At 48.9% G+C, this 144,179-nt stretch overlaps 1 protein-coding gene across 1 annotated transcript; it reads right to left on the bottom strand.

The window, feature by feature from the left end:
- Positions 1-10,856: 10,856 nt before the first annotated feature.
- Positions 10,857-90,360, bottom strand: Epas1 (endothelial PAS domain protein 1). The gene is made up of 16 exons (XM_032908729.1): positions 90,326-90,360; positions 48,624-48,814; positions 38,030-38,181; positions 37,524-37,608; positions 33,966-34,084; positions 33,646-33,851; positions 25,411-25,517; positions 20,270-20,417; positions 19,468-19,682; positions 18,549-18,739; positions 17,771-17,881; positions 16,173-16,678; positions 15,256-15,382; positions 14,973-15,087; positions 14,600-14,773; positions 10,857-13,137 (listed from the first exon to the last, which is right to left on the bottom strand). The coding sequence occupies exons 1-16, from the start codon at positions 90,343-90,345 to the stop codon at positions 12,986-12,988; spliced, it is 2,619 nt and encodes an 872-aa protein (XP_032764620.1). The 5' UTR covers positions 90,346-90,360; the 3' UTR covers positions 10,857-12,985.
- Between the last annotated feature and the right edge of the window lie 53,819 nt (positions 90,361-144,179).

The raw sequence follows: 144,179 nt of genomic DNA on the forward strand, positions 1-144,179 counted from the left end.
TGGCCTTGGAAACCACAGATTTACTTGTTCTGAACATGTGGCGTGAGTGCAGTGTGCTGCCGTCTTCCCAGCGTCTTCCACACAACAACTTCTGAGACTCTTCATTTCTTCACTGCTTTTCTGTGGTTGATAATATTCCCTAGTATGGATACACCACATGCGACCTATTTATCCCCCAGCCGGCGGCTACCTGGGCCATTTCCCCTTTGGAGACTTACGAATCAAACACTTGAACACAAAGTTGCTCCGTACAAATGTGTTTTCATTCTCTGGTGAAGCTTGGAGTGGAGCTGCAGGATTGCTTGGTAGCTCTGTTTAGCCAAGTTTCTAGAAAGTTCTAGATGCATGGACGATGCATAGCCCACCAACATCGCAGTCTGCTTAGGATTCACACACGCTAGCGGTCTGTGAGGCGGGACCTCACTGTGTTTGCTTTGCATTTCCTGGTAACAGTAATGCAGAGTGACTGAGCTGACTGGTCCTTTGTCTATCTTCCTTAGAGAAATGTCTGTTCGAGTCTTTTGACAGTGTTTGAACTGGATCATTTTCTTTCTAGTTGATGGTCTGTAGGGGTCCTTCATATATTCTGGATAAGGTCGTAACTGGACCCTGGCTTTGAGAATAGTCCCTCCACAGGCATAGGCGTCTTCACTTTCTTGGTCCCCCGTCTTTCCTACACGCTCTACCAGCCATGGAGTGGCATGCGATAAAATTTCCTACTAAGATCCTAGGTTTTCTAATTTTCTTCATAGGTTTATCAGGCATTTATAAATATTACTAAGAGAAAGCACATGGAGCACACGCGAGGCCTTGAGTTTGATCTCACACCACTGCAAACAGAATCAACAGGCAGGCACAGCCTGGCCGGCCACACCTTACTGTTGAGGACCCTTTCGTTGCTGTAAACTGTTGCTCTTGCTCCTGGCTTTTGCTTTCTTATTGACAGCCTTGCTGTTAGGCACTAGGGTGGGCTCCAGTGAGGCACTGGGGTGGGTTCCAGTCCTGTGGGCTCCAGTGTTAGGCGCTGGTGTGGGCTCCAGTGTCAGGTGCTGGAGTGGACTCCAGTCTTAGGCGCTGGTGTGGGTTCCAGGGTCAGGTGCTGGGGTGGGTTCCAGTGTCAGGTGCTGGGGTGGGCTCCAGTCTTAGGCACTGGTGTGGGTTCCAGTGTGCACTGGTGTGGGTTCCAGTGTCAGGTGCTGGGGTGGGCTCCAGTCTTAGGCACTGGTGTGGGTTCCAGTGTCAGGCACTGGTGTGGGTTCCAGTGTCAGGTGCTGGGGTGGGCTCCAGTCTTAGGCACTGGTGTGGGTTCCAGGGTCAGGTGCTAGGGTGGGTTCCAGTGTCAGGTGCTGGGGTGGGTTCCAGTGTCAGGCACTGGTGTGGGTTCCAGTGTTAGGCACTGGCGTGGGTTCCAGGGTCAGGTGCTGGGGTGGGTTCCAGTGTCAGGCACTGGTGTGGGTTCCAGTGTTAGGCACTGGGGTGGGTTCCAGGGTCAGGTGCTGGGGTGGGTTCCAGTGTCAGGCACTGGTGTGGGTTCCAGTGTTAGGCACTGGGGTGGGTTCCAGGGTCAGGTGCTGGGGTGGGTTCCAGTGTCAGGCACTGGTGTGGGTTCCAGTGTTAGGCACTGGGGTGGGTTCCAGGGTCAGGTGCTGGGGTGGGTTCCAGGGTCAGGTGCTGGGGTGGGTTCCAGTGTCAGGTGCTGGTGTGGGTTCCAGGGTCAGGCACTGGTGTGGGTTCCAGTCTTAGGCACTGGTGTGGGTTCCAGGGTCAGGTGCTGGGGTGGGCTCCAGAACATTCTTCAGTTGGCCTCTGTACTGTATCTTTTTTGCCCTTTTCTCTCGTCTGCACCTTTACTTATTAAGCCTCTGATGTGATCTCTTTTTATTAATTTGCTGTGATGTTTGCCACTTACTACAAACAGCCTCTTGGATTTCATACAACTACCAATAGGTTTAACCGACTCCTTGCTGCCTGGCTTCTGTTTGCTCCGCGGCTCTCAGGTAAGGTTTCTTTCTGTTCTTCTAAAAAAACAAAACAAAACAAAACAAAACCTCATGCTTTTAAAAATTATAATTCAAATTTCCCTATTTGTCTTGTCATATATTACTCTAAAAATTCTTCCACGATCGCCCAAGTGTTTGCAACACACACCCATCCTTATTAAGGCCTCATACGATTAGCAGTTTTACTGCCATCTACATAATTCAGAGATTTATCCTGCTAAACCCCATTTCCACATCACGCTGTGCTGCTCTTCAGTAGATATCAATCCTGCATTTACTCTGCACGGTTGTTGCTTTTTAGATTTCTACGTTTAATTCTAATGTGTGTATTGTACGCACATGTGTGTCTGTGCACCCCCATATAACTAGTGCCTGCAGAAGTCAAAAGGTATCAGATCCCCAGGACCTGGAGCTACAGATGGTTATAGGCTGCCCTGTGGGCGCCGGGTCCTGAACCTGGTTCTCTGTGAGAGCAGATGGTGCTGTTAACCGTGGAGCCGCCTCTCCCTGCAGTTCACCGTCTCTGTGCTCACTGATGTCCCCTTCCTCTGGATTGATATCCTGTTGTAGTTGTCAATGGCTAACACTCACTTGAAGTGGCTGGTTTGCATGCCTTTTGCACAGCAGGCCTTCTTACAGTCTCTGTTTGAATATTTTTGTATATATGCTTTCCAGGGATTGATTTTGAATAAACTTTACTTTGGGGGTAGTTCTTTACAAAGATAAAGATGAGCTGTCAGATTCATTCCCAACTGTTCCCCTTAGCATATTTTATTACCAGGAGACACTTTTAAAAAAAAACCAACAAACCAATTATTTGGAACAAAATGGCACACCATTTGGTGAAAAAGCCCTTACTTTGTTCAGATTGCCTTTTTTTTTTTTTTTTTAATTCCAAGTATCTTTGTTTCTGGTCATTGCATCCTAAGGGGTGACACTATATTTGATTGTCCTCTGGCTGCCCTTAATAGAGACCATTTTCAATGTATCTGTCTGGGGAGAGGCTGACACTCTGAAGAACAGGGGTGAGCCAAGTCTGAAGAATTTCCCTCCTTTGGAATTCGTTTGAGATCCCTTCCGTAATTTGACCCAGTAGAGACCTTTGACAGAGAAGCCATTGAGGCATATTTCCATTTTTCTTTTTTTGATCAAAGACAAAATGCTATTGTCTGACTTCTCAAGATCCAGAACCACCCCTGAGTATAGAAATGACTACACTCTGAGGGCAATGATAAGGGAGAGATGTGACCAATCAGATTTCTCCTAAGGACTTGTCACCTGTCTGTCTTCAGGAGGCACCTGGCTGTGCCAAGTGGGGCTGTGCTAAAAGGACTTTCTCTGCACGTTATCGCTTGATGTAAGAGAAGTACTGCATCATTTGCTTGTCCCAGGGAACTAGGATGCTGCCCCAGAGGAGGTACCCACTAGGCGTGAGGCGGATCTCCTCAGGGCTCTCTCAGGGTCATTCCGACTTGCGTGACCTGTTGCCTTGGTTACTGACTTCTGTGGGATTCTACAGTACCTCCAAGAACCACACAGTCCAAATCAATAGTAACAAAGGAAACAGGTTAAAAATTCTCCAGTGAACACAATTTTCACAGTTCCTTTTGCTCCCACTTCAGGGGCATGACCACCCCCTTCTCTTCATTCTCGGTCTCCAGGTTCCGCCGTCTCCGAGGACCAGCATGGCCTGCACAAGGAGCCTCACCTGGATTTGAAAGGGCCACATCCCTCATGTTCTTCCACCTCTCCTATGCTTTCTCTGTCAGACTGAGAAAACACAAACAGCAAGCTGAGGGGTAAGGGGAGTCTGTGTAGGCCTTACAGACAGAGCCCTGCCCCTCCTCAGGCCTGCGTCCATCCTGGGTGCACCAGGAAGAACCCCATTTACTGTGTCTTTCCAAGTATCTGAAGGTGGGCGTTTGAGGTTCCTTGAATCTTAATTTCTCTGGAAACACTTCCTCACGTACTTTAATTAATTTTGGCGACATAGTTGAAAGTCCCTTTGCCATTTTGGTCATCTGTTTTTGAATTGATGTTTGTTGTTCTATATCTCTGTTAAAGTATGGTGGGACATAATATGTAGGGGTGGCTACCTAACTATCCATAATACTGTAGGGTTACCAATTCCTTTTCACTCAGCCTATTTTGTATTAGTGGAGTGCAGGGCATGCGATTATTATCTTACTAAATAATGAGCTCCACTCTCTTGCCAGTGTTGTACTTTCCCCCTCTGTGGATAGAAAGTGCCCATAACTGGCCGCAATTCCTGGGCTCAGCCCAGAGTGGCTTCCTTCAGCATGGCTGACCCTCAGACGGAAGTTACTCTGGCTGGTGCAGTCAGTACTCTGGGATTTAAGCAGCAGGAATGGACACAGATTTTTTTACATTCCCAAACCCACTCCTGCCAGCCTAACCCAACCTGAGACATCTTCACCACCCCGAGTTGAATGTTGGAGCCATGCCTTGTCCCTTCATGTGGCTCCCTAACTATAGTCAGTGTTCACGCTCAGCTTCCCTCGCCTTACCCAGGCTAATGAGGGTTGGGAAGCGTCCTTTGTTTGGGACCAACTGGGTCTCCCAGCTGCAACTGTCTCCTTTTTCTCTTTGTCCAAGCACTGGGCCCCCTCGTAGGGGCTAAAGCCAGATCGGACAGAGAGGGAAGAGGCTGCCCTGGAAACTCTTATACTTGCTTCTAGAAAGCAAAGTTGAACACACACACTGTGGGATGGGTCCTACATGCTAGAACATGAGGGAGGCCTGGGAGCTCTCATGGATACTTGGGAATTGTCCGACGCTCTCTACCACGCTCCAGGAGAGGTCTGCCCCAGACTTAAGCCTCTGAGAGACTACCAAAAACAATTCATGATGTTCCTCAAGTCTCTCTACCTCGGAAGTCAGGATAGATCAAGTCTGCCAGGCCACCAGTCAGCACTCAGCCCTTGTACCTACCCATGGCTTGCGCATCTGTCCCCTCCCAGTCTCTCCACTCTCCAGGTCTTTGCACAGCATCCTCAGGGGCTCTCCCCTGCTCAGCATCTCAGGTTTCCCCCACTCATCCTCATCCCTGTCCCCGCTGATGGCCAGAGCTGCCAGCCCTGGCCTCTCTCCAGTCACGATCTCTTCCTTCCCTGGCTCTGCTCTCTCTGACCTCTGCTGTCCCCTGCATCAGAGCAAGCCACCATCAGGCCTTCTCCATCCACTTCAACCACTTCTGAAACTTCAGATCTTGCTCTATTTTAAAGTTCACAGATTGTAAAGATTCTCCCTCCTATTGTGCTGTTGTGTATGCTGTTTACTTTGTTTGCCTTTTCAGAGCGTGGCAAACACAGGAGGAGGGAGGCTGCACTGTTCTGAGCATCTTCTCTCTCCGAGCCTAACATCTCTGGGATCCCCATTCTGTTGCTTGGGACCAGCGTGCTCCTCTTGGCCCTCAGTGTGCCCATCCATGGGGCAGCTGTGCCAGAGCCACCGTGCTCTGTGCTCCTGTGAAGGCCAGGATGTTTTCATTCTTAGTTACTACGAAAAGTGGTGCTTAGACCTCTGTGTGCAGAGTTTATCTGAATACAGTGTCCACACTTCTTTAGGATTTTCTTTTTTCTTTCTTTATTAACTTGATTTTTCTTATTTACATTTCGATTGTAATTCCCTTTCCCGGTTTCGGGGCCAACATCCCCCAATCCCCCTCCCCTTCGATAGGGGTGTTCCCCTCCCCATCCTCCCCCCATTACCACCCTCCCCCTAATCAATTCACTGGGGGTTCAGTCTTGGCAGGACCAAGGGCTTCCCCTTCCACTGGTGTTCTTACTAGGCTATTCATTGCTACCTATGAGGTTGGAGTCCAGGGTCAGTCCATGTATAGTCTTTGGGTAGTGACTTAGTTCCTGGAAGCTCTGGTTGGTTGGCATTGTTGTTCATATGGGGTCTCGAGCCCCTTCAAGCTCTTCCAGTCCTTTCTCTGATTCCTTCAACGGGGGTCCCGTTCTCAGTTTAGTGGTTTGCTGCTGGCACTTGCCTGTGTATTTGCTGTATTCTGGCTGCACACTTCTTTAGAATACCTAGACACGGTACCCCTAGCCCTGGGTTAACCTGTTAAGTCTCCTTTCCTCTGACAGTGGCTCTCTCTCTGCTTGGTTCCCTCTCTCTAACCATTAGGTGACCCAAGAATCACACAATTTCCTAACCCTGCCTTTGTTCTCATTGACTGTCACCTCTTAATGATTTCTCTTTGCTCATCACGCAACTTAGATTCCACAGTCCATTTTAACCAAGTTTCTCTGTGTAGCCCTGGGTGTCCTGGAACTCAATCCATAGGCCAGGCTGACTTCAAACTCAGAGAGACCCACCTGCCTCTGCCTCCCAAGTGCTGTGTGCCACCCACCGCGCCCAGCATAATGGACATTCCTATTGGAACATTCACTTTAAAGATTATGTATTTACTTCGTGTGTGTTGGGAAGGCAGGGCGTGCGTGCTGTGGTGCACTTGTGGGGGTCAGAGGCAACTTGCAGGACCCACCCTTCTCCCTTTACTACAGGGATCTCTGGAACAGGACTCAGGCTGTCAGGCTTGGCAAAATGTTTCTCCACTCACTGAGGCCTCCCACAGGCCCTGTTTGCAGCATTCTTAAGTCCCTCTCATGCAACCTCCCACCGAGCCCTCATCCTGGTGGACTCAAGTTCGTCTGGTCTGCTTTCATTAAAACAGGAAGATGTAGTTGGAGGGAAACAGTGACTGTGATAACGGTCCGTATGTGGCCATAACTCTCCATCACTCCTGACACTCACTGGTCCTTGACCCATGCTTTCAGAGCGACTGTCTCACTGTGTCTCCTCAAACTTCCCACAGCCCCACTCCCAGCCCAGGGGTCGCTCCCTAGGGATGGAATTGGTCCCACTGGAGCCAGCTCGTCACCTTCCCACCTCTGATTCTCCCTGACTATGTCCCCTTTCCATCCTCTGCTGTCCTTCTGTCCAGCATCCACCCTGCCTTTCCTTCATCTTTGCTTTTGCGAATATTTCTATTTCTTCTCTTTTATGCCTTTGTCATATGCTCCCTCCATCACCACCACGTACGTAAACATTTCCTAACATGTTATACCCTGAGACACCAGCGCGTTTACAGTAGCGAGAGCTGACAAACACAACCTCGGATGAGGGATCCAGGTTGTCGCCAGTTATACGTTGTGGTGGTCACGTGTACTCTTGATATAGGGTGATAAGAATGGTGTCTGGCCTTTGAAGTCTCCCTGCCCACACCCATTGCCTCTGTCGAGCCAGAAGACCCAAGCGAGAGATCTGATTTAAAGGATGTTCTGAGAGCATGTAGCCCAAAACTCAAGGTAAGAAAGATGAAACAAATGGCGTGCACTTGGGAGTCAGGGGCAGGAGAATCTCTGTGAGTTCAAGGACAGCCTGGTCTACAGAGTGAGTTCTAGGACAGCCAGAGCTACACAGAGAAACCCTGTCTCAAAAAAACAAAACCAACCAACCAAAAAAACCTCAAAAAACAAAAAACCCACCCCACCCATCAAACACAGACAGACACACACACACACACACACACACACACACACCACCACACACACTCACATGCACACTCTCACTCACACACACACACTACACACACGCACACACACGCACGTACACGCACACACTACACACACGCACACACTACACACACCCCCACACCACACACGCACACACACACCACACACATTCACACACACACACACTCCACTCCACACACACACACACACACACACACACACACACTCACACACACACACACACACACACACACACACACACACACACACACACACACACACTCACACCACTGTTTAAGAGAGGCTTACGGATCACTCTTGCTCAATGGAATGTGCTTTGGATAGATTGGATAGACTTTTTTTTTCTTTTTCTTTCTTTTTTTTTCCGGAGCTGGGGACCGAACCCAGGGCCTTGCGCTTCCTAGGCAAGCGCTCTACCACTGAGCTAAATCCCCAACCCCTGACTTTTTTTTTTAAAGGACAAAAAATAGGTTAAAAACTATACAAAATTTACAGCCAATATTTTAAAATTTGCATTTACTTATGTTATGTAAATGCATAAGTTTGCATTTACTTATGTGTATGATGTTCTGCCTGCATGCATGTGTATGCACCACATGTGTGCCTGGTCCCCATGGAGGCCAGAAGAGGGCATCAGATCATCCGTGACTGGAGTTAAGATTTATGAGCCCGTGTGGATGCTGGGAATTGAGCTTAAATCCTCTGGAAGAGTGGCCAGTGCGTGTAACTACTTAGTCATCTCACGCCTACTCCTACAGTACAGGCTTCAAAGAATGTACACCCTCATTAATCCTGACACACACACCACAGAAATGTTAACCAAGCACAAGAAATTCTAACTCGGCCTCTCTATAGTGGAACCTGAGTTTTTCTTGTCCTTCACTTTTTATGAATCTACCCAAAGTACATCATTCCATTGAGTAAGACTGTGTTCTTAAGCCTCTCTTAAACTTGACTGTGGTAGGGAGTGGGGTGAGATGTAAGGGTTGGTTGAGAATTAGAAAGTACCCTTTGTAAAAGAACAGGATGAGGCTGGAGACCTCTCAGGCCATACTGGGGGACAGTCATGGGTCACCTTTCCGCAGTTTATCTCATGCTAAGTGACTACATAATTTAAACACATTTCTTTAGGAAATGTGTGGGAGGTCCTGTCTACTGGCCAAGAAATTGGTCCCTGCTGCTATGAGGCTAGCCTGGGCTCTGCTCCCAGCCATGCCTCCATCTCTGTATGACGATAAGCAGGTCAGTTATAGGCTTTGTCTCCCTGGGATCCAGTCTCCTTTGCTATAGTATCTAGAAGTTGAAAACTTAGAATGGGGTAGGGTTCAACACTCTCAGCATCCAGGGTTGACTTGCTGATCTGGGGATACTCCTGCTTCAGGAGGAAAAGAACAGGTTAATCTGACCACTCTTCTAGAGAATAGTCATACACTCTTCTTCCCGGAAGCACAGGACAGGCAGGCAAAGAGGAAAAGGGAGGAGATGGTCGAAGCTTAGATGTCACAGAGGAAATGGGTACACTTTCTATCTTGAGCTAAACCACAGTTCAGCATTTGACCAATCTGTGCTGCTTTGAAGGCATGGGGTTGGCCCAGCTCCACTGGGAGGGGTGGGGTGAGGAGACCCTGGAGTTTTAACCTTGGGGATCTAAGTCGTCCTCCCAGAAAGAGTCTGATCTGGAGGCTACCATGTAGGTGGAAGCTGAGATAGTACACCCCACTGAGAGGACACACCTACAGTCAGGAGGAGGCTCAACTGCCATCACTTTCATGTAGGGACCTGATCCTGCTGCCGTGTGCCCACATGCAGCAACATTCCTGCTCCTAAACCACAATATAAAACCAGAAAGGCTGAGCCAGTCTTTCCTGAGCACCTTGATAACAATACATGAAGCGGCAGTGGCTGACGTGGGCTCGCCGTGTCTTAGGCTTACACACACCGAAGAAGACCAAATTCCTACCAACCCACCAGGAACAATGACAGCACATCCTCCCCTTCACTTGCTTGCTGAATTTGGAAGTTGGAGGGTTGAATACTGTCCCCACTCCACCAGGGCCTGGAGGGTCAACCACAGCTTCAGGTGTGGTGAAGGCCAACGAACAGCATTATGGGCCCCTCTGAAGTCACCGGGAACCAGGAGAGCGCTCCTCCAGGCCTGAGTCCTGAATTTGCTCTGGAGACCAAGTCAGAAGGGAAAGACTAGAAGCAAGAGACCCAGAATGACTAGAGTTAAACTAAGACTGACCGGGGAGTGTCTTTCTACAAATCTCCTTTTAGATTTGCTGTTTTGTGTGGTACGTGTGTTTTGCTCGTGTGTGTGAATGTGTACAATGTGCATACCTGGTGCTCATGGAGGCATCAGAGTCACTGCGACTGGAATTAGAGAGTTGCGAGCCATCATGTGGGTGTTGGAAATGTAACCCAGGTCTTCTACAAGGGCAAGAACTCTTAGTCACTGAGCAAGCTCGGCAGCTCAGACGGGAATTTTCTATTTGAAAATGTAAATGGGCCCTAGCACAGGCTGTATCGCATAGCCAGCTTTGGGGCATGAGAAGGACAGGACTAGGCTTGGGCTGTGTGACATCTGGAAGTCACTGTGGGTCCTGGTCTCACCTATGAATCCGTATGCACGGCATTGCTTAGGTTGATGGAGCTAACGAGGTAATTGTGAATCCAAGACATCAGGCACACAAGGGGACATTGGGACGGTTGATCATACACAGGGCTGAATGGAGATGTGCTGCCCTCCTCCTGCCCCTGCTTACCAGAAGAGTGGCTTTCACTGAAGCCACATGTGGAATAGGCACCCACTGGGTCCATGCCTAGAGCTGAGCTTCCGCTGTGTTCTGTCTCTGGCTGAAGACTTTCTTTTCTATCTACTACCTAGGAAGACCTTGACTCCACACTGATGCCCTGCCTGACTTTGGCCCAGGATGCTCTTCTCCTTGGAACCTCTGCTGGGCACACATGGAACCTTAGTGCCTCGTGTGGGTCTCTGAAGGGAGAGACCATGGCTTCTTCCCTTCTCTCCCAGCATGCAGAGAAAGGGCCTTAGCTAGACAAAGAGTAGCTACAGAAATATATAAGATAGCATATGATATGACTTCTGTGCCTAGGCAACTGTCAGGCACAAATGTCTTCCTTCCTTCCTTCACCAGACTTTCTGTGGGGTGGTCTCAATCCGGTGCAACTCAGTTCCCAAGTTCACTTCTGTGCGCTATTGAATAAGCTTATTTTCCCTTGTCACAGCCCATGATAAATTCACAGGAAACAGGAGGCGCAAGCGGTATAGGATCAGAATACTTTAATAAGATATCAGTGTCAAAATACATTTCCTTATAAAGTTAAGCCCGTACAGTTATAATGTCGTCAGTAGGAATTGGACAATGCAGCAACGGTCATGAAGTTGTTACATGGACAGGAAAGATTACTATGAAACTCGGAATAGTTCTCAGAGTGTTTTAGTAAGACCGCAAAGGGAAACAAATGCCTTTAATGCTGAGGCAACAACACAGGAAATCAAATACCAGCGTTTGCACGTCAGTAACCCTTCAAGTTCCATCACCGTGTGCGTCAGGCCACACTGTGCACTGATGTGCGACGTGGACAACACCATGCCTAGGTAATTTCAGGTAGATTGACTTTCAAAGTTAATTTTTGGTTTGAGCAGTAAGTCCCTTAGGCTCACTGCACTCTTGCCTGACAGGCTTCGTGTGTACTGAAAAGTTTTATTGTACCCTAGTCAACAACAGCTTATGTTGATTGGTATCACAAACCCAAAAGGTGCTTCCCCTCCCCCTCAGTGAGTTACAAAGTGCTCTTGGAACACCATTTTCAGTGCTTTCTACCTGTTCATGTCACTTCACGTGACTGACCTCAGCTAGAGGCTGTCCCTGGAGGGCTGCCCGCCGCTCGCCAGCAGGGGGCGCTGCACCGTGGCTGTGCAGGGTCATTTGCCCTGCGAACTCTGATTTGTGGCAGGGCGTAGGGCTGGTCAGACCTGCTACCCTCCACCTGGCATCCTCTCCCAGTTTAGCTCCAAGGACCGGGGTCACTGCACTTGTGATTCCTCCTTGCCTTGTGAATTCCCGATAGAACCATTTCATGGTAGCCGAGGAAACACCCAAATGTGCCTTGTGAGAGAGACTGGCAGTCACACAGCTCAGTGCACTTGAAGGGCTAGCAACACCGCCTGAGAAAAAGCGAAAGCGCTTCCTTCCCGCCCAGGACGCGCCGACGCGCCGACGTCAGAGCCCTCACGCAGCAACAGCACGCACATACGTAAGACACAGAGAACACGAGGAGAGAGGATAGCTTGCAATGTTCCTTCCCCCTTAATGACTTCACTCCTGGGACTGTTTGTCACACCGATGGCATATCACAAAAGCAAAAGGTCAGAGAGAGAGAGAGAGAGAGACAGAGAGAGAGAGAGAGAGAGAGAGAGAGAGAGAGAGAGAGAGAGAGAGAGAGAGAGAGAGAGAGAGAGAGAGAGAGAGAGAGAGAGAGAGATCCGTGACGGTTAGTACAGGCCCGTGGGAGTACTACACAGGATACAGTGTCCAGAACACTGAGAATAAAGTTAACAGCCGTAAAAGATCTTAAAGAAGTGATTTTTGTGAGTAGGATTCCATTTCTAAGCTTTTAGATATTATAAAGTACCCATATATGATAAACACTAAACCCAGATATAAATTTTCCTTTTTCTTTAAAAAACAAAGCAAAACAAAACTCAGTGTTGCTTTTGAGTAAAAACACAAATCCACTGGACCCCGGGGTGAGATGGGGGACAAACGGCTTAGGAACGCCACCGTGTAAGTGTCACCAAGTGGCTTCACAGGTAGCCCTAGAGCTGACCCTTCACATCGCTTTTTTGCCCCTTACATAAGTTGTATGAAAACTGGAGCAAAGGTTGGCCTTAAAAACATTAAATTTTACAATATGTGTGGGGCGGAGGGGGGTAGGAAGAGGGAGAACCCACGGCGGAGCTTAGAAAGCAAAATCCTTTCTCTTTGGCAACAAGGACAAGAACACTTTAGTTGAACGAAGCCAAAGCCTCCCTAAGGAGAGACGACAGCCACCATGCGTGTTAGAATGGATACTGAATGTGAAAGAGAAACCTTTGGGGAATATAAATTAGAAGTAATTCGAGGGAGGGAGGGAGAGATCTTATAAAATTTCAGCACGCTTTCATCAACAGTAAAACATAGCAGGTAAAACAGCCATGTGTTTTTAAAACATGGAGAGTAAAGTGAGCATGTCAGATAAAGGCCACGGCTTGGTGACCTGGCCAGTAGGCCAGGCGAGTACATCTCGTAAGAAGTGTGCTGGTGTTAGAGATACCTAATTGCAACACAGACGGAAGTGAAGCTGGCAGGACGAGATGGCTGGGCAGGGACATGCCCGGCCAGGGGCCCTGGCTCAGGTGGCCTGGTCCAGAGCTCTGAGAAGGTCTCTCCCCTGCAGGAGTGTAGAGCTTCCAGGCACCGGGACGTTCACCTCACAGTCATATCTGGTCAGTTCCGGCAGCAGGTAAGGCTCGAACGATGGCCCCAGCAGTCGACTTGCCACTCCTGAAAGGAGGAGAGAGGAGGGTGTTGTAAGGGACCAGCACGGTACCTACTCCACTGTGGATGACCAGGGAGGAGGGCGTTCACGCAAACAACTGTGTCTCCAGCTTCTGGCCACTTCAGGTGCAGCGGCCCCCTCACCCTGGGCTCCACTCCCTGTGGAGAGGACGGAGTCAGAAGAGAACGTATCACAGTGGTTCTGAGATCCAAGGATGACTGGATCAACAGCAGGGTTCTCTCGGTTTAGAGACAGAGCTCGGTCCTAGTGGCCTCTCCCTTCTGGAGTCCACCCTTCCCCCTGCTGCCTGCACTCCTACAAACATACGACTCGCCCCTTGTTAAGTTCACCCCTGCTTTCAAACTACGGGCAGAAATGATCTAAGTTGAAATTAGTTTTGTTTCGGTTTCAACAGCTGCGGAAGCCTGCTTTCTTTTTCATTTGCTGACTACGGCTGACCAGATGTGTACACCGGGGAGAGTGATGTGTGGTTCTCTCTTTAAACTTTAAAATTTCTCTTTAAGTCTTCTGACTCGACAGCCCACCTGCTGGTAAACAGCAGGACTGGAATATCAAGCCGGGGTGGGGGCGTGGGGGATGGGGGTGGGGCTTTGCGGTTCCACGGACAGAATTCCAAGAACACCACTATAAATTTCCCCCAACTCTACTACTGTAGACAAAGCTCTGGGATTTTCTTCCTCAAACCATAAATTGTCTATGCGGAGCAGAGGCACCTGTGGGAACACGTGTGTGTGCTTCAGTGGCAACAGCTGAGCCCTCCGTGTCACCAGGGTCCCCTCCCATCAGTGAGTCCCCTGTGCTAGCTCTCAGAGGAAGCTGGTGTGTGTGTACACTTCAGGCAACGAGCAGCTGAGGAAAAGGCATGGCCTCTTAGTCTTGTGGTATCGAGAGCCTAGACCTGACCTGACAGACCACTGGAAGATTCCTTCTCGAGCCTTCCAGCACACCTTCCCAGAGCAGCAAGTTTGTCTTGATCTGAAGTCCCTCACAGCCCTTTGCCACACTAGCCATTTCCTTCTCCCCAAGCCTCCCCAGCCTGAGGTGGTGTTGGGGCTGTAGACATGCCCCAGGGGACTGCTTGGCCAGGAGTAACTGTACTCTGCCCTGTACTCTCTCTCTCCCTCTCCCTCCTGCCTCCCCCCCTCTCTCACGTCAGGTTCTCAGTGAGGGGCCTGTACCCTTCCAGGGATTCTTTGACCAAGTCATTGTCAGATGTGTCTTGGGCCTGGTACCACGCAGGCTCTGCGATAAAGAAGAGACTTGGTCCTGGCTGAAGCACCCTCATTCACTGGATGAAGAGCCCTAGGAACTGTAACCAGTTGCCTCAGACCTGAGCGGAGGCTCTGAAGGCCGGCAGTCCTCCGTCCAAGTGCTGAGCTGCCTCCCAGTTCCCTGGTCAGTCAGCGCATCAGACCCTGGATATGGTGTGAGCTCCAAAGCACTCACCTGACCCCTTTTGAGCTCCCGGGGGACTGTAGTCCTGGAACGGGGAGGCATAGCACTGTGGTGGGAACCCACTCTTGGCGTTCTCTCCTGGGCTCCTGGTAGATGGTGGCTGGGAAGGTGGCAGGTGTCTCAGTGGCTGGCCCAGGCCTCTCATGGATTTTTGGGTGAATTCATCTGGAGGATCCAAGCCAGAGAGTGAATCTGGGGCTGTTGTTAGGACAGACAGTAGCTCTCAGCCTGCTTTCTTTTTCATGCAAAGGTCTCAGAACCTGGAGCCTGCTTATGGCCTGGATATAATCCATTCTGACAAGGCTCAGGGAAGGGGCCCTGAGTCCTCGACCCTCCATCAGACCCTTGGGCCAGGCCTGCTTACCAGGAGCCATGCTTGCACTGACAGTCTTGTCAGGCATCAAAGGACAGGTCCCGCCCATGAGGCTCTTCATTCGTTTCCACATCAAGTGTGAACTGCTGGTACCTGGAGGGTCCCCCTGCAGATGTGACGTGAGGTTGGGGAAAGTGAGCCCCGCGTGTGGAGTGGGGTACCTCGCAGACCCGGCGGGCACGGCAGTGCTCACCACCAGAGCGGTCTGCATCTCTGCCCCAGCCTCATCTGCCCGCAGGCTGTGACGCCCGGGTGTTCCTTCACCATGGCTTACCCCACTCGTGTCTTGGAAGGCTGGCTCCTCGTAGTCCAGCTGGCGCTTCAGCTTCAGCTTGTTGGACAGGGCTATCATGGCCGGGCTCATCATGTACGGGCCTCGAGCCCCAAAGTCCTTTGCAGACCTGCCAAGGCCAAGAGAGGAGAGCGGGTGTGAGGAGTCTAGAGCCTCCCGCTGCCTGCTGTCTTCCCCAGGATCCAATACTTCTGACTACGACAAGTCGACAAGTCATGGGCCCAGAGGGCAGAGTGCCAAAGGGTTGAGCAGCCGCAGTCCGGCTTTTCCTTCTGTAAGATGCTCAAGAGTTCAGTTGCCTGTACCTTTCTCCACACTCCTGGACACCCTGGTCCTGCCCAGCTAGATGACAGCAGTCTCTACAAGGATCTATGCCTCCCATGCAGAGGCCCCTCTGGGGTGCTCTACAAAGGGTACGTGCTATAGACAATACACACCAGCTCCTGGGATTGTCCCTTACTGGGAAGACAGGAGACGCAGGTGCCTGTGCGCATCCCCAGAGGCTCTGGGCAGGAGCCTGGCCAGGTAGAAAGCACAGGACTATGGGTAGAAGACGATAATACCTATCTGTGCCCAAAGATGAGCCCCAGGTAAGAAAGCCCCGCTCTCTTCTGTTGGCGTTGGCAAGTCTGCAAAGGACTTTGGGGCTCGAGGCCCGTACATGATCCAAAGGTAGACAGCCATCAGGTTGGGGGCACTAAGACAGCCCTTTCTCCTTTCTTCTGGGCTCTGGTTCTTACATATCAGAGGAAGGCTAGGACAAGTGCCGGCTGCCTACACAATGAGGGGATATGGTCGGGCAGGAAGCCTATGTGGGACCCTGAAGCTTCAACTAACGAGTGTGTGCATGTACCCTCCCTGCCCCGTATGTCCCCGCCAGCCAGACATCTGTCACTGACCTCATCTTGAACATGGAGACATGAGGCGGGGTGCTGGGAGGCTCCAACTGCGAGGTCCCCAGTGGCAGAGGCCCCAGGGGTTCAGCGCTCTGATTGCCCACAGACCACTTCGTAGGGCCAAAATGTAATGGTGGATCTGGGGGCCACTGAGTGTTAGATCTGCCCCCCATAGAGGAGAGAGGGGTGCTGGCCTGGCCACAGCATGGGGGCAGGGACCCTTTGCTCCCAGCATCAAAGAAGATGGAAGACGTGGGCCAGTGCTCGGCCTCCGTCTTCCGGCTTTCCAACTGCTGCGGGTACTTGTCAAGGAAGAAGGGGCCGTGGCTGGCCCCCGGGGTGAGCGGCTGAAAGATGCTTGACATAGTACTGAAACAGTGCTGGGGGTTGGGCTGGGGGCTCTCCGGCATGAGTGGCTCCTCCGGGCAGATGGGACTGAGCTGGAAGTCCTCGCCATCCATAGGGATGTAGGGTGCCAGGGTCTCCAAGTCCAGTTCATTGAAGTCCGTCTGAGGAAACAGAGCAAAAGCGGATAGTGGCTGGCCCAGCCACGTCCGCCCAAGCCTTTTCAAACTGTCAGTCCCCCATCTAAACACCTCTGCTGGAGATGCTCAGATTTGCCATGGAGGACACGAGAATTTCTGTTGGGATATAACCTTCTCCTTGTGTTTCTCCCTTCATCCTGTACAGTGCCTTCTCTTTCCCTCAGCCAGGCAGGCTCCCTGCCTCTGTCGCACGGGCTCCCCTTCATCCTACTCTTGCCACACTTGAGCTCCTGGGACGGGGAGCAGCTAATCTTCATCTCCCTCACAGGCCCTGTGAAGGGACTGCCATTCTCACCAGCAGATACTCAGAGACCCCCATGGTTACAACAGGACGCTCCTAAGCGAAGACACACACTGCAGCTGCGGTCAGCAAACGACCCCTCGCTGTGGATAGACCTTTGTACCCAAGACTGGTACCAAAGCCAGTCTGCCTGCTTGCCCTAAGAAGTGTCACAGGCACTGTCACAGGAAAACAGACATGCACAGAAACAGTGAGAGGCTTTGCAGGATAGGATAAGGCAACGCACTTAGAAACAATGTGGAAGCTAGGGTGGAGAACTCAGTCTGAGACTAACAGAGGTCTGAGGATTGCCCCTGGAGGTCTGAGGATTGCCCCTGGAGGTCTGAGGATTGCCCCTGGAGGTCTGAGGATTGCCCCTGGAGGTCTGAGGATTGCCCCTGGAGGTCTGAGGATTGCCCCTGGAGGTCTGAGGATTGCCCCTGGAGGTCTGAGGATTGCCCCTGGAGGTCTGAGGATTGCCCCTGGAGAGCTGCTCGTCCACCCACTTCTACCGCTTACACTGCGGGCAAGAACACGACTGAAACGTTTGGAGTAGCCTCCTCCTAAGTTTACTGTGGCTGAGGTTTGGCAGGAGTGTGACGACAGTTGACCAAGTAAGGAGGAGATGTGGTTGACAGTTCAACAGAAGCACAGGGCTGAACAGTGAAACGGTAGGAGGACGGGGTGCTCACAAGCCGCCTGCCCCCCCCCCAAGCTTTGCACAGCACCCAGGGGTCTCTGCAGAGGAACCCTCATCGCCCTCCCGCAGGGCCCACCTGGGTACTGCACTGGTCCTTCGCCTCGGTGTCCATGGCGAAGAGCTTCTCGATTACTTCGATCTTCAAGTGATTCTCCAGAGATGAGTAGTAATCCTCAGGGCTGCTGGGCTGGAAACCAGGAGGGAGCGGAAGTCCAGTGAGAACAGACAAGCACGTTTCTCTACTCACTCTGCCTCATCCCAACCAGCCTCTATGAAGGGGACGACTGTTTATGAGCTATGTGAAGTAGGCCCATCCACCAACCTCTCTGAACCTTAGTCTCTCCCTATGAGATGCTTGGATCACTTCCTGGAACAGTGGTTCTTAACTCCCCTGACGCTGCATCCGCTGCGGCCCCTCAGTTCCTCGTGTTGTGGTGACCCCAACCATAAAAGTATTTTCCTCACTACTCATAACTGTAAGTTTGCTGTTATGGATTATAATGTAAATATCTGTGTTTTCTGATGATCTAGGCAGCCCTCCAATGGCTTGCCCAGTTCTCCCCATCAAAGGGGTTGTGTAACACAGGTTGAGAACCGCTGTCCTAGGTGTCTTGAGGCCAACAGGGCTCTGTGGCCGAAGCTTCTGTCTGCAGGGATCAGCCTAGGTTCTTGCTCTGATCGTGTGTCACGGCATGGATGGGGTGGAGGGCAGACGCTAAGAGTGTCTAGTGTCTGTCAGGAGTGTAACAACCAGAGGGAGACAGTGCTTCTCAGGGTGTCTGTCTAGTCATCTGACAGCGGAGCATGAGGGGCCCACCCGCCCTTCGTGTTCTCCTGGGGGGCGGGGGGCTCACCGTGGAGCAGCTGCTGCTGCTTGTGGCGCTGGGTGTGGCATTCCCTGGGGAGCCTGCCTGGGGCACGGTGAAGGCCGGCAGGCTCCTGGACTCACTCTGGGCACTGTGGCTCCTCAGCTCCGTGGCCCACGGCTGGCCTGGGGGAAGGACGGCCTTGCCATAGGCCGAGGACTCATCAAAGTTCTGGCTTCCTGCAGAGCATTCCAGAACAGAGAGAAGGAAGTTACCAGGGGAGAATGGGGCCGTTTGCCTTAGTATCACCACAGAGTCGGGGGTTACAAGGTTATCTCATGCAAGAGGGCTCAGTGCCCTTTATGATTCTCTGAGGTGTCAGTTTTCCTGTGGCCTCTCAAATGCACATGTCAAAGCTGGGGTCACACGTGGGCAAAGGGGAGCAGTCACAGTTGGGCTGGAGAGAGTGCACAAGGGAAGAGGCCTTTCCCTGTCTAGTTCAAGCGGTTGGAGCAGAGCTCAGAACTCTGCCTGAACCACAAGGACTTCTCTTCCAGGAAGAGGGGCAGACATTCTAATGCCTCTGAGGGCTTCATCCTGGCCCTCAGTCTTCTCTCCCCTGCTGTTTCTGGCATTATTCCGACATTATTCACCTAAGTTAGAGGGTGCTCTTTGAGATACCTGACTTGACTCAGACTCTCACAGCCAGAGAGAATGGACTCCTCAAGGGGGAACCCTGTCCTTGTGTACCTCTTTACCCTTCATGAGGACTTAGAACTCAGTGGCCACGACCTTGTGCTTCTTTCCTGCCTAGCAGAGCCTGGCCATGAAAAGTGTTCAGCCCATGGGTAAAGCCCGAATGCATCTGTGGTTTAGGGAAGCCATGGCCAGGGAGGCTTGTCATAACAAGAACTGTCCCCCAGTCTAAGAGGGTTCCAGGATTCAACCAGGGCTAGGAAGTACCCACCGAAGTCCAGAGAAATAATAGCATCTCCTGGGGTGGGGGCCAGCTGGGCCAGCTCCTCTGGTTCCTCCTTCAGTTTGGTGAACAGGTAGTTGCTCTTCTCGGATACGGCCACATCATCACTGCTGTCAAAGATGCTGTTCATGGCCATCAGGTGCGGCTTGAACAAGGATTCAGTCTGGTCCATGGAGAACACCACGTCGTTCTTCTCTATCTCACTGATGGGAGGAGAGAGCTGTTCAGGGCATCTGCGTCTTTTAACAAGAGTCTTGGCTCACCCCCAGATGTGTCAGAAGCCTGACAGTTAAGCCTCTCCGAGAAGAGACAGGCAGAGACACTGCTGGTGTTTTGGACAGACCCTCACACTCAAATTCTGTGAGCCAGAGAAGCAGGGAAATTGCGAGGAACCTCGGTCTGGGCTGTTTGCTGCCTGTGGTCGAGTTGTAGGTACACAAGAGTCCTGGGTTCCTATGTCAGTTTCTTTCATAGAATCAATGGCAGCCTCTCACAGTCTTTCCAGTGGTGGGGGAAGGGGAGCTTAAGATCCACCTCTCCCCCCAAAAGCTCACTCAGGAGAGCCTTGTCTCCCATTCACACGACATCGAGTATTACTGTATGGAATCTTCTCCCACTTGGCACAAGTCAGAGACATGATACCATAGCTGACAAACGGAAAGGAAGGTCTAGAACGCTGTCCCTAAGATCTCCATGGAAAGCCTCCCAGTTAGAAGGGTTCGCACCACGGGCAGCATGTGGAGGTCCTGCCCAGGGTCCTGAGAGGCGGGCTGCACCCTCCCAGACTCACCTCAGGACATAGTTGACACACATGATACACTGGGGCTGCAGGTTGCGGGGGTTGTAGACGACGGTCCCCTGGGTCTCCAACCACACATATCCTCCATGTTTGGCCAGCATCCGGTACTGGCCAGACACCACTTGCCCCTTGGTGCACACTAGGAAAGAAAGGAGCCAGAGGTAAGAGAGGTGGGGGGGGCCGAGCACAGCACCCACAGATCCCATAGGAAGCGTCCCCTGTCGGATGCACAGAGCTGCCAGAGAGGCAGGAAGAGAGAACCAGGGTGGGAGCATGGGGGAGGGGGAGATCATTTCACCCAACTCTTCATTTCAAAAACAGGAATAGGAGATGAGGTTTGAGGAAAAGCAGATACTGCCTGCCCCGTGCAGGAGTGACCCCCAGTCAGTTCAGTTGAAAGCAACCAGGGTGCAGCACCCTACTGCGTTCACCACCTGCAGGTGGTAGACAGCATCTGGAAGGTGGACCACAGGGCCGTTGGACATAACAGAGCTAGACGAGTGCTCTCCCAGGGAGCTCCAGCACCAGCCCTTATGTTCTTATTTTGATGCAAGGTCTCAGTCGTCAGGCTGTCCTCGAACTCACTCTGAAGCCTAGGCAGGCCTTAAGCAATTCTGCCTTAGCCTCCTGAATAACAGGGACTCAACTCAAGAGTTGTGCCACAAGAACCCAGCTGAGGTTTTTTTTTAAACCTTGTGTCCCTTGAACTTTCAGTGTCATCTGTTAGGTCTGCTACCATAGGGGCCAGAGACGGTACGAGAGAACTACCGAACTATTCAGCTGGGGTAAGGAAAGGCCTTGTACTGTTAACTCGGGGCCAGTAGCCTCCTCCGCCTCCTTCTCAGCCACTGGAGGGTCTTTAAACTTGCCGACTGCCCAGCGAGACTGCCAGCTTGGAGTTTCTTTGCTCTTCTGGGTTGTTCTAAGTAGTCCACTCGCAGTCTAAAAACACCAAGGGGGGGCGGCGTCCACACACTAGTTTGTCCTCTTCTCCATTTCCGAACGCATTTTTCATTTTTGTTAAAAGAGCTCTTAAGAATCAGCTCTGCTGACTTTAGAAATGTCTGCTAGCTTCTTAAACTGTCCACTGACTTTCAACCCTTGGGGATTCATTGTTCAGAGCTGCAGCCCAGAAATGCCCAGGTCACAGAGAACCAGGGAGAGGGATTGTGGGAGGAGCAAGAAGTCTTGCTGGCTTGGGGACTTGGGGAAGGAACAATCCTGGTGTGGTTTCCTCTTCTGCAAAACACAGTATTGAGAATAATGGTAAGGTCCATCACTGTCATCGCTAACCGTCCAGGATGCCACCGCTGTTTGCCTGTCTTATCCGCTACACAAACACTGTTTAGAAACCTCCTCTTCCACAAGCTATCGACGCCCAGTGCTTAGATGCTGTGCCAGTTACGTTACTAGGAATTGTTTAGGGCAGTGTCTCCCGGGGTTCTATGATGAATAGCTCCTGGTAGACAGTCTCCTTAGGTCTTCTAGTTGGCTTGTGGGCCACCTCCCTATTCATCAGTCCTGCAGAGTAGAGGGACAGCCTTGTTCAAAGTCATGCCGATCAATCCTTCTGCCTTGACACATCTTACCTGCTCGAAAATCTCAACAGGCAGCAGCAAGGGCGGGATGGAGAATTACCTGTGTGCAGTGCCTTGCTTGACAAGCAAGGTGTGGATTATCACTAGTACGTGAAACTCCTGTTTCTCCCCTGAGGTGACTGCAGCCCTCAAGGTGTCCTTTGGCTGAATATACTGCCTTCTTGCATGGTCTCAGACTTGAGGGTCTGGATTAGATTCTCATTTGCGTGTTTATTTGCCTCTCCAAAACAAGCTTTATTGGATTTTAATTTACCTTCCATGGAAAGGTGAGCATTTTATGTATACAACGCGATGAGCTTTGACAAATGTAAACGCCTGAGTAGCCATCACCACAGCGAAGGCACCGAACACTTCATTGACCCAGCCCCAAGGCACATGTTAAACTCCTCCGAGTTCTGACTTCTGATTCCAGATGATTACTGGTCTTTCCCCATCACTATCTCCTGTCCTTTCTAGACTTCTGGGAGATTATTCGTGTGTCTGGCTTTATTACACTTGATCAGCGTGTTCCTGAGGTTGTGGGTGTTTCTGTGATTCGTTAGAGAGAAGTATCCCCTTCGATGGCTACACCACGGCTGGTTTACTCTTTCACCGGGATGTCTGAGCGCTCAGTTGTTGTGAATAAAACTGCAAGAGGCGTCTGTGTCCGAACCTTTGTGTGAACATGGTTTTCTTTTTCATGGGGGTGCAACGAGATGTGAAACTTCTAGATGATACACTGAAGACTGTTTTTATTATCAAACTTAGCCAAGTTATTTTCCCAATTATGCTACCTTCTTCTAATCTTCTAAATGGACTCCTGTGCAGGAAGGAGGAGAGACAGGGCCTTAACTCAGGAAACTCAGGAAGGCTGGGGTTGCTTCACATTGCACAGGATGGTGACAGGGTTTAGATAATCAGTGTCTTCATTCCAGGGGCAATGGGTCCTCCCTCTCCGACTACATCATGTTGAGCCATGAGAAGAAAACCCAGCTAAGGCCACTTTGTTAACCATCACGGACTCCTTGGCCAGAGAAGGAACCTTGGTCTTCTATGCTGTCCCTTTCTGGGTGACATGGAGGCCACCTGGCTGCAGTGGAACAATTCTTGCATGACTTCTATCCTGGGATTAACTCATTTAGACAGTTCTTAGTGCAAACCACATTCGATGTTCTTACTCTTTCTCATGAAGAGGTTTACTGAGCAGAGGTTTTTAACTGCATTTCTCATAATTGCAAGTGAGGGCCTGATCTATCAGTAACCTCTAACTCACACCAGTGTTCCATTCAGCTCATTAATGCCAGCCTTGGTGAGGGGCCTGCCACTTGGTAGAGAGATAGGCCTTTTATGGCCTTTAATCTTGTTTCCCTAAGAGCACAACAAAGAGGAACCTGCCCAGCCCCTCCCCTTTGAGAGTAACAGTGTATAAATTATTAGTCCATTTGGAAATGATGACTTTCAATTATCTAAATCTGGTTGAGGACTGAGCTTCTCCAGGCATTTTGATGGGAAACACGCACAGACTGCGACACCCATGGGTGAACTGGAAACCCCCCCACCTTGGCAGGGGAGCTATAATGTACTTGCAGGGGGAGGTTGGGTGGGAAGACTGCTGTCACAGCTGATGACGGCCTTGTTTGCAGCCCATGTAGACTTGGAGTCGCTCGTGTAGGCCTCTTGGTTAAATATAGGCCTCTGTACACTTTCTATTTGGACTGTGAATTATCCTTAAGTGTGCTGGGGGATTATTACACACTTACACACACACACACACACACACACACACACACACACACACACACACACACACACACACGGATTAAGTAAAAACAATATCCAACCAAAAATATGAGGGAGCTGTAACCAGGGAGGAGAGGTCCTTTCCACGTGCCCAGTGAGCTCTCTAACAGCGCTTCTTCAGTTCAGCCCTCCTCAGGGGACAAAGAACAATACTGTCCTCCAAGAATTCCCAGGTACCTAAAAAGTACCTGCCCCACTGTGTTCACAGACCCCATAGGCTTAGAAGGCCAAAAAGAGAAGCCAGACCCAGAGGCACTAGCTGGTGAACTAGGCCAAAGCTGAGCAGAAGACGGCTGTGTGTCTCTACCGACTGGACTTGGGAGTGGGGAAGCCCTGGGCAGCACAAAAGCATTGAGTCCTCAAGCGGAGGCCGACGCCACACTCTGCAGTCTTCGGCTGGGCCACAGTCACTGCATCTGGGAGTGTTCTGGTCTCCCTCTGACACTCCCGGGCCCGAGTGGGCTGGGATCTAGGATGTCGTATTTGGGTATTTTTGTGTTCGTGCCAGAGATCATAGTGGGAGATGTGTCTGAGATGCTATAATGAGCCTCCCTCCCCCATGTATTATTAGATCAGATGAAACCCAAGGTCCCAGGGAGGAAACAGAAGGGTGAATTTAAAAGAGAATCTCTCTCTCTCCCTCCCCCTCTCTCTGAAAAAACCATGCTGTACACAGCTTCTGGAACTGCTGCTCAGTTAGTGAGCTGAGTGCAAACTGTCCCAACTGTAGACAGAGTCAGAACTCGGAAGAGAAAGCTGCACTTCCGTTTCCTGGGTTGCCAGCATGGCTGCTAGGCAGCTTCTCCATGTTTATCATTTGAATCCTCCTGCCCTATCCTATCCTTCAGCAGCCCTGACTGCTCCGGTATTACGCTTGGACCATCTCCTTTCCAAATCCAGTTCTGTCTGAGATTATCATTCCTGCTGTTTGTACTGTAGCCCCAATGCTATGAGCAAGGCTCCCTATTCTTCCAAAACGAAGACTCTTTAGGGTAGAGATCAAGTCTACCATCCCTAGTCCCCAGAGGGCCAAGTCCAGGTTCTTACATGTTGAGGGGTTTTGTGTATTCAAAGAAATTACCCTGGAGCACCTACAAATGGGAAGGCTAAATTGGAAACTTGGCCAAAGGAAAGCTACAGAACCACTCGGTCCAATATGGTGGCTACGTGCCAGGACAAGCTACTTAAATGATTTAAATCTTAAAGACATTTCTCAGGGCACCAGGCACATTACAAGTGCTACCTGGGTCACGTGGCCGATGAAGACAAAGACTGTTTCCATGATGGAGGCTCTACTGGACAGCTCTGTTCCAGGACCCCTTGTCTGTGCAGGCTTTCCCACAGGCTTACACTGTGCTGTACAGGCAGCCTCCTCTCAACACCTAGTCCTCTGGTTAGCCCCATCCTCCTCTACCACTGAAACTGATCCAGTACAAGCCAACCCTCGTCTGTACCTCCCAGACCCCTCTTCTATGCTGAGGTGCTTGCTGCTCTAGTGCAGACCCAAGCTCGTTACACCCTGACTTATAGATGCTCGCCAAGGCTGCCCTGGAGGGTTGCATAGAATGTTAACCGCCTACAAGGACAAGAGGTTTTTTCTTAATCTGCATTAAAGCATTATAGGCTGGTGGCTCTTGACCATCTTGACGTTACCTTATCTGCCACCCAAGATGGTAGGGAAGTAACCAAGGCCATGTCTTGTTAATCATATCCCCAAGGGCAGACTGAAAGGACACGGGGTATCTAGGAACTCACAGTTCTGGTGACTTTTTGTCATGTTCTCCGAGTCCAGGGCGTGGTAGAATTCATAGGCAGAGCGGCCAAGTAGCTCCTCGGGGTGGTAACCAACCAGTTCCAAGATTCTGAATAAAAAGGAAGCCGCGGTGAGGAGGAGGAAAGACCAAGCGGCCATGGCATAGCATGCATCGGAGGCTTCAGAAGCTAAGCCAAACGTAGCATGTGTATGCCCTGGTCGCACCATTTCTTTATTCAAGCAAAACCCATCAGATCCGCTGCAACTGTGGATCTGCCCCACCCCACCCCACTCTCCTGCTCTTCCTGAAGTTTCCACCGCAGAGAACTCTACTGCACGTGTGGCCTACTGTCTAAGAGGGCCTGGGGTCAGGAGGGGTCGCACAGCTCCATCTCCCAGTTCATCTGCATGAGCAGAGACCCAGGAGGGGGCAGAGCTGGTTTGATGTCCACGCGAGTGCCCAGCTCAGAACAGGAAGAAGGGTTGAGGCCTCGGGCTGGTGACAGTTCAAGCTCATCCTAGCTGAAGCTGAAGAACGTTTGGATGGACATCTGTGGCCCACATGGGGAGACAAGGAAGAGCCAAGGAGGGAGCTTTGGCTACAGTGTAAGCCCTGTGCCCCAAGCTGCCCGTCTAGGACCCCACGTGGTGTCTCCAATAGCTTGTCTCCTCTCACCTCCAGGAGGGAGAAGGACAGAGGCTGCTAAGGAAAAGAAACATAAAATCAGTCCTCGCAGATAAACAAGCAGCAAGGCCAGAAAATGGCGTGACTGCACCGAGCGTAGGTCGAGTCTGGGTGGGCGCTGGACAAGGAAAAGCCAATACGGAGAGCCATGAAGGAGCACGGAAGCCTTCTGTGTGGAGAGACTGACGTGAACAAAGGCCTGTCCTAGATTCATTGCACGAGCTACCTTCTGTGTCTCGGGTCATTCCTGTGTCCCGAGTCCCCCATGAGACGCCTCACCCTTCTCTCATGGGTGCCACGGGTCATTCCAGTGTGTGTCCCGAGTCCCCATCTGAGATGCCTCACCCTTCTCTCATGGGTGCACTGACCATCGAACTCTCAGCTCATCACAAGTCAGAGCTGAGGGGAGGAGCTCAGCGTGATCATCCTATTGGCAGCACACTGCCTCAGAGCGCAGCTGTGTTCTGTGTCCACTGGACAAAGGCAAGGAAAATCACAAGCCGGGGCTGCTCAACTGGCTGTTTCTGTGTTCATGCCATCCAATGGTGACACGCGTGTGGCTATCAGACCCAGTCCTTCTCAAGGACCGTCTTAGGTCTGCTACTCTCTGGGCTGGTGCAAACTGCCCAGGTTCTAGATCTCCCCAGAACCCAGCCTTTGTTTCTAAGCCACTTGGTTTCCAGCTGACATGCAGGGTGGCACGTTCCCTCCGTCCTGGCCTCTTCTTCACCAACCATCTGCAATCAGTTACCTGAGGTCACCCGAGGCCTCTCTTTACGCACAGAGCCCCTTGCCGAGGCCTAAAGGCCGTGTGCCGTGGCCCTAGGAAGGATGCATTTGTCTCTTACGTCCTGGGCCTTCTCCTCTTACCTCCCCACAACGAGGGGAGTAGTCACCAAACTCTCTGTACCTAAGGTACAAGGAGGCCTGACAATCCAGCACCACTAAGGAATCCAGTCACTACCCATCTATCTATTTTCCTTAAGCACGATTAGTTTGGTGCATACATGTTTACACGTATGTACACGTAGGAGCACCTCTAGCAGCCCATCATAATCTTCAATCTGTCCTTCCGTTTTGTATGGTACCTGCTATTGTGTGAGCAGAGAAGAGGCAAGTTTTCTGACTAGTGATGCTGGAGGTCCAGGTCATTGTCAAGCAAAGATTAGGTCCACTGACCAAGAGGCTTAAGTGCAGCTGATTCAGCCCTGCGGAAGTTTCCCTCCTGAGAGGCTGGCAGGGCGCTTGTGCCAGCCTGCATCCTCATCACAAGAGGACTCGTCCCCACTTGGACTCCAGGCTCACCAGCCACGGGCCTGCCGTGGGCAGCCAGGCCCCCGGAGCTGGTAACCAAAGGAACTTCCGCTGATTTGAAGCTGGAGGAGAATGGGGGACAGAGCAATGTCTGTACCTGGCCGGAAGGCATTCCTGATAAGCCAAATGCATTTCAGACCTTGCCTGGGAATCAGAACCAGAGGACAGCAGGGCCACTTAGAGACTTTGCCTGGGAATCAGAACCAGAGGACAGCAGGGCCACTTAGAGACTTTGCCTGGGAATCAGAACCAGAGGACAGCAGGGCCACTTAGAGACTTGCCTGGGAATCAGAACCAGGGGACAGCGGGGCCACTTACAGACTTGCCCATTTGCTGGTCAGACCCGGCAGATGCACAATCTTCTACAAACTCTTACCGCTGAGCCCACTGGCCTTCTGGGAAAGACATGAACCTTCGTGAAGAAATCCTATTGCCTTTCACGATTAGGATCTTTCCAGCAAAAGGCTTCGAGTAAACATTATCATCAACCTCATAATAAGATGTGTTTATCTACTTACTGCCTCATCCTTTCAAAGGCACACAATGGGCATGTTCTCGAAGACAAAGAAACCTAGATTTCAGATTCGCCCATTATCTTCCCACTGCAGCTTTCATTTATCTTGTCAGCCAAAATAAATATTTAACGTTTCCCTCTTCGTTCCTTTAAACAGACTACTGTAAAAACTGGGAAATGCACACGGCCCAAACACAATCGCAGAACACGCGGGTTCTCAGACTGCACAAAGCCAGGAAGCCCCAACTTAAAGCTAACGGCCATTTGCCCCCAACCGCAGGCACACCGACGCCACAGGGAGGTTAAGGAACGGAACTTGTTTATAGAGTTGCTGTTATGGACCCCGGGGCCTGCCCTGCTCATTTCCCCGCTGCGCCGGAATGCCTGAGATAAGAATACCATGTGCGCTCTCCGTCAGAGGAGAGGGACCGCTTCACTCTTACTAATTAGGGATCCTTGACTCCCTGGAAGAAGAATCACTCTGGGTCACCCGTAAACTTAGAAGTCAACTCAGGACTGCCCGAGAGAAGGGGAAACATAAAAAGATTTGTCAGATTTCAAAGCTGAGGACTGAGTGTATTTAATAACAGGCAGACCATGAGGAAGAAAGGAAACGGACAATGCCCAGAGAAGGATTCCTCTGTTCTGAGGTCAGACCAGACTCTGTCTTTGGCCTTCGGAGGGAGACACGCCGGGAGCGTGTGAGGACTTATCCACTGCCCACCAGTGCTCTTATTTTAAAGCATGACTGGGAGAACACTTAGTGGGTTAAGTGCTCGCTGTGCAAGCGTGAAGATCTGAGTTCGGATCCCCAGGCTCTGTGTAAAAACCTGCCGCATGGCAGATGTCAGTAAGCCCGGCGCTGGACAACACAAGGGAGAGAGTGACAGAGGGAGATGCCCAGTGTTGACGTCTGACCTTCAGAAGCGTGAAGGCAGACACATGTATACATGAGCACACACAAACTGAGGTGTGGTATGTCACACACACGTGTACTGTGTCATGTAGAATGGACTACCAGATGAGATAACTGAGTAGTCACGACTCAGACTTCAAGACCTAATTCTTTTAATGTATTTTATCTGGACCGTATTTGTTTTGAGCAACAGCCCTTAAGTCTTGCACACCCCTCAGTGCTGCCCTGTTGTATGAAGTCTATTCGACCAGCTCTGTGGTTAATGATCCTGTTATGAGATCTGTCTCCTCTGTGAGAGGTGTCGTCTGCAGGGTGAAGTCACACACCGACAGGCAGACTGCTCTCCATTCTGGACCAGCCCTACCCTGCGTGCCACCAGCCAGCTTTCCATTGACCAAACCCAAATGTGAGGAGTGACTCGTGCATGGCTTGACCCGGGACAGCTAGTAAACCCTGAGATAAACCCTGGAGAATGTGCAGAGCATTTCCAACAGGCTAGATGATTCGGGATGTATTTTTACACATTCAAACATAGCTGGGGCTGATTCCACAACACTGTCAGCTGAGCTGATACAAGGACACAGAACACACTAGAGTCTATCTTCAGGATCTAAAGGAGAATTAGATAACCCCTGACGGAGATGTTGGAGAAAGGCCCGCAAAAGCACTTAGTCAATTATACATAAAACCAAAATACATGCACTGTCCTTCCAAAAAAAAAAAAAAAAGATTACCCTGAAATTAAGATGATAGCACCCATTTGACAAAGCAGCCAAGCTTATTAATCATCTCCAGTGTACAACAGAGAACATACTATTTTACAATGGATTTGCTTAAGGCCACTCTGTTTTAGTCTAGGACTCGACACACCTCATAGCTACCATCTTCAACACACCAGCCTCACACTTTCTGGTTCTTTATAATTTCCTCTTTAAAACTGCATTTATGTGTGTGTGTGTGTGTGTGTGTGTGTGTGTGTGTGTGTGTGCGTGTGCGCGCGCGCGCTGGGGCTCAAACTCAGGCTCTCTGGCTTGGCAGCAGGTGCCTCCATTTGCCGCGCCAGCCCAGGTCTTTACAGACACTCTTTTCGTGACCCTCAAGTCTTCTCTCACTTCAGCCGCCTACTGCTCTAAGTTCTTTGAATGAGTCCGCCATAAATCTCTTCCCCCAAAGATTCAAGTATGTGCATGCGCTAACATGTGTGTATGCATGCATGCATATATGCACACGTGCACGTGTGCGTGTGCAGATGCCCTCAGAGGCCAGACGTTCAATCCCCTGGTAAGCAGAGCTACAGGTAGCTGTGATTATGTGTATGGGGCGGGGTCTCTCAAGAGCAGTATCCACTCTCAACCGCTGAGGCGTTTCTGCAGTCCCGCAAGTCTTCCTCACCAACCTAACTCCTGGCTGTGCTCTCTAGTGTCTTGATGAAACGGGGTGCTCTCAAATTCTTTGCCTGTGAAGGCTAAGTGGTTTTATTCATTAGCTTTAAGTGATTACTATAATTTTCATACAACTTTCAAAGTTACAGAAGACTCAGGAAATCACACTGAGATTACACGTGATTCTTCTACGAAAACCTCATCTTGATGAGTTGGCTCTCTTCACAGTTACTCTTCTCGGCCACTAGATGGCATCTCACATGAATGTGAAGACCCGCCCCTTCTTAAGGATTTGAGAATGGCTTGGGTCTTTCTCCTGAGTGAATGGCACGTTCTGTTCTGTACTAAAAATTCCTCGTGGTTTCATTAAGCTGCTCGTATCTCCAGCTCGAAACCCTTAGCCACCAGGACTTGGTCTTTCCTCTTTGACATAACAGTTTCCAGGCATGGCAGATGTTCCCCAAGTAACAGCTCATGGATTAGTTCCTTAGAATGTCAGGGAACAGACAGACTGTAACTTCTAGGTTTGAGTGCACAGCAGAGAAGGACATTAGCTGTACTGATAATAAGGAGAGCCTTAGCACTCGGGATGCTGGCAGAGGAAGACTGATGCAAACCACAGGCCAGCCTTGGGAGGACGGGGCTGGAGGAAGACAAGATTTTTCTTTTACCAGGCTAAGCAACTTCACTCCTGTTAACAGAGCCACAGCAGTCCACCCAGAAGAGGTGTCACCCCTCATCTGGAAATCTGATACCCAATATGTGCTTATGGATTTTGAATTTCTAGCTTCACTTAGGAGAGTTTATGCAAAATTAGCCCAAACTCGCAAATGAGAAACACATTTAGTTCCAAGCTTCTCGGATAAGCAAGACTGGCTAAGCCACGACTGTACCCTGTACATAAGAGAGAGTGACGGAAGACATTGGAGGATTTAAAGTATTCACTGTCCCAACTAATAATCAATAATCGAGCCACCCCCCAGGGGACATAAGGGCGGCTATTTGAAATTTATTGATTGAGTTCAACAAGTGATCAGAGACCTCCCTTCTGCTTTGTCTCTCTCTCTCCTCTGCTCCGTCTATGGTGCCGGCCTCTGTGCATAAAAGGGAAAGTGTTACACCGTTCACATTTGACTGTGGATTCACCTTCCTTCAGATTCCTTCCTCCTTCAACAGGGGAAAACAACCCCCCTTGTGTCAGATGTCCTCCTATGTCAGACATCACCAGGCCAAATGTCACTGTGTAAAATGGGGGATCCCTGCTCTGCACTGGCTATCACATATAAGTGCTGGGTTTAAAGCATCTCTCTCAGAACGTCCTATCAGTGTGTGCATGTACACACACACACACACACACACACACACACACACACACCCCGCTCCACATCCCAACACATGAAAACAGAACAAGCCCCTCCCCCAACGCAAAGCAATGTTGAAATAACACCGAGGGATTAAACACTTTAAATAGTCCCTTCATCAACTGCCCTCTCTGTACCCTGGTTAACTAATCTGCTAATCGGTTAAACACTCCTCGTGGTACTCTGTATTTGCATCCCTTGTCAGTCATCTCCCTAGCAGAACGGAATTCATGTTGGGCCATGCAATCAGCTTCCTTGAAAGGCAAGATTGTGCTGGAAATACAGCGCGTTCTAAGACATCATAAGCGGCATCTCCCTGTACACAGTGAGTCACAAAGCCCTGAATCACAGGATCCTTCTAGTGAGGATCTACTTTAGCTGCCATTCTGAGGCAGACTAAGGAAGCCGCGTGGTCCTCCCCCTCCTCTCTGTGTGTGTGCATGGCAACACATCTTCATCCCTTTGGGTGCCCATTTCTTGTGACTTTTCCCCTTTGCCTTTAACCCAAGGGTAGCGCTTTTACCTGAAACCCACTCAAACCACAGCAATGAATGAACAAATTATCAACAAGTTAACCTGTCTGGGGGACGGTTCCCTCACCAGCCAGTTCCTTCTAAAATCTCTTTTCTGCTACCTAGAAATCGCAGGTGGTTGGAGCACGGCAGCGCTTCCCCTGCTTATGATGCTGAGATCTACTCAGAAAAACTCCCTCCTCACCCACGGCCCTGGCCACGCCTGGGTGACCCGAGAAGCGTCCAAGTACCATTTCACTTCAAAGCTGGTGCCATGGATTCGGCATTGGGACTTTCAAACTGCAGAGGGCACACATCTCAGAGCTGTCCTGCTCGGAATGTTTGTGTAGACACAGGATTGGATGTGTCGAACAGGGATCCAGCGATCACTACCAGAAGAGCAGCGCTAACACTAGAATGACCATTAGTGCAGACTAATGAAGTTTAGGCTTCTCTCCCTATAAGCTTGGAGAACTTTTCCTAGTTCCATAAACACTCACTACCTCCCAGCGCCTCGAGACTTAACTCTATTGTGGTCAGAACTAGGAGACAGGAAAATGCCAAGGATCTTTTATGGAACTTCTGAAATGGGGCCTTGAGTGACAGCCAACACACCAGATCCATCTAGACTTGGGAGTGGAGGGTCTAAGCCTAACCTAGAAACCAGAAATGTCTCCCTGTAAGAAACAAATTCCCCTAGACGTCTAGCTGGGAAAGAGAAGAGCTGGGCCTTGTAGGGGGCTGGTCAGGAGCCTCTGTCTTGGGGTTTGGGGGCCTCCTGCTATGGGGAAGACCAGGCTGTCTCCAGCTCATGTGGGCCACTGACTTTCAGAGGCAAGCTTATTGTCCTAAGCTCAGGAGGGAGCTCTTTGCTTTGGGGAGGCCAGGGATGGAAGTGAGCTGAGACCCCAAGCCTCTACACGCTATGGCATTGTGCTTTTCCAAGAGTGTTCCCAACTGTGACCTCCTCTCAGAATGACCCTGTGAAACGCACCGAAAACAAATCATTCATTTCGGAGTGTCAAGTGGTACAAAGCTGATGTGAGACGCTGCACAGTTGAGCTTCTGCTGGGCAAAGTAGCCATGGTGGTGCCATTGACTCAGGCTAGGTACACAACTCCAGTGCAGCCCTCACCCGGCTCTCCCCCTGGTGCAAGTCACTGCAGATCACAACCTGTTCTCACTGTCCTCCCCCACATCTGGATCCCAGCAGCAGGAAAAGAAGTGGGTAGGAACTGTGGTGTAGGGTGTTCACACACCCTGCATGTAATGACATGGCACACCTTCCTCGTGCACCCTCTGGAGTCTCCCCTGTGATGAAGGTGAGAGCAATGGCTGAGTCCAAGTCCATTCCCTTCATTGCTTCTGTGTCCCCACCCCCAAATGTCCAGTTGCTCGGGAATTGCGGGTTAAGAGTCCAGCCTAGCTCACGTCACTTTAACATCTTCACGTGGAAGGAGGCTACCTTCTACAACACCACACTATGTCCTCATCCCATCCCTGCACTGCAGGAAAGGCCCACCCACCGGGACCACAGCTTCCCGACACCCCACCTGTCATCACAGTAGGTGAACTTCATGTCCATGCTGTGGCGGCTTAGGAAAGTCTTGCTGTCCAAGGGGATGTCCATGTGGGATGGGTGCTGGATTGGCTCACACATGATGATGAGGCAGGACAGCAGGGGCTCCTTGTAGCCGCAGAGGCTACTGTGAGGGGGGCAGTTGTTGTAGACTCTCACTTGCCCGGTGCAGTGCAAGACCTGGAGACAAATGACAGAAGTAAGACAAGGCCGGGACTGCTGCGCACAGGGACAGGGCACCCCTTGTCCCAGCTCACACTTGAGACTACAACCCACGACTAAGAACTAGCCTACCTTCCAGGTGGCCGACTTGAGGTTGACAGTCCGGCCTCTGTTGGTGACAGTGCACTTCATCCTCATGAAGAAGTCACGCTCGGTAGACATATCTTTGTTCTTCTTCCCAAAACCAGAGCCTGAGTGGGGAAGGGTGTGGGAGACAGTTGAATGAATCTAAATTACAATGTTTCTGGGCAACTTGTATTTGTGTTTCCTGGTGGTTTGCAGTTGAGTGCTTGTAGCCTGTCATGGCCAGAGCCCTTCATGGCCTAAATACTAATAGTATCCCTCAGCTACTGCTCCTTGAGTCCTGGCTCAACTGTGGTCAGAACTAGGGAACAGAAATATGTCAAGGGAGGTTTTCACAAAGCTTCTAGTCACGGCCAGTTCTACCCAGTGATGGCCAGTTCCACCCAGGGGCTATCAGCTAACACCAGGTCCACAGAGACTCACAGTGGAGGGGCTCCTGGGGACAGAGCTGCTCTCCTTCAAGAACCAGATGTCCGTCTTGGAGAAGGAGGGCAGGGCCTGAGAAAGGCTGAGGAGAAGCTCCTATGTGACTGTATCACTAGGAGTATGAAGACCTGGAAGGCAGAAGCTGCCCCATTGCTTGCTACCCACTGTGCTTATCTGTCACCTGAGAGAGGCTACAGCCACAGTTTTAGATGTCTCTTTCCAGCTAGGCCTGGGCTGTCTAGAGGGAAGCTTGAGAGTTACCGTGGGTGCTCCAAGGACATAAGTCTGTCCAATTAGAATTATCCTCGGACACTCCTCTCTGCTCTTTCTAGACTGTCTCTCAGGAATGTGAGTAACCTATATTCTATCTGCATCCTGGAGTGACTATGTTCTGGATAGGGTACCATTCATCAGTTTTCTCTCAAAGGTGACCCGTGTCAAGGAGGGGAAGGGAGGGGAACAAACAGGAACAGACACACTCCTTGTTTTTTTACTGGAACTGGGTGGACAAGTCTATCTTAAAGATGTTCTTGACAAAGATCAATTAGGTCGCCTTTCACTCAGGATTAAGTAAATCACCGAGACAAAGACCTTGCAGCTTCTTTCCTCCAGCTCAGGTCTCCAAAGCCTGCCCAGCTTTCCTGCTTCTTGTTACGCAGAATAGCAAATACAGGCCAACTGTGTCTAAATTGTGGCTACACCGCCATCTTCATTCATGGCCTCCAAAGGTCCAGCATTGCAGAGCAATCTAGAACCTTCCAACAAGGAGTCACACTGCTCTTTCTAAGAGAAGCTGCCGACCTCTGCAACCACACCTCTAAGGAAGCCTGACTTGATTGACACAGTCTAAAAGAGCTGTGCATCAGAAGAACTGGTATCCTTGAACTGAATGTAAACATCTTTTGCAGAACCCATTAAGGGACAGCTTGAATGTTGTTCTGATAAACTGTCTTTCCCATAATTACGCTTCTTAGAATTTTAGTTATTAGGTGGGGTTTGTATATGATGGCTGTAACTGTCTTGAGAGAGACCCCAGGAGTCAGGAATGAGGGAGCTCAGGATTGATTTGTGACTAATAGTCTGAGTTGTTATTATAGGCTCCTAGCTTGCTAATCTCTGGAGTCTTGCCATTCTGACGTCTGACAGCATCACCTCAGCTTAAACATCTTCAACAGCCCTTGACTGTTTGCAGGACGAAGTTTGAGGCTCTCCACCTCACCATCAAAGCATTCCACAGCCTGCCTCTTGACCTATTCTTCCTCCAGGAATCCGTACTGACCCCTTTCTTTTAGGCCATGAGTCTATGCAGCCTGAAACCTTTAGTGAGGACTTGCTGATTGGCTGATGAGTTTACTTGATCTCAAATCCCCATTCATGAATCTCAAGACCCGAGTTTTCCTCAGATTAGTGGAGGGCACTCAGCTGTGAGTCAGAGAACCTAAAAGCAAGCAGATCCTACGCTGGCCTCATCTTTTGCCGTCATGATTTGAAGAGAAAGACTTTGAGCAGCGTAGGCTCACAGACTCGAGATTTTGGTCAGGAGTTGAGTCGAGACCAAGAACCCAGGGACCAGTGTTCTCTAGAGGAGAAGCAACGAGAGACAAGTGCTTCCAAAAGACAAGCATGGGGTACATGTATGCAGTCAACAGCCCCCTCACCGTCAAGAGCCATTCTATGTAGCCTAGGGTTTCTCAGCAGCACAGGCAAGACAAATAAACTCATGGTGGTCCCCAGTCTACGAACTCTGGGAGCCAGTTGGCCAAGGCCTTTGGCTAGGAAGCAGCAATCCAGAGAGGTCGGGCAGCATCAGAAGGGGAGGTGGTTATGGTTTTACAAAGCTCTGTAAGTTGAGCGTGGATTACAATGCTCTGTACCAACAGGAGAGTGAGCCAATAAAGCCTCAGCTTTGCAGCATGCATGGCAATGAGAACGCCTGGCAGGCGTGGTATCGCTGCCTTCGTTATTCAGGTTGGATGAGCCACACCCCGTGGTAGTGACAGGCGAGAGATGTAAAAGATGTTTTGATGTGGGCAGCCTGTCCAAACCAGTGATAGATTCTCAAGTTCAGAGAGGATCTCGGCACTCACTGGGAGCCGCTGCTGCCTACACCTATGCTCCTTCTGTTTGGTTTTGAAAGATTTACTGAGTGTTTTACCTGTGTGGTGATGGGCACATCTGTGCAGATGGCGGCAGAGGTCAGAGGAGCACCCTGGGTCTCCTGAAGCTGGAGTTACAGGCAATGTGACCTGGGTAAACCTAAGTCCTCAGAAGAATGCCTGTGCTCTTAACCCCTGAGCCAGCTCTCAGCCCCGAAGGCTCAGTTCTTCTGAACATCTCCCCATTCCTGTAATAGCTACTCTTCAGTGGTGATCCTAAGGGCCATGCCTCTTGACACAGAACTGACACGCAGGGCAGGCCTGAGTCTTGCACTCGCCAGCAGAATAGGGTTAGAAGTGGTGACTTCAGGACTCAGGCCTGTCAGTTTCTATGGCTGCACTATACAGGGAAAAGGAAGCTACATGGCCCTGAGCTGTCGCGTAAGATGGCTACTCTAGAGTCTCCGTATGATGAGGACGACTAGGAGGCTCCATAGATTGAGAGCTGTGCTCACTGTCCCAGCTGCAAGCCAGGTAAGCCATTTTAATCACTTCAACCTAGTTTAGCCCCTGATGACTGCAATCCAGATGATGTCACATAGAGCTAGAGACCTGCCCACGGTCCACAGGAGCGTGGAGGATTGCTTCACCCTGTGTGTTGGGTAGTTTAGTACACAACAAACCAAACGGCACCTGAACCAGCTCCCATCAATAATCTGGTGGGGACAAAGCTATTGCTTTGGGTGTTGTCACTTAGCAGAGATGATTGATCTCAGATGATGAAACATCTTAGAGATGGAACCCTGACCTGTGTAACATCAGGCATCCTGGATGGTCCTCAGGAGCTATTCTGTGTGTTGGGTCTCATCTCATTGGCTGCACACTCACCCAAGAGCTACTCCAAATGGAACCCATAGATGTCAGTTTTTTTCCCCAGCACCATACCATAATCCATTCAGGCTATTTGTGTGGGCTTTGGGGGAAGGGGTCATGAGAAGAATGCAAGCGTAGAAGAAGGCTTTACCAGTTTTGAGTGTCAGGTTCTCACGGATCTCCTCGTGGTCGCAAGGATGAGTGAAGTCAAAGATGCTGTGTCCTGTTAGTTCTACCTGTTTCAAAAGCAAGGCCAGATACTGTTACTCTTAGCCATGAAGTCAGACTACAAGAGGAAGCTAGGGTCACATCTGCGTTCAGAGACAGGCAGGGGAACGAATAGGGTGGTCATCAGTAGTCTCCGGCCAGTATTGGGTCCATGGACTTAGTAACACAGCAGTATTGGTGGTGACAGGGACTTGATTCAAATGGTCGCCAAGTTCTAGCTAGAACAGACCTGGCGGGGCAGCCACAAGCAACGTCAAGCACCATGACATTGGTAGCATGTTTCTCGGGCTATGTGGCCTAAGGACTGTCATTATCCTATGGGAATGTGTAAGGAAAAGCCAAGAGAGACTGTGACTAGGACCTCCTGTTAGTTTCTATCCCCCAAATGTAGACTTTTTTTTTCCTATTGGAAGAGGCAGAGGGTGTCACCTGGGTAAGTCCCATGAACTTGCTGATGTTTTCTGACAGAAAGATCATGTCACCGTCTTGGGTCACCACGGCAATGAAGCCCTCCAAGGCTTTCAGGTACAAGTTATCCATCTGCTGGTCAGCCTCGGCTTCAGATTCATTTTCAGAGCACACTGGAAAGAGAGGGGACAGACAATGTGCCGGAGTGTTAAAACAGACATGGCTGAGGGGACAGGCATGGCTCTCGAGCACGGGGTGGACAGTTCTGGGAAAAGCTTACTGAAACCATCTAAGCATCTGCCACATGCCTGACGAGTGGACACCAGATGGACACCCAGGCCACAGTGACAATGACTTTGCGATAGTGTGGTTTCTGTGGTAGCAGAATTTGCAGTACCAAGGAAGGGTGGTAGTGGTGTCAACAGATATAGCACTAGACATCACAGCATCGGCAACAGATAGCTTAGCTGCTAGCGTAAGCGGAACAATAACCACAGACGGACACTGCATCGAACACTCTGCAGAGGCCTTACAATGGGTCACGAGGCACCTACCATCTGTAGTCTCATTTTATAGAGGAAGACTTCTGAGTTTAGCCACTTTGCCAAAGGCTGTGATGTCTAGAAAGTTAGCAAGCCTCAGGAGCCAAATGCAGCAGCCATGTTCAACCACCTCATAAGTGTCTGAGTCAAATGTTGTATCTATTTGTACAGCTGCCTCCCGCTTGGTTATGACTTTGGGTGACAACTGTTTGAACACTGGCTTCCTCGTTGGCACACCAGGATAAAGATGTCTATCTTCCTGAACTTCGAAGATCAGGAATGCAAACTGCTCAAAATGGCACCAACGACTGCAAGCTCCATTCTGTCTGCTCCCTCCAGGATAGCGCTACCACCTCAAGTTGTTGAGCGCCAAGGTGGAGAGTTCCTGGCACACAACCTCGCACAGCTAAACAGGCACCCCTGCGCGTCACGATGGGAAACGTGCAGAGAGCAGAAGCTCCGGGGGTCAGAGGAGAGATGGCTCCTTCAAAGAAGCAGGGTTCACACCAGTGTGGGAAGAGAGGTTTGTCAGGCAGCTGCGCCACCATTGCAGAACACAAAGACAAGGCTTCCTCCCAGGACAGAACAGAGCCCATCTGGCTGCAGAAAATCAATGTCCCAATATCAGAGTCTGGGCAATAAGGAAGCCCCGTGCTCCTTCTCTTCCAGGCAAGGGGCAGAGAGGTGGCTTCTCAAAGCACTACTTTGAGAACACTAGTCTGGGGATAGCACGCAGAATACTCTAAAGAGAGTGAACCTTAGAGGCACAAAACCGTGAGGGAGCAAGAAGCAGACTAAAGGGGCAGATACTAGAGGGTAACATAGGGGGGAATCTATCCCAAACCACGCACTGTATATCCTGTACTATCAAGGACACCTCTGTAATTTAGGCTCAGCTCTTGGTTGTTACCCTCAGAACACAGGCTCTACCCTCTTCTAGTTCATTTTTAATGTCAAAATGTGTGTGCTTTAAAAAAATCTGCATTTAACAAGGTGTGTTAGAGCAGGTCTTTATTTCCAGCTATCAGTACACAGAAGCAGGTGGATCTCTGTGAATCCGAGGCCATCCTGGTCTACATAAGTGAGTTCAAGTCTAGCCAGGCTACATCATATGATCTTGTCTCAAAAACAGAAACAGCAGCACCACCGTCTGTGTTCATCTAGCGTAAGTAACAGTCCAAGATGCTTGGCTTGATGTACAGAACAAGGGGTTTAGGGAGTAGGTTGCCACCCAAGAGAGTTAATATTCACTGATGTAAAAAGAGCCTTTCAAATGGAGACTCTTCTGGAGAATATAAGATACAATCAGATAGACATCACTTATGTGTAGTCAAGATCAAAGGCCCTTGAAGAATCAAGGACCAGGTTTATTTAATCCTCCTGCTTTACTGCCTGTGAACCCATAAATGTAAGAAGCACGGACTCACATGTAGATGTTCCTACAAAAGTCTTTTAGTAGGACTGCTGGGGACCAGCTACTTTTCAGGGCACAGAACCAGAGAACATGTCTGAACCCCTGAGCTTGCCATTTCTGCAGAGGAACAGAGTGGGACTGCTCTCCTGGTAATGTTCCTTTAGTTCTCCAAAGGGACGGGTCACAGTGGGGACAATGCCTTCTTTCCATACCTAGATCCAGCAGCTAAAGCGTTTTCCACCTGTGCACACCCTATGCTCTCCTAGGGTCTCTGATGCTCTTGGGAAGCTGGACTGAGTCTGGACTGAGGAGCATGGGCACACTACAAAGGAGCAAGTGAAGCAGCTGCTAATGTGGGCACTCCCAGGGAGCACCCACATTACACCGGGCACAAGCAGAGAAGGCAGGCTGAGAGGTGCGCCAGGACCTCCTGGAGGGCCCTGGAGTTCTGTGTAAATTAACAACCTTGGATAGTGCTCCTTCTGTCTCTATTTTTGTGGAATAGTTTGAACAGTATTGGTATTAGGTCTTCTTTGAAGGTCTGATAGAATTCTGCACTAAACCCATCTGGTCCTGGGCTTTTGTTCATTGGGAGATTTTTAATGACTGCTTCTATTTCTTTAGGGTTTATGGGACTGTTGAGATGATTTATCTCATCCTGATTTAACTTTAGTACCTGGTATCTGTCTATAAAATTGTCCATTTCCTCCAGATTTTCCAGTTTTTTTGAGTATAGGCTTTTGTAGTAGGATCTGATGGTTTTTTTTAATTTCCTCGGATTCTGTTATGTCTCCCTTTTGATTTCTGATTTTGTTAATTTGGATACACTCTGTGTGACCTCTGGTTAGTCTGGCTAAGGGTTTATCTATCTTGTTGATTTTCTCAAAGAACCAGCTCCTGGTTTTGTTGATTCTTTGTATAGTTCTTTTTGTTTCTACTTGGTTGATTTCAGCCCTGAGTTTGATTATTTCCTGCCTTCTACACCTCTTGGGTGTATTTGCTTCTTTTTGTTCTAAAGTTTTCAGGTGTGCTGTCAAGCTAACAGCAACCAACAGATTGGGGAAAGATCTTTACCAATCCTACATCTGTAGAGGGCTAATATCTAATATATACAAAGAACTCAAGAAGTTAGATTCCAGAGAACCAAATAATACTATTAAAATGGGGTACAGAGCTAAACAAAGAATTCTCAACTGAGGAATATTGTATGGCTGAGAAGCACCTAAAGAAATGTTCATCATCTTTAGTCATCAGGGAAATGCAAATCAAAACAACCTTGAAATTCCACCTCATACCAGTCAGAATGGCTAAGATCAAAACCTCAGATGACAGCAGATGCTGGCAAGGATGTAGAGAAAGAGGAACACTCCTCCATTGTTGGTGGAATTGCAAACTGGTACAACCACTCTGGAAATCAGTCTGGAGGTTCCTCAGAAAACTGGACATAATACTACCTGAGGACCCAGCTATACCACTCCTGGGCATATGCTCCAAAGATGCTCCAACCTATAACAAAGACACATGCTCCACTATGTTCATAGCAGCCTTATTTATAATAGCCAGAAGCTGGAAAGAACCCAGATGTCCCTCAACAGAGGAATGGATACAGAAAATATGGTACATTTACACAATGAAGTACTACTCAGCTATTAAAAACAATGACTTCATGGCATTCACAGGCAAATGGATGGAACTAGAAAATATCATCCTGAGTGAGATAACCCAATCACAAAAGAACACACATGGTATGTACTCACTGATAAGTGGATATTAGCCCAAAAGTTTGGAATACCCAAGATACAATCCACAGACCACATGAAGCTCAAGAAGAAGGAAGACCAAAGTATGGATGCATCAGTTCTTCTTAGAAGGGGACCAAAATACTCACGGGAGGAAATACAAGAACAACGAGTAGAGCAGAGATTGAAGGAAAGGCCATCCAGAGACTGCCTCACCTGGGGATCCATCGCACAAGCAGTCACCAAGCCCAGTCACTATTGCTGATACCAAGAAGGGCTAGCTGACAGGAGCCTGATATGGGTGTCTCCTGAGAGGCTCTGTAAGAGCCTTACTAATACAGATGAGGATGTCTGCAGCTAACCATTGGACTGAACAAGGGGACCCCAATGGAGGAGTTAGAGAAAGGATTGAAGGAGCTGAAAAGGTTTGCAACCCCATAGGAAGAACAATATCAACCAACCAGACCACCTAGAGCTCCCAGGGACTAAACTACCAACCAAAGAGTGCACATGGTGGGGACCCATGGCTTCAGCCACATATGTAGCAGAGGATGGCATTGTCTGACATCAATAGGATGAGAAGCCCTTGGTCCTATGAAGACTCATTTCCTCAGTGTAGGGGAATGCCAGGGTGCTGAAGTGGGAGTTGGTATGTGGTATGTGGAAGGGGGTGTATCCTCATAGAAGCAGGGGGAGGGGGATGGGAGAGGGAGAACGGGAAAGGGGATAACATTTGAAATGTAAATACATAAACTATCCAATTAAAAAAAAAACTTGGAACCCCCTGCAGAAAAATTAAGCTGAGCCCGGAGCCCAAGACTGAGGTCTTGGAGGAGAACCAGGAGACTGCACCCCACCCAGGGTAGTGCTGGAAGGTCCCCCTCCCACCCCTCATGTTTCCTTCCTAATTCAGAGGAGCTGGGAAAGAGCCTTTTCTTCCTTTAAAAAAATCAAAAACAAAACCATGTTCAGAGAGGGTCAAAGCTGTCGCTCCAGGGAGCACATGATGAAGATTATCTCCCATGTGGGGAAAACCAGCCAGGCTGGGCAAGGCTGCCTGACCTAGGAAATGGGCAAGGAGGTGGCCACTTTCTCCCGACAAACACAGGCCAGCCCTGAGGCCTACTGAGAATTTATTTTCTCTTCAGTTTCTTTGATCTCAGTGGCAACACTGACTTCAAAATCTGGAGTAACCCCAAGACAACCTATTTGGGTTAACTAGACCCAGAAAAAATAGCTCTGCTTAAAGTTTCCTGTTTTTAACAGGCCTAGCACAGCCAAGTCAGCTTTCCGAAGTGTCCAGTCTGCTTACTTCCAGGAGGTGGCGAAATTGGCTACAGTGGTGGGTTGACTGCCCTTTGGAGAGGAAGGAGAAGGGTGCTCTGGGGCCACAGCCACAGAACATCTTGAGACTGAAGTCACAATGGCTACAGGATCAAGGACGTCAGCAGCCCTCCTCCTTCCCTGGGACCCTGGAGAAGCCGGGCTTGGGCATGGCCTCTTCCGTCAGTGGAACTGTTTGCTTTTGTAGCACCTGCTTGTTCTCCTGGGAGTCTCTGAAGGAACTTGGCCAGGTCACTCCCAGCCCGGAAGAGAGAGGCAGACATCCCCCTGCTGCACCCAGAACCTGAACCTTGTGTCACATCTCTGCTGAGAACTGCTCTGCCTGGTGGCTGTGCACAGTAAACACTGGGCTTGGGGAAAGCTTGCTCACTGCAGTTCCTAAGCTTTTCCTCCATGTCTTCCCTGGGCTGGAGAAAGGGATCATTGGCTCACCAGTGGCACTCATTACAAGTTCAGTCCTATCCTGTGGAGAACTGGGGCTACTGCAAGGAGGGATACAATCCCAGCCTTCAGGAACCAACCAACTGCCAGGGAAGGCATCTGTTCAAGAGTCTAAGCCCCTCCTGGGAAGGCTAATAAACAACAGAGAGTAAACCGTTGGTACAAAATAAAATCGGTGCTTGCTAAGACGGCTGGGCCGTCTAATTATCAGGTTCTACATCCTGGCCATTTGCTTCCCAGGACCTGTCAGGATTCGAATCTCAAAGAACTGTGGTAGAGACAAACCGTCTTCACTGAGAAGGAGCACAAGATTCTTTAATGCTAAAAATAGCCCCAGTAAACAGGCTTTGATGGTTCCCACAGCCAGGATATGTGCAGCTGAGAAGGTTGTGGAGCACCTTTTCCGGAGCACCGTTCATTTCCTTTAGGCAGCACCGCCCAAGTTGAGCGGCACACCAGAACGCTGGAGCCACTTGCCTTGGGCGAACTAACAGGTGGCAGAGCAGGCGCCTGACTGGGTCTTTGAGGCCAGGCTGTGCTAGCAGCAAGGCTGCTACATTCTTACTTACATTCTTACATTACCATCAGCATGAGTCTTCTTCCTCTTTGGGAAACACTAAAACTGCTACATTGTTCCTAACAAGCTCCCATACAGGATTTCTACTTCAGGGGTGCTTGGTACTTAGTTATCTCTGCAGGGTTTTCTGGTTCAAAGGGTTTGCCTTGGCAGTTGCCTCCCCTCCCAGCACCACAGTCCCCATGCCTTCCAGGCACACTGTCAGCAAATGTAGCCCCACACAGAGCGGCAAGGAAAGAGCATGGGCCACTTACTGTATCTTCCACTGTACCCACCGTGGGCAGGCTTGGGCTATCTCACACCTTCAGCAGAATGACAGATCCCACCTGACCTTGCTGCTCTCCTGGTGTGCCCCACAAGTCCGGCACTGGAATTTTTTATTTTGTTCCATACCAGCTCACCTCACCCTTACTCGCTGCACTGGCATTCATAAAATGCTATGCGGAGTTAGTCAGCTGCTGGCTACTGACTGGCCAGACTCTGCTTTAAGGGAACGCTACAAGCAATGCTAGACTTTCTTGAAGGGGCTGCTGGTTTCTCTCAGCCAGTAACATCCTGGCATGAATCATCCTACTGGCCTTCTTCCAAACAGGACAGAAAATGCCTTGATTTTGAGTATAGGTGGGGCCGGGGAGTGGGACAGCAAAACAATTGGGATGAGAACCAGGGGAAACAGGTCTTACCACCATGAGGCATAAGAGGGCACAGAAATCGCATGTGCTGCCGTAACTCTCTCCCCTTTGTCCCACTTTTCCTGATAGATAGGTCATGATGAAAACTTTAAAATCATGTCCTGGCTTTTAACGTCCCGGGGATCAGAGAATCATATCCTGAGCAGACTATGCGTCTTCACTAGTCAAATGCCGGGAATCAAATAAATTCAAATTAAAATAATAAAAAATAAGCCTGACATTTATATCTAGAAACCTGGCTATGTGCTGATCTCCAACTCTAAAGTAACGAGAATTTGTTGTTTTTTTGTTTGTTTGTTTGTTTTGTTTTGTTTTTAACCAGGTATGAGTCTGAGGAAGCCTCCAGTTAGAATTGGGGTGAATGCACATTCTGCACATTTACTGTGATCTAAAGCTCTCCCTCAGTCCCAGAGCACAGGGCTCATCTTGAAAGAGGATTTAAGACAATCAAGTAATATTTCCACTCATGTTCCCGCCACAGTGTGTTCTGTCCTCTCGGGCCAGTGTGGACGCAAGTATCATAACGCTATTGTTTCGGTTTGTTTCCTGTGATATGGATCTCAGCTGTGGCCCCGACCCAGCCTGGAGTTCTCAGTGCGGAGGCTTCCTCCCCAACATTCCCACACACAACAGCCTACTGTGAAAATCAAAGGAAGTGTGTTGCTAAGTAAGGAAGAACCACTCCTGATGCTAAGCCTGGCATTTTTTAGGCGTTTGAACTCTGAGGTATACAACGTCGACTTGCCTGAGTGACTGTAGCTTTGAGTTGGCAAAGTATTTGTCGAAACACTGGAGCTGCTAAAAGGTAGGTCCTAGGACATTAGGGTTCGCTCTGGCTTTTCTCTTACATCGCTTCGTTGTATTAGAATTACTTCTAGGCTAAACCTTGCACAGCACCCAGACTTTCATATCATCTAACAATGTTGCATGGGGTCTGAGGCACAATGAGAGAAAGTCGTGTACAATGTTTCTGAGAGATGGCGGCCATGCCAATAAGCCAAGTGCAGGAGGACATCTGCTCAAAGTCCTCTAAACTTTTCGTCATGTAAAAAAAAAAAACAAAACAGGGTTGGGGATTTAGCTCAGTGGTAGAGCGCTTGCCTAGCAAGCGCAAGGCCCTGGGTCGGGTCCCCAGCTCCGAAAAAAAAAAAAAAAAAAAAAAAAAAAGGAAAGGAAAAAACAAAACAAAACAAAACAAGACAAACAAGACATAAAGACATATGATTCAGGGTTGAGAAGATGGCTTAGCAGGTAAAGGATACTGTCCAGGCCTAACAACATGAGTTGGCTCCCCATCCATGGTGGGGAGGGAGAACCGACTCCCAAAAGTTATCCTTTGCCCCCCACCAAACACATACAAGCAATAGGTAAACATTTAAAACAATTATTTAAAATGAGAAGAAAAAGAGGACCCCGACGGTGGCTAAGTGTTTGAGAACACTTGTTGCCCAAGCATAAAGATGAGTGTTTGAGTCCTCAGTGTTGTCTGGGTTGGCCCTGTATGCCTGTAACCCCAGTGTTGACCGGCGCAGGCAGGTAGATCCTCTGAGTTTGCTGGCCAGCCCACCTAGCTAAAATGGTGGGCTTTGGGTTGAGTGAGGTCCTATCTAAAAGAAGTAATCAAGCAAGACCCCAACGCCCTTCCCTAACCTCTCAAGAGCACTCGAGCACGCACAAAAACAAGGGGGAGGATAGCTTTATATTCCGTTTCTGAAAATGGTTTCTACAACTGGTCCAGAGGGCGCCTGGTAGGAGCCTGGAGAAATGGAAGAAAAGGAGAGCTAAGCCACATGTCCCTTCATGGCTGTACTCTCGAGCTCCTCTTCAAGGACACCAGGATCAGACGACCAAAACTTTTTATCATTCTCTAACTTTTCCTTCTTCAGGACTGAGAGCCCCAGAGCTGACTGCCAAGGGCTCTGGTCTGTCTGTGCTCAGGCTGTCTAGAGAGTAGGCAGTCCTTGTTCTCGAGACTCGGAGCTCCTGAGCGGGACCTGTGATGCCTGGCCCTGTATCTGTGGCTTTATTTCGTACGTGGAGTGTGGGAGGATGGCGCCAGGACACGCGAGGGCAGATAACTCAGAAGATCCAGCCGTAGCCAGGCCCTCTGCAAGTCAACCTCGACCCATCGAGGAAGACACACAGGCTTCTGTGTGGGCGAGCACAGACAATGTGTTCCTGCCACGACAGCAAGACACAGACGCAGCTCTCAGAACCTCCTGTCCACCCACTGCTCCTGGCTAGTTCTGGTCAGGCTCCAGCCGCTCCGCTTGGACATTGGCTCCCTGCCCCTTCTCGACATTTTTTTTTTTTTTTTTTGCCTGACAGGCTTTGGGGAATCCTGCAAACCGCCGGCCTGTCACCCCCATTTCTCCAAGAGAACAAACCTCTGTAAAAGGAAGGCATGCAAGGGCCCTGGGGCAGGCAGACTCCGCCGGAGCCTTTTTATTCCGCAGTCCAGGTTTTATGAGGCCTTAGCCTGAGCTTCCCTCAACCATCTTCGCCCGTGTCTGAGTAATCACCGTTGCCCGTTGTGTGTGCAGCAGCTCTGCCCTTGCTTTCTCCACTTTCTGCTCTTTTCAGTGACAGCACTGTCACCTCAGCCTTGCAGCACAGGCCTCCAGCCTGGGGCCCGGGGGTGCGGGTGGGGGCGGGGTGGGCAGTCATTTTCTCCTCAGAAGGTCTTTCCCATATATCCTTCCTGTGCAGAGGGCCCAGAATAGCACAGGCCAGTCTGGCTTCCCCGTGTCTCTCGCTGGGTCCCCTCTGTGCAGGGGGCTCTTTCCCAGAATAGCCATGTTGTTACAGGATGGCAGAAGGAGTGTCTCCAGAGTGCCACACTCACTTAGGAAAACCGAAAAAGAACCACAGAATCTCTTCGCACCCCTTGACTGCCTGCCTCCCTTGCCCACGCCCTCAGACACTGCCAGGTTGTAACGCCAGTCTGGCTGCTGTAGGCTGCCCAGTTTCCTTACAGAACTTGATAAATCTGACGAGGCTGCACATAGGATCTGAAATTGGAAATCCCAGGCCGCCTCTTCCTGGTGAGGCCTAACAGGAAATGATGTTTGAAGAATGTAACTCCGAGAAAGGGAAGAAAACATTTTTTATGGACAGTTGGTAAGGAGATGTGAGGGAAAGAAGAATGCATCGGCTGGCAGAGGATGAGCGGTGCCTGAGGCTGCCGTCTCTCACGGGGCCATCCCATCACGGGGCCATCCACCCAGCAGGAATCAGTGCAGCTGAGCCACTGTCTCCACTCATTCCTATAGCGCCCCGAGACACACCCCTCTGTGCTAATTCCAGTTTATAGGCAAGGAAACCAAGGTTCTGAGAGACCGCATGGGACAACACCATTTCTGAGGTCCTAGAGATGTGGCTGGAAGGTTTCCATGGATAAAAGGCTTCCTACAGTGTGGAGCAGGGCTCTCAGCCACAGGCAGCAGAGCTGGGCTTCCAGCAGAAGCAGCTATGGGCTCTCCAGCCCCTTTCTGCCTTGCTTCTGGGAGCATCTTAATTCTCTCTTGGGCCTGTCCTTGACCTCTTCCCTGGGTGTATTCAGGAGAAGACCATCGCCAGAGAGGAGATGCTGAAAGGAAGGAACAGGGCCGGCAAGATGGCCCAGCAGCTGGAGGCATTCGCTGCTATGCCTGACAGCCGAGTTCAAGCCCCAGATCCCAGATGACGGGAGTAGAATAGACTCCCAAAGGTGTCCTCCGACCCTCATGCATACACTCACACGCACATAAGTAAATGTAACACTAAAGGCCACGTGTCAACCTTTTTGTGGGTGGACATTTGCAGATGTGTCTGGGAGTGAGGCCCAGGAAGATGCCAGCTTGGGGCAGGACCTGCGAAGCCTTTACCTGAAGACAGGAGCTTATGTGTTCGCAGGAAGCTGATGGCCAGGCGCATGATGGAGGCTTTGTCCAGGTGGGAGCTCACACTGTGGGGCAGCGGCAACTCATGGGCCAGTTCATAGAAGACCTCCGTCTCCTTGCTACGCCGGCACCGTGCGGCATCTCGGGATTTCTCCTTCCTCAGCTCTGAGCTGCTCCTAAGGGAAGACACAAGGGGTTAGTCCTGGAGGTCACCGTCATCCCATCACGCTCGAGGACCCTGCTCATCCTCCTATTCCCTGCAAAGTCAATTCTCCCACCGAACTCGTCCGGCTCAGCCCGGTGGAGTTACGAGTGAACCAACCGCCTTTTGGCGCTGGCTGTGCTTCTGTGTGTTGGTATCTTCTCAAACAGCTTTCTTCTACATTCCTGCAGGGGCCAGAACTGGGCTTTGGTGGGCGGGGTGAGCAAAGACTCATGAACCAAGTTTGAGGACAGAGGTCAAAGGGCACCAGTGGAAAGAGAAGGGTGAAGACGCTACAGTCTGTGGCACAGGCAGTGTTGTCAAAGATGCGCTTGGTAAAACTGAAGACCAGCCCTGGACTTAACCCTGCTTCAGGTCTGAGGGAGGTGTCAGGTTAGAGGCTTGGAAACACCAGGAAAGCCCGAGAGAGCATGGGGCGGACATGCCTCAGTTTACAATCTGGAAGCATATACCTCCGAGGGTAACTAGCACTGGGTACCGCGCTGTCGGGCTGAGGTAACCAGACCAACCATTCGTTGTTGCAGGATGGGAGAGAGGGCAAACTCACACCCAAACCTGCTCCTTTCCAGAGATCCTAAAGAAAGCTGATTTTCTTACAAAGTCCATATCAAGAACTAACATGGGCAAGTTTAAAAGTCAGGAGATCTGCCTGCTAACTGTGATGAAGGCACTCATGCTTCTCCTCATCGGTACTCAGTTTACAGCTACTGTGAGGACTTAGTGTGACCATTTTCTGTGAAACCTTTAGCACTGGGCACATTCTACTATAAGCAAACACTGCCTTAACAATAACAATCTGCCCGTGAAAAGACAACCTCAACAGCACGGGGCAACCATGTCCTCAAAAAACCGTATGTGTCACACACAACACTTCCTGTATGCTACGCAGGCAAACAGCTAGAAATACAGTGAATAGTACACGTTGTTACAATGCCCACAGTGTCACAGTTACAGCGTTTGATATAGTTCAGCTACTATTTTAGACAGTCCAGTGTTAGCATCTTTAAACTTCACAACTCGCCGTGAGAATAGATATGGACAGACGAGAAACGAGGCCCACGGAGGCTGAATAATTCACCTGTGGCTGCCAGCTGCTGAGTGGCAGCGAGGTGAACTCTGCCCCGGGCAGGGCAACCCTAGAATCTAGGCACTTAGCCATCAGTGACTGTTAAAGAGTTGCAGAGTAATGGGGTTAGAGAGCTCGCCCTCCCCTGTCTACCAAGTGATTATCTATGTTTCCTCGTGTTTCTATAAATAACATATATTGTTTGTTTAATAAAGAAATTAATTCGGCATTTGCTTCTCCAGGGTGCTCTGTGGCGCTCAAGGCCTTCGTCCAATCAGCTCCAGGCCTTCGTCCAATCAGCTCCAGGCCTTCATCCAATCAGCTCCAGGCTGGCTCAAGCTACCACCTCACCCTCTGCCAAATACAGGGGTTGCTTTCCTTTCTATCTGGCTTTGAGCCTCTCCTTATCTGGACAGAGCATCACTACTGGGGGATTCCTGGAATGCTGTAACGCCTCTCATCTTCCCTCACCCCAGCCCCGTGTAGATTTGAGGCAGAGGCTCCATTTTGATGTTACGGCACACTTGGTTTGCAGGTCATCCAGCCCCCCAGACGGACTACCCACTGGTACCAGACAGCAGGAAGAGTCATACAATACTTGTGGGAATCCTGGAAGAGGGAATCTTCTTGTCCCCTCTCCCTTTTGTTTTCCTTGTCTCTCCCTGCCTCCCGGTTCCTGGCCCTCAGCTCTCAGGAATCCCATCCCTCTCTCCCCACCCATCTCACACCCCAGAACCTGCCCTTTCAGGGGGAATCTGCATTTTTTACCCAACTTCAAGGGCAGGTGTTGGTCCCCAGATTTTGCATCTCAATCCTGAGCTCCTTAGGGTGGGATTCCTTAAGGGCTCACAGGAGGAATGGCTGCACTGGAACCTATAGCTCTGGGTCATGAGATCCAGGTAGGAGATCCTGGATTCCACTCCTCGGCACCAGCCCTCACACTTCCTGACAGCAGCAGGGTCAGCACATGACCCTGTCACTGGAAACACGCAGAGCGGCCATGCCTCCGTGACGCAGTCATCACAGGCCACATATCAGCAACAACACCCAGGAGAAGCCGAGCCCCGGCTGGGCTGTGGGGAGCAGGCTAACTGGAGTCTGGGTTCTGTTTGGCTTTAGAGGTCTGGGTTTCACCAGGATCCTCCAGCCACACAAACACTCACTAGTACAGAATGTGTTCAGCCACTGGGCGTATCACTGTCCATATCACCCCATTATTCCTTCTTACCGACACAGTTTGGTAGACATTGTGCAATTACAGATAGGAAAACTGAGGCTTAGAACGTACCATGCCATTCTCCCTAGGTCTTACAGCCAGGAGCTACATAGCCCCTTAGAGGGTTTCTATTCAGAGAACAGACAACTGCCTAATTTTATCCTTGCAACCATTGTCCCCATTTCAGAGACTGGGAAACTGAGACCCAATTAGGTTAAGTTCTGTGCAATTAACTAGTGTCAGAGCTGGGGATAAAACGTTTACCCTTCCCCACTCCCCACCCCCAGGCAGTATCCTTATGTTTACCTGTAAGAGGCAGTACCCACCCTTAGTAAAAAAAAAGAAGCAGCTTCAACATTTTAACATTTAGAAGTAAGGCTGAGGGCCCCAGGCAGGTCAGTGGTTTGAAAAGTTGTACACTCCCTTTCAGCTACCTCTTTTTCCAGTTCCACTCTAGAACTAGCTTGATTTTAATTAGATTTCTTAGTTAATCTTGACATAGTCCAGAGATGTCTAATGTCGACTCTTGGAAAAATAGATAAAAATCTGTAACGCTGAAATCATTTAATTAGCAACCCCGAAGACCAAGAATAATTAACATGAGCGTCCAGATAACAGAAACCCAAGCCTGCACGGGGCCACCCTGCTATCTGCCCATCTCACTCTTCCCTGGGCTCTGGTGTCTGCTCCTGTGAAGTAGGAAGGCTCCACGTCTTGCCAGGATAAAATGAGACGAGTGCAGAACCCCTAGAAGGTTCTCTGGCAATCAAAACGATCTCGGCAGATTGAAGATCCGCTGTCTGGCTACCCTGGCCATTGCTGGCCTGAGTGTCAGCTGCATCTGGACTCTGACCAACAGCACCTGTCCTCCACCTCTAAGCAGGCTGTCTGAGGGGACCAGGCTGTGACACACAAGCTGATCTTGACTGGCTCTGCATACTGTAATTGGGCATCTTGGGTCCTACAATGAGCACATCTTGCTTATCCTTATTGAATTTTTCCTAAGATTTACATATTAAAATCCATTGGCTTCTCTTAAAAAGATATCAGACCCTAAATATTTAATTAGGAGAGACTTGGTAGTTAGTTCCTCACTCCACATTGCTTTTCTCTCCTAAGTTTCTCTTTCCATCTTCGGTCTCTCTCCTGTTCCCACGTGGTGGCCTGTATCATATGTGGTGTTCGAAACACACCACCTAAATGCAGTTCTGGCTTGCTTTCCTTACACACGCCACGGTTGGCCTGCTGGGCCCCGTGCTGGCCCCTGTGGTCACTGGACAATGAATGAGGCCCACAAGACCCCTTCTCCAGAAGTAAGCAGTCAGTTAGGGGGACGCCTACACCTGCTGTCACTATCCAGAGGAATAGAGACAAACCTGCTAATAGGAAAGGCAGCGATCCGGAGGCTAATCGCAAATGATAACAGTGTTGCCCTTATATGGCTTAGGGGTTTGGAAGACATTTTCTAAAAGGAACATAAGCTGTCTCAATTGAGTTTCACAATAACCCTTTAAAACAGGAGCTACATAGACTAAATCACTTGTCTCAATCCTAGCTCCTCTAGGTCCCAACACCCCCAGTTTTCCCCCTGGCATCAAGGAAACTATTGAACTGTTCTGACATGGCCAGTGTTACTACTTCCTACAAACCAGATCTTCATCTACACTATGGAAGGGGAGGAGGGTTGAGACTTAGAAAGACACAGGGCAAAGAAATCCTTGGAGCTCAGACAGCTCTGTCTTTGGATCAGCACCCAATAACCTTAGGGACGTTCTGGGACCCAAGGAGTAAGAGCAGCACTGGAGTTCAGAATGGAAGGAGGAAGAAAGTAGGGCGCACGCACCCCGACGCTAGAGAGCTGATTTACAGTGAGGTACACGATGGATAAGTCCAGCATCAAGCAGCCTTACACTCTCCCTACCACACTGCACGGTCCTCCCTACCACACTGCAGCTAGGGGTTGGGATGTGGAGAATGGGAGCAGCTTCTGATTGGCTGGAGCTTTTCTACCCTTTCCACATTCATTTACGGTAACTCTCCCTGAAGGGAAGGAAACAAACAGGATTCTGAAAGGTTTAATCCCGGGTAAAGGAAGCAAGCTCGTCTAAGCAGTACGCTTAAGGCAAAGCAAAGCTGACTGTCCAGGAGCATCGATCCGAGGGCCACAGCTCCTCTACCAGCTACAGCTGGCTTAGAACCCCTCACAAAGTCCTCAGCTGCTCCAGCTTAAGGGGTGGTGTTGGCGTGGACTTTAAATCACTCATTACTTACAATGTGTCCTAGAATGTGAGCACTAGAAGTAGTTATTGTGCTGTATCACTTAGGGGCTGATAATAAGAAAAAAAGACTGTATGTATTCAGCACATACATAATTTCTTTCCAAATATCTTAGATCTAATTTAACTGAATCAAAGGATACAGAACCCTAGAATATGACGTAATGAGCTTAGACACGGCAACTCATCCAGGCAAAATGAGCTTTGGCCAGAGCACATGATGCTGTACGTGTGACAGTGGGTCCCTGATGCACTCATTCGCAGTGACCTCCCCTTGCCCCAGATCCTTGCCCTGATCTCCAAGTGTCCAAGCCTGAAGGAGAGCCTAGCTGTCTGCAATAGACTCAACTTTTACTGTGACTGCAGTCATCAGGTATCTAAGTCATATGTCTGCTACCATAGAAGGTAAGGTTAAGTGGCTGACAGGTCAAGTGAGGCTCACTAAACCAGCTTGGGTCAATCCTTTGGCTGGTGACAGCATTCTAAATGTATGCTAAATCACAGGGCGCTGGGAAGGCAAGGAATATGGGTCAAAGGAAAGTGGGAAGGAGGTGGGCTCTTCAGTGAGCTGCCGGACAACGTCTGGCAAGAGAAATACCAGGTTTGGGTTGGAGAGATGGGTCAGTGGTTAAGAGCACTGACTGTTCTTCCAGAGGACCTGGGTTCAGTTCCCAGCACCCATGTGGTAGCTCACAACCGCCTGAAACTCCAGTCCTAGAGGATCTGATATCTTCCTCTGTGGGTGATGTGTGGACAAAGTACACGGTCAGAGAGGCGAGCAAACATCCAACACGAAATAAATCCAGCATTAAAAGTATAAATATTTTAAAAAGAAAAAGAAAAGTACTCAGGGACCCTGAGAAAATCAAGAACCGCTGGACCTCAAGCTTAGCAGTTGATTGCTTCACAGACGAAATCAGAGCAGAGCCCAAGCCTGGTTCATGATCTTGGCTGTTCACCGGAAGAGCCTTAAACATGGCTCCTGGGATCCTGGGTTGGATTGACTTAGACTTGATGTATGAGGACACCATGACTCCTGCCCCCCGAAGTTCTCCTGTACCCAGGGCTAAAAGCCACTGTGACACAGCTGTCTTCTTTGTCCTTTCTGAGACAGAGTTTCTCTGTCTAACAGTCCTGGCCATCCTGGAACTTGCTTTGTAGACCAGGCTAGCCTCAAACTCAGAGCTCTGTCTGACTTTGCCTCCGTGCTGGAATTAAAAACTAAAGGTCTGTGTGCCACCACACCTGGACAGAGCCGTCATATTTTAAAGGACCCTTTGGTTGTTTTGTGTGCATATGTATGTAATCTGGAATTGGGAATGTGTTGGAAATACAATTACCCCTTTTCTCCAACATTCGGGAGGAAAAGGAAACTGGCTTTCTGGAGCTCTGGAGCACAGAGCACTTCCTCTGTAACCCCTCAATGATTCCACTGGCCCAGGCTTACATTGGGATTATTGTTAATGATGTCATTTTAGCAAGACAGCCATTTTTCAATGTTAGCTTGTGCTCTTACTGATACAGGCATCAGGGCCTGCTATTACACATCACGAAAAGCAGGAAGCCCACGTATACTTCTCAGACCTGACCATGGCTCCCCTCTCCCTTACATGGTGTTATGGTCACCCTGTCGAGCAATTTGAAGTCCCTATCCTAGGCTTAACAGATGCTATTAGGGCTGGTGGGGCCATCACTCTACCAGATGATATAGCTATGGGGAGGGATCAAGATAACAGCACAGGGATTTGCACCAAGTAGCACAAAAAGGTGATCACCATTACAAGAGTCACTTCAGGAGAAGGCTAGGGCTTATTCTGCTGAGCTGGCCACAGCTCTGATATTCTGGAAGGTGATTTAGGAATTAATGTTGGAACCACAAAAGAATATCAGTTACAACATCTACTAGCGTCCACATCATTCCAACCCCCTGACTCTGTATGTTCCCTAACTTATCCACCCTTTTAGTCACCAGACCAGGCTGTGGACAGCTCAGAGTTCTTGGAAAGAATAAAATGTGCTCTCAACTGATAAGTCTTTTTGCCACATCTCAAGAGAACAAGACAGCTCACAAGAATTTCTCAGAGGGTAATTCTAAAGGCCAGGGAAAGCTTGGTCTACAAAGACAATGTTCCGATGATCTGTTTTCTGGGAGCATTCTGATATCTGTCCAAAGGTGAAAGTGGTCAGTCTGGGGGCATCTATACTAAAGGGAAGGAAAAGTTATTGGTTGAAATGGAAGATACTGAGTTAAGAACGCAGGAAGAACTGAGACCTGGACGAGAGGGAGAGAAAGCAGTGTACTTAGACAAACAGATGCTTTGTGAAGGGGGTAGTCTCTGCTCTGGAAGGGAAGACCAACAACAGAGTAGCACAGGGGGAGGAGTGGCTGAAGTGAGCTCGAGGATCTCACACCCCCATTTCAAGGAAAAGTCCTGATAATGGTCTTTCAGCCCAGCCTCCCCTCGCGGGGAGGTTAGCTCCCAGCTGCCTGACCCTCTCTGAGGGTCAGTGTCCCCAGAGCAGCAGGCCTGGACTACATTCAGAGCTGACAGTAATGTCTGGGGGGCTCACCCCACTTGCCCCTTTAATGGTCAATTCTGCACGGGGCCGACTGGAGATGCTTATCGGGAGGCCTCCCTGCCCCAGGCAGCCTTGCAGAAGAGAGTGACAGATTCAATTACTGAGCAGTCCATCTGGGGACCCAGACACCCAGATCCTTCTATCACCTTAGGATGCATGGAGTCCCCAGCCCTGCGGGAAAGCTGGGTATGCACAGACTTAGCTGTGACAAACTGTCCTTGGGCTACCCTCATTCTAGCAAAGGTTCTGGTCTGAACTTTATGTCTCCAAGTTAATGTTGAAATCTTGCCTCCAAAGAGAGGGTGGAGCCCTCTGGGTAAGATGAGGCCCCCCAGAAAACTGGCCCAGTTGGCTCCCTGGCACCTTCCATTAGCCCCACTGGGTGAAGAAAAAGGTGGATCCTCAGCAAATATCCAGGCTCAAACCTTGATCTTTGAGCACACAGGGCAATCAATCTCTGCTGTTTGAAAGTTCCCCTGCGTTTTGTCTCTGCTGTTGGAATGGCCCATGGCAATAGGTAAACACTCACGTACTGGCGAATAGTACTACTTTACATGTGATAAGGCACTTTATACGTAAGTAAATCTCACATCACAGGCAAGCAGGAACAGCTGCCGGTATTCCCATTTTAGAGACGAGGAAAACTGAGGCTTAGCAAACAGAACTAGGAGGAAGTGGATGGAACTCCTTGGATGTATTTTCAAGGACTCAGCATACTGTGCGTGCGAACAGAGACCCAATGCGTTTGATGATCTCCAGGCTAGGGTCCCCAATGCTTAATGCCACGATGTGTGCCTTTGCACTGTGTGCTGATTTGTAATTTATTTCTTATAATAAAAGTGACATGTAGCCAACTCCTTGACATCTCTACGTCCATAGCCACCTCACAGACGAATAACAGACGTGGCAATATCTGTAGTCTCACCCCTGAGGCAGGGGAGTCGGCAGAAGGATGGGAAACCAACCAGGCTCGCCCTGAGCCTAGGCTGCACCGCTTCCCTCCCTAGGCATCCGTTCTCTCAGCTTCCTCTTTTCCTTACATCTACGTTGAAGCACCCGAAGAGGCTGCCTTTGGCTCTCAGCCAGTGCTGGGATGAAGACCATCTTGCAGGTCAGCGATTCCTCTTCCCTCGCTGTAAGCTAGCGCTCCCGTAAAGAAGATCCAACAAGTGGTCGAGGGCATCGGTCTGTCTAAGGGTTGTGCTTCGCTGGCCGCTGCTGTGCGGGCTAAGGGGTTAATCAGCACCACTGAGTTGCCTGAGCTGCTGCTATTGCAACTAGCAAATCACCACAGGCAGTGCACTTCACTTCACAAGGATCACTCATCCCCACTGCCTCTGACTTAATCCTCACCTCTCATGGAGGGAGTATGGCGTCAGGTCACATGGCCTGAGGAAGCAGCCCCCAGAGTTGGAGGTTGGCGTGCTCAGCGCTCACATCCATGTCAATGGAGTCCACATACCACACTGGTTTGTAACTGGGCAACCTTCCCCAAACGCCAATAAACAGGCCCTTCTTGCAGCTCAGAAGGCTGCTCTGACCTGGGCACGGAGGGTACAGCCCTTTCAGAATACTGAACTTGAAGCCATTGGAAACACTCTCTTGAGCTAGGAAGTGGCAAGAGAGGGGACAACGGGATAACCTTTTACTCTAGGCCACTGCTTCAGGGGGCAAACTTGCACCAATGGAAGGGGAAGTTGTCCTTGGTTTGGATATCTACATTGAAAGGCAATAAGTTTAAAGGGGAAAAAAGAAAGGAGGAAGGAAGGAAGGAAGGAAGGAAGGAAGGAAGGAAGGAAGGAAGGAAGGAAGGACAGAAAGAAGCAAAGGGGTTGAGCAGAGACAGAGTGACGTAGGAACCTGTGCTTGCTGTGGTTGGTGGGTGTGATGGATGTCAGTAGTGAGCACTTCTTTCTCCCTGGACTGGGCGTTGCCAGATGGGCTTTGGGGCTTTTCCTTAGGGTCCTGTGTCCTCTCAGTCACCTCTTCTGGATCCCACAAGCGCTCAACAACACAATCTGTGGTTTGGCTCAAACCACAACACATGTGCAGCCTCTTCCTACAGCGTTTCTCTCAGCGAAGAGAGCTGACAAAATTGCACAGCCGATCCCTGCGTGAAACGGATGCCCTACGTAAAGCAAGACTCTGAGGTGCGGAGAGCGGGTAGCCAGCTCCATGTAGCCCCTGAAGATTCACTCTCGACACTCACGCTCCCCACAACCTTCCAGAATGTTCTTTCTTCACCATCTTAGCCTGTCCCTGTTCTGCTTGTCCTCTGTTCAGCTCCAGAGGGGTCTGTTTCCTCTGGGAAGGCCCCGCCTGTCCTGACCTCTCCATGTTGCTCCAGAGATTCCTCACTGCACAGTCAGCCCCATGCTGTTCTCCCTTTCATTTCACCCCGTGTGGACATGTTCTTCTGGGAAGGCCTCCACCCTCGGTTCTCACTCAGAGTCCTCTAAAGCACTCGCAGTACCAAAGGAAGACAAAAACCACCTCGGTGACGTCTACTGTGTGAATTCCTCAAAGTTGCTCACTGTTTGAAATCCTTCCTAAGAATGCTAATCCAGCACGTGATTAGAGCAAGAAGTTCCCACCCGGAACAGTTATGAGTACAGAGGCACTGAAAGGTAAAACAGTGTGTGCGTGTGTGTGCGTGTGCGTGTGCGTGCGTGTGCGTGCGTGCGTGTGCGTGTGCGTGCGTGTGCGTGCGTGTGCGTGCGTGTGTGTGTGTGTGCGTGCGTGTGCGTGTGCGTGTGTGTGCGTGTGCGTGTGTGTGCGTGTGTGTGTGTGTGCATGTGTATGCGTGTGTGTGTGTGTGTGCGCGCGCGCGTGCGCACATGCGTGTGCGTGTGGGCATGTGATCCATCTCTCTGAATAGGACACTGGGATGTGAACTAGCCTGTGATGTCACCAGGGAACTTGATCCAGTGTACATTTAAGTTCAGGACATCTGGGCAGTTCTGGCCCCATCCTAGTTGATGCTGACGCTGCTGGTCTGCGACTTCACACACTTTCAAAAGAAAGAATCCCAGGACCCTTAAGATCTTGAAGCTAAGAACAGTGGAGTTCTGTTCACTACCCCACGCCGTGTCTGGCCAAGGATCCCTACTGCATCATGGATCAGACCGTTTCCTCTGCCTGGAAGAGTCGCATTCATTTGTACATTTCTTTAGGAAACTTCTCTAAGCTTGTTGGATGTCACCGCCTTCTGACTCTTGCTTCCTCCGGTCCAGCCTTGGTCCTAGCTCCCTGTAGCGCTTCTGCCCACATTACCAATGCCATTATCAGAGGCTGCCCCATCTTACCAGCTTTTCTAAGCGATGTTTCTGCTACTTTAAGCACGGTGGCAGCAGAGATGTGGCACATGGCACATTCTACTTTTGCATGTTTTTCGCAGGACCTCAGTTCTGGACAAACTATGAAAATATCTGCAAATTGATGTCGGGCAATTCGAATGCGCCCTTTACTGTCTTCCTTCCCACCTTCCCAGGAAAGAGAAAGTGACCCCAGCTGTGCTGGCTCCAGCCTCAAGCCCCTCCCCCCAGCCACCCTCCCTCCCTCCTCCCGGGGCACAGCTGCTGGGCCAGAGTGGGTTTTCTGTTGCTCTCTGTAGCTCCTCTTCCTTGCAGGGAAGAGTTAAAGCATTGGGCAGGCTGCTTCCTACTTGGAAATCTCCATTTCCTCCTGCAGCCTGAACAAGAGAACTCTATGGACAGAGGCTGAGCTGGCCAACTGCGCAGGGAGTGAACTCGGTCTGAATGAGGCTGTTCTGAGCCCGCCAAGTCAAGTCATTAAGATGCCAGCCCCGAGGTGCAGCCCTCGGCATCACCTCTGGAGAGCGTACCCTCAACTCCAGGCCCAGCAGAGGATGAATGGCTAGCACAGAGCCAGTGAAAGCAAGCAAGCTCTTCCTTGGGCAGGCACGGAGAGCCTCATTCCTTTTAGGGTGGATGTAGGATGCTGCAGTGGGGCAAAAGGAGCAGGCTTCCCCGCCCCTCTCCTGCCCGTCTTCACCACTGAACTAAAATTAACCCTCTGATTTTATGTGGAATTGCCAAAAACTGCGTGCTCTCCAAAAGGCACCCAGAGGGGTGGAGGAGGCAATAATAACATTAGAGAAAATATGCACAGTGCCAAGAATAATCACTGTCATGAGAAAACAGAGTTGGTCTGCCTTGCGGCCAGCACTGGGTATATGCAGGAAGAAGGGGGCAGAACGGCCCTACGAGGGTTACACATTAGGAAGTAGAAAATGGAGAGGACTGAGACTGAGAGAGGAGAACAGTGTGGGGAGCAGTCCTGAGTGGATGGATGGCCGGTGAGTGAGGGCAACGTCTCAGAAACAAATCATGACTGTAAGGGTCGATCCTCTCTCTGCTTCGGAGAAACACGAAGTGTTTGGTCTTTTCATCGGGACAGGCACGTGATCACAAGCTAAGGGCCAGCTCGTTCTGATCCAACGTACCTGTGTGCGTTTGGAAACACGTACAGACGAGGGGCGGGGGGGGGGAGGGGGACCCTGGAGGCTCTCTATTCTGCTGCACTCAAGGGAGTGGGGAGGCAGCTCAGCTGGTACAGAGCTCATCCAGAGGTGGATGCCCAGCACCCCCGGGGAAGGTCTGTAATCCTGACACTCAGCAGGATGGTCAGGACTCCAAGGCCATCCTTAATTATACGTAAGCCAAGGCTAACCCTGTTTTAAGAAGAGAAAACTGGGAAAGAAAAGGAAAGACCCGATGGAGAATCTTGCCAGTTCTTGGTCAAGAGCTCTGATGTGTGGCCTGTTTACACGGTCACATGTCTGGCTTTCTGGGTCTGATTCATGGCCACAGTGCAGGCTCCTGTTTTCTCCCAAATTTGTCCCTTCTTGGTCCTGTGAGAATTGAGTATCTGTGCATATTTAGTGAGCTTTCCTCCATTCCTTTGCAAAGAAGTCATCCAAAGCCAGGGGAAATGCCAAAGGCTTCCCCTCGAATGGTAACCCTGAGCAACCTGGGAAGGCAGACTGTCTTCCCCAAAGAGACTCATTCCACAGGCGTGGTTCCCGCCTCACATGCTTAAGGTGCTTGCAGAGAAGCTCCCCAGTCAACACCAGAGTGTGAGAGGAAAAAGTCAGGAAGGGAAGAACAGGGGCCAGTAGTCAGGGAACAGCAGAGCGAAAGGGCCAGGGCCAGGCAGAGTTGGGTGATGGGTGAGGACTAAGCACCCTGATCCTCAAGCACTCGGAGGCTGGGAATAGCAGCACAGCAGCCAGACTGATCCTGCTTATTCTGTTGTACCTGCTTTGGCCACACCGGACAGTACCTTTGAGAAGCTCTCTTTTGACACGAAAGGCAAGAGAAATGAATGTCTTTGTTAAAAGCTTCAAATACGGCAGTAATGGCTGGGCCGCCATGGGCTGGATTCCGGCTGGGTCCACAGAGACCTTGGTAAGGCATTCCGGCTGAAGAGCACGTCACACATGACACCCATGGGGGTGAAGAATACCTTACCCGGGCTATACCGCCTTCTTAGACTGCATGGGTGTTTTATTTATTCAAGATGTTTGCCCCTGTCTTCCAGCTGTGTGTCCCTTTGCCCCTCGCACCTGTATATCATGGATCAAGAACAAATGGATTGCCCCCTATTGCCTCAGAGAAGAGCTCAGGAGCCTAGTGCCCTTTCTCCCAAGCCACTTCACAAGTACTGTTTCCCTCACTGCGACAGGAAGTGGCTCAGGACTGCTCTCAGGGGAACACAGGCAGTATGCCCTTTAAGATCTTCTAGCCCCAGCCTTGTTCCCTAGACTTGGATCCCCTCATCTGAGATCCAGTGCCTGTTCAGTCATACTATAGTACCTCCCCACAAATGCCACATCCACCGGCCACCCAGCAAGGTCCCCAGTTGTTTTGCTTGAGCTGACCTTCTGCCCTTCTAAGCTTCAGGGTCCAGCATAGTCTGCCACCCTGCAGAGGGTCTCTTGGCCACTCCCCCAGTCTACATGGACGCTTCTTCCCCTGCCTGGCCTGAGCACTGGGACCTGATGATGCTACTTAGCTGTGAGGTACTGGCCTCTTAGTTACTCCCAGTTATTCTTGGGGGTCTTGGGAACAGGTCCAGATAGGAGCCACTCTCTCCCCATCCCCTTTCTAAGAACCTGGGGAAGTTCCTGTCTGGATTCCAACTCTTTGACATAACAGAACCATCTACCATTCAACGCAGCCCCACAGCCCTTCTGTCAGAGGTAGCTGCCCTCTTCAGACATTTTGGTAGGGAGGATGCTAGGGCTTGGCCAGGGTTCCCACCTCTTTTGGTGAGGTAACATGGAGGTGAGAAACTAGGACAAGCAACACACCCCACAAGGACACCCTTACCCCTTAAGGAAAAAACAACAAAACAAACACGTGTACCAGTACATGACAAGCTTAAAGTCGGTAAGTAGATTTATGGGATGGCCAACACTTAACACAAACTCTCTCCATCATCTAGATTCTCCTTTAAAAATCCACACTCCACCCCCAACCTTCAATTCTTACCAGACCCAGACACACGTGCCACGCCAGGGGTCGGTAGAGCAGCTGTTTCTCTTATCGCTCTACCTGCTAAGGCAAACCTCTGCTCCTGGGCTTGTCAACGGTTTCTGCAAATCACGTTTATTAGGGATAATGTCGTTTTACATCATTACCCAGCCCAGCAGTTGAAAAGAAAACAAGTTGTTTTTTTTTTTTTTCTGTGCAACACTCTTTGCATCTATTAATGGTGACAGGTGACAGGGCACTGGCTTCTCATGAGATCCTGGTGAAAAGGCTCAATGCTCCATCTGTCCCCTGGTCAAGGCCGGAGCACTCAGACCCTCTTTCCAGAGCTACTGGAGCAGGGGCAGATTTCTAGGCCTCTAAGAGCTCTGCCTGGACTACCAGCAGGAGGTGGCAGCAACATGGCAGCTGTCCCCTTCACACTCCGCTCTGTCTCGGGCACGACTGTGCAACCTTCAGGCAGGATCTCCAATGAGGAGAGCCAGAGAAAGGCTACCAAGGCCTGTTAAGACCCTGCAGCCTTCCGAGGCAGTGCTGTGTTCCACCAGCATGGGGAGACCTTAGTGGAGGGGGCTGTGTGACCCTAGAGGCTTGCCTGAGTTGTCACTTAGCTAAGTCTCGGACACTTCCTGCCCTGCCCTCCCGATGGGTGGGAATCGAAGACACATCTCTCTGGAACCACCGGGACAGTCTGCAGCTACCCTGCCCTCTTTAATTATTTTTAAAATGCCAGATGTAGCTTCGAGTTCATTGAAATAGCTTCTAATGGCCACCATTATTCTGACAAACACACTGTCCTCTCACCCATGGTGGCCTGCCGAATCTCACAGCGCTGACTATGCTACCTAGAAAGAAACGTTCTGAAGCAACTAGAGTTATTATAAAGCCATGAGGATTTTGATCCCTGGGACCCACAGGATGGATGGAAGGAGAAAACTGGCTCCCTTAGGTTGTCCTGACTTCCAGGCATGCACTGTGGTGTACTCTCTCTCCATCTCTCTGAATGGAGTAAAACATTATCAACAGAGAAGCAACCCCTTACTTTGCTAAAATAAAAGCCAGTGTTCATGTGCATTCCTGTGACTTTGTAAGCTGCACAGCTCTTTAGAATTAAATCCCACCAGGTATTTGTGAGCGGTAAGCGTTCACTTACTGAATGTCTACAAATGCCTACTCTACTTACTAGGTGGGAATTTTGCCTCTAGGAGGGAGCCAGGCAAGCGGACAGCTGGGCGGCCCATGGAGCCCTTGAGAGGAGGACACAAGCTCCGAACTGTGTCTGATGCCTACCAAGCACTCAGATGTTGGAGCTGCTGCTGCTACCATTGCAGAGGTCAGCAGTGACGGGGGCAAAGGGGGCACAAAACTCAGAGTGGAAAGGGAGGAGGTTGTTGGAAGGTTGTCTTCAAACGGTAAACAGGAGGAGGCAGCCAGGACACAGGGCAGTGTCAGGCCTGCGGAGGCTCGGGCTGTAGGTGTGGGCTCCTACATAAGTCCACACCTTATGAATCAGCCGACCTTCAGGGTGACGGTTGGGATCGAACCTGAGGTGTCCCAAGGTGCCCTCAGCCGGGGGGGGGGGCAGAGACATGGGCAGCCCTATTGTGGGACTTCTTCTGTTTTTGCGTTCCTATTGCTTCAACAATGAGATGATTGTGTGACCATTACAAGAGGAGATTATCTCATGGGCACTGAGCCCACGTTAGTGCAAAGACCTAGTCTTGCCAGAGCGGAGATTCCTGAGGTCACAGCTAAACAGCCAATTCTAGAGAACCCTCCAGCAAACCGTAAAGCCACCGGAGAAACTGTCCTTTGCAGGATGACTCGATTACAGGCCAGAGTGTACAGAACGGTGGTGGGCAGGGCACGCTGGGCCCGCATGGAGATCATCTACCCAGCAAAGCAATCTGTGCAGGCCTTACTCAGGGGGCAAGGACTAAAGGAAGGGAAGTTTAAGAAAACAGTCCATGCTGTGATGTAACTCCAGCTCAGCCAAGGTCCTCTGTGTTTCTAGATCTCTGGTCCCTTGGAGGAGGAGCCCGCGGGTGATGCTCAGGCCCTCCAGCACGGTAGGAATGAGACACAGAGATTATTTGACTTAGGCATGAGGAAAAGCAGTAAAATGAAAACACGGAGGAAAGAGTTTAAAGAAAAGGAAAGGGGCGATGACTGCTCAGGGCATAAAAGTTTGGAGACCTTAATCGGGATCTGCTGAAGCTGATGTTACACAGTCTTAGTCGGCTTCAGGGATAACTTGTGCCGATGGCTGGAAATAAACTTCGTATCTGGAAGGAGGCTGGGGAAATTCGGGTGTGTGGAGTCCACACGATCAGGCAGAGGTGGCCCGGACTGAGAACCTTTCTTTCAGAAAATGATTTCTGTTATTTGAAGAGCCAATGTCTCGGTGAAAATAAGCTTGTCTTAGTGGGACAGTTCCTCGGTGTTATCCCTCCTCAGCTGTCGGCCTCCTAGAAACATCCTCTTGTTCCTTCCTAGGTCTCCCTGCCTCAGACTCCCCACAGGGACCATCAAAAAGGGTTCTGAGTCCTTGGAAAGGAAGAACATTCTAGAAACAGGGCCTCTTACCCTATGTTGCCTAGCACCCAGATAATAATCCCTAAACTAGGGTCAGTAACCAATCCTAGGTCTCTGCTTTCGGACATGGCCCACTTATCCAGGACAGAGTTCTGGAACGGTCCTTATTAAGGAAAAGAAATGTAATATCCCAGCTTAAAAACCCAGGAAGCTCTAACACTCTATCAAGTTCCTACGACTTTTTCTTTCCCCCATAATCCTTGGCCGAGTTCAAAGGTGAGCACTTTCCCAGAGGCTCATTAGAACTAACGTTCATTTCATATATTTTGGAATTGCTTATTTGGAAGAAAATAACTTTTTTTATGAACGAAAAGGGGAGGGGACAGGAATGAGACAAGGGTTTGGGAAAGAAGTGACTCCTGGAAGGCAGACAGACATCTGTCCCCAGCAAAGGGCTTCAGCATCAAATCACGGTCCCGCTCTGAACCCCGTGACTCCATCTGTCCTGCCCACTGCTGTGGTGCCTGAGTGAAGGGGTGTTCTCATGGCAAGAGCGACATGTCCTCACCTTCACGGAAGGTGAGGTGGGCTTCGTCTCACCGGGATTTCTGTGGTCTGTAACGGAAGAGTCCCAGCGACAAGCTGCAACCTGCTGATCTGAAGCGAGCCAGGCCATCGCTGACTGCTCGAGAGGAGCGGGAGTTATCAGTGTCTGGGCGAGGCCAGAGAGTTCACCTCATCTGTCACTTACATCTCGTTTCCTGTCTGAGAGTAAAGTGCCACATCCAAACGCATTGACTACCTTGCGATGTTTGGCTGGTGGTGGTGGTGATGGTGTGTGTGTGTGTGTGTGTGTGTGTGTGTGTGTGTGTGTGTGTGTGTGTGTGTGTGTTTTGGGAGAGGTGGCATGGAAACTGGTAGGTAGCTGAGGCCTCACCCATCTTATCTCCCACTATGGCCTCTTCTTACTCTTTAAGACCTGTGTAGACTTCTTGCTCACTCCTCCCAGCTCTACACTGGGATTACTTGAACTCCCCACCATCTATTCCCCGACTTTGGCCAGTAGGAGTATTCCCTTATTGCCTGCATCAGCCAATTTGCGAGAGCCCTGAGGAACTACGGTTCGGTTATTATAAAACAAATTTGAAGGGGTTGCTAAGTTTCCTCCAAATGTCGCTGTAGACACTTCCAGGGAAGAAATGTCTATACTCCCCTCCCTCAACATAGTAAAAGTTTAGGCACTGGGAGAATTCATAGAAAAATCTGGCTCAGGAAGCGTAAGGCCGTTCAAAGTTCTCCTCCAAGCCATGGGTATTGACCGGTACTGCCTGTGCGTTGCCCTCTAGAGGCAGGGCTGAGAACACTGCCTCCTGTTGAAGCTGAGCAACGCAGAGCCCAGGTTTTCCCAGCCCTTGGAAAGTGAATTCTCCTGCGTGCCGATAGAATGAGCACCCAAGAATATATGGGAAACCAGTTTGGACCACATCATACTTTCAGCCTATACTCTTCTTACAAAATCTGTCAAAGTCCCAAGTAGGAGGCTGTTTTCTTTGCTTCAGGATCAATGCCAATGCCCCTGGGGTGTGACAAGGCACATAGTTGCTGTCAAGGCTCCTTACTCTGGACCACAATGGAATTATTTCTTATTCCAATGTTCTTCAGATCCATGACTCGGTATTTGGGTTTTTATTTATTTACTTCTGTCTTCTGTGCATAGATCTTTGGCCTGAACATAACTGCATGCATCGCATGCATGCCTGGTGCTCATGGAGGCCAAAAAAGGGCACCGGGTTCCTTGGAATTGGAGTTCCAGACAGCTGGGGCCAACATGTGGGTGCTGGGAATTGAACTCCTCCTCTGAAAGAGCAGCCAAGTTCTTCTGACAGCTGAATCATGTATTCAGCCAAAATGCCAAGTTTTCAATTTCTAATGTTCTGTAATTCTCAAGTGTTCTCCTGTGTATTGGTGTCTTTTCCTCACTAAGACAAGATCTTAAGGATGGAGACCCCTGTTCACACATGCCCAGTACAGTACTGGAGCATACAGCAGACTCTTAATAGTTATTCAACCATGGAATTGTATCATTTAGAATAGACTACACCTTAGCATTTATCCGCTCTAGACTCTACTGTACAGATGAAGAAACTGAGACCAGAAGAGTAGTTAAGTCAAAACCAAGGTTAGTTCAGCCCTTCCTCTAGTGCCTTGCAACTAGGACCAACCTTCATGCTGACTAAGTCCTACACTCTGATTCAACACTACAATGGCTTTCGTCTTGTACTTTAAACACACAGATACAGAGGGTTTAAAGTACTTTATCAAGATACCTCAGCTAAGAGGTAGATCTAAGACTCGAACTTGCAAGGCTACCACTCTGCCCTGTGACTCCTCTGCAGAAGCTCTGAAGCCACTTCTCCCTGTTCTGTGTTCTGCCCTCGACGGTCTCCCACCTCGTCTTGCCTCTACCCACCCTCCACTTCTCCACAGAGGCCACAGAAAGGAAAGGGATGTCTTCTTTATTCTTCTGATGTCTCCAGTTCAATGCTCTTCCTATCATGGATGCTTAGCAAATAAAAGGCCATTGACAGCTGAGAAGGTGATCAACTCAAGGTCCTCAGAAATGCTGTACAGATAGATCTCCTGAGAGTTGTTTTTCCCCCCACGGGGGAGATAGGAATCTGTTAGGAGTGAAACTGCCTTTGCCAAGACCTCTCCACCCTGGCCAAACGTTGCCCAATTCTTGCACAACCATGAAGTCACATGGGTGCTCATCCCCAAGGCAGGTGATGCGGCCACTCCTTCCTGAACCCATTCATCACTCTGCAGACTCATCTCAGCCCTCACACTCAAGGAAGCCAGGGCACACTGGATAATACACACCTGGACTGGAAATCGGACGGGAAGAAGGCATTACGCTTACTTCTCCAGCTGATCCCCGTAGTAAGACCTTGATTCCCTAGTGGTGATAACAAAGATTCCAGAGGGTCCCAAATCCACCACGGGCAGGAGACAGCTCTCTCTGGGGGAGCCAATGCCTGGAGGATCCTTTCCTTCTCATCTTGATCATCCCTCGGTTCTCAGACATCCCAAATAGCACCCATCTTAACGCAAGTTGCCCCCAGCAAAGAATAATCAGTTTCTCTTCAGGGAGATTATCTTTTTAGTATTTAAGAAGACATGCAGGGTATAGCTTTCGGGAACCTTACACACCGGTGGGGTTCTGTCTCTACCTTTTGGGTCTTTGTTTTGAAAACAAAAAGATCTAACGTGAATCCTGAAAATTCATGGCAAAAGAGTTTCAACTTTTATTCCACGGAACTGTTCATGCATGTGACAGCCATGGGTGGACATAACACACACTTAAGTGAGATCGCATAGCCCAGTGGATGGGGTTTGGTACACCTTGGAAATATAGAGGAGCTGGCTTGTGGAGCTCACCCTCCGGTCGGCCTAGCACATCAGTGCCCAGACCACAGTTTTGCTGCTGTCCAACGGAAAGGGTGACCAGATCAGATGGCTCGCTGCTACTGATCTGACTGGCTGAGCTCTGCTGAACCAAGAGGAAGACAGCACAAGTGAATCATGCCCTCCTCACTTATGTACAGGATATTCTTAAGCAGAGGCTAGGAGGGCTTTTACCATCAAGGAAGCACACCCTCAGTGCCTCTCCCACTCCCTTGGCCCCAAGCAAACACCCACATCAGCAGAATTTTATGCTTTCTGTTCCTCCTCCCATCTCCAGTGAATAGCAAAATAGCTTTCCTTCCTCAGGTAATGACCTAAAAACTTCCAAAGGATATTAGTATTCTGATGTAACTCACGAATGGTTTCTACAGCCTTTGTCTCTAAGATTCTGACCTAAGCATCTAGAAGCATTGCTCAGCAGAGAACACCAAGTCCATGGGGTCTTAGGACACCTTCTGTGGCAGGCTTTTAATTTAAGTAAGAAGGAGGCTCTTATAGAGACCTGACTATAGAAAATCTTCCTGCTCCATCAGGAAAGTTCAGCCCACTCCAAACCATACCATTTCCTTCTTTTCTTTTTTTTTTTTTTCGGAGCTGGGGACCGAACCCAGGGCCTTGCTAGGCAAGCGCTCTTCCGCTGAGCTAAATCCCCAACCCCCATTTCCTTCTTTTCAAAGAGCTCCTGAACGTATATACCTAGTAAGGATGCTCTCTGCTTAATCCAGCACTATATATAGCAAAGGCCTGTAGCCAAGCTACAAGAGGCAGAGTAAGACCAGGGAAAGTCGTGAGCCTGGCTGCAGCCCAACCCATTTGCAGCAAAAAGCAGAATTATTAACCAGCTTTGGCTTCTGTATTCTTGACATTTAACAAAACAGCTCTGAATCACGGACTCTGCCCCTCTTGTGAAGTCTATTACAAGCTGCAGGCAGGTTCCCATTTATGTCGCAGTTCTTAGTATGTGACTTTAAAAGCTGTTGTCGTGGGTGGGTGGGTCAGTGAAAGATCCGCAGCATTAAAACAATCTTACCTATAAAATCAAATGTGATGTGGAAAACCCATGGCACCTGGGCGTTACCCCGGGGTACTCATTTTCCATTCCAATTCCAGTTTTCTCTGCCACAGGGTAGGGCACCTGTGCTCCTGGCTGTGTCTGTTTTGTCTGCGGCAGTCTATCTGCAGTCACCTCTCCTCCTCAACCGACATGACAGCTTTCTCTTTTTATAAATTAAATTTGCATTTACAGATGACATTCAATATAGTGAAGACTTACATATAATATTTACTATACACATCCCTTACTAAGTGATGCAGAAACACACACACAGTCACACACGCCAACTCCTCCACCACCTCCTCCACCTCCACCTCCTCCTCCATCATCACCACCTCCACCACCATCATCACCACCTCCACCTCCATCTCCTCCACCTCCCCTCCTCCTCCTCCTCCTTCACCACCACCACCACCCTCCACCTCCACCACCACCACCACCACCACCACCACCACCACCACCATCACCACCACCCACCTTCACCACCTCCAACAACAACAGCAACAACAACTCATGACCTCCACCTCCACCTCCTCCTCCACCACCACCACCACCACCACCACCACCACCATCACCACCTTCACCACCTCCAACAACAGCAACAACAACTCATGACCTCCACCTCCACCTCCTCCACCACCACCACCACCACCACCACCACCTCCACCACCACCACCACCATCACCACCACCACCACCACCACCACCACCTCCACCACCACCACCACCACCTCCACCACCACCACCACCACCACCACCATGGTTTATCTTGCTCGCCCCTGCTCCTTTCACTCTGATGTCACGCCGAGGACCGAGCTGAGGGTCTTGTGTGTGCTAAGCGAACACTCCACCATTGAGCTACACCTCCCAACCCTGCCCTTGCTCTCAAGCTGCTTGTAAACAGTTGCCGAGACGAGAGATCACCCTGTATACACAGCAGTCACAGACTAAATATTTGTTATTGGTGGCAATGAGGAACAGACATCGTGTGGGTTATTTCTAAAGCCAGAAGAGTTGCAGCTCTTGGTGAGGACACTCCTCATGCACACGAAGCCCGGCTGTGGCTTCCGCTCCTCCTTGTGGAAGACCTGTGGCCAGCATCCTAGAGACAGAACAGGCGCACTAAGCACTACAGCTTATGAATTTTCAAAGCTTTCTTTTAAGGCTTACTTTCATTACGTCTGTGAATGTTTTTAGGGACAAAGGGAAGGTGCCGTTAAGAGCGAACGTGCTGTGAGAATCCCAGTCGTTACCTCTGCTTCCGCCTTGACCACCCCTGCCGCTCTCGGGCTGAGTGCTTCCGTGTATTTGGACACAGCTGCCTTTGGTGCCTACTGTGCCGACTTTCCTTAGCGAGCATTTATTGAGCACCATTTTAATATCTGCCACCATATGTGGTGCCAAGTAACGGAGTATTTGGAATAAGTCAAGGAGAAAAAAATATGACGATATAAGAACCAAGCCAACCAAACAAACCTCTTTAGCAATGTTATCTGGTTTTAAACGTTTTAAGTACCCAAGATGAACAAAGATTCCATCTGTGATCTATTTAGGCCTAGAACAACTGGGGATGCCACATCCCTTACAAATCCAAGCTACAAACCACTTCTCTCCGAGGCAGCCTAGCCTAATGCCTGGTCAACGCCTTGTTTTGTTTTAGCTGCATTGGGGGGTTCCCTGTAGGTTGCACAGGGGTAATAAACTCTGATGCGTAGGGAGGGCTGTGGGCCACAGGCTTCCTGGGCCATCTTTAGACTGACTATGATAGGTTACTATCGCCACCCTTGGAGTGGCAGAAAGGAATGCTCTGCTCTTCTGCCATTTCTGATGAGATAGAAACAGCAGGTGCTTTGGGGTCCCTACCCATTTGAAGTTCAAACTGTCACCCACAGTGATTAAGGTGAAAGTCATTTGGCCTCCTTATGTCTCCTTCCCCATTTTTCTCAGCATTAGTGTAAAGCATCAGGTTCTCAATGTGTGCACTGAGGACCAGCAATGTCACCTGGGAGCTTGCCAGAAAGGTAAGAAAACAAAAACAAACAAACAAACAAACAAAACCCTGGCTCCAGCAACAGCGAACTCTGAAGAGATCCAGCACCAGAGTTGTTTTGGGGCATGTGCACATGGGCTCTGATCGTTCTCTGTAACTCTTCCCTGTGTTCTCTGAGACAGTATCTCTCACTAAATCTGATGCTAGCCTTTTTGGCTAGGCCAATTGTCAGTGGACTCCAGGAATCTGCCTGTCTGCCTTCCAGCACTGGACTCATAGGGACACATGGCCATGTTTTCGCTCAGTGTTCCTAACAACCAAGCCACGTCCCCAGCCTGCACTCTTGAGTTTAGATCACCCCTGTATGGCCTGAATGTGTTCCACTGCGCAAATCATTTTAAGGATATATGACATTACAAGGGGCACTTCTGTATAAGGACAGAGCTGTTTCCATCTACTATGAGGGGCTAGAAGTTGTTTCAAGTTCGTAGCAGGTGCACTGTAAGTTCTAAACGTAGGCTGCTAACTCGACACCCTCGGGTGGGGAAGAGGAGAGATTTATACATTGTTTCAATAGGAAAACTAGATAGCATGGTGGTTCGAGGCCCTAAGCAGGTGCTCAGCATGATGTTGGGGTGAAGGAGAGGAAAGAGACTGGGCCCAGGCTCCTACAGCAGATGACAACAGTGCTTGTTCCCTGGGCAGAGGGAGCCTAGCACCTACCTGCCATGCTAAACCAGAAAGGCCTCTCTAAAGCCGGCCGACAGCGTGCTTGCTTCAGATAAAACTCATTCTGAGAGGTTTTAAGCCTCCAAGGCCTTCCACTTAAGACTGCTTCATCTGCTCCACAGTTGTGAAGAAGCTAGAAGCCTTGAGCTCTGTTCAGAATGCAAACCAGTGCAGTTGCTATGGAGGGCAATGCCGAAGCGCCTCAGAGATCAGAGAGGCAGCTATTATGTGACCCAGTGTTTCACGGGAAGTTAATACACCCTAAAGAGCTAAAACGGGCACTCAGGAAGATGCTTGTAAACCCACTCCTCACTCTTCCTAATGCTGTGACCCTTTAACACAGGTCCTCATGTTGTGGTGACCCCCCCCCAGCCATAAAATTATTTTCACTGCTTCTTCCTAACTGCGATTTTGCAGCTGTTATGAATTTTAACATGAACAGCCATGTTTTCCGATGGTCTCAGGTGACCGATGTGAAACCTGAAAGGGGTCTCGACTACGGGTTGAGAACTGCTACCACAGAGGACTGTCCACAACTGCCAAAGGGGGTAACAACCAAAACGTCCGTTGATGTGGCGCTTACATTTGATATGGAATCCGATTTTAAAGGGCGTGAAGCTTTGACCAGTACTAGAATATGGGTGAGATGGGAACATGCTAGGTTATAGAAACTAGTCACAAAAGGATATTCTCTACTTTCATTCGTACGAGGTGCCTTTCCATTGTCATCTGTGGTTACCAAGGGCAGGCATGGGCAGGACTTCTGTTTAAGGAACGCAGAGTTTCAATTTGGGATGAGGAGAGGCTCCTTGAGGTGGACAGTGGTGATGGCAACATAGCGTGGTATGATTATGTATTCTCACACAATTAAAGATGGCTGAAACCAGGAGAGGGTGCAGCTAATTGACGGAGTGTTGTCTCACATGCAGAAGCTCTGCATTAATCCTCAGTCCCACATTAGCTAGGCACGGTGACTCATACCCATGACCCCAACACCCTGGAGTTGGCAGCAGAAGGATCAGAAGTTCAAGGTCATCTTCAGCCATATATAGGGCATTTGAGGCCAGCCTGGGCTACTCAAGACCCTATGTCAACAAACAAACCAGAAACAAAGATAAACAAACAGCCTCTCTCAGAACCCAAATAACCAAAACACAAACAACCAAACAGGGCTAAATACGCCAGACCTGTCAGTCACCATATCCCCTGCCTCACTGCCACTAAGGAAAAAGAAAACACAATGAAAACTTCTTACCGTGGCCCTAAGCTAACCTCCTGTACAAAGTAAATGTGTTGAGTAAGGAAGTCTCTTCATGCCTGAAGCTGGAAATCAGGGCCAATGCCCACGCTCAAGGCAGGTCCCTACTGTACTTTGGTTTGCCACACTTCAAGCACATCTCCCGTGAAAAGAGACGCTGAGCTGAAAATGGAGACTTGGCTGGGACGCTCCGGCTTCACCCGGTGGCTTCAGAATCTCCATCCTCCCTTCCCTTAATGAGGGTTTGCTTCAATCTTTCCATTAGCCCACAAACTACTATTAAAAAAGCCATTTATCAAATTAACACGGAGTGCTGCTAACGTCGTCTGCAGGCTCCGTGCACTTGGCCACGTAGGAGTTACCATGCCAACAGCTGCCGCACGTTCATTGTACAGACCTATCAATTTTAACAAAGTCCTGTTTCATAATTCTGACTGCCAATTCAGGCTTCTCGTCCCTTCCTGCTTCCCAATCGCACATGTGTGGCCAGAAAGCCAGCGAAATCAGGTACTGACGTAACAAAGAAGAGAGCAATCTCAAAAGCCCCTTGCCGAAGTAGTATGTTTCGAATACTTTGAAAAGCGGACGAAGGTCATGAATTCCTCTCTTTAACTCTTAGTCCCATCATTCCTTGGGAATACAGCATCAAGGAATTTGATGTAATAACAGTCTGGCCAGTAAATCTAGACTAGGGAGTGCAGGCTGAATAAACTGAAGGAGAGACTGTAATTATGCAAATTATTCCAATAGATCATTTGCAGGCAGCTATCAACAAAATAAGGCAAATCCTCGAAGTCTAGGGGTGCCAAGCCAAATCCTGTAGCAAGCTTTTGTTTTAAAAGATTCTTGACCTTTAAAAATAAAGGTATTCAAGCTGAGAGGTATTCTCTTTAAGCCAGAGAGTTTAGGAAACAACTTTACTAAAAAGTAAATCTTACAAGGACTTCCCAGTGGGGAGTAGTAAGTTCAGTCTCAAACAGAAGCTTTGGGATAGAGAGATATCTGTGTTAGAGACCTAAGTATATTATGTTAGACATTTATTTAACCAAGTTTCATTTGCGCGCGCGCACACACACACACACACACACACACACACACACACACACACACACACACACAGACACCAGGCAGAGGATGTTAGAGCAGTTTCGTAGCCTTCTGTGAAGCCCTGGGGTTAATGTAGTTTAAAGAAAAATCAAAGAAAGCAGGCAAAAGCTGTGGACACTCAGATCCAACACAAGAGCGCACACCGTGTGTCGTCTACTGCAGACTCAGGACTCGGCCTGCAAACTCTCATGACCACCCTTTAAAAAGTGCGCTTTTCCTGGGTAAGTCAGAAACCCCGCATCTATAGCATGGTTTGGTTTGGTTTTCAATAATCAAATCGGAAGCGGGTCTGAACATCACTATGGATCTTTCCCGGTTCTCATGTCAGGCTAACGACACTGGACAAGGAATGAAAGGTCACTTCCTTAAAGATATGGACAGTGTTACACATTTTCAGGAGGGTGATAGACAAGTGAAATTTAAATGGAGCTTCTTTGAAATCCTGGGCACTGGGCACGGGAAAGCCACCAAAGTAAAACTTGTTCTACCAGCTGGTGGGCTCCTTGCTTAATGTGCACAGGGCCCTACTGAGAGATCCAGAGATCACTTTCAGTCCCCAAAGTGAGAGCGAGGCCTAGTCCTTAGAGCTGTCATCTAAGCAGCCTCCTCCTGTGTAATCATGTGAATTATTCTAAGTCCACAGAAAGGCTTACACAGGCACATAACCTTTTATTTTACAGTTATTTCTGGGACTCCTGGGCATGCTGGTCAGAACTTCAGGGGAAACATCGCTCTTCAGGATTGGAAATAATTGTTGGGCCGGTTACCACTTGCTTTTTGAGCCTGGACTGAAGTGAATGGGCATCTCATGAAGATGCCTCTCTAAGCAGAACTAATACTGCTAATATGGCCGGCATCCCGTAGCCGTGGACCAGCGTTTCTGGCGTAGGGGAGGCCATATTCACTGTGCTAACGGAACTCATGTTTTTGGTTTTTTTGCTTTTGTTTTGTTTTTTACTTTTAGGCTTGTTCTACAGTGACTTATGGGAATAGTTCATATTTCTTATGATCAGAAGAAAACAATTTAACTTCTTGAACAATTAATTTTCAGGAGAGATGATTCATGAATATAAAAAGACAGGAGGTTTGCTCGTGAGTAAGCAAGTGCCTACAGAGTCTGCAATGCTCCCTAACTCCCTTCTTGCTAAAAGCTTCCATCAAACAGTTTGAGGGGCTCTGCCACAGGAACCCGGGCAGATTAGATCCAAATATCACCCATCCTCTCTCCACATCCCAGCCTCCATCCAGCGGAGCCACTGAGCTGCCCCCGCACTGGGGCCAGCCATTCAAGAGGCAAGGAAATATTATGCAAGAACACAGGAAGTCAGAGGAGACAGGATTCTGGGCAGGCCTGGCAAGGAGTCTGTGTGAACTCCAGCGAACAAGCGGACTTTGCTCAGCAGGGCTGAAGCCAGCAGAGAACCTTCCCAGGGCGGTAGAGCAGAGCCGTCCACATCATGTCTCTGGCCAGTGGGTGGCCATCCAGAACTTGATGTACCTGATAGAAGGCAGATAAACGAGTCCCAATATTTCTGCTTTTTTGGCCCAAGTTCAAGGTGACTCCCCAACACTCTTGCACTGTGACTCACCTCTGCCCTACAGCACGGTCACACACACACCTCCCCCCTCCCCCAGTGCAGCATGACTTCATTCAACAATTTAAGGCCTTGTTGGCTTTCTAGCTGACTTCTCCCTTGATGCCTCAGGTTGAAGGACTGTATTTTCAGACTGCATGTGTCAATCAATTCATGCTGCGACCAGGTCTAAGCACGCCAGATATGTTTGTACACAGAAGTCACAGCAGCAATGTGCCCTTCCTTTGTGGCAGTGCAGGGCCTAGAACAGTCACCTCAGAGGCAGTGTCTGACCCCCCGTCCAGTGATGGTGTCAGAGCACCCTCTGACACCCCAGAAGCCTGCCTCATGGGAGATGGAGACATGGTCTCCTTTTGGGAACTTCTTACCATTCCACATACGGGACCTCGGCTGACTTTTGGGGCGGTTGTTAGCCCTGCTGTATTCACAGCAGTGGACTGAGCCAGGCCCAACGGCAACTCCTGATGGAGTGGAATATCTTTCAGGAGAGGAAGAGTTACAAAGAGTTGGAAAGACATCCTGCAGCCCCTGACAATAACCTCCAACTTCCCGCTGCCTTTTCCCAAGTCAGCATCTGCAAACAGGAGGCCAGACCACTGGAAATCCCCTGCAGAGGGGAGCTAGAACCCCGAGAGCTTTGTTATCTGGTCTGGTTCCTTCCCATCAACTGGTTCACTTCGGAGGCGGTGAGGGCAGAGATAGTCATCTAGCCGCTAATGCCTACCTCTTCTCAGAAAGTTTCCTAAACACAGCACACCGCCCTGCAGAAGGTCCACACTCCAACGTGAGTGGGCGAGCCACGGCAAGACACGATCGGGGCGGTAGAGCTAGGACCCTCACCCCGACCCCGTGGAGACACAGAACCGGCAGAGAGAGGCAGCACCCGCCCTGCCGCTGCTCCCGGCCTGACAATTTCTAATTGTGGTAAGAACATCAGTGGCCATTCCCCTGGGACTTGGCTGTGCATTCCCAGACGATACCAGCACACAATGGCCCTTACTTCTCTGGGGTAAACATTGCCAAATATGACAAACAATAACATGGCCACAACAGAAAACTCGGGGGCCAAGGGAGGCAGCGTGGGTCTTTGCAAACAGTACGTGTTCAGGTAGGCGCTGCCAATCCCTGCCACAGTCATTACCCTCCAGTGTCTCATCCATATGCCAAAAGGGACAATTCCTTGGTGTTTACATCAAGAGCTTTGGAAAGAACAACTATGACAGTGTTCATGTAATCCCAGGCCTTGGCGCGGGAAGCAGCACGGGCTACATACCTCAGAAAACAGAAACAAATCAGCTTTAGGAAAACATTAACACCGGACAATTATAAACCTCTGAATGGACGTAGAAGAAGCACCAATATCCCAGGCCCCATCCTAAAGGCTGAGCCTCGGTGGTAAACAAAGCACTCGTGGAGGCTGCACCTTCAGTTTCGCCCTGGCGGGAGAGGGCATGGCGGACATAAGTAAACATGAAAATTGCATGTGGGGAATGTTTAAAAGAGAAAGACAACAGGGTTAGAGGTCAAGTGAAGGATGTCAAGAAAGGCTTCCCTGAGGAGGTGATATTTAGGCTGAGACTGAAGGCTGGAAGTCAGCTGGCCGGTCTCCCGGGTGTGGCTGAGGGAAGTGCGAGCTCAGAGGTATGTGAGACATGTTATGGTTGACAATGGGTCCACGTATAGCACAGCCAGGCCTCTGCATTCCAGGAGACCAAGGTCTCTTTCGGGCGTCACCTGTTTCTCGGCTGTCATTGACTCTCTTTGGCATAAAATAATGCAACAAGGTAGAGGCGAACAGTTAATGGCAGGCGCAGCCCTGGTTCGGTGTGCTACATCAAAGGAGTCATCATCCTCGACATGGACGCTGGCCTGTGCCCTCTCCTTCTCCACAGGGTGAGGGGAAACAAACTGAGCAGGAGAAGGGTGTGTGACCTGGTACCTCTTAGGACTGTCTTCAGATTTCCTCAGTCTTGGGGTAGAGTACAGACTCAATGCCATGATTGGCAAAAACCCATAGGTCCCAAAAGCCCAGGCAGAGGGACCCACCCATAGGAGCCTGGAGACCAGAGTCTCCTGTTAGCCTCTCTCGAACCTTCCTCCTGTGGGTTCGCTTTAAGAGGTAATAACAGGCCTAATGACTATATTGCTCCTTGTTAATGACAATGCCTTCAAGGTTTGCACTTTATACTTTTCAAAGTTCTTTCCATTGAGATAATGCTCACAAAGTTTACCATTTAAAACATGTGCTCTTACTAAAACATTGCCTGGCTTTAATCCCTGAATCATATTCACAGACAGCAGCATATGCATCTAGCACCCAAGGGAGACACAGAGAGGTGGAATCTCCATCCTAGGTCACACAAACCAGAGAGCAAACTAAAGCAGCCTTCCAGGCTCCTTAAGACTCCTGAAAGCGGCTTTGAACTTCATGGGAAGACCTGCTTTGCCAGGGACACAAAACAAGAGCGGCTGGCCCTGACGGCATTTAGAATCTGGCAAAACCAAAGTGAAGAAACACAGAAGGCTTGTGGTCATTCTGACGCTATTTGGAAGCAAAGGAATTCAAGTGGGTGAAAGTTTGTCACCCCCCAAAATAAACAAGAGCCTTGGGGACCTAACTCCAGGAAAATTAAGGCGAAGTCACCACCCATACAAGCAACTACAGGTGGCCTGAATTAGAAGGCACCCATTGATTTAGATAAAAGAAGAGTTTCTGATGTGTTTAAGAGATGGCTCAGGGTGGAGAGTTCAGCCATTCAGAGAGCTGCCTGGGGCCTCTAGTCCTCTGGATCTCCCCATGGCCTAGACAGCTAGAGAATTCGAGAACCACAGAAGCTTGAGATACACCCAAGCCCTAGCACCTCACCTCACTGAGAAGCCAGGCAGAACTTGCTATGAGTTCAGGAGAAGCAAAGGTGGGGTTTTGGTTTGTTCGTTTCTTGGGTTTTCTGTTGTTTTTTTGTTTTTTTTTAAGGACCTTTTACTTTGGAAAAGAAAATGAACACAGGGGCTGGCGGGATGGCTTAGCAGTTAAGAGCACATACTACTCTTGTGGAGGGTCCCGGCCCAGTTCCAAGCACCTATGCCTAATGGCTCACAACCACTTGTAATTCTAGCTCTAGGAGGCACAGCACCCTCTTCTGGTCTCTGCAGGTACCTGCACACATGTGTCACACACATATAAACACATGTGCATACACATACATCTTTTTAAACATTAAAAAACACACTTAGAAAAGAAAACACAGGGGCACAGACGTGGGGCCATCCACTCACAGGTTCGCGGACGTTTAATCACAGGTGAACTTGGAGAAGGCACCTTCCTTTTCCCTTCCTGACGCCTGTAAGGAGCCATGGGAACGGAGATGCTACACTCACATTCATAGCATGGAGAGATCTGAGTGCAAGTGGTCAGATCTGGTCTTGGTCTCTGGGTTTTCTTAGAACTTCCCTGAGGCTTCCAGAGGAACGGCATGAGGTCTCAGTTAGCCCCTGGATTAGGACCAGTCTGCACTGTGCTGCAAAGCTCCACTGTCCCCTGTCCCTATCTGGTTCTGACAGGGTGATTACGACTCCCTGGCTCTAGAAGACTCCTCTCTGGGGTAACCTGAGCAAACCACTAACCTAACCAACCCTACCTGCCAGGACTGAGCAGTGGTTTCTCCATTCTACAATCACTGAGGGCAGAACTAACAGTTGGGACCGAATAGCTGCCACAGTGGGGTTAAATTTTAACATAAGACCATTCGGGAGCTGCTACCTCTGTTGAAGTAACACTGGGAAGGGAAAAGTAAAGTAACGTGGATCAGTTGCTGGTCTCTGCTGTCCCTGGCTGGGAGCTTGTCCAGGGATTGGGGATCCTTGACCAACTCCTGGCCCACAAATGTTTAGCTGTAATCTTAGCGCTTCTAAATTCCTCCAGGGAAAAGGTTACACCTGCCTGTGGAGAGGAAAGGGCTCTGCCTGTCCTACCCAGGTGACTCCGAAAGACGATTCTTTTTTTGCCCCACTCTCCTGGCACGGTCAGACTCAGAACAGCAGATCTGGGTCTTAAGGAGAAGGTCACGGAACAGCCTGGCCAGTGCACTGGGCAGGGTGTGGACGAAGAGCTACCAGCAGAGACTAAAGGTTTGACTCAGCCTTGGCTGTCTAACTCCCTCCACGTGCTAGGTGCCGACAGGATGTCTTACCCTTCTCTAAGGAGCAATGGCAAGGAAGGACATGACAAATGTCCTTATCAAGTCCCCAAGGGAACAAAGGCTTTGCCCTCCAAGTGGGAAAGAACATGGGAATGAAGAGCAAGGCCATCTTAGGGTAGCAGCAAGCTGCCCCCCTTCAGGTTCCCATTCTGAACTCTAGCACCTCTCACTCCTAAGTAGTTGTGCAAGCCAAAAAGAAACATGTACCTGGAGGAATGATAGGCACTTTCCTAAGACCTGGAGGTTCAGCGCTTTGAGGTCATTGCTATGGAGACCACCAGGGCCTCTGCCAATCACTCTAGCTAGGTTTGTGCTCTCAATAGCTTCTAATGTCCCCAAAGAGGCAGGCCCAAGATTCCATCAAACTGACTTGAAGAGGGCGCAGGCCCAGGCTCCATCTCTTCTAACGTAAGAGCTACTGATTCCCCGTCGAAAGGCGCTCTCGCCAGTCCTGTCCTTCTGCCTTGGGGTCTGCACTGCCTCATCCATCCCCGCTGTAGCCTGCAGTGGCTGCCTGTGCAAACCCAAATTTTAATCTTCAGGACTGAAGTCTATTCAACGCTCTTCTCTCAGAGCTCCCTCCGGCTGTCTCCAGCCCTGTCCGTTATAACTTTATACAACAACCCAGAGCTCTCAATTCCTATCCACTTTCTGCTCTGGCTCCGTGCTTTAACTGGACTAGGCTTTACTCCACAACAAGATGGTGACATCCTAAAGATGCAGCTAAGATACTCATCAATGCCACACACTGGTTTAAACAAGTCACTTGAAGAGACCAGGGTCATCAAACGCCTCGTTGTGATCTTTCTGTGTAGCACAGTCCCCAAATTAGTGGATAACCTGTAAGCACTTACACTCAAGGCCAGTATCACCACAAGCCTCTTCTGATTTGAATAAGATTGGGGTAATCTGCTCCGAGGCGAGGTTTCTGCCTGTGTTTCCCATCTCTCTGAACTGAGGTTCCCATATTCCTGAATTCCACCTACAAACAACTACAGAACACCTAAAATGGAGATAGAAAGCAAGTTTTAAACTCGTTATGCAAATTTTAAAAAATCAGACAGAAGATCAGATTGATACAGGGCTACAGGGTTCACTGCTGACAGAAGGAGGAGGCTCTCCAGGGACGCAGAGCTGGTATTTGTTAACTCTGGAGTTGAGCTGAGGAATTTACCTAGACTACTATGCATTCTTGATGTAAAGCAGTGACCACCTGCTTGTGTTTGGTAACAGAGAACGCTCACCTGGTCCCTGCTCTGCCGCCCTCCCATTATTTTCTTTCTAAACAGAAACAGGTGAAAAGAAGCCATGTGGATGGAGACAGCTGAGCCCAGGAAAGCGGGACATCAACAAACCCATTCTGTATTTATCTTTTTAATTGGCCATGATTTCAGAGAGAAATGAAATGGATCAACATTTTATCAGCCACATCAGAAAATGAGACATCCCTGCTCTCAAGCCACGTGCAGCCTGCTGGAAAGTCAGGAACAAATAAAATGTCGTTAGAAAACAAGGAAATATAAAATAGCAAACGGAGGGCAAGGAAATATAAAATAGCAAACGGAGGGGAATGGGTCAGGGTGGAAATGCTGTGGGATTCTGTTAAGGGCAGAACACTTAGGCTCCTGGTAGGAAAGGTGTGAGCTATTTGGGGAGGAAGAGGGGAAGCATCTGACACGGACTGACCAGGTGCTCACCGGGACAGTGCCTGAGAGGCAGAGGGACAGGCTTGTGAGGAGCTCAGAGTGACAGCCAGTGGGACAGGTGGGAGAGCTGGAGGATGGGGGTCCTCATTTCCAGCACAGTCACCTGCCTCATAGCTTCCCTTTGGGAAGGACCTTGAGTCAGGTTCCTAGCTCCTAGGCTGAGTATTTAGCTATTCCTTAGGGGGATCTTCAGAGAAACCCCTAAGTCCACACAGGACCCCCCCACTTGCCACAAGGACAATTTGCTGTGCTCCTAAGACAACTAGAAGGCCTGAAACGGGGCAGTGTTGGCAGCATGCAAATGTCTTCTGAGAGCCTAGGGAATCATGTCGGTGCCAGGACCTGGTAACTGGTTTCTACAGTACAGCAGATGACCCCAGAGAGGGGCCACGGAGGGCACTAGAATTCTCTCTGATTCTTGACCACCGCAAAGGCCTTCACCAGATGGGTGGGGCTCACCGGCTGAGCCAAGAAAGCATGGCAGCAGTAATAAAGCTAGAAACAGAAACTGAGAATAGCCTTGGCTTCTATGCCACACTCACCATTAATTCCCTTAAGTCCTGGGTATAGAAAAAAAGACTGCTGCTACACTGTGACATAGTTACAATTATAGACGCTCCCTTGCCGCCAGTGAAATGCGACCTTCATATTTTCCTTATCTTAATATCTAGGTAAACATTTGTTGTGCGAGTCCACAAATAAAGGTTCTAAAGGTGAAATGTGGCGTGTCTGGTAACACCACACTGCTCTAAGCCCAGGACAAGAAAGCCTTTTGGCTCTGCACGGGCTTTCTCGCTCCCTTTACCCTAGACACCAAAATTAGCTCCATGGACCTCAGGCGGTGCTGGAGTGAAGGCTGCCATTCTAAAATAGCACCTGGGAACTCTTGGACACAGCAGAGAGAGAAACGCAGGGCACAGCGGCTCACAGAAGCTTACTCAGAAAAACAAAACAAAACAAAGCAAAAAAGCTAAACACACAGAAAATAAGCATTACCAGGACTTCTGGAGCTTATTTTATATATCTTGATTTATTCTACTAAGTTTTTCTGTTTTCACTCAGAAGGCACTGTGGGGTCACAGTTTCATAAAACATGGTAGTGATCACGTGGTCATAGAAGTATTTTGCAATGGCTATGCTTCAACCCCAAGTTTCACTTTATAAACACACACAGTCCTACTGCTCCCCAGCCAGTAGTTGAGGATTGGTTTTTAAAACTTTGTTTCAAAAGGAAGATTCTCAGCCTCCACAAGGTGTAATTTTGTTATTCCTACATGGAATTCATAAACAAAACCAAGTAACTCCGTGTGGTGTGTGTGTGTGTGTGTGTGTGTGTGTGTGTGTGTGTGTGTGTGTGTGTAAGGTACTCTTTCCCTGCAACCATGTATGACGTATTTTCCAGAACAATCTTTCTCAACACTCCAAAGTGCTTCAGAAACAGGAAGTCATAAAGGTAGGAAGGAGACCTGTAAATATTTGCCATAATTACTCATTAGTAATGAGGAGTTACTGCTACCATTTGAGTTGCTCCTTTGAGTTCCTGGCTCTGACCCCTCCCAACAAAACAACACAACACAAGACCAGGAGCCCGAGGTGGTGTTTTGGACCCAGCCTCTCCACACCTAGACCCCCTTCTAGGCTCGGCTTCAGATGAAGTGGTTTGGTTCTTTCAGCAGCTCCACTTCCCAAACGCAAGATGATGCTAATGTGCTGCCTTCTTTCCCCACCCGCTACAAGAGGTGGTCAGTCAGGGCAAACCTTCCACAGTGAAGAGAGGCTGGGAGTTTTCAGTCAGGAGTAAAGTTTGTTACCAGTGATATGCCATCAGAACCCTTCATGGCTAGACACACAGCACAGTGGTTACATTGTTACCAGTCCCACCCTAAACTTTCTTAGATGGAGCCTTGTATCCTCTTATTCTTAGCAAACTACTCACTTCCCACTCGGAGGGCAACTAACTGCACTTCAAACCAAAGGGAGCCCACAAGAGGCCACTAACACTACTCGCTAACATCTAAAACTGCCAGTGGCTGCAGCCTGGCATTTGGGGGGTGCCAACATAGCAGCATGGGTCAACCTCTAGGATATCATGGTCAATAGGGCAGCACAGTACACTGCTGTATATCTACATGGTTGGTTACATAGTCTAACCAGATGAAAACCATGAATCATCTGATTCTTACCTATGACATTTACATTTTTAAACCAGAAGTTGCCACTAGAACGGTGAATGCAGTGAGCCACTAGGCAAGTTCTAAAGGTCTGTTTCCATGACGTTGTGGAATTAAAAACAAGTCGGGTGTATACATAGATATACATGCATATACATGTGTGTATTATTTTTAATATATGTCTATATATTATTTTTAACTCTCTCTCTCTCTCTCTGTGTGTGTGTGTGTGTGTGTGTGTGTTTGACTGCAGTGGTGGAAACTGGGTGTCAGATCCCAGGAACTGGACTGAAGTCTCTCTCTCTCTCTCTCTCTCTCTCTCTCTCTCTCTCTCTCTCTCTCACACACACACACACACACACACACACACACACACACACAGAGACAGACAGACAGACACAGGGAGAGAGAGAGAGAGAGAGAGAGAGAGAGAGAGAGAGAGAGATTCATGTGTTAGTTTTACTTACCAACAAGCCAGTCATTCTGAAATCTCATTCTGTATGAGAAAGTTATCTGCGCTTCCTAGGATCTGGCATACAGACCACTCATAACTTTAAAAAATCTGTGCTTTCTGGGGAGGCAGCACCGTATAACAGGAGCCTGGAGGATGTACTGGCGGCCTCTGGAAACAGCCTGAGGCCATAAGCAAACCAGTATTTCTTGAGCTATTAGGGAAAAGAAAAGCCACTCAGAAGTACAAAACACTCTGGTCACGGCTACACTTATCTCTGGCTCTGGGGATCTCAAAGGACCTCCATCCAGATTACCTCAGTCTGAGACTTTCAGGTCGGTTCTGTCCTTTCAGTAACAGGACCAGAAAAATGTTAGCAAATTGTACACAAACTCTACTTGAAAAGTGCAAGCATTGCTGGCTGCCTATATCCATACATACCTCACCTACCCTGCCCTACCCCATCCCACCTCACATCCCACACCTGTTCTGATGTTTCTATGCCATCAGGGTTTGTGGCAAGGAAGCTCAAGAAGATCTCAAGGTTCTTAGCATATGGCCTGGGGTGCTCACCAGAGAAAGGGCTCTATAAAAATATGATCCGACAATCATGACTACTCTTTACCCCCCCCATCCATTCTTTCCTTCCTGTGCTTGCAATTTCAAAAGATCAAAGGAGCCAGAGGAAGTCCTGTATATCTTGATTTGTCGATGGTTCTTCAGAAGCCACAGAGGAAGAGCTCCTAACAGGTCCCTCTGCACAATGGAGTCCAAAGACTGCACTGCACTTGAAGTCTTGCCACCAGCAGAGGGTGGGAAGGAAGCTTTGAACTTCTAGGGGCAGTAGAGAACTATCTCCTGTTCTAGCTGAGGAAATGTCTATTAGAAAAAGAAGAAATTCCAGGAGTTTCAGTCAAGGCTTTGGGTCTTCAGTTCCTGCCTATGTGTGAGGTTTGAAACAAGGGATGAGTCACGAGAAAAGTCATTATAATAATTATAAACACAGCAACAAAAGAAGTTATCATTTATAGAATGCTTACCGCATTCAGACATGGTATTAAATGCTTTATAGGGCCTCTGAGGTAAGCCCAGGAGGCATGGAACGGTGGGTGAGAGTGGGGACTCTGCAGACAGGATGCCCAGGTAGAATTGAGTTCTGCTATCCTGCCTGTGACGACGGGCAGACCTGGCTGCACCTGAGTTCCCATCAGTGAACTGGGGATAATAACAGGGCTTATCTCACAGGGTTGTTACAAGGATTAACAAAGTTAATCCGTCAAGTTCTGAGGACAGTGCTGGCACAGGAAGGCTGGGCGCTCAGCTTTCTGTCCTGTCTTCTGACCATATAGCTCATTTCTCCTGAGAATGCACCCATTTCTAGGGTTCAAAAGAATCTCCAGATAGCAGGGGATAGTGGGAAACGTGAGCGTAAATTTCTTTTTATATAGGCACTCGCTAAGACAAGACACTGGCATTGAAATGTAGGAGCAGCCAGCCTGTAGCCTCGAACTCAGGGAGGGCAGTTCTTGGCTGCTAGACAGAGAAGCAGGAAGAAGGCATTGACTCTCTCAGATCACACCACCTCTGAAAGGCTACTAGGAGCTGAGCAAATGGGTGGGGATCCAGCTCAGTGGTAGTGAATGCTTTCCTGCCCCCACAAAGCTCCGGATTCATTCTTCAGGAAGAGGGGAGATTGAGATTAACATAAAAAAAAAGAACACAACATACTCTCTCTAGAATTTTTTTTTTTTTTTTGGTTCTTTTTTTCGGAGCTGGGGACCGAACCCAGGGCCTTGCGCTTCCTAGGCAAGCGCTCTACCACTGAGCTAAATCCCCAACCCCCTCTCTCTAGAATTTTAGAGATTGAATGCTAACTACCCTGGAAGCCCATTTACAAGGCTTCGCCCCACCCCCTTCTCAGCCTCCTTGGAGTCAGTCAAGGCCACTGTTGTCCCCAGTGGAAACAGAAACCTCTGGTTGACGCTGGAGGCCTGCAAGTGTCCTCCCTGCAAATTCTTCACCCAGAGCAAGTGTGTACATCAAGCCATTAGACTTGGTAGTCATTTTGTGCATGTGTCAAGACAAAGTTCGTGGTGGAGAGCAGCCCGTGAAACCTCCACATTTTTACATATACCATCCCCAAGTCCTAACTTCTATCACCACACTGTCTTTGGGATCCAGTTTATGCTGGTGTCCAGCATCTATCTACCCTTTATTACCTCAGGGCACTGTGGCCAGCTTCGTCACTGACACCGATGCATTTCAGTAATGGTTTATAGTTACCAAGTGAAACGCCACTCAGAATGGCTTTAGCTTCAAATATTTGAACTGTACAAAAGAAAACTGCCCCGAGTGGCTGACTCCTGAGGCTTCTGGTGTCGTCCCCCAACCCCAATCAGACCACACAACTGAAGGTAGCGAACAGATTCCCCATCTCTTAGTTTTGGGCATTGTTTTTCCAGACCCGGATTGTCTGTTGTCGTACTGGTTAGTATCTTGGCATGAGTATCATTCTGAGCCTCGCCAGCATGGTTCTGGAGTATGCAGTACAGAACAGTGAGGCCCTGGGAGGTAACAGTACTCACTCAGTAACCTGGTAGAAAGCTCGGGAGTTTACGGACCACAAAACGTTCCTGAGGACTCAAAACTTAGGAAAGGCCCATCCGGAAAAGACGAAAGAGGAAAAACTATTATATTGAAATAGGACAGAACTGTTTTTAAAAGCAAGTAAATGCGTCCTCAAAAATGGAAAAGCCTCAGACTTGAAGGAGGTATCTTCAAACGCAGTGGGCTGATGGCTACAGCATCGAGTTGCCTACTGGGTTCCTTCTATTTCTAAACACTTAACAACACAGATTCCTAGAACACTGGGCACGACAATATAAACACACACACACACACACACACACACACACACACACACACACAGAGGCAGAGAAACAGTGGCAGAGAGGCTGATTTACAACGTAAGCAAAGTAGACTGCTTCCCCGCTGGCAGCTTTCATCCCTGTGAAAACGCCTGATCACGCCAGGCAACAATCTCGCAGCTCTGGAATGTGCTCTACTTCACAAAGCCACGTGCTATATCCAGGAACCGGGGAGGGTCCTTGCACGGGTTTAATAGCTAGAGTAGTGGGGTGTGTTGGTTGTTGTTGTTTCCCCTAACTGAAATAAAAGTGGTCAACCGATGGATTCAGACTCCCCAAAATTTATAGCTATCAAGAGCAGTGCCTGGTTGATGCCATTCCTGCCTCAGAACAAGGCTCTTACAATTGTATGGGAAAGTAAACCTCCATTTTGAAGGCTCAGGGGTCTGGAGGAGGAGGTGGTGGTGGTGCTGCTGCTGGTGAGCTGCACTAATTCTTTGGAAATCCTCATGGCCAGAGGCCTGTGAGGGCTGGGGGGCTCTGCTGGCCGCATGCTGACTGACTGTGATGAAGCAGCTTTCTGATTCTTATCAGCCCCAGTTTTCCTCTTAGCACAGGACTCATTTCACCTTCCCTGGGCCTTATCCAGAAAGAGAAAATATGTTTATGCCTTCCATGCTTGCTCATAAAATAATCTTAAAGCCCCACAATAAACCTGAAAAAACAAAACAAAACAAAACAACAACAATAACAACAACACTCTGAAGTCACCACACTCTTTTTAAAAACTCTTAAGAAAGCCATCTAAAGTACAGTCCAGATGCCAGGCTGATTGTATTTGACCCCGCTTGTCTACCAGGCTAGGTTTGGGTAATTCTATGAAAACTGCTGTCAAATGTTGAGGGAACACTAATTAGAGGATAAGCTTCACTTGAGAAGCCCATCCAGCATGGCCTCCTCGGCTTGGAAAACTGATGGACTTTGGGTTCATCTTAACAGAGGAACAATAAACCCGCTGTTATAAGAAGCCAGCCACGGTTGGAAACTTGAAGGTCCAGGAATCTCTAATTCCTTGCCCATCTTTGCCCTGGCACCAAGCACCCGAAGTACTCCTGAACGATATTTGAACCAGAGTCTGGCTTCAGGCTGGACTTGGACTCCTGGCCATCCAAGGACTCATTACCATTTATCTTAATTGCTCTGCTTTATAAATCCCCTCTTGAGAGCATCCACACTTAGCTCTTCCTAGAGTCGGGAACCCTGCTATGTTGATGAGAACTCAGCCTCATCAAAACTCAAGAAAGAAAGCTCACTGTGGCTCCCCCGGTCTGCTAACCAGACAACAATGAAAAGTCAGGCTCCTAACTATTGTGAACGAATAGATCCACCCACACGGGGATGTTCTGGGCTAAAACAAGCCTTCTGGCTTCTTGAAGGGTTGCTTCCAGAAAGAACAATACAAATGTTCAGTTGTGCTCTGGAGAAGAAATGGCCCTTGAACCACTAGTGGGTGGTATCACCAATCCGGGAACCCTTGCTGCTCACAACGATTTCCTGAGGCGAGCGCTCTGGGAAGCTTGTGGCAGCCATTTAAGGGACATCAACTTTCAATGCCCTGCTTCACAATCAACTATATTTTGATGCCCAAAGAAACCAACCAACTCAACCAGAGTCTCGAAACCATTATCCTAACAGGTACTGGGCGACTAACTTACTCATAGGACTATGGATCGTGAAGGACGATACACTGCTTGCCCTGTTTTTAGGTAACACTCACTCAGACACACACCCTGCAGTCCCGGCTACCACTGGGGCACTGCACTCCAGACAGCAGTTTCCTAGGACGTTCACAGTCTGTGTTACACTGGTATCTCTCTTGATGATAATTTGTAGTGTCATTAAGCAACGTTCTTCGCGGCTCAGACTATACTCCCCGCCACAGCAAAGACTCTGCAAACCGGGTATGGAAAAAGCTGTCCCCGCTGTCCCGATTCTCCCAAGGGTTGATAGACCTAAGAACAAGATGGCACTTCATACTGATTACTGTCAGCCCTCATCTCGGGCAAATGCGACAGTCACCCATCGGCACCACAGTAATAAAATGTTCGGTAAGTTCCCCTGGCTGCTGTCCGACCTCGAGGTTTTGATTGTCTGTGATTACGCTCTGATTGGTTTTACACCTTGAGCTGGATTAGTCTTCCCTCTTGCCTCTCCGTCTCTACTCTCAAAGGACACAGATCTCAGAGCTGTTTGGTGGCCGATCATCGGGAATCTGGAGCCGGACTCAATACCTTCCCCCACTAGAGATCCTCCAGCTCAGGGCGCGGGCGCCCGGCCAGGACGGGTGCGATTCGCTGGAGTTTATCAACTCCTTATCGGTGCCCTGAGGTGGGAGCTGCCGCTTTCGACCAGAGGATACACAGTTCCTGGCTCATGTCCCTAAGTGGAAGTCCAAACAAAAGCCAATCTGCTCGGGGCTGAGTCCTCACCGCCAGTCTTTTCCAGCCTGGCCGCGAATCTCCCACAGCTCGCGCCACTCTGCGGTCATGCGTTCGATTCCGGACACCCCAGCTAAGTCGCCGCCGAGCGCAGCGCTGGAAGCTCTAGGCCACAGCACGCACTGACGAAACAGGAGCAAAGTGCTAGGCGAGCAGCTATAAACTTTTGCAGGAGGCGAGGACGTACCCAGGTCTGCGCGGACGCATGGTGCGCTCCCACCTCGGCTTCGAGAGCTGGGGGTCATGTCACCAGATCGGGGCGGATTGAAGGAGGCTCGGGGGCCGCGCGACTTGGCCCGAGTTGCCTCTCACCCAGTGCCGAAAGGTTCGCCTTCGTGGTTGCCCTTCCCTGTCTTAAGAATCAGACACTCGGAGCGGCAGGGTGTCACCGTCCTCTCTCTGCACACTAGGACACCTGCCCCCGCAGGGCAATCCAGGTCACTCACTCCGCACTCTGCCGGAGTCTAGGTGCAGGGTAAGGTTAAGGGGGCTCAACAAACTTGGGTACTGTCTGGAGCAGGCTCCTTGGCCGTGTTCCTGCTTCTCGGGCAGGGTGCGCCCCCGAGTTGCGATTTGCCCTCTATCCCTTGCAAGTTTGGGGCGCAAAGCCCGCATAGCAGCGCGCTCGAAAAGACCTGGAAAGTCTCAGGAAAAGAAAGGTACGTCTGCTGCCCCAGCATGGAAACCCTGAGAGTCGAGGGCATCGGCCCAGAAACATTTCAAACCACTGGCTGGGGAAGCTTCGCGCTCTAGGGACGACAGACTTTGGAAGACCCCGCGGAAGCACCCCTGACCTCCGGGGCCATCTCTCCGCGTCTCAAGGTCTCGGAACTATCCGGTTTGCAACTCCACTGCGAAGCCCCAGCTCCGTGTCCCTAAAGGCAGCACCCGCTCGCTTACTCAAAACCCCCCGAGAGCGGTCCTCCGGCCTCCGAGACCTCTCGCACCCCTCTCGCGACTGCCCCGGGTCGCGCCCGCCACGCGCAGTTCCGCCAATGCGGGGGACCAAGTCAGTGTTCAGCTCTGACGCCCGCTTACCTTTTCTTCTCCTTGTCAGCTGTCATTGTCGCCGCGGCCCTCCGACACCCGGAGCACCTGGGTTCCTTAACCCGGTAGGGGCTGCAGCCGCTCTCTTTGCTGTGGCCCTCCGCAGCTCTCTGTCGTCAGGTGAGACAGGTCTTCAGTGCTCGCAGGTCCGAGAGTCCCGCACAATCAGGTGGAAGTTTGCGGACGGCTGGCTAGGTGCGGAGGAGGAGGGAGGAAAGGGGTGACGGGGAGGAACCTGCAGGAGGAGGCGGGGCTGGGGAAAGGAATGGGAGGAGGTTGCAAGACGCCAAAAGAGAGCAGCGACAAGGGACCTGAAGTTCCGTTTATCCCCGAACTGGAGTCACTTTTCTGGAATCTGACAAAACAAAACCAACCAACCAAAAAAAAAAAAATGGCTCGAAGAGAGCAGGTTGGAAAAAATCCGGGAGCAGGCGAGTGCGGCCGCTGAGATGACCATACAGTCTCAGGACACTGCCGAGGATTGTACGGCCGCCTCAGGAGAGCTGGAGCGGAGCGCTGCGGACTCCGGAGCTGTACACCGGCCGCTCTCGAATGTCCGGCCTCCGCAGCTGCCAGCCCACTTTAAAAACTCGGACGGCCCGCCCGCCGGAGGGCGCGAGGGGCGCAGGAGTGGGACAGCGGGCCGGGGGCGGGGCCGGGGCGGGGCTCCAGGCAAGCTCCGCCCCCGCCCACTGGCTGCCTGCTCCGGCTTCCCACCGCGACCCGGCCAATGGGGAGGCGCGGCCACAGCCTCTGCTCTGACCCCGGACCGCCCCTTTCTCTCGGGCAGCGCTCCTCCAGCGCCCGCCTGCTCTGCCTGCCCTTCCTCCTCCTTCCGCAGATCGGCGACTTGTTTTTGAGATCGCCGGTGGCGAGTAACTCTATGGGACTCCGAATGGAGGCGCAGTTAGCGCAGGGCTGAATAGTGGCGGGGATCTGCTACCCAAGTTCGGCGTATGACTTTGCGTCGGCGTCCTTTCAGCCTCACTTTCCCCCTAAGAGCCGGGGCAGGAGCGCTGGGTCGGAGGTCGCGAGCGCAGCTGGGGCGTGCAGCGCTTATCCACCCACCCACCCCCGCTTCCGGGTGCGGTCCCTAAACCAGCCGTGTGGCTCCCTTCGGCCGGCCGGCGGGAATAATTCCCAGGACCCGGACCGCAGTGCTGCGCGTCTGTCTGCCTTGGAGGTGCGCTCGTTTTGGCGGAACTGACCTTGACTTCTGAGTCCGGAGAAAGGTGTGGGAGAATCTGGGACAAAAATGATCTAGGGCTTCTCCTGCCCGTGTCTTTTCCTCAACCGATTTATGGATTGTTTTGAGGCGCTGTTAGGTTTAAGCGCATGCCTGAGAGGAGGGTCTTGAAGCCCCCCGCAGGCCTCTGCCCGCTCTCAGTACCCTAGCATCACCATGAGCTCCCCAGCGAGTGTGTTGATGACTTATTTCCAAGTCACTGGATCTGCCCTTCTGGAGTTCCAAGGATACAGCCAACTGCGGGATGTAGCAGTTATGGAGTCTCTTCTCCCACACGCAGGCAGAGAACGATTTGGCCTTTTCCACCCGTGAGATTTCCAGTTCTGCCCTCATCTTAGGCACTTTCCCATTTCCTACTTAGGTGACCTGCAGGAAGATCTCCAGACGAAGGCAGCCATTGATTTTTGAAGGCTAGGGAGAGAGTCAATGGACCCCATAGTTGTGAATTGCAGAGAAAGCACATTCCCTCAGTTGGGCTGCCCTGGGACCCAAGTCTGTGCTTCCCGCATTACTTTTGCACACAAATTTCCTAGTAAAATTATAACTAGAGACGGTGTGCGTGTATGTGTTGGGACGGGGGCGGATCTTAAGTTTGTTAAGGCACCAAGAAGGTGGGTACTTTTTTAGTCTTCGGAAGGTATCTAGATGAATGGGCTGGGTGACCCATTTTTTTGTCTTAATGAAAAGTTCAAATTGGTAGACACGGTTATAATAAAATAAAAGCATATTTTATTTGCTTTATTTTATATATTCTTCTGAGACTGGCATCATTTTATATATTGCTTCGAGACTGGAATGGAGGGTGGGGATAAAAGACCAGACAATAAAATCCTCAAGCGCTTTGGTGGTTTCGAGGCCCCAAACATTGTTTTTCGCCAGAGCTTCTGAATCCTGAGGTGTACTTGACAGGTGACTGAGCGATATCTTTAACCCACAGGGGATATTTCAATAGGCCTGAGGTTATGAAATTCGTTTGAGAGATTTTTGATTTTAAGAGGAAAGGTAAGGGCCCTGGTTTACAGTCACTTGTAAAGTAAGGGTTCTGGCCGCACATAGGGGCTCACACCCTTAATCCCAGCATTCCAGAGGCAGAGGCAGGCAGTTGTCCGAGTTAGAGGCCTGAGGGAAAACAATTTTTGCATAACATCAAGACCGGAGATGCTTAACTGCGCCAAGTCCGGACTGCAACCTGATGTCCAGCCGTGGAAATCAGCATCTGAATACACAGAACACAAGACCATCCCCCAACACGGTCCAGCCTGGGCTACAAAATATGTTCCTAGACTGCTGGGGTTATACAGGGAAACCCTGTGGGATGGGGGGGGGATGGTAAGCGGTCACTCAAGAACACTTCACCCTTCCCTATGCTGGTTGCATGCCCTCTTTCTAACCTATAAATTAAGGGTGCCTATAAGATCCCCAGAAGGACTAGACGCGGCCTTGCATAGAGCAGAGCCAGGTGGCCTAAAGACCTCTTAAAATGTCTTCCAGAGTTTGGTCAACAGTCTTTGTAAGGAGTTGAGAGTGTAAGCTAGACATGGGATCCTTTGAAGTTTTGGCATCCCTGGAATATTAAAGGGGCACAGCTCTGAATAAGGATGGGAGGGGCCTGGGAGGGAGCTAGGACTCTAGCTTTACAGGAATCTCTAGAAGCATCGGTGTTAGGCCCCCATAGCAGCAGAATGGAACTAAAGTAAAGCTACCGGGCTGCTTAAGAGGGGGGATGCAGAACACTTGTCTCCTAGGAAGTCTCCCACCTGTGTCTTGGCTCCCTGAGGTACTGCTTGGAGTCAAAGGCTATGATATCAAAGGAACGGTTGCCTAGTCGTTTCAGTAAGATGAGACTGGCTAGACAGTGCTGGCCCACATCTTTAATCCCAGAACCCAAGAGGCAGGCCAGCTCAGTACAGAGTGGGTTTCAGAACAGCCAGAGCTACACAGTGATAGCCCATCTCAAAACAAAAACAAAAAGGGACGGGGTGGGGGGGAGTGAGCCTGGGACTTTAGCTCCCATCCCGTCTTTGTAGTGGATCCCATTAGAAGGATGAGCTATTGGTAAGGGGTTAAGCTCCCAGACCTACAGAAAGCTGCCACTTGGGATATAGCAGAAAGGTGGGAGAATGGTGACTCAGTGGTCCCCAGCAGACTAACAGGCGTGGCCCAGAGTTTGGTTTGTCATCAGGTTGGAGTGAATAGGGCTCTGCAGAGAGAGCATCAAATGCTGGGCCGTTGCTTTTCTGTTTGGCAAACGTTCAGTTCCTTGTCACAATGGGATCAAGAAGAGGCAAGAGAGGGCCCCTAGAACTCAGAAATTGGAGGAGACACTCAAAGTCATAAAAAAAAAAAAAAAAAAAAAGAGAATGCACTTGCCACTGGTCTATGGATATTCTGTCTCATATAGCGCTTCTTTGGTCTCCGTCTGACCAGTTTGGACTGTCCGTTTGGTTTGGGACTGTCAGGAACACGGGAGGTAGCAGGGAGGAAAGGCTACCTGGGAAAAGGCATTGCTCCTCCTTTCTCAGTCACCCCCAAGAGTTAATCCGCATTATCAACTTGACTGGATTTAGAATCACTTTGGAAACACAACTCCAGGCTTGTCTGTGAGGGTGTTTCCAGACACCACCATCCCAGGTTGAAGGAAAAGGAAGTGAGCTGGACACCTGTGCTCATCTCTCTGCTTCCTCTGCAGATGGATACAATGTCACAAGCTGCTACTTGGTTCTCCCGCCACACTATCCCCAACAGGGTGGCCTGTGCCCTCACACTGTGTCCAAGTAAACACATCCTGCCTTAAGTTGCTTTGGTCACTTATCTTGTCACAATAACAAGAAAAGGCACCCCTACACACACACACACACACACACACACACACACACACACACACACACACACACACACACACACACACACACACACACACACCCCTCCATTCCTAATGAAGTCAACCCATTCTGTAACTTTACAAAACCTATCTTCTAACTTCGCTCTCTAACCCTGAACTCTGGTACCAGAAAATCCTACTCTTGCGTGTGGCTCCCGGCTGACATCCTGAGATCATTTCATACTCACATGCTCTATACATGCTATTAGACATTATGACTTCTGGCCTATATACTCAAGATTTGTGATCTTTCTAAAGGGGGTCTGTGATTTTGAAGAAAGGGTCAAACAGTTTTTTTTTTTTTCCCCTATTGGACTGTCTGACTCCTGATAGAGCCATTTGGATACAACCAATCCCACTCCTCCTCCTTCACATCTTGATTGCCAGTGACTTAGAAGCTAGTGGCTTCTGTTGCTGGATCTAGGTATAAGGTTGTAGCAGTGAGAGGCTGTACATGTTTCTCCCTGTGTCATTTAGCCAATGAAGGAGTCATTGATCCACACAGCCATTCTGCTGTGCTACCCCATGGAAAACATAAAGTCAGTCAAGTCCCCTCCCTCCTAGAGGACCCAACTCATTTACACAGCACTACCTATCTTAGACTATGAGTGCCCATTTTCTCACCTGTTAGAGCCCTGACACCAGCAGACAGCTTTTAAGTGAGGATTCATTTGGTTACCTCCAAATAGTTTTAATATTGGTAAATGTATACATTGTACCCATTAGTTAGTTAGTTAGTTCTTTTTTTTTAATCTACTTGTTACAAGCTAAATGTTCCCATCAGCGTCCCCCCCTAGGTAAGTCTGAGGGGCATTTTCTTAACTAATGATTATGGGAGGACTCAGCCCACTGTGGGCGGTGTCATCCCTAAGCAGGTGGTCCTAGGTTGTATAAAACAGTGAGATGAGTAATCTGTGGGGAGCAAGCTGGTAAACAGCATTCCAGCATGGTCTCTGCTCCATTTCCTGCCTCCTGGTTCCTGCCCTGTTTGAACTTTTGCCTTGACTTTCCACAGTGAAGGTCTGTGAGCTGGCTAATGTCTAATCCAAATAAACCCTTTCCTCCCAAGTTGCTTTCGGTCATGGTGTTTATCATAGCAATAGAAAGCAAGCTAGAACAATAATCAAAGCACTCCTAAGATTTTCTTAAATATGAAAATTGAACACAGAATCATGCTCTGAGTCTCTGAACAATAGCTGTGTAAGGATTTGTTGGTGGGGAGTGGGTGGAGAGAGAGTGAAAAGCAGACAACTCTGGAAACCCAGCTGGGTCACCTCCTAGGACCTAGAAAAGACCAGCCCAGACTGGCCAGGCAACAGGCTAGTGGGTGTGACATCGGAGGTGACAAAGTAACACCTGTGTGAGAAGACAGGTCACTGGGAAAGAAGTGCTAGCCCCACCTTGGAAAAAGCATGAGCAGAAAAGAAACTGTTCTTGTCACTAAGAATGATGACACTGAGGCCCAACTATCCCAGCCCTGGAGCCTAGATGATCAAGAATGGGGCAGGGTAGGGGGGTTAGAATGACCTCCCCCCCCAGCCAGTAGGAGTAGCCTTGACCTCCATCAAGGTATTAAAATGGGCCTCTTTCTATCTCTGTTGAAATGGGGGTCTCAAACAACTATGGGTCTCACTGCCCCCATTTCTGAAATGTGGGATACAAGAAAGCTTTTGAGAATGGTTTTGTGTTTTCCCTACCCACAGTCTACCTCCGAGAGCCTGAAATTTCCCATGAGGAAAACTCGCAATGAGATGTCCCGGATGCAGTTCTCAACATCATGGTCCAACCAAGGGAGAACACTCACTCTCCTCTCCAAGGCAAGTTTCTGGGACTCTGGGAGACCACATAGAGAGCGCATGGACATTCCTGTAGTTCAAGAATGCAGGGAATGCAGAAAGTGCAGGAAGAAATGGCTACATCCTCATCTAGAAGTGGCTTCCAGTTGCTTGCTTCACAGCAAAGGAACAGGCAGAATTCCCTAGAATAAATGAGAGTTCATGGGAGCCTTACTAAGACATGGGGGATCTTACTAAGGGAGACTTTAGTGATATAACAGAGGAAATAAAACCGGACAGAGAGAGCAGTGGCGTTTTTAGGCAGCCTCAATAAAGGCCTCATCCAACTCCCTAGGGAAGTGGTTCTCAGCCTCCCTGACACTGTATGTATGTGTGTGTGTGTGTGTGTGTGTGTGTGTGTGTGTGTGTGTGTGACTCCTATGAAAGGGTCATTCAACCCTCTAAAAGGTTGAGGAGTGCTGCTTTCACAAGCTGCTCTGAAGCTGGGTTGGTCCAACAGAGTTTTCCCATGGCAGGGGAGAACATAAGTGACGGGCCTGAAGTGCGTGACCTTTGGAAACACCATCTGGGTGGGGGGGTGGACAGGTTGGTATGTCTCTTATTCTGGAATACTGATGAAGCATGGCATTCAGGACCAGATATGGAATCTACAAGAAGAACTTCCCCTGGAATATTTAATGAGTGGCTGTCTACGCAAATATACTCTAGAAGTCCTCAGAAGAAACGGGTAAACCCGTCACAAGAGGCAGAAGATGGGGGAAAATCGCAAGGGCCAGCTGAAGGAGAGGCTCCTCTGGAACCACAAGAATTTCAGCTGGAAGGGACAAGTTGGGTGACTGCAAGGGTAGCAGCACATGGGCACTGAAGAGAGAAGCACTTGCTGTGGCCAGAGAAAACCAGAGGGAAATTGTACCTATGCTCAAAAAGAATGGGTTGGGGGAAGGTACCTGGCACTGAACGAGCGCGTTGTAAGTAACTTGTTTAAGAACCCTGGTGACTGCATCACAGTGGGCGTGGAAACTGGGTCTTGTGGGGACAAGGCCAACTACTGAGGCACACATCACAGACCCCTAAACCACGTGTGCACGCATGCTCACTCGTTCTCACTCATACACACGTCCCCTGCAGGTGCCACACCAGGAAATGAGCTCCCACACAAATCAAGTACATACCTCTGCCTTTGCCCTTTGACGAAAACCAGGGACGCAACGCTGAGAATGTGTCTGTAAATACTGAAGATTCTAAACCCTGAGGGTTTTTTCTTTGTTTGCTCAGAGGGTTTGAGGTTCTGGTCTATGAACCCTGGGAGCCCAAGGCCAGCTAAGCCCAGTGTGCCCAGTGTCCTGTCCCAGTGGGAGAAAAGTAGTCATGGGCGTTTCAAAGCCTTCAGATGGCAGGGCGTGCTCTGTGCTGACTGCTGATTTTATATCAGAGTAGATGTGCTTCTTTAGTGTTTTCTAATTTGGTCGAATTGAAGTGGTTCCTGCTCAGGCAGTCTTTTACGGAGGTAAGATGCTTTCTGGCCTGGAAACACGCTAGACACATCCCTCTGAACACACAGCTCCAGGATAGACGGCCCAGAGTTCATTGTATATCTGTGTATTACAGAGTGATATTCATACATCGAGGCTGTAAACAATGAGGGCTGTGAATACGAAACTGCTGGGGAAAAACGATTCAGGCTAAGTTTACCTATTCAGAACCCACAGCTCCTTTAAAAACTAATCTAACAGTGGTTTCGATGCCACACAGGACTCCCCCTTCCCTTCAAATTCTGTCGAGGCATTATCCTACCTGGCTGCATTTATGTGAATCTTTGCTGAATCTATTTGTCTCATGAGTTCTCTTCGGATCTCAGCTTTTGCATGTTCTGCCCATGCTCATCGCTGTGGTGGACACTCACCCAAGAGAGACGAGTGACATCTAACCATACCTGCTAACCCTTGGTTTGCTGTTAGAGATGGATGTGTAGACAGAGTTAAAAAGCCTGCTTCCTGAGAGCTCAGGAAAAAATGCTGGTTGGACATAGGAGAGGGAGAGAGAAGCCAGGCAAAGCCTTCAGAGAAGGTGACACGTTGGCTGGATCTTGACAGGTGATCAGGAGTTTCCTAGTGAGAGAAGCTGAAGAAGAGCATCCTGGGTAGAGGATGACACCCAAGTCTTTTCTTTCAGACTCAAAGCCAAGGAGCAGCCCTCCAGAAGCAAGTCAAACCTTCAGTAGTGTTATAATTATTGTCCTTCCCGATCTCCCGCTTTTACTGATCAGGACGTTCAGGCCAGTGGCTACCGGAGCACAGACAGTGAAGGGTGAGTTGGACATGGCCAGCACCTTTCAGGCCTGACCCACTTGGGTCTGTTTCTGATAATTTAGTGACCATGATGACACCTAAGTGTAACAGTGTTTGAGCATTCCTTTGACAGGTAGCAGCCAGGTGCAGCTGTCCTCGAGCCCTGCAGCTCCTTGCTCAGTTATCCAGGAACTCAATCTCACGTCCTTCAAGAGGAAAGTCTATCTTTTCTTGCTCGGCACAGGTCTTGCAAACCCATTTCTCATCTCTCTTCCATGGCGTTTTGAACCATAGGCATTCACACCAGAGGATGTTCCATGAGTTTTGGCCTCCTGAGGGCCAAGCACTCTAAACACAGCACCAGTGTCTGCCACCGAGCATAGACGCATGGCGCTGAGGTCTAGGCACTTGGCTATAACGTTTTAGAGGTGTTAAGTGGGTCAAAGGCAAAACCAAGTCTCTCCAAAGTCCAACTCAAGAGACTGTACACACGGGATGCACGGTGAGGGGTGCCCAAAGGCTGGAAGAAGAGACATGGGGGGCATCCTGGAACCCTCTAAGTTTCTATCACAGTCTTAACTGGGCTACACACACCTTGACCTGCCCTCTTGATGAATTTCTTTCCCCGACACCCTCTCCCCTCTTCATTCTCTTTTCTTCTTCCTCCTTCCCAGTGAGTATATTTTTTTATCTCCAGAAGTTTCTACTGAGTTGAAAGGTGTCAGTAAGCACAGTGTTTACAACCTTGCTAATCACACAGATAAGGAAGTGCTCAGTGTCCAGGGCTTTTTCCCCACAGGAGACAGCAGAGTTCACCGAGCTTCAGTGTAGGAAGAGCTAGTGGGGGAGAGACAGCTAGGTATTGTGTTCTCAGCTAGCTTTTGTGGCCTTAAGTCCCTCAGGTTACTACTGATGACAGGGCTGGGCCTCCTGGTGGCACTAGGATAGGAGGCATGGAGTCTGGGGCTGCCAGAGGGGGAAAAAAGTGCAAGGAGCTGGGAGAGAAGGTTCCCTCTCCCTACTGTTTTGAAGTCACTGCTTCTGCTAAACCCAAGGAAGTTGGTCTGCCTCGCACAGAGGAGGAGGAACTAGCAAGGGCTGGAAAGAGTGAAAAGTGCTTAAACTGGGCAGATCAAGTCTGGGGAGGTCAAGGCACCGAGTGCAGGGCTGGCTCGGACGAACCCAGGGCCTTGAGCTTCCTAGGCAAGCGCTCTACCACTGAGCTAAATCCCCAACCCCTCCCGTCTTCCTCCTTTGGCCTAGAAGTCCATGGAGCTTGTAGCTAGAAACCTGCAGTCCAAGTTCTGCCTCTACTTCAGGTTCAAGTTTCCCCGACTGTGTCCAAGTCCCAGCTCCCTCCTCCAAAAGGAAACATTCTACCTCCCGGACTCAGAGACAAGGTCACATGCGACAGCCCAGGGCACTTTAAAGGATAGAACAACTGCAGCCGCAGTGACCGTCTGTCCTGCTGTTTCTCACAGCACGATTTGCTTTTTTGAGACAGAATCGTTATCCTGTCCTGTAGACTGGTCTCAAACTCATGACCATCCTCCTGGTTCCTCTTCCTCTCTTCACCGGGTGGGATCGCACGTTAAATTCCCATAACAGATTTTCAAAGGCAGAGTCTGAAGAAGACAAAGGACTCCGAGAAGGAACTGAGGCAGTCAGTCTCATACAGCAAAGTTACACTAGTTCAGTAGATGTAAAGAGTCAGTTCGTAGGCCGGACATGGCTGCGAACAACTTGAATCCACTTGGTAGGTAGAGGCAGATGGTTCTGTGTGAGGTCCAGGCCAGCCTAGCCTACACGGTGATTTTCAGGCCCACAAAGGCTACATAATGAAGCCCTATCAGAAAACAGACAAAACAACAACCCAAGACAAATAAATAAACAAAAATAAAACCTCGGTTGGGGGCTCAGCAAGTGGTTTAGTTGGGAGATCACTGGCCTTCAGAGGCCGTCCTACAGTCTCCAGCACAGCATTATACCCAGAGGGGTGGTGCACACTGGGATCCCAACACAGGGAAGTGCAGGCAGGAGGATCCCAAGTACACAGCCATGGAGCTGGCTAGCAGTTTCAAGGCCAACCTGGGATACAAGAAGCCATTACGCAGAAAAATAAACCCCAAAAGGTTTTTTTTTTTTTTTTTTTTTTTTTTTGGTTTTTTTTTTTGGAGCTGGGGACCGAACCCAGGGCCTTGCGCTTCCTAGGCAAGCGCTCTACCACTGAGCTAAATCCCCAGCCCCCAAACTTAGTTTTTTTAAAAAAAATATAATTTAACGTCACATTTTATTAAGGATTTTGTAAGAATTGGGAAGGGCCTCTCTCCCTGCTCCTTCACGGTAAGCCTCTGGTTATATTTTTAAGGTAGGGTTGACAGAGATGCAGGCAGGGTGACTTATCTGACAGGAACAGCAGGTTTTTCTGCTATCTCTCTCCTTCCCTCCCTGCCTGACGCCTAGTCACTTTGTCACCCCAGTTGAAGCGTCACCATTAGAGGGTGCTGTGCAATATCCTGCTCTCTACCCTCCTGTGGTTTTCTCTTTGCTGCCAGGTCCTCTCCTCGCCTGGAAAGAAACCCCTTCTGCTGACTCAGATGTTTTCTCCCAGGCTCTAGTGGATCTCAGTCACTTTCCAAGCCTCAGCTCTAGAGAAGAAATGGACCGGGGGGTTGTGGCTTGAGCCTGAATCACCTGGACAGATCTGACCCACATGCTGGCATATGTGTTGAGCATATCCAGTGACCCTGGCCTCCACTTCTACCAAACTCCAATAGGATCAAGAGTCAGGAGAGGAAGAGGTCAGGTCACCTGACTTCCAGGAGGTGGTGGCTGACTCAATGGTACTGTCTATCTTCCCCCTGTGCCCGGAAGCCCTTGGATGTCTTTCCTCTGTGACCACCATTGCTTCCCATTTGGGCAGACATAACTGGACCTCACTCCTGACTTGCTCTTACAGATGCACGCCTCCCTTGTTCTACAGGATCTCTCACACACGGGCCTTCCATATTTGCTCACTGATTGCTTCCTTGTCTCCTGATGGTTAGAGTGGTAAATCAGCCCCTAGAGTGGAGTTTGTCCTCAATTTTCCCTGGCCAGAGAGGTTCCCAGAATGTGGGGAGCACTGGCCTTCATTAAAAAGACAGTTACAGAGGTACACCAGATACTTCAGAAAAAAGAATCCCAAAGGCTGGGCGCCATCTTAGAATTAAAGCAATTTAGGCTGACTCCACCAACTTCTCTCAATACCAGTTGCCTTGTCTGTCAAAGATGCAGTTACCCATTCACAAGGATGCTGTGAGAGTCTACAGGGATTTGCATCCCTACCTGAAGCATACTCTTCTGGCTTCTTGCTTTTTAAATTTTACTTTATTGCAATGCCTCTCTCACACGAGGCACGTTCTCTAACAGAGAGCAACATCTTCACGTCAGTGTCTGTTTCCTTGCTGTTGTTATTATTAAATGTCCGGTTGTTTTGCATTTGTAGATGTATGTGTATGTGTCTACACAAAAATCTCTTTACTGTGGCCTGGCCTGCAGGACTGAGGGTTGGGCACAGGTGACGGTGCTGGAGGAACACTAAGTACTGTGACCTTGCTTGACATGCCATGGGCTTTATTTCTCAATCCCTTGACAACTGGAATAGTTGTCCTTCAGTGAAAACAATAACACAAGTAATATTTGAACACTTCTTGAGGGATTTCTAATGTCCTATAACCCATCCTGTCCCCCACTAATTGCTCCCAAAATGAGAGGCAGTGAGGTAGTTTGAAGCAAATCTCTGATGTTACATATGGCCCTTGCTTTTGGTTCTAGGGGTAGGGTGGCTGCCACGGTGAGGGACAAGTGGGAGGATATCTTTACTTCTTCAGTGAGGTCATTGATGACCAAGGACACCCTATTCAAAGCCATCACTGCTCTGAGAACAGAGAAGAACCTGGGTGGCCCTGGGGTCCCATCGTTGAGCTTGGCCTCATTACCCAAATCAGCTAAACGACCACAGTACAAGTGGTACGAGTGACGTCCTACAAGTATAGTGTTGACAGTGGAAACTCACACTGTCTTCTAGAACCCCGTTAGCCAATTGGATTAGCAAGTGTCCAGTTCGTGGAGGAGGGCAGATAAACACAGCCTTTGCTCTTCTATAGCCCTTTGTTCCGAAAAAGTAACTTTTTAAACGTTCTATCCCGGTCTCTTCACCATCCCCATCAGGCCCCTGTGACATAAACAGTATAGAGATTTCCAATGGCCTTTTACAACTGGACAACCATGCAGATAGATTAGGCTGAATGGCTGACACATCTGAGCATCTCGGATCACAAAGCGTATTGAGGGATCCAAGGTTCTTATCTCCGAGAGCATTGTTCTCTTCTGTTTGCTTCTCTCTCCTCAGCGCCAAAGGCTATTCTCCACAGCGCAGCCAGAGTCATCAGAGTCTCATGATGTCCTGTGAGTGTGTGTCACTTCCCAGCTTACTGCACCCAATGGCTTCCCATTGGAGAGAGCCGTGATCCCGGGGGCTTACCTGGCCCAGCCACCTGGATCCTCTCCTATTGTCTCTGATACCAACCCCCTTCTCAGGCCTACCTTGCCCAGGCTCTCCTTTCTCCTACTTATCCTTTAACCTCTTCCAGCTGCTCCGGCCGGAGGCTTCCAGGCCAGTATCTCTCTCGCTGCATGGCTTTTGCTTTCAAAGGCATTTATTTGCTGAATGTTAGCTGTCCCTGTCTAACGGATCATCAGCTCCTCGTGGCCAGGGCGACTGCTTTGTTCATGCTGAATCCCCAGGGTCTAGGATAGAACCTGCAAAGAGAAGGACGCGGCAGTGGCTTTTTGAGTAAATGGAATATCGCACTGTGTTGATCAGAGTGAAAGAGACAAAGCACTGGAATTAGCCTGACCTAAACCAGAGATCTGGGACAAAGAGGCTGTTAGTGACAGGAAGCGCAGTGCCTAACATACAGTGGATGGGCTCTGTGAAAGATTTCACAGGGTTATTGTTCAGTCCATCCATGTCCAATCGAAGGCTCCTGAGCTCTCTCTCCTCCATCTTTTCAGATCTGACTGACAACCAAACCTAGCCACTCCCAAAGCTTAGGAACCCTGTTCCTAATCATCTCCTTAACTCGATACTTGAATCTGAATGACCAACCTGAACCCCTAAGTGCAGTTCCCTTTTCTCAGGATGCCACTCATAGACCCAGGAATCATCAGATCCAACTCGTCACACATCTGCCCTGCTAGCCATGGGGCCTCAGTTCCTGCAGCGGGAATTGATGTAAAATTGCTACCAAAATCAAGACTGAGGATTATAAAAAAGACCGTAAATCACCTCATTTCTTGGGATAGTATTCTAACTAATAAGAGGTATAGTTTATTTTCTGCTTGTTGGCTCTTTGACCCTTTGTCTTGCCTTCTTTTTGGATCAACTGAGTATTAGTTAATATTTAGTTTCTGTATTCACTTATTATTAAAGCTCTGTTTGTTCTTGAATTTATATATATATATATATATATATATGATGTGTACTTAATTTATTATTTATCTTGAATTTACATACAAGAGCCTAAAGCAGGGATTGGAGAAATGGCACAGTGGATAGGAGTGTTGGCTACACAAACTCGAAGAACCACATAAACCCTGGGCAAGGCCATGTATGTACATGCCTGTAACTCCCAGGTTGTGAGTGGTAGAGACAGAAACACATCCGGGACTCACTGGCAGTCATACGAGCTCTAGGTACATGAGAGACCATGTCTCAAAGAGATAAGGAGGAGCATGGTAGAGCAGGGCACACAATGTCTTCCTCCGGCCTCCATGCTCACACAGGTAAGTGTACATGTGCACATGTGTGCAAATGCCACATGTATACATGGACCTAAATAATATAATTCCCATTTACGGTTCCAGTCCTAAAGGCTACTGTTACCAAATACGCCTTACATGCCTTATATGAGTATAAACCCCACTATTGTTCTTGTCATTGCTTAGAAAATTGTCTTTTAAAGTTATTAGTCCCTAAAACATAACACTTTAAAAATGTCACATATATTTTAAATTTTCATTTGTTTATTCTTAGGGGGTGTGTGATGAGTGCGTGCATGTCACAGTGCATGTGTAGAAGTCAGAGGGCAACTTTCAGGAGTCAGTTTTTCCTTACACCATGGGACCTGGGAATTGAACTCCAGTTGTTAGACTTGTATGGTGAGCATTTTTTGCTCTCTGAGCCATCTTGCTGGCCCCGTCCTTCTTTTCTGTGAGTCAAGTTTCCATTCAGCCTTTGGTCAAGTTTTCTTCTGTGTTTGCAGAACTTCAGTTCTCTTCATCTCTGTGGCCTCTGCAGCCTCCTGAAGCTGTCCTCCCTACCTACCACAAGTCTGTCCCTCCATCCGGTTTAAACTCCCTAGAGCCAGATCCAGAGGGAGCCACGAGAGAGGAGAAGACAGGGGACAGTTGGCCTCTCTTCTTCCTCTCTGACACTAGAAAGTGGAAGACAAGGGAATTCAGAGAGGTCAAGGGGCTTCCAGACTCATCAGAAGGAAGACTTTGTGTACGCGATCCACAGAGATCAGCAGTCCAGTCTCTCTTTCCTTCTCTCTCTGTGTCTCTCTGTCTCTGTCTCTGTCTCTCAATCAGCAAGGATGAGTAGAACTTTGGGTGGGGATAAATGTGACTGAGTAAGGAAATATGATCAAAGAAATCCGTAGAGTCTGGGCCTCACAGATGAGGCTGCCTCTGAGGCCATTTCTAATGCTCTACAGAGGTAACGAGGAACCTCTCAAAGCTTTGGGAGTACACGCAGAGGGCAGACCAAAACCCGCACTACCCAGTGCACCACAGGTTTGGAAAGGGTTCGGGCACACAGCTGAAGCCTCTGAAGGGTCCTGAAGGGGAAGGGTGTGAGAAGCTCATTCCTAAGCCCTGAGGCAATAATCAGAGAGGCTCACAGCTGGCCACAGGCCACAGCTTCCTGGCTCTTCAGTCTCCAGCCCCTGTAACCCCGCCTCCTTTATAAATGTACCCAACCCCTCTGACAGCTGACCCTTAGAGATCCTACCAAACCCACGCAGCTTCCACTAGTAAGACTTCCAAAGCTTCCCTTACTTACTTCTCCCCTCCCCCGCCTGCCCATGTTCTTGTTTTTCTAATTAAGAGCTCTGGAACAAGCCATACTAAAGTTCAAATCCCAGGTAGACACTTGTTGGTTAAATGACTTTAAATAATTCACTTCCTGAATTGACCTGTGATTTCTTTGTCTATAAAAGTGGATATTTTTCCTCTTCCTCCTCCTCCCTCCCCTTCTCCCCTCCTCCCCCTTCTCCCCCTCCTCCTCCTCCTCTTCATCACCTCCTCCCCCTCCTCCTCCTCCTCTTCCTCACCTCCTCCCCCTCCTCCGCCTCCTCCTCTTCCTCCTTCTTATGCTTCCTGTTCTTATGCTGTTGTAAAATTATGAAAAATAAAAACTGTCTTTTACCCCCACTAGATCTGGCACCGCAGTGCCCCAGTATATCTGGTAGACATCTTAATCTCAGACAGCAAAGTGTCTCACCCGCTCTGCTCCATCCCATATCACACTGCCGAAGGCCTCTCTCTGAGCCTGACAACAATCTCTCTACCCATCCAGTTCCCAAGGCAGGTTTCCATGCCAGAAATAGTCATCTCAACTCGGTGGCGGCCTAGTGTCCTAGCTGCCACATACTTTCTTCAACTTAATTTGCCACAAGAAAGAACACACAACACAATAACTTCTAATCCAATTGATTAGATATAATCGCCCACCTAAACATACAAAGCCCTGTACACATCCATCCCTTAAGAATATTCATGGGTTAGATTTATTGGGTTGGGATTTATTTCAGTAGAGCGCTTGCCTAGCGTAAAGGCCCTGGGTTCGGGTCCCCAGCCCGAAAAAAAGAAAAAAAAAAAAAAAAAGAATATTCATAACAACCTGTAAAGGTACAGCATGGAATCTTTTTTTTTTTTTCTTTTTCCTTTTTTTCGGAGCTGGGGACCGAACCCAGGGCCTTGTGCTTGCTAGGCAAGCGCTCTACCACTGAGATAAATCCCCAACCCCACAACATGGAATCTTAACATCAGCCTCCATGTTCTCCCTGCGGCTTCCTCTGCCTCCCTGTTCCAGTCTCCTCCTCTTCCCTCAAACTTTTCTCCCACCCATCCCTCCTTCTCGTCCAATGACAGGCCTCGTTCTATCTGGTACCTGTCTTCACCTGCGTAATGACATCAGCCCACATCTTCCTCCTGTTTTTGAGAAATCTTCTTTTGGAAATTGGGATAGGACTGAGACATATATATATATATATATACATATATATATATATGTATATGCTCAGAGGTTATCTAAAACCATGAGAATATTCTAAGACAAAAACAAATACTTAGGGGCCTATAGTCGATAATTCCAAAGATGAAGAACAAGTCACTAGGGGGGCTGGAGAGGTGGCTCAGCAGTTAAGAACACCGGGTGCTCTTTAGAGGACCTGGGTTCCATTCTCAGCAAACACATGGTGGGTCATATCTATATGTGACTCTAGTCTCAGGGGGTCTATTGACCTCTTCCTGGGCAACCAGCATGCAGATGGTGCACAAACGTACACTTGTACAAATATCCATACACATAAATACTACATACATACAGAGAGACAGACAGACATGTGCACAAATATCCATACATATAAATACTACATGCATACAGACAGAGAAACAGACAGACAGACATGTGCACAAATATCCATATATATAAATACTACATACATATAGACAGAAAGACAGACAGATGTACACTTGCACAAATATCCATACATATAAATACTATATACATACAGAGAGACAGACAGACGTACACTTGCACAAATATCCATACATATAAATACTACGTGCATACAGAGAAAGAGACAGACAGACATGCGCACAAATATCCATACATATAAATACTACATACAGACAGACAGAGAGACAGACAGATAACACTTGTACAAATATCCATGCACATAAATACATACATAATTATGTTTTAAAAATAAGCAACCACATTTCAAATATGCTTAGCAAAGTAGGTATGAAAATTAAAAACAAACAAACAAAATAGCTTGATGTATAACTGACGGCCGGGGGTGTGGCTTCGTGCTAGAGTATGCGCTTGGCATACAAGAAGCCCTTGGTACAATTGTACAATTGGTGGCATCAGGAAACAAAAGGCAAACAAGCACATTTGCTTATGAAATGCTAGAGAAGTTCTTTCTGTTTATTTGTTTGTTTGTTTGGTTGGTTGGTTGGTTTGGTTCGGTTGGGTTTGGCTTTTTTGAGACAGGGCTTCTCTGTGTAGTCCCTGCTTTCTTAGAACTCATTTTCTAGACCAGGCTGGCCTCAATCTCACAAAGATCTGCCTACGTCTGCTTCTCTAATGCTGGGATTAAAGGCATACACCACTCTCTCTGGCACCAGCGGCTAGACTAGTTTCCAGTCTTTAAGAGTTTGTATCAGACAGGGTCTGGCTCCTTCTTCCTTTGTCCTAGGAATGTTTTCGAGAACAAAGTTTGGCAATGTGTACCAAGAGCTCTAACAATGCTCGTACACTTTGACCTAGTAATTTTGCTTTTAAGGACCTGTTTGAAGGATGTAATCGGACATGAGGTCAAAGATTAATATTCACAGATGTTCAAATGCTCATCATGGAGTTATTAAAGGAAGTGTTTAGAAATAAAATCTTATTGCTCATGAGTGAAGGAATGCTTAGTTAATGTGCTTTACTTGAAATTACATAGCTATTACATGTTTAGAGAAAATTAAGGCTATAATGATCATATCGCAATACCAGCAAACAATCGGGATGTGACATTATAAATGACACAGATCCCAGTTTTCCACAGCTATACTTTTATACTGATACCCAGATGACATAGAAAGGTGACTGAAGAGGTCGGGTGGTGGGTTACTGGGAGTGACCCTCGTTCGAGACCCGGCTGTAAGGGATGGTGACAAGAGACTAGCTAGGACCAGTCTAGCTGCAGGTGGGTTTCACGAGTGACCCTTTCTCTAGGGAGTAATGCAGAGTGGTAAAGCAAGACACCCAACACTCTCTTCTGGCTTCTGTTCAAGCCTGCATGGACACACACATATGCACATACACTGTACTCACTAGATGCAGACAGACAGACATACACACACACAACGAAAGGGAGAGAGGGAACTGAAAAATACTCCCAGTCCAAACCATGATAATAATAATCTCACAAAGGTTGTGGGTTTTACCCTGTTCATATTTTCTAAAGGTTACCACAATAAGTAAGCATTACTCTTACAATTGGAAATGAAATTATTTAAAGATCAAAGTTAGACTGACTCAAGTCCCACTGTCGGGAACTTTGCAAAACTGTCCATATTCGTGGATTGCCCTGTGCTACTTAGGCACATGTAGCTTGTGCAATGTTCAGATATGGGGAAGCATGTCTATTCCCACAAACATCTATCCCTTCTTCCTGATGAAATCATTCAGAACCATTTCTTCTCAACGTTCCCATTTAATCAGAGTAAGTAAGAGAAAATGTCCTCTGCGTCCTGTCTGGCAGGTGAGAGCCTGGGCATGTGATAGCTCCGACTTGGGGAGGACTGTGCCTGTGCCCTGACCGTGCTTAGGGAGGACTGTGCTTAGGGAGGACTGTGCCTGTGCCCTGACTGTGCTTGGGAAGGATTGTGCTTAGGGAGGACTGTACCTGTGCCCTGACTGTGCTTAGGGAGGACTGTGCTTAGGGAGGACTGTGATTAGGGAGGACTGTGCCTGTGCCCGGACATTGTTTAGGGAGGACTGTGCTTGGAGAGGACTGTGCTTAGGGAGAATGTGTCTGTGCCCTGACTTCCGACTCCAGATCTTCCTTTGCCTTTGAGAACCTGAATCATTTGTTCGGGGAAGCCTTGAAACAGAAGATTTTCAAGTACTCTCTTCTTCTTCAGTTTTGTTTTTAAAGTTTCATAAAAAACATCCCATTCTTAAAAAGAAAAAGTTGTTGGTGCAGTGATGCTATTGAACAATACTATTTATCATTTGGAGAGGACGAGAAATAGATGTCCAGATGCTGGAGAGGGGCTTAGAAACTAGTTGTATTTACAAGGGACACTGGGAAGGCACAAAAGATGCTTTTTGTGGAATTATTAATGGCATGAAAATATTTTCTCTGTAAAGGTCACCAAGCAAACAGAACATTCTACACATATGCACATGCACACACAGGCACACACACAGACGTGCACACACACATACACAGACACACACAAACGCACAGGTGCATGCAGACCCGCTCACACACAGAGATACACACACACACACATGCACAGACACACACATGAGCATGCACACATACACAGACACACACACATATGCACAGGCACACACATGCACAGACACACACATGAGCATACACACACAGAGAGACATGCACACATACACACATGCACAGACACACACACATGAGCATGCACACACACAGATATGCACACACACACATACACACACACACAGACACACACACAGACACACACACACCATGCTTGAGGGCTCCCATGTTGTGCCACGACCTTGGGAACCAGACATGCTCTTTATTTCCTCACACACGCTTTCTTTGATTTTCCTATCCCATGCCTGTGATGTACACTGGCAACATTATAACTGCAAAGTAAAAAAAGAGGCAAACTGGCAAACTCCCATGTTAGGGAATGCGGGAGTGTTGCTAGTAGAACTGTCCCAGCAGTGCTATGAGGTCATAGATGAAGATGTGCCTAGCATGGTGCCCTGCACACAGCAGCTGCTCAGGAAATGCACGTTTATCTCTGCCTCCCTTCCCGTCTGCCCCCACACCCACTTTCTTTACTGAAACCCCCACATCCACTGACACTGTATCTCTGTCTCACTGTCCTTCACTGGAGCCACTGTACCTCCCAGCAGGCGTCCTAGCCCACAGACTGACAGCTCCTTCCCATCCTTCTCCCTCTGAGAGGGTGTCAGCAGACGCTCCGGGAAGCTCTGCTAACCGAGGGACAACCGCATCCCTCCACCTGATAACGCACATCTAAGTTTTCTTCTCAGCCTGGCAGTTCAGGAGGTGAGGTCTTCTTGACCTGGAAGAGTGAACGGTTAAGGTTTTGTTTTGGGAAACATTTTCTTTCTTTTCCGTCTGTCCCCTAATCTGGAGTCGACAGGAATACCCAGAAGAAGAGGGCGAAGAGATGGCTCAGGAAACGGTCCTGATACCAGCCATCCTTTCTCCACTAATACCTGACATCCTTCTCTTAGGCCTTAATGGTGGTGATGAGCTTCCTTCCGGGCACCTTTACAGTCTTCTCTTTCCTGACAGCAAACCCACAGAGGCTCTGAGTTTTCAGGATGCACTCATGAGAAGCCAAATGTGAAACAGTGCTGAGGGGCTGACGTCTTCCCGCTGGTAAACCAGTTCTCCGTCTCCTATCACGTACTTGGGACTTTGTATCACAGCCCAGATACAAGGCGAGGTTGGGCCTCACAAAACCGAGACAAATGCCAACAACAACGCCACATTCTAACTCCTGGGCCCAGGCCTATCAACGCTTTGAGGATGACTGGTTACTAATCACCACTATGGTGAGCATGAGGGAGATGGTTGGACCTGGACTCTGGTTACTAATCACCACTACGGTGAGCATGAGGGAGATGGTTGGACCTGGACTCTGAACACGCCAAGGATGGGCAGGACCAGGCAGCTACAGGACAGAGGAGAAACACTGGGATCGGTCAAGCTCAGAACTGGCCCATTGCTGGGAAGAGACTGGTGAAAGGGATCAGGGAGAAGTCTACCCAGGAGACTTAGAGTCGTTCTGCAAAGACCCTGAAATCCTAGACCTGGGTGTTTGGACCTTGTCTTCTGGGCAAGCCCTTGCAGGTTTCCGAGCAAAGAGATGACCGGGAAAAGAAGCTTCAGACGTTCACTCCAAGCCATGAGTCAGAGACATTCCATTCCATCCAGGTGATACGACAGGGGCATGGATTGTGCAGACAGGAATCAGGAGACAAGAACACAGTAAAGACCTTCAAGCCCCCTGCTGACCTTGGGGGCCAAGGGGAAGCCAACCAGTCAGCCTAGCTCATGTTTATAAGGACTTGACCTCTGCTGCAGAGACGCCACAGCCCCAGGAGTGCCCGGATCCCTTGGGGAGGGAGAGGAAGCCCATTGATGACTAGGGTTTCCAGGAGTTGTGTGGCCAGCCCAGACTGGCACCCAGGGCAGGGGTGGAGTCAGGGAGAGGGGCGGCTGCACCTATTCTCTTAGACACAATGCCTCCTGAGCCAGCCATTTTCTATATTGAAAATGAGACCTTCCCCGCTACCAGCCCCTTGCCCACAGGAAATCTGTATCCTAAGAGTCCACAGCTGTGAATACGGTCTATTAAATGGGAGAAACCTGGTAGAGGGTGCCCGTTGAAGGTTTCCAAAGCCCTCTCTGGGGACCACAGAGGTCAAGCAAACAAGCACTGTTGATCATTCTGCATTTCATTGAGACCTACTCCGCACCAGGTACTGGCTACTGAGGAATCCTTGAGCAGAAGGTGACAGCCAGTCAAGGCCAATGGGACCAGGAATGCACCAACTTAGAACTCTAGTGTGGCCTGACACTGGCAGGTGGATTTCTGCACCAAGTGTCCTATATGCAGTAGTAGGTGGAGTGAAAGTGGTCAAGGGCAAGAGGATAAAGGCTCCACAGAGAATGTGATGTGGTACAGACTCTTGGAGGAAGAGGGAGTTGTTGGGTGGATACACGTGGGAGGAGCCTGAGTCTAAAGCTTGGATCTACCAAGCCCAGAGCCTTGGATTAAGCTGCAGGCCCCAAAGGGACCACAACTGGAGAGATAAATTCAGTTCAAGTGATGTGGATGTTGGTGGGCATCCCAAATCGAATACAATTTATCCTGGCAATCATGGGCCACTGGAACTCAGATATGGCTACTCCGATGACTTGGGTGGGGGCACAGTGCTAAGAGAGAAAAAACAGCAGGAAGCTCACTTTTGTCAGCCAGGATTCCCAAGCTGGGTGCTGTCCCCTTCTGTACCTGCAGTGCTCCTCCCAGGCAGCTGTCTGCTCCTCTCCCCGTTACCCGTCTCCAGGCACCACTCAACCCTACTGTGTATATGCTGCACTTAGTATGTCCACTGGTCGTTATCAGTCAGAGCAAGGATGTTTGTCTCTACTCCTTGCTCTGTCCCCAACAGGCAGATGACACTCGGCAACTGTTTGTTGATGGAGTGAGTGAAGGATGGATGAATGAATGAAGTTTTTTTTTCCCTCAACACAGAGCCTTACGAAGACGCGTAAGATGCCTAAGAAGTAAGAAATATTGTCCTCACTGGTGAGAATGAAGGCAGGAAAGAAAGCCCTCACCTCTGCTCTAAGCCTTCAAGGTCTGATTTGGGTCCCAGCGTGGTGGCACAGTCCCCTCCCCATGCCCAGCAGGGCACTTGGCATAGCCCAGGGCGACGTGCCACTCCTCGGCAAGCACTTCCTCCCCCAGTGAGCCCCGCCCTGCCAGGCTGCCTGCTCTGTGCCTCCCGGAAATGCCTCCCTGCAAGGCCTGCCGGCTAGGTCCTCCCAGTTCGACAATGGCTTGCAGGAAAGGCCTAGCGGAGGAGGAAGCCTGGGCGGGGCTTTCTAGGAAGCGACCTTTGCCGGCCTCCTCTCCTCCCTCCAGGAGGAGACCCAGCTTGGGGTCATCAGGGCCCTCAGTTGCTTTGTGCCAGTTTCTACCCTGGGCCAAACCCATCTCTACAGACGCGAAAGACCCTGTGAGCAGGGCCCGTGACACTGAAAATATCCTGGTGTTTCTGGATTGATTTATAACTTTAGATTTAATTTATACTTAAGTGAAAAAGAAAAGCCACAGCGTCCTGTTGGAATTGTTACTGGGGCACAATCGCAAAGGCACTAACCCTGTGTAAAATAAAATATTGGAGGGGACGCAAAATCTTGGCTGAAATTGAAGCTAGTAAAAGGAGGAGTGCTCTCTTTTTTTTTTTCTTCCACTTTTCTGTAACCTTAAACGTACTTTAAACCCCGGGGTAAGTAGCACCCTTTTAATCCCAGCAGAGTGAGTTCAAGGCTAGCCTGGTCTACAGGGAGTTCTAGGTCAGCCAGGACTGCACAGAGAAACCATGTCTTGAAGAAAAAAAAAACAAAACACCAAACCAAACACCAAAAAATGTACTTCCAACTAGCAATGAAATAAGGGCTGAAAAGATGGCTCAGCTGTTAAGAACATAGATTGCCCTTGTAAAAACCTGAGTCCAACTCCCAGCCCGCACTGGGCAGCCCCAATCTCCTGCAACTGTAGCTCCCAGGGATCAGATGTGTACATAGTAACACTCACACCGGAGACACACAGGCACCTGCTCATGATTAAAGACCATCTTTTAAAAGGTGAAAGGAACGTGGAGAATAGCCAGACTTGAATTTTCTTTTCCGTGACCACCGCTTGGAGGTTTGCTGACTTAATGTCCTGGATGCGAGCTTTGGCAGTGGTCTTCAACCATCTGGGAGAGCAGGGTGCCACGGTATCCGCTGGGAGGCAAAGGAGTTTGCTTTCTTTATCCTCCCATCGTTTTTTTTTTAATCTAGGGTTAAAGGCACGCACTACCACCACTAGCAAGATTAATCTGTTATTTTTAATTCTGTGTATGTGAGTATGTCTATGTGGAGGTATGTGCACACATGTGTGCACGGGCACCCACATGTGTGCACAGGCACCCACAGAAGCCAGAGGCATTTGATGCCCTGGACCTAGAGCCATGAACTTCGGTGCTGGAACTGAATTTGATTCCTCTGCAAGCCTAGTCTACGCTCTTAGCCAACGAGCCCGAGTCATCGCACCAGCCTCCAGAAGGAGCTTTCTAGTGTCTCTGGAGTCTCACCAACAGCCAGCGGTACAGCACACTTTTCCATGCAAAGGGCCAGCCTTGCTTACTTGGCTTCCTGTATAGTTTATTTCCTTCCTATCGTCTGGACTGGTGGTGTTGGCACATGAAGGAGACAGTGTAGAACAAACCTGAGAGGCACCGTCTGACCGTAGGGATCCAGCCAGTGTCATCACAGGGTTACACAGTCTTTCTTACTGTAATCCTGTGTTAGTTGGAGGCTTCAAGAACATTCTTGTGAACACAGAAGGTCCCCTGGCTCCCTTCAGGTCTCAGGAAAGCATGAATTTGTCAGATTCTCATTTTCCTATATCCATCAACAACAGCAAATGTGTGTGTGTGTGTGTGTGTGTGTGTGTGTGTGTGTGTACATATATACAAGTATACTATGCATATACAGAATATATGCACATATATGTACACACACATATATTCTGCTTTTAAGAAGTTAGGAGAGCAGCCCCCTCTCCCCCCACTCTTCTCTCCTCCTCTCCCTCTTCCCCTTCCTTCCCCTTCACTATCCTTTCTATCCTCCTCTCCCTTCCCCTCACTCCCCCTTCTTTCTTCCTCTCTGTCCCACTTCCCACTCTCCTTCCTTCTTGCCCCTCCCCACCCTTTCCCTGTCTTCATTTCTTTCTTGCTTGTGTTTCGTTTAGCCAGGGTGGCCTCACGCTTCCTGTGTAGCCAAGATTGGCTTTAAATCCTGGTCCTCCTGTCTGTACCCCTCAGGTGCTGGGTTTAAGACGTGGCCCCATCACGCCCACCCTTGTCTTTCCTTTCTATACTACACAGAGCATCTCGGGATCCCGAGAGACATCAGGCCAACACCATAGGTTGGAATTCTCTTAAGAACCCATTCTCCAGGGTATCACAGACACATGTTCCATGTCTCCCGACTGTACTCTACACGTGCTGTCTTTCTTTGAATGTCTCCCTGGCAGGAGCTAACCATACTCCCATTCTCCCCAAGTTCCTCCACACAGTTCTGTTGCCTGGGAAGTGTTCAGATCTCCGTCCACTCACATACCGAGAGGTCCTTTCTCAGACTAAATGCCTAGGCTCTTCCAAGTAAGACCCCTCTCTCTTCTAGACAGATACAGCTAATGAGACTAGAGATCCTAAGTATATTTTGATGTCTTGAGAGATCTGAAGTAGGTATTGATGGTGGAGCTCAGGTGGCCGAGTTCCTCTTAGCCTCACGCAGCCCTGGTCGGTGCTCAGTGTGGTGTGATATATCATAGTCGTGCGTGCTCCTAGTCCTAGATGGAGCAGTGGTGGTATAAAGAGCAGGAGCTCAAGGCTACATAGTGAGTTTCAGGCTACTTCGGAATATACAGAAAAATTATATATTGAGAAAGAGAGGGAGAAAGCTGAAATCATTTTATATACTAGAGAAGAGTAAGAACCATATATATGATATGCATGTGATGTGATGTGATACATACACATATACACAGTGTGTGTATATATGTGTGTATGTGTGTATATGTGAGTGTGTATGTGTGTGTATGTATGTGTGTGAGTGTGTGTGTGTGAGTGTGTGTGAGACTGTGTGTGTGTGTGTGTGTGTGTGTGTGTGTGTGTGTGTGAGAAGGGGAGGGAGAGAGAGAGAGGGAGAGAGAGAGAGAGAGAGAGAGAGAGAGAGAGAGAGAGAGAGAGAGAGAGAGAGAGAGAGAGAGACTCCTAAGTAAAACCTGGTACCTCCAAGAATTGAGAATTGGTTGGGATTGTTTTGTTTAAAGGACTATTCTATAAAGATCAGTAAATGATCAAACTACTGTCTAGGGAAACAGACAACTGCTTATGGCCACTTAAGCCATAAACATTACCCTCCACTAGGTACTTCCTGTTCAACTGGGTCATAGAGTTTGTTGAAGATGGCGTGGCCTTCCGGATGATTTAGTGGTGGGGTCAGACATCTTAGGCTTCCTTTACAGGAATAGCTATCCATGAAAATTGTCCTTGCTGTCATCCAGGAGCTGGAGGGCTGAGAGCCTGGGGTACAGTTAAGTGGTAGACAGTTGCCTAGTCTGTCCACCATGTGCGAGACCCCAAGTTTTGATATCTCTTAAAATATCAAAATATACTTAGGATCTCTAGTCTCATTAGCTGTATCTGTCTAGAAGAGAGAGGGGTCTTACTTGGAAGAACCTAGGCATTTAGTCTGAGAAAGGACCTCTCAGTATGCAAGTGGACGGAGATCTGAACACTTCCCAGGCAACAGAACTGTGTGGAGGAACTTGGGGAGAATGGGAGTATGGTTAGCTCCTGCCAGGGAGACATTCAAAGAAAGACAGCACGTGTATAGTACAGTCGGGAGACATGGAACACGTGTCTGTGATACCCTGGAGAATGGTTCTTAAGAGAATTCCAACCTATGATGTTGGCCTGATGTCTCCTGGGATCCTGAGATCCTCATATTCCCATCACCAAAAGGGGAGGGAGAGATGCTTAAAAAACCCTTCACAGTTGGCTCAAGCAGCCAGGCCTGGTAGTGTAAGCTTATGCTCCCAGGGAATTGAGGCAGGAGGATTGCTGTGAGTTTGAGTCAAACGTGCTATAGAGTAAGATCCAGGGCATCCTGGGTTATAAGATGAGCTCCTAAGAAATATATATATTAAAAAGTTTGGCTTGACTCAAACTCCTTAGGACACATCTTTACTTCCGGCTGTCCCTCCATTATGCAGAGGTGTAGTGGGTGGTCACAGAACAGCATCTGTCTGTGGGTGAGCTGGGGTTACTTCATCACAAAGGAAGACTGTGCATGCAGGATCTCCAGACCTTCCGTCTAAGAAACCCTTTTGTCCTTCGTCACTCACCCGGAGCTAACCCAGGTCCTCCCGTTCGGCCTGAATCTTCCTTCAGAGGCGGTGGGCACAGGAAGGGCAGCTTCGGATCGCTTGCCGACTCATTTTGGCCCTGGGCAGTTACACTGGGCCAGTCACAGAGGCAGTTCCATAGTTTGCAACTCCCGGGGCTCTTCCCCAGAGCCTTACATGTTCAAGAGGCCTTGGGGAGAGAGAGTAGTCATCCTGGAAGGCTACTCTGTAAAACATGGCACTGGGTCCTGAGAACCCCTCCTGCTGGAGTCCTGGAGAGCATCAGGCCCTTCAGCTGTGGTAGGTCCTTCACTGAGCATGGCCTAGCAGTTAGAGTGTGAATTGCTGACATACCTGCTTGACCCTGCTCTGTACTATAAACCATTGTGTCAGCGGATCCCCTCAGCTCACCTGCATGAGAGAGGGGCAGGTAGCCGCCAGGCACACACAGAAGACTTCCTCTCCATCCCACCGAAAGGAAGACGCCGCCCCGTCTCTACTGCTTATTTGGCAAATGGCATTGATTGGATTGTGAGGTGGGGAACTGAGGTTAGGCACTAGCTGAGGGGAGCTTAAAAGCCAGGAGTCCAGCAGCTGTCAAGGGGGGCTCTGACAGGCAGGGAGGAAGTTTTTAACTCAATTCCACAACACTCTGCTGGGTGCAGATGCCAAGATAATCTGGGAAACAGAAGAACTGAGAGATCCCTGCCTTTGACCTTCTCCAGTGCAGAAGCTCACACTGTGCTGCCTAGAACGGAGGAATGTACGAGTGCACACAGAGGGGAGGAAGCAATATTTCTGCAAGGAGACAGCTGAGGGGAGAGTGTTATACTATGGCTCTGACAAGAGACATTGAGTGCAAGAAAACGAACCGAAAGTGACCACCTACCTTAACGTCATCCTGTCCAGCAGCAGCGGGGCCCTGTGTCCGGTAGGACACATTTTCAAATCCCTACGTGTAAATGAGCCTGTGATTCTAGCATTAACCCTCCCGAGGAAAGCAACAGTTCAACCCAGGTCCCTGAATCAGCTGTTAGGCTGTGTCCAGGGACTCTGAAGGGCTTGAGAGACACTGACACCCTACTGTGTGCGCTTTCACCTTGGGGCAGTAGGTGGGTGTGTGTGATTTCACACCAGGGCCATAGGTGGGTGCAGCTAGTTTTCTTGCTGGGGCTGTGGGGGATCTCAGATGAGCTTTTGGAAGAGCCAGGGTCCTCGCAGCATGTTTGTGACACTGCTCTTCAGAAAAGGCCGTGAAACCAGAGACATTTTTTGACTGGTAGTCTCCCTCTACTATTAGACTCAGGTTTTCCTTTGACCAACGTGCCCTTGAACCCTAAAGAAGGTGTGAACCTTTCCCAGCAGAGTCCTGAACCATAACAGTCCCACCTACTTGCCTGATTATGGGACTGACCGGATCTCCCAGGTCCCCACAGATGGCTTCAGGCTTATGCTGCTGCGGCCCAACCCGGGCAAACCAAGGTGTTGGCTTTTGTCCTCAGAATACAATTATGGCCAACCCTGCAAATCCATCATCTCTCCCAGCACTCACATGTCGGTTAAGGTCCGCCCTGATTTAATAATATAGTAATGTTGAACAATAACAAAGGATTAACTTCTGCAAACAGAGAAATCTGAGCTGGGACGCTCTGTGAGCTGACCTGACTTGTCTCATATGGGGCCACAGCCTGTTGTTTGGCAAGGCTGGGTCTCGGGAAAGTCATTGGGCTCGTGAAGACTCTTGCCTTGGAGGGCGACTTCAAGGGTATGCAGGTTTGACAAGGGGAGCAGTGTTCACAAGGGAAGGGCAGCCTTAGCCACTTTCATCTGCCCAAGGTCATGTCCAGTTGAGTTAACCTAGAGCGGACCTACGAAAGTGGAAGCCCAGGCCTGAGGTCTGTCTTCTGTGGGTCTGGTTTCTTACCAGATCCAGGGGCAGGAAGACATCTCTCCAGGGAGGATGCTTTGGGCGGGCAACTGAGTGCTTGACTCCCCATGAGTCTTCTACGGTATTTAGAAGGGTGCTTAGGGATTACAAACCACTTAGCCAAATAAATATTTGTGGAACAAATGAATGAATTCATCTATTTCCTCCTAGCCAGAAACTCCCCGTCCCCAAAGGGGAGCAAGTTTTTGGGGTGAGTCACAAGTAGTCTGATTGTTATATCCAAGACCTTCCATTTTCACATTGCCTGTGGTTCTAGGAGTTTGCTGAGAAACCTCCACACAGCAGGACTTGGCTTTATGCAAGAACAATGCTTCTGACAAAGTTGGGTGTAAGTCAGATTTTATACAAACAGTTTAGCAATTGAAAGGCACAATGAGAATGGGTTATTTTAAGAATGCTGTGAACCTGTGTAAAAAGAAAATAGCTTGGTAAACTAGTGAAAAGCCAAATACAGTTTATCTCAGGAGTTAGGCACGCGTGTGGATGCGGATTCACTGTCCTCTCCCGCACCATTCTTTAACTGTTGCTAGGAAGCTGATTTGAAATAAAGATCGTGATACATTATTTAAAAAAGTAAGTCTCACCATTGTTGTTGTTGTTGCTTCTCCCCGGCATGGGGGATTGAACCTGGGGTTTCATGGGTGCAAGCACCCCTCAACCCCTATTTTATTTTATTTCTGAGACAAGGGCTCCCTAATTTACCTAGGCACACCTTGAACTTTCAATCCTCCTGCCTCATCTCCCTGATTAGCTGGGATTATAGGCCTGCAGCAATCTCTATCCAGCTGGTATATTTGTGTGTGTGTGTGTGTGTGTGTGTGTGTGTGTGTGTGTGTGTGTGTGTGTCTCTAGACTGGCAGGCACAAGAAATCACCGTGTCTTTGAGTCCCTAGCCCTGGGGTTATGGTCATGTGCTACCATGCCTGACTTTCTTATGTGGATACTGGGGATCTGAACTCAGGTCTTCACAATCGAGCCCCAAGGATTTTTATCAACTGGGCATCCAGGCACGGTGGTTCTCGCCTGCAATCTCAACACTCTGGAGCTGAGGGAGGAAGCTTGCTGCAAATTTGAGGCCAGCCTGGGTTACACAAGACTTCCACATCACTGGGATCCCGTCTCACAAAATCTAAACAATGTAACACCATAAAACAAAGCCAGGAGCAGGAGCATGCATAACTACAAACCCAACACTTTGGAGATGGCAGGAAGATCATGATTCAAGACCAGCCACAGTTACATACTAGGGCTAGCCTGGGCTACATGAACCCATGTCTCAAACAAACAATCTCTTCCGCATCCCCCACCCCCTCCCTGCAAAAAGACAAACAGCCAATCAACTATGAACACATCAACAAAATGTGTATTTCAAAAATGCCTGCCACTGATAAGTGTTCCCCATCTCCCAGGACTGCAGCGGCTGGTTCCCCATCTCCCAGGACTGCAGCGGCTGGTTCCCCATCTCCCAGGATTGCAGCGGCTGGTTCCCAGTAGTGGCAGAGAGGAAAACAGACCCGGGAATCATTCACCAGCAGCTGTCGGCTGGCTGCTGGGAACCCAGTGAGTCACAGGCCCTAGTAGGCAGCTTATATGGGTTCCTCAGTTGGAGAAGGAGAAGGGTAGATATTTCATGGAAATGAGCAAATGTGGCCACAGAACCACCCAGAGATTAAACAGACTCCAAGGCACCTAGGAGACTTCTGCACCCAAGAAAAGATTTTGAGGTCTTACTTCCAGGAAACAGAGGTTTTGTCAGTGGGACAGGGTGTGTGTGTGTGTGTGTGTGTGTGTGTGTGTGTGTGTGTGTGTGTGTGTGTGTGGTGTGTTGAGAGAAGTCTGGGACTACCTTATCCACACCAGGTTTACCTGCCTTCTGGGAACTGGGTGCATGAGGGGAGGAGTCAGGGGGGGGCATTGATGAGGGGCGGGGAGAGACAAGGAGCAGACTATCAGCTTTTACAGTACAGACAGCGCTCCCTCTGCCTAGAGAAGGATCACACAGTCATCTCTTGGTAGTCATGGAGGCCTGGTTCCAGGAAGCCCTGTGTACAAAAATCCAAGGGGTTACTGTATTTTTGATACAGTATTGGATTATTGATAGAATAATCAGTGCCTTATACAGAACATCTGTTATTTACATATAGTCTGTTACCTCTCTTCCCCTTTATATTTAACACACACACACACACACACACACACACACAGAGCATTATATATAACTTCCTCCCTTTACTCATCTCTAAATTCCTTAAAATGTAACACTATGTTAGTGATTACGACTCTATCATGTGATGAGGCTTAATGTACCACTTACCACCCTACCACCCATCATCCACACCCACCACCCACCACCCCTACCACCCACCACCCATCACCCATCATCCACCACCCACCACCTACCACCCACCACCCATCACCCACCACCCACCACCCACCACCCACCACCCACCACCCATCATCCACCACCCACCACCCACTACCCACCACCCCTACCACCCTACCACCCACCACCCTACCACCCACCACCCTACCACCCACCACCCACCAACCACCACCCACCACCCACCACCTTTACCACCCACCACCCACTACCCATCATCCATCATCCATCATCCACCACCCACCACCCATCACCCACCACTTTACCACCCACCACCCACCACCTTACCACCCACCACCCACTACCCACCATCCATCATCCACCACCCACCACCCACCACCCACCACCCACCACCCACCATCCACACCCACCACCGATCATCACAATACTTTCCATTCCTCACTTGGTTGAAACCCTGGAAATGAATCCAGGCATTGGAGGGCTAATGTAATTCCTCCTCTATATTCAGTCATCTTGGACATGTGACACGGTTTAGCCTCTGAGGTTTGAAACCTTTTAAATATGGGGCGTATGTACTGCCCCATGTAATCTTGTCTATGCAGGTGGGTTAAGCTCAAAACCCTGCAGGAAGAGCTCTCAGAAACCAGGAGCGTGCGTTCTCAGGCGATTCCTTAGGCCAGCAGGGATGGAGGAGAGAGGGATGGTGCATCTCCCTGGTTACTCCTAGTCCTGAGTCTTCGGCTTCAAAGATCTGAAGGAAGTCTTGTCTGGTCTCTGTGGACTGGGATAGTCTTCAATGAGATGTAGCTACTAGCTTCCCCAGCGAGCAAAAGCAAGTTTCCCTGTCCAGCACCCAGACCTTTCTCACCGTGTGTTGATCTCTTTCTAATGAACTTGTGTGATCTGACACCCAGCCTGGAGCTTTGCCTGCAGATCAAGGTATGACCCAGACTCGAACACTTCTTTGGAAGAAGTCTAATCTGCAAGAAACTTATCCAAGTAAGAGAGACAGATGCAAATGGAAAACTCTGCAGCCCTTAAAAAGGGGGGAGGAGGTAAGGTACCCATAACATGAAGTGCGTTATCTTGATCATTTGGGGGGCACGACTCAGTGCTACTGACCACATTTGTGCTGCTGGGCACCATTATTCAGAGTGTCCAGGAATGTGTAGCCATCCTCCAGCTCCCCATCAAGCCCACGGCACTGACATTACAAGTGCTTGGGTCACTCCTGATCTTTATCTGGGACTCTGAACTTAGATCCTATGTTACAGCCACCAAGCCATCCTCCCTCATTTAAATGTTTGACCACTTGTCTCTATGTGTGCATCATAAGCAAAAACACAAACACATTGATATAGTCATACAGCTCAGTATTATTCAGTGTCAAAAAAAAGAAAAGGAACAAAAGGAAGGAATTCTGATCATGTGATCATGTGCGTGGACCAGAGAGGGAAGTCAGCAAGGCCCAGAAGAGAAATGACCTCACAGTTTCATTTACATGAGGTGACTTGAGAAGACGCATCCAGCTTGCCTCATCCCCACCCTGCTGTCCAGCCAGATCTCATTGCTGGGATCTGGCTGGCTGGAGACCATTACAGAAAACCACAGGAGAACAAAATGCAGACATCTCGTGGTGCCCACTCCCAACTGATAGGTCTACAACACAATTCCTATACCCACAGCTCAGGGATTGGTTTAGAAGAGGGGGAGGACACCATAAGAGCCACTACATCTTTAAAAACATCAGGGAAGCTACACTAAAGTCTCATCAACATGGCTGTCAAAACAAGACCTGAACGGTGACATCACCAATAGCCATGCTGACACAGAAGGAGGAAGGCCCCAGTCTCAGCCCTAGACTAGGAACTAGGAGCAACCAGGGAGTGCTGACAACAGAAAGCACACTCTTCCCCAGAAAGACCCAATACCAACTGGTCAGTGCTGAGATCACACATACAGACAGCCCACATCAATCTGTATATTTAGGAACACACACACACACACACACACACACACACACACACACACACACACACACACTTATAATAAAAAGTAAGGAAAAAGAGGCCATGAATTTGAGCATGGGAAGGTTGGAAAAAAATAATGTAATTATATTATAATTTTTAATTAAAAATGATTATAAAAAGACACATTCACAAAGACAGACTAGGGTGAGGGTCAAGGAGCAGAGAGTTACTGTTTCTTTGTTCCAGAGTGTATTGGGATGACGAAGACTTCTAGAAACAGTTGCACAGCGCTGCAAATGCACTGACTGTTACTGAATTGTACGATTAAAAATGGTTGAAATGATGTTCCTGCCACTGTGTGCGTTTACCACAGATAAGCATGCTGTCATGCTGCTGCCTCGGAATCCAGCACAATAGAGATTGTCCTGCCCTCCTCTCTCCTAGTAACTCCACTTGTAACGTCTTCCCCTGATAGCGAGAGAGGCTGGCTCTCCTTATCTGTGTTAACTTACTGTTCTACCTAAGTGTCCATTTTCAGGACCGCCAACACCTGTATCTGAGACATGAGCAAGTAGTGTGTGAACAAGGGTTCACAGCCGGATTCCTTTTAACCTCTGTGATCTCTTGTTACTTCCCTCCCCTCCCACTTCAGCAGTGAAATTGTGTATTTATAATACAGGTCAGTTCACTTGGTATACTTTCTGTTTTGAATTTCTTCCCACATTGTAATTTTCTTTTTAATTTACACCCTTTCACATTTACTCTTTGTATGCAATTCTTTCGGTTTTAACCAATGAACAGAGCATGTGTCGGTCACCAGACATCAGGCAGAACCATGAACTCACTCCTAGATGCCCTTGGCCGCCCTTTGGTCATCAGCTTCCCCTAACTTCTGACTCCCACTGATCTCTTCCCTGCCCGTTGGGTCTTTCCTCTTCCAGAATGTTGGATGAACGGCCCCATACAATAGGGAGCCTCCTGGCTTCAGATAGCCGCACTTGTAAGATACTTAGATCTAGATTTCTCTCATGATGTTGCCTTGGTAATGCTTTGTCCCTTCTTATGGCTGGATAGCATTCCATTCAATGTTTAATGGACACGAATTTCTTCTAGTTTTAGCAATTATGTGTGAAGCTACTGTAAGTATCCAGACATAGTTTCACGATTTTAAAGATTTACTTTATTTTTAATTATACGTTCTTTTGTGGGTCCGTGTGGTATGGGTCTGTGCACATGAGTGCTGGCACCTACAGAGTCCTGACAAAGGTGTTAGATTCCCTGGGGCAGCAATTACAGGTGGTTGTGAACCAGCAAACCTGTGTTCTACAAACCAAACTCCAGCGGAGCAGAACATGTTTGGAAGGGTTCTGATGGCTGAACTGTCTCTGCAGCCCTCAGACATAGGGCCATGAGTGTGAGTTTTCATTTCTCTAGGATAAACACCCTTCAACGAGACCACATGCATGGTGAGTGCATGTTTATGTGCAACTCCAAAACTAGAATTCAAAGTTGCAGCACCATTCACCCCCATGCAAACTATGAGAGCTTGCTTCCTTATAACACTACTCTAGGGTTGTTTGCTGCTCCAAACTGTTCACTGCTTTAAGCTGTTCTAACCAGTGTATACTGGTGTCTCACTGTGGCTCTAATATGTTATCAGTGACTAATGATGTCTCTATGTTTCAAATTAATAATAAATATGAGTAAATCCTTAAGTATTTCTGGCTCAATGGTATAACTATACAACGGACACTTTAAAGGCCTTTGCTGTAGGGGTGATTAGGGAAGAGCTGGGTCAGGGTTGAAGGCTCTAGAAGAGTGTCTGGTAGTTGTGTGTAGGGTGGGGATGGCATAGTGACCTCACTGTTAAGCAGTTGGGAGGATCCAGGTAGGAAGAGGCTGGCCTGGTTGGTCAGCTGGGGCACGCTGAGTCCTAGCTGCTGCATCTCTGGTGGACTAGAAGTCCTCCTGATGCACGAAAACTGTGAGTCCCAGGGCAGGACGCCTGTCATTCCTGTCTCCAGGGATTCTTAACCAGATACCATTACCTCTAGAAGGTACTCAGTACATTGTACATACGTAGCCACTATTCTGCTCTAAAAGTACACTTTGTAGTGGTTGTTAAGATCACTCTCATTTTATAGATGGGGACATGGCTGAGAGAGGGTAAGTAACCTTCCCCGAGATGGCCCGGTAGAAGCCAGCTGCTCTAAGCAACAGAATTAGAACTCTGATCCAGGTCTGGATCTGTGCTTTGGCCATTGTGTGTGTGTGTGTGTGTGTGTGTGTGTGTGTGTGTGTGTGTATGTGGGTGTGGGTGTGTCCATGTGTGTGTGTGTGTCTGTGTGTGTGTATATGTCTGTTGGTGTGTGTGTGTGTCCGTGTGTGTGTTTGTGTGTGTGTGTGTGTGTGTGTGTGTGTGTGTGTGCGTGCTGGGGGAAGGGAAGGCACACTATTGCCATCACAACAGAATGAACCCTAGCTTTATTTTATAGCTATGTCTATATGTTCTGTGACGGTTAACGAGTCTCCACCAGGGTGAGCAAGCCACTCCTGAGCTATATGGGACTTCAGAGATGAATACAACATTATGCCGACATAGGCAGACTCAACATGCAAACAGCATAAATTTGAATACACTCCAATTTTTTGGCCTGGATTTCGTCCCCCGATTTCATGCTCAGACACAATGGCTCACCCAACACCCCTATATGGATGACTAAGAGATTTCCAAATCCCAAGCCAGTCTTCTGTCCTTTAACACCATTAGTCCCTCTCATCTTCCCCTCTGGCATTGATGACCTGTCCCAAAGCCTTGGGGTCCTTCTGGACTTCTTTCTTTCATAGTCACTGTGAGCGGGACCTGTGGGCTCTGGGTTGAGACACAGCAGAAGTCACCCTGTGTCACACCTATGTGTCCCCCAGCCACTCTGCCCCAGCTGCTGCCATTTCTCCCTCTGCCCCATTCAATACCTCCTCAGTGCGAGCTGTCTGAAGAAAATGAACTCAAATCACGTCATCACCGCCTACTGAAAGTTATGTCCATCTCGCTTAAAAATGGCAGCCAGCAAACTCAACGGCCCCTGAGGTCCCGTAGGTGGGCATCCTGGTCTCCTCTCCCCCCACCCAGCCACATGGCCCCTGGCCTCTGCTGGGCCCTCTTGCTGCAGGGCTCAGAGTACTCACTACCGAGGCCTAGCAAGCCGTTCTTGAGTGACAGAACAACTACATGGAGAAGGTTCAAACCTGAGGGAGTCTGAGAAATCATCGTGGGGGAGGGGCTGTCACGACGGGAGAGAGGCTCCTTTCAGCACTCCAAGTGCTGGCTTCTGCACCTCATCTTGTTTCCCACCTTGTCTTTCAGACTCTTTCTTGTTTGAAGCGTTTAGACTAGGATCGGGCAGCCATTTCTGAAACAGCCACTGTTCTTAGCTCACATGAAAAATCCTTTTTTTTTTGACATTGTTTTTGTTTTGTTTTGAACCAAGTGGTTGGTTTTTTTTCAGTTGCCCTTCCCTCTCCTGTGAGTGTCCTCCCAGTCACTGGTGTCCCTGCCCATCAAAACCAGACCCAGGGAAAAGGCTCCAAGTGTCTTTCAGGGCTGGGGAGACAGGGAGTAGCCATTGTCCTGGCTAGTTTCTTGTCAGCTTAGCCAAAGCTAGAGTTATCTGGGGAGAGGCATTCTGGCTGAGAAAATGCTTGTAGACACGTCCATGAGGCCTTTTATTGATTAATAATTGGTGTGGGACGGTCCATGGCACGCAGGGTAGTGCCATGCCTCGGCAGGCAATCCTGGGCGGAATCAGAGAGCAGCTAAGCAAGTTCTGGGGAAAGAGCGGGCCAGCAGCCCTCCTCCATTGTCTTGGTCTCTAGGTTCCTGCCTTGAGTTCCCTTTACGAGGGACAACAAACTGTACGCTGAAACAAACCAATCCTACCCAAGGTGCTTTTGATCATGGCGTTTATTACGGTGATAGAAGCCAAACTAAGATACCTGTCCTTGCTCTTGTGGAATCTCAAGTCATTTGAGGGCTCTAAGAACTGAATGCAGGGCAAGGCAAAGTCTGGAGTGAGGCAAGACGACTGCAAGAAATAACTATGGATAAGTTAGAGAAGCCTTTTAAGACTTCTTAATGTTTTAAAGCTATGTCTTTTTTTAAATGTAATATCGAAGCCTCCCTATTCTCTCTCCACACAACATCCCCATAAAGTAGACATGGCTGAGGGCAATTACCCACAATTGACCGACGAGGCAGCCGGAGGCTCAGCTGGGATCAGGGCCTCACCCAGCCCTGGAGATTGAGTCACTGTTAAAGCCAGTTCTAGAATTGTGGTTTTGTTTCTCCACCAACGACAAAGACATTATCCTATTTACAATGATGTCCTGTGAGGACTGTGTGTGTGTGTGTGTGTGTCTCCAAATTAGACTTGTTTTGGCCAATTAAGTGTCACAACCTTCTGCAAGGATGTGAAATGTTTCTTTCGCCCTGATCTGAAGAGATAGTTGGAATTGATTGGCCAAGATGGTGAGTACCATGACTTGACCACGAGTATTTCATAGGCTTCTGAGGCAAACATTATACATCTATTTATTTCTTGTTATTACGGTTGACCGCATATTGATGTGGTCAAGATTCTGTGGTTGTCTATTGTCAATGATATGTGTCCTAGGAAACACCTTTCTCATAGCAGAAAGCTGTATGTATGGCCTACACCCTGAGTGGTGAAGGCAGGACTTTGATGAGGTGTAGCCCAGCCCTTATGAATCTGTGGGAAAGGAGCGGTGTGCTCTCATTGTTTGGATGTGCTGGTTAGTCCGCCGCATAGGCACAGATAAGGCAGTCCACTCTGTACGTTTTAGAGGGATTCTCATCCAGAATCTCTTCTGGATCCTTCTATTCCCCATATGGAGTTTGAAGCAGCCAGGCTTCCTGGTTAGTTGGTCTCACACCCATGGGCAAGAGGGCAGCATGCATCCTGGGGACGTGCAGGGAAGCTCAGGGATCCTTTAAAGTAGACAGAATTTGCACAGCAGTTCCAAATGCCACCGTCTCCAAAAAGCGTGGGTGCTGTGTGGCCTGGTCTGGTAGCTGTCCTTATAAACTTGAGAATTATGTGTCTAAGTGAAAGTCTCCCTACATTTAAATACAACCCAAAAAATTGAACACTGCAAAATGTCAGTGCTGCATCTCTAGGGCAAGACACAGTTTACTTTCACTTCTCATAATTTCACTATGCTTGAAAATTCCAAAGCTAGATAAGTTGAAAAAATTAGTGACTATTCCTCCTATACTACAGTCACCATTGGCTCTACAACACACACACACACACACACACACACACATATACAGTCACAGACACACACACATACAGACACAGACATACACACAGACACACACAGACATACACACAGACATACACACAGACACACACAGACACATACAAATACATGCATACACGAATACATACAGTCACATGCACACACACATACAGACACAGACACAGACACACACATAGACACAGACACAGACACAGACACAGACACACACAGACACAGACACAGACACAAGACACACAGACATAGACACAGACACACACACAGACACACAGATACAGACACACACACAGATACACAGACAAACACACACAGACACAGACACACACAGACACACAGACACACAGACACACACTCACAGAGACACACACAGGCACATACACACACAGTCACACACACATGCACACGCACACACAGACACATACACACAGGCACACACACAGATACACACAGAAACACAGATAAACACACACAGACACACAGACACACACACACACACAGGCACACACATACAGACACACACACACACACACAGACACACAGGCACACACACACACACACACACACACACACAGACACACACACACACAGACACACAAACACAGGACACACACACACACAGGCACACACACACACACACACACACACACACAGACACACAGACACACACACATAGACACACAAACACAGGCACACACACACACAGGCACACACACATAGGCACACACACACAGGCACACACACACAGACACACAAACACAGGCACACACACAGACACATACAGACACACACACACACACACACACACACACACACACACACACACACACCCCTTCCCACATTCCCCAACACCCATACTTTCTTTTTGGTTAAGTGGATTGAAACCCTCAATGCCATGCTAGGTGGTGCGCATGCCTTTAATCTCAGCACCTGGGCGGCAGAAGCTGGTAGATCTCTGAGTTTGAGGCCAGCCTGGTCATAAGTCACCTACCTTCTTTGCCTTTTAGCACATTTTAGAGGAGTCTCAGCTGGCTGTTTGAAGGTGGAATCTGGATTCTTCTTCAGATATTTTGTCACAAACACTGCAGGGATGGTGTTGTGTCCTTCAGTGTAGACCTGCAGTAGACAAATGGGATCCATTTACTCTCTGGTCGGTGAGGTCAGGTCAAGGTGGTTTCTACTGGCAAGCTCCATGGTCAACCCCGGTCCCTTTGACACTAAGAAGTTGTCTGTGCAGTGATGAGGCTGTCACCTCTGGTTTGTGTGGCATCCTTACAGGTGTTTTGAGAACACATAAAGTGACAGTGATGTAAGAACAAGCAGGTGCCTAGGTTCCCAAGGCCAGGTGCATAGGAGTTCCAGATGCCTGTGCCTCCTGCTGCTCTCTGCACCCGGGGACTAGTATCTGTGGCTGTTGGAAGAAATGACTTCATTTGCCATGGAAACAGAGAACTGTCGATCCAAACACGTAGACACACTAATTAGGCATCAACTTGAGTGCATTAGACTGGACATAGGCTGGACACCTTGCATTATATCAGTACACTTCCAATGGGCGTGCAAAATAATACAGGAGCTCAATGTAGCTACAGTGGAAGGACCCCACTTCTCATCCTGGACCTCAGTTTTCTCATCTGTACAGTGGACTGATCCAAAGTTGTCTCCTAGTGTCCATTTTAGCTGCACCATTTTAAATGACTGAATACCTTTTATTTGCTGTACATTTCCCCATGCTATAGAGGCAGTGCCTATGTTTTATACTTTAAATTCTCAAAAGCTCAGGTTTGGCACAGGAGGAATCTTATGCTGAAGAGGTCTCTGAACCTTCTCACAGTCACATGCCTAGGATTACAGGTGATGTGAAACAGAATGTGAATCTTGGCGTTTCTTAGCGCAAGCGTGGTAAACTTCAAGTCACAGAGCGAGAGAGAAAGCAGTGGCTAGTTTTTGATATGGTTATATCTAACCTATCTGAATACTGGCATGCATTTTGAGAATACATCAATACTGAATATCACATCTAGTTTTTCAAGCATGATCAGAGATATGGTCCTTGGAAAATATATTGTCATTGTTTTGAGAAGTGAGTGAAAGATAATGGTGTCTTGGTATTTTCACCCCCCCAAAACAAACAAACAAAAAGTATGAATACTTATAATCAAAACAAAGTATGAATATGCAAAGGAGAAGAGAACATGTATATGTACACATTATATAAGAAATTATATAAAAGGACATGTAGATTTTAAGTCACACCACTGAAGGAGGGTTAAGTAAGGAAGTAAGGGTAGTCACCCGACTCTTTTTTTTTTTTCAGCCTTCTTAGGTTTGAAATTCTTGACCACAATAAAGTTGTGAAGAATAGAAAATAAATTGTGTGTTGGCCATGGTAACATAGCACTCAAGTGTCGGAGTGTAAATGTTTTTGAGCCAATATTTAAGGGTCTGAAAGAAGGCCTACTTTGCTTTGGGTGTCTCCCCAAATGATTTCTAGGAAGTAATCAGACACCGAGGGCTGTGACCTGATCCGTGGGTTACTCCCTCGGTGGCTTCACCATCTGTAACTGACTGGCATTCTTAGGAAGGAAAGGAAAGCTTAGAAGTGAGGCCTACAAGGGAAGCATGTCTCTTGGGTGTGTTCCTGGGAACTCTCTGTCCTGGGCTCTCTTCCGCCTCTCTGCCTTCACCTCACACTATGAAGTGAGTCTTGTTCTACCACACACTTTGTGCCTCTCTTTCCTCAAGCCCAGAGCAAGAAATCTCTGAAACACAGTCGAGAGAGAGAGAGAGAGAGAGAGAGAGAGAGAGAGAGAGAGAGAGAGGAGAGAGAGAGACCTCTGAAACAGTGAGTCAAAATAAATCTTTCCACTGTTTCTCCAAGAAAGGAAAAATATTCCCAATGCAAGGGGAGGGTGGGGCCGGCAGCTCTGTGAATAGAGCTCCTTCTAGAATTCAATGGCTCTGATCACTGAGAAACACAGCGACAGCACTAAATGTCACAAAGAACACTTTTTAACATGGTGAATTTTTACGTTGTATGGGTTTTGCATTAATGTTTAAAAGCCTCAAAAGCAAGCAAGTGGACAAACAAAACCAAGCCCACCTTCCTTTGTGCTGTGCCAACTTTATGGATGAACCAATTTTTAATTGTAAATATGAGATTGTGGACAAAAGCTAGCCTTATTATTCTTCATTTAACAAATGGAAACCTGGAAATAACCTAAATATCCAATATTAGAAAATGAATTGGCTAAATTGCTACCTAACAAACGAGAGGCTGTTGTGGAACTGTTCCAACTTGTGTCTTAGAAGATTTTTGATGGGACAGGAGACATGGAGCTGAGGTTCCTGTAGAGGAGCTCAGCTCAGTTCCCAGGACCACAGCACACACGTCACAACCACCTGTAACTCCAGCTCCAGGGGATCTAACAACCTCCTCTGGGTCTGTGGACACTCCACTCTTGTGTGCGAGTGCTCGTGAGTGTGTACGCGTGTGCTCACACACACTTAAACATGGTAAATAGAAATAATTCTAGCACCCAGGGAGCAGAGGCAGGCAAATCTCTGAGTCCGTGGCCAGCCTGATAGTGAGTTGCAAATCATCCAGGGCTGCAGTCTCTCAAAATAAAACCAGAAACAAACACACGAACCAATCAACTTGGAGTGCCACGGGGTGTGTTTATTGTGCACTATTCATGGAAAAGGCAGAGGATAGAGCATGGCGGTTGCTCATAGAGGGCATGTGTGCACACTCACAGAGAACATATGTGCACACTCATAGAGGGCATGTGTGCACACTCACAGAGGGCATGTGTGCACACTCACAGAGGACATGTGTGCACACTCACAGAGGGCATGTGTGCACACTCATAGAGAACATGTGTGCACACTCACAGAGGACATGTGTGCACACTCACAGAGGACATGTGTGCACACTCACAGAGGACATGTGTGCACACTCACAGAGGACATGTGTGCACACTCATAGAGGGTATGTGTGCACACTCATAGAGAACATGTGTGCACACTCACAGAGGACATGCATGCACACTCACAGAGGGCACATGTGCACTCTCATAGAGGGCATGTGTGCACACTCACAGAGGACATGTGTGCACACTCATAGAGGGTATGTGTGCACACTCACAGAGGACATGTGTGCACACTCACAGAGAACATATGTGCACACTCATAGAGAACATGTGTGCACACTCACAGAGGGCATGTGTGCACTCTCATAGAGGACATGTATGCACACTCACAGAGAACATGGGTGCACACTCACAGAGAACATGTGTGCACACTCACAGAGAACATGCATGCACACTCATAGAGGGCACGGGTGCTCACTCAGGGAATGTGGAGGCCCATTAACAGTTGGTGGAAGCAGTTTGTTTGCTTTTTTACACTCTCATTGTACAGTTCAAGTTTTCTCTAGCAAACCTTTGCTACTTTTATCATGAAAAAGAGTACAGTAAAAGTTACTCGAACAAATTTAGCCTGGTTTTCCCTGTGCTGGCTTTGGCTCTGGGCACAGTTCCCAGGACCTCTTCCCCCACTTCTCCTCCCCTCCCCTCACCCTGCCCAGATAAATAACAAACAGAAAAATATTTCAAAGGTCTTCCTCTGAGATGCTGCCCAATCCCAGCAGTAAATTAAAGAGACACTGCCCTGCTCAGAAGCCCAGACCTTGTGTGGCCCTGGATATCCCCATCTTTATGAGAGAGCTTACTGTGTCTTTTTGCAGACAATGAATTGATAAGGCTGCAGGAGAGGCAGTCCCATTCCCAAGAATGATGATCATTCCTTGACCTTGGATGCTGACTTTTTTTTTTTTTTTTTTTTTTTTTTTTTTGGAGCTGGGGACCGAACCCAGGGCCTTTGCGCCCTAGGCAAGCGCTCTAGCCACTGAGCTAAATCCCCAACCCCGGATGCTGACTCTTAGGGAAATGACTTTTAACAGTATACAAAGTTAGCAAGGATCATTTGAGGGATTTTAGGGACACGGACTCTCTGACCACTGAAAAGAGTTGGGAAACTTTAACAAAATAGAACGATGTCCAACACCACCCTTAGAGATGTGGGTATCACTGGCCTTGGGCTGAACCAGATAAAGTATTTTTGAGATACTGTATGTAACCAAGGATGTTGAACTTCTGGGCCTCCTGTCTCTACCTTCCAAGGGCTGAGATTACAGGGGTGCACCACACCCACTGTCTTCCATGCTGAGGATTACACTCAGGGCTTCTACACTCTAGGGGAGAACTCTTCCAAATTAGTTACACACTTGACCCTCAACCACATATTTTCTTAACATGTATGGATGTCACTCCCAGGATTCCAGACAGGGCTGGGTTTATGCCCTCCAGTCACCTCTCTGCTGACAGGTAGTGGTGGCACATGCCTTTAATTCCAGCATTCCAGAGGCAGAGGCAAGTAGATCTCTGAGTTCAAGACCAGCCTGGACTATAAAGTGCGTTTCAGGACAGCCAGAGATACACAGAGAAACCAAACAACAACAAAAACCTGATTGTGTGTGTGTGTGTGTGTGTGTGTGTGTGTGTGTGTTGCTTGTGCCATGCTGTGTGTGGAAATCAGAAGACAGCTTGCAGGAGTCAGTTCTCTGAGTCCTGAGGATTGAACTCAAGTGCTTAGGCTTGGTGGCAGGTACACTTTATCCACTGGCCCATCTCAGAGCCTGGGTCCAGTGTAATTTAAAGAGTGCTACTGATAAAAACATTCAGACACAATTAGCAGTAAGCATTTACTACTCGGAGGACTAATTTAGTGTTAAAAGAAGTGCTTCACACTTGTGCACCAGCAGAGACCATAGCCAGGAACAGACCTGAGGAAGTGAGCGTCAATGTTATTTATAACATCAAAGATTTGGAGACAACGTTTTCATGTGTTGTTTTTGATTCTCTGAAACCTGGAAGAAGTTGAGATTGGTCAGGAAAGTAGGCAAGTAGGCAAAAAATTTTAAACTTGGGCCCATGGAAAGTCTGTATGTGTTTGGTGCCTTCTGTTTGCAAACCGAAGAAGAGTTATTTGGGTTTACTCCAGAACAAGGTGTTTTGTTTTGTTTTGTTCTGTTTTTAAGGATACAGAGACATGAAGAACAGGAAACAACCTCAAATGCTCTGAAGTCCACATCTGGGGAGGCTGAGCTGCTAGTGAAAACTCTTTGTTTAGGAATTGCCATACCTGTTAGTGACAAGGCGTTTACTCATCCCCTTAGCAACAGACGCCTGGGTTCTCCTGCCCCTCTCAGCTCTTAGGGAGCCTGTGTCACCCTCCTCCTGCCATGTTGTATGTACTGCTGTGGTTTTGAACCTTTCGTTGTTTGTTCTAAGTAACCGGATACTGCTTAGGCACCAGAGGCCAGTGGCTCTCAACCTCTGGGTCGAGACTTCTCTGAGAATTGAACAGCCATTTTACAGAGGTCGCCTGAGACCATCAGAAAACACAGAGACTTACATTACAATTCATAACAGCAGTCAAATTGGTTATGAAGTAGCAACAAAGATTATTCTACGGCTGAGGACCACCACAGCATATATATATATATATATATATATATATATATATATATATATATATATATATAAAACACAAAAATTGTATCGAAGGGCCACAGTGTTAGGAACTGTGAGAACCAGTGCGTTAGGCAGTTAGGGTGTTTCTACTCTAACACGAAAGACAGCTTCAGTGAGGACAGAAGCCACACATAGGTCAGATGGGAGATGTGAGCACAAGCAGGAAGGCTCCTACTTTACTGTGCACATCTATACTGCGAATGTGGTCATTCTCCCTAAAACGAGCTCCTTGTGGGGAGCCAGGCAAGCAAGTGACCAGTACAAGAAAGGCATAGAATCTGACTATATCCAGGGAAAGAGACACAGAGGCCGGTGTGGCTATGACAGGCAGACAAAGCTGGTTCTCTAGAAGACAAGACTATGCTGAACAGTGAGGGTTTTTGTTTGTTTTGTCTTTGAGTCTGCTTGTTGATGGGAAAGGATGCTACCACAAGAAGACAGGAAAACTCTGAAACGGAAGGGCATAGAAAGACAGGGGCCCCTGGTCCAATTCTGAGGTTCAGGGTTTTGGGTTTATTGTTTTTGTTTGTTTGAGGGCAAATATAGGGGAAATGTCCCACAGGAGAAGAACGCGAGGTGCAGTGCTACTCAAACTTGCAGGAGAGAAGAGCAAAGCATTCGGAAGGGAGACATGGTGACAGGAGGCGCCATGTGTCACCGGGCATGACGGACAACTGAGGCTGCAAGGGAGCCAACCAAGGATGCACCAGGGGTAGCTTCCCAAGCGACAGGAAGAGGAAAGACAAGGTTCTGGGCTGAGGAAGCTTGGCGTGTGCCTGCTGTGGTGAGGAACAGCACGGACATGGAGCTGGAACACAGAGCAGGGAAAGGAAGAGGCTGGGAGGGGAGGCCCCTGTGAGATTAGAGTTGCCGGAGCAGAGGGCGGATCTAAACGGCCCTTGTTGTTTTTGTTTCACAGACAGCTTTTCATTGGCATATAATATCGATGTACACAGTGATGGGTTTGGTGAAGGCAGCCTCTTTCAAACCCGTCCCATGCCTTGGCCGTTTTCACCCACACAACTTTTGCAGCTCACGCCTCAGTGGTGCAAAGATGATGAACTACTGTGGGGCCACGCTACAAACTCTCTCGAAGCCCACCCTCAGTGACACACTTCCTCCAGCAAATTTCCACATCCCCAAAGTTCCATAACCTCCTCAAACAGTGCCACGGTCTGGGACCAAGAGCTCAAATACCTGAGCCTATGGAAGATACTTCTCACTCAGAACCCACCTCAGCTGAAGCCCACAGTTCATGCCGGGGTCTTCATTTTGAGCCAAGTGTTCGCTAGGCCTTGGCCCCACCTACTCTTGTTTCAGGAAGACTCAGGATGCTGGCGTGATGGATAGTAAGGGTTGGGATGGAACAGCATGTAGACAGGCTGTTGCTGGCCTCAGAGTGTAACCAGTGACTTGGGAGTGGGTTGTATGAATTAAGGAAGTTGCTGATGGATTAGTGGGTGGATGGATAGGATGAATTAAAGGCCTTAAGGATGAAATTAAGAGAAACAAGAGAAATTAAAAATGGCTACAAGCTTCACCTTGAGTTATTGGAAAAGTTGCTAAAATGGAGAGCTCTTGGAGAGAACAGAACAGTGAATAAGCAGAGATAATGGCTATTTTTTTTTAAAAATAAGTTTGGTTTGATATGCTATCCAAATGGAAATTTCAAGCAAGACTTGAATTATGAATGGCATTCAGGAGAAAGGCCTGGACTTATGCATACATTTTGGGATCATCAGCCTCTACATAGCTAAACTTGGGACTGGATGCGGCCAACCAGAGGATGAGCATGGACAGAAGCTGAAGTTTGACTTTGGCAGCCTCCAATATTCGAAGACTATGAATATGAAGAAAAAGCTTCAAAGGAGGCCAGAGAGTGGCCAGTGAAGCCGGAGCAGCAGCAAGGAGTGAGGCCCAAGAGTCTGAAGAACTTTCTTGGGAGACCGAGCAGTCCCTGTGTTGCTAGACGGTAGCGAGTGGGCCTAGAACTGACCACTTGCACCATCGGCGACATGTGAAGACCTGGTCCATGCAGGAGCCAGAGGGCAGACAATGATTCCAAGGGGTTTTGAAATAAGGCAGGAGAGCGAGGCCACAGCTGCCCAGGGTGGTGAGAAAGGGCTGCAGACCTGGTGAGAAATTCTGTACTTTACTCAATTGGTGTCCTGAGGGCAGAGATCTCACACCTACTCTCTTGCTAACCTGGACTTGCCTTTTTCTCTGTGGCTAGATTAAGTCTCCTAGAGCACTATGGGATGCTCTAAGGAACTTCCCAGGGTTTGAGCATAGTAGCCGCCTGGGCTACACACAAGCTGCATGGCTAACCTAAGATGATCTTTTCCATTAAGTAAACAGTATTTTTCCCTTCATGTCAGGGTCTCACTCAATGTGTAACTCAGCCTGATCTTGAAATCATGATCCTCCTGCATCATACTCTCAAATGACAAGTAAGCTAAATCCAAGAAAGGGACCTCTTTAAAAAAAAAAACAAAACCTGTGGTGGTCTGGAATCTGGCAGCCTTCTCTTGACAGCGACTGAGTAACATCCACATCTCAATGGTTGTTTGGCAGGGGCACCCCAAGCTCTTCCCAGCCCGACTCCATCCAGATCTCAACTCTGCACTGGACAGGAGGGGGGTGCGGTTTTCATGATGGTCCTTACTTTAGAGTTGAGGCCACAGATGTTGGAGACCTGACCAAAGGTACCCAGGAAGCTGGAATGAGAATTCAGGTATCCAGACTCAAGGCCTATAATCACAACTGCAGCAGGCTACCTGGGCGGCCAGTAGGCTCTGAACCCCCGAATTACCATCATAAGGTATTTTATGTACCCTGAGTTCAGAGTGATGTCACCCACATGTGCTTTCCACGTGGACACAAGGCAGATCTTCCCAGGGATCTCTCTGGAGAACGTCATCAGGCAAGAAATCTACTCTGGGCTTCAAGGGGCTGAGAGAGTCAAGATCTGGGAGCTGGGTAACACTCGGCCCAGTGAGGCCCCAGGTTCGTGATTTCTTTTTCTTTACATGTTCTCCTTGGTGGCTTACTCTGGGTTTCTCAAGGTCTTGACAGCAACGGCGATGGGACCAAGGTCATTTTCAGTTCTGTTGGTCTTGCTGCCTCCCAGATTCAAATCCCCTTAGGAATCCTTTTTTTTCCTCAGGGGCCCAGATGCAGCATAGCCGCTAGTATTACCTGTACCTTCCTCTCTTTTCTAAACCCAGACCCCTCAGGACTCCGTCCCAGAGAAGAACAGTCAGGGGAAGACAAGAAAGACTCCCAGAGGAGGAGCTCAGAGGGGCACATTTCTTATGAGGGCATTTGTGGCGCTCCCGAGAGCTCTCTGGAGAAGAGAGTCTTCATACTCAGCTCTGAAGACTTTCTCTGTCCCCCTGTCCCGAATACTAACTTCGTCTTCCAGTGACCAAGTCAGACCTTGGTCGCTCCTTTGTCTCTTCTCACTCTTCCTGGGATCACTGCCCATCACTGACTCACCTGGAAAATGTGAGAAATTACTTAATAAAGAGCTGCCCTGGGGAAATGGGCAGGTAATAGGCTCTAAAGAAATAATTTAATCCCATGCTTCATTTAGTAAGAACTATGTTCACAGCCCTGCCACCACTAAGAAAGACAGACAGCAGATATGGGCGGTGTGTGTGTGTGTGTGTGTGTGTGTGTGTGTGTGTGTGTGTGTGTGTGTGTGAACAGGCTGCGTGTGTGTGTGAGTGTGTGTGTGTGTGAACAGTGTGTGTGTGTGTGAGTGTGTGTGTGTGTGTGTGAACAGGCTGCGTGTGTGTGTGTGTGTGTGTGAACAGGCTGCATGTGTGTGTGTGTGTGTGTGTGTGTGTGTGTGTGTGTGTGTGAACAGGCTGTGTGTGTGGTGTGTGTGTGTGTGTGAACAGGCTGCGTGTGTGTGTGTGTGTGTGTGTGTGTGTGTGTGTGTGTGTGTGTGTGTGTGTGTGTGAACAGGCTGCCTGTGGAGCTTTCTGGCTAAGCCAAGTTTCCCTTTCTGTATGTAAGTGGAGCCAAGCCAAGGAAAACCACTCTGCCTTGCCCCGTACAGGACTCAGGCCAGCAAAGGCAATCATAGACCTAACATGAGCCATGCGACTTTGGGTAAATGACTTCGGGCCTCAGTATTCCATGCAAGGAAAGGGGTGGCAAAACACATTTAACTTTTCCCATGGGTGTACATGTATGTGTGGATGAACACGTCTATGTGTGCACGTGTGTATTCATGTGTACATGTATGTGTGCACCAAGGGCCAGGCATTATGCTGAATGTGGTAGACTGGGCTGAGCATTATTAGGAACTTTACAGGCTACAGGGGACAGATCGAGAAGAAGGAATGGCAGGGTAGGAGAAAAAGGATTGAAAACTCACTTTGTAAGAAGAGCAACTTGCAATGGCTGGCCAGGCTTGGAACTCCTGGACGGATGGATCCCTGTCCTGCTGATAACGTCTGCCTTCTTTTCAGCCTCCTACAACAGGAGCAAACAGAAATCAAGATAGCACTAAGTGCAGGCCTTAGGCAAACGGTGGGCTGAAGTATGGCGTAGACTAAGCATAACAAGGCTTCATACCTGTCCCTACGACTACTCCAAGGTTTATGAGGCCATCAGCCTCTGGCTGGAGCTGTGTGAAAGAAACTCCGACAGGTAGAAAAGGCCACAGAAGCAAGTCTGCAGAGTAAATGGGAAGCTAGGTGACAGGAGACACGTCCCAACACCGCGGCCCACGTCCAGGAGGCCAGATGAGACATTGCCATCAACCACTGTTTAGGCCACTGCTTCTTAGGGACCTTCCATAGGATGGGCCAGGGATCACACTGCACAGTCCTCTCCCCTAAAGAGCCAGGTGAAGACTCTAGAAGCTTCCTGGGGAGGTTGGAGGCTGGTGAGACAGGGGAGTTACAAGGTGTGGTTTGTATCTAGCCTTTTTTCCCCAATACTGACCTGGGGGACCACGAGGAGCACAACCACAAGGCTGTCACGGGTCATTAGGAGTGGCTTTACTTACTTACCTGGGAAGTGGTGACCACTGGCCTGCAACCCCAGCTCCAGCTCCCAGTCCCTGATCGCTTCAGCACCATTTTCATGGATTAAATGGGACCTGGCCTCATATTCACTGTGCATCAGAGGTGAGGTTAGACCAGTGCAGGTAAATGGGAGAGGGCCAGCTGCCTTCTGTTCCTCCGTCTCCTTCTAGCTTCGAAGGCTGAGGTGTTTCCTTCTGAGGTGGGTGTCCAAATGGAGTATCTCTCTTTGGGGCATCGAGGGTAGAATGAAGACCAGACCCAAGGTGACAGCTATGTCACAGAGTAAGCCGTGGCTGACTGCATCGTATGGCTAGGGCTACAGTATTTTACTGGTCCTGGGCACAAAATATTTTGTGGCTGTGTTGAAATGGAGATGGCCATCATCCAGATTGGATTTGATACTATATATTTATTAATATTATGTTAATTTCTTCCTTCTGATAGTAAAGTAAATTAGAAATGAAACAATTTTTTATGAGAATTTGAATACAATGTGAGGAGCTCAGCCTGGTGGAACCCTTCATCTCGGAGGAGGGTGAGTTCAAAACCTGCCCATGCTGCACTGCAACCTGGGCGATCCAGTAAGATCCTGTCTCAAAATAAAAAGTGAAGAAGGCTGAGTCCATGGCTCAATGTTAGAGAACCTGGTCTCCCATGCCCAAGGCTCTAGGTTTTAGTCTAAGCACCATATAAACAAAACAAAACAAACAAAAAATAATAAATATTCAGGGTCTAGGTATTACTTATGCTGTGACTAAAGACTAAATTGTCTCGTGGTGGCATTGTGGTTTCAGGTGCCAGAGGCTTGTTCTGCCCACCTTAAGGTTTATTCATTTCCATAGCTTGAGTCTTGGAACCTGCAAGGTCTATGGTCTGGCTTCCTTACACCATTTTTACTTCCTGACACAGCAGCCAACATCCCCCTCCATCGAAAAGAAGGAGCCCTGGCTTGAATGGGCAGCCACTGAAGGAGAAGGAGAAGCCAAGAAACATATTAGTTATATGCCTTTACTGTTCTTATCACGCCCATAGCAGTTGGTAACTGCTAGGATGGTCGTGGTAAGAAATGATAAGCTGGGGGAGGGAATAGAGAGAGACACGAGCAGAAGAAGGAGGGAAGGACAGGAAGTAGGGTTTTGTGTTAGAAATGCTAAATACCTGGATACCTTGGCTTAACAGAAGAGAAGTCAGACTGGAGAAAGGAAAGGGACAACTTACAAAATAAAAGATGCATTTTCTGAGCTAAATGAAGGAGCAAACTCAGGTAGAACAGACTCGAGCAGAAGACAAAGGAGAGAAAATCAAATCCATCTATGATATAGGGAGATTTTAAATTGCCAAAGACAAATATTCTTGATTCTGGAGAAATCATCAAGGAGCCCAGTTATAAAATCAATGAGCAAAACCCAGTGATGCTTGTTTGTTTTTTTAAAGATTTATTTACTTTATTTATAAAGTATCTATCTTCAGACATACCAGAAGAGGGTATCAGATCTCATTACAGATGGTTGTGAGCCAACATGTGCTTGCTGGGAATTGAACTCAGGACCTCTGGAGGAGCAGATAGTGCTCTTAACCACTGAGCCATCTCTCTAGTCCTTTGTTTTTTGAGACAAGGTCTTTGTACACAACCTCAGTAACCTAAAACTCCCTATGTAGACTAGGCTGGCCCTGAACTCACAGATGTCCCCCTGCCTCTGCTTCCTTGGGATTAAAGATGTACACCACCCTGCTCAGCTCAAGTGATGCTTCTTAGGCCAGCAGCAAATAACTGGAGGACACAATCGGAGAGCTCTCACTCGTTTACATGTCATTGGCAAGTGTGCATCTGCAAGAATGAATCCAAGGAAGGACCCCAAAGAATGAGAATGCTACTGCACAAAGTTTTGAAATTAAAGATAGAATTAGGGAATATGACCATCATAAAGATAGCAGTTCTTTCCAGCGTGACTTCTAAATTAAAGCAATGTCACAGTGTCAACAGGAAATCGTGCTTGCGACCAAGCCTGTTGACCAGAATTCAATACCCAGGGCATAGAAGGAGAGAACTGACTTCTCAAAATTGTCCTCTGACTTCTATGCTCACTCTTTAAATACACACACACACACACACACACACACACACACACACACACACACGAGTCAGAGAAAACAGAGATAGAGAGAGATAGAGATACAGAGAGATAGAGAGACAGAGAGACAGAGACAGAGAGAGGGAAGGGGTGGAAATAAAGTAAAAACAATAATTTTGAAAAACAATAATTGAAAATGGGAAAAAAGTGTTCACAGACGACACTGCCAAAGACAGTATGTGGAGCCCAATAAGTACATGATAAGAAATTAAAGTCATTATTCATCAGTGAAAAGCAAATTAAAGTCACACTAAAACACCCCTACTAAATTTAGTGTGCTAAAATTAAAAATGGATCGTGTCAAGTGTTGGTGGGGAGGCGAGACATCCAGTTTCATTGGCTCCTGGAAGAACTGTGAGATGGAACAATTACTTCCCAGAACGGTTTGGCAGGGTCCCAGAAGGTGGAACCTACCTCGTGTGTAACTCAGCCACTCCACTGTTAAGAAACGAAACCATGTGTGTACACGAAGATGTTCACGGTGGCTGTATCCGTAAGAGTCCCAGCTGCCAGCAACACAAAGCCTGTCAAGAGACTAGATAATCAATCACACACATCTCCAGGGGACTACCACTCAGCCACGAGCATAACACTGATGAATCTCAAAGTAAGGAAGCAACGTTCATACAGGAGAGACGGCGGTCTGTGGGTTAGG

The sequence above is a fragment of the Rattus rattus genome, chromosome 7, assembly GCF_011064425.1.
Source record: "Rattus rattus isolate New Zealand chromosome 7, Rrattus_CSIRO_v1, whole genome shotgun sequence".
Lineage (NCBI taxonomy): Eukaryota > Metazoa > Chordata > Mammalia > Rodentia > Muridae > Rattus > Rattus rattus.

Excerpts from the sequence above, each read along its gene's own strand:
- Epas1 (XM_032908729.1), bottom strand. The coding sequence starts at position 90,345 with ATGCGTCCGCGCAGACCTGG. Across the intron at positions 19,683-20,269 it reads TGTGTCAACTATGTCCTGAG|TGAGATAGAGAAGAACGACG; the intron begins GTGAGTCTGGGA and ends TCCTCCCATCAG. Across the intron at positions 16,679-17,770 it reads AGGACCAGTGCAGTACCCAG|ACGGACTTCAATGAACTGGA; the intron begins GTGGGCCCTGCG and ends CTGTTTCCTCAG.